Source organism: Mya arenaria, chromosome 10 (assembly GCF_026914265.1).
Source record: "Mya arenaria isolate MELC-2E11 chromosome 10, ASM2691426v1".
NCBI classification, from domain to species: domain Eukaryota; kingdom Metazoa; phylum Mollusca; class Bivalvia; order Myida; family Myidae; genus Mya; species Mya arenaria.
In genome coordinates this window covers 8324572-8468750 of record NC_069131.1, presented here as the reverse complement: position 1 = coordinate 8468750, position 144179 = coordinate 8324572, and the positions used below count along the sequence as shown (strand labels likewise).

General features: G+C 34.1%; 10 protein-coding genes across 13 annotated transcripts in view; 1 reads left to right on the top strand and 9 right to left on the bottom strand.

The window, feature by feature from the left end:
* Window positions 1-23996: 23996 nt before the first annotated feature.
* LOC128205344 (uncharacterized) lies at window positions 23997-28553 on the bottom strand. 2 transcript variants are annotated; one of them, XM_052906909.1, is made up of 6 exons: window positions 28414-28553; window positions 26952-27037; window positions 26543-26611; window positions 26027-26138; window positions 25675-25793; window positions 23997-25206 (listed from the first exon to the last, which is right to left on the bottom strand). In XM_052906909.1, the coding sequence occupies exons 4-6, from the start codon at window positions 26106-26108 to the stop codon at window positions 24832-24834; spliced, it is 576 nt and encodes a 191-aa protein (XP_052762869.1). In that variant the 5' UTR covers window positions 26109-26138; window positions 26543-26611; window positions 26952-27037; window positions 28414-28553; the 3' UTR covers window positions 23997-24831. The 2 variants fall into 2 exon arrangements, with proteins under 2 accessions (XP_052762869.1, XP_052762870.1); XM_052906910.1 differs by lacking the exon at window positions 28414-28553 and having other exon boundaries at window positions 26952-27505.
* An 11644-nt stretch (window positions 28554-40197) lies between these two features.
* LOC128204288 (receptor-type tyrosine-protein phosphatase U-like) lies at window positions 40198-47743 on the bottom strand. The gene is made up of 10 exons (XM_052905699.1): window positions 47630-47743; window positions 46793-46903; window positions 46263-46391; window positions 45873-45975; window positions 45235-45311; window positions 44839-44970; window positions 44458-44595; window positions 41066-41214; window positions 40703-40838; window positions 40198-40304 (listed from the first exon to the last, which is right to left on the bottom strand). Exons 1-10 carry the CDS (start codon window positions 47741-47743, stop codon window positions 40221-40223), a joined length of 1173 nt encoding a protein of 390 aa, XP_052761659.1. The 3' UTR covers window positions 40198-40220.
* An 89-nt stretch (window positions 47744-47832) lies between these two features.
* LOC128204287 (cell death abnormality protein 1-like) lies at window positions 47833-60944 on the bottom strand. The gene is made up of 12 exons (XM_052905698.1): window positions 60863-60944; window positions 54587-55900; window positions 54314-54431; window positions 54049-54125; window positions 52852-52977; window positions 52517-52683; window positions 52247-52334; window positions 51926-51990; window positions 51743-51779; window positions 51391-51494; window positions 50892-51017; window positions 47833-48018 (listed from the first exon to the last, which is right to left on the bottom strand). The coding sequence occupies exons 1-12, from the start codon at window positions 60942-60944 to the stop codon at window positions 47833-47835; spliced, it is 2490 nt and encodes an 829-aa protein (XP_052761658.1).
* Window positions 60945-63376: 2432 nt separating this feature from the next.
* Window positions 63377-72260, bottom strand: LOC128207026 (multiple epidermal growth factor-like domains protein 10). Its single transcript, XM_052909821.1, has 5 exons — window positions 72133-72260; window positions 65961-67307; window positions 65067-65202; window positions 64411-64496; window positions 63377-63885 (listed from the first exon to the last, which is right to left on the bottom strand). Exons 1-5 carry the CDS (start codon window positions 72245-72247, stop codon window positions 63758-63760), a joined length of 1812 nt encoding a protein of 603 aa, XP_052765781.1. The 5' UTR covers window positions 72248-72260; the 3' UTR covers window positions 63377-63757.
* A 14844-nt stretch (window positions 72261-87104) lies between these two features.
* LOC128204153 (receptor-type tyrosine-protein phosphatase kappa-like) lies at window positions 87105-94973 on the bottom strand. Its single transcript, XM_052905525.1, has 10 exons — window positions 94885-94973; window positions 93808-93918; window positions 93279-93407; window positions 92889-92991; window positions 92251-92327; window positions 91855-91986; window positions 91474-91611; window positions 88088-88236; window positions 87725-87860; window positions 87105-87327 (listed from the first exon to the last, which is right to left on the bottom strand). The coding sequence occupies exons 6-10, from the start codon at window positions 91942-91944 to the stop codon at window positions 87244-87246; spliced, it is 597 nt and encodes a 198-aa protein (XP_052761485.1). The 5' UTR covers window positions 91945-91986; window positions 92251-92327; window positions 92889-92991; window positions 93279-93407; window positions 93808-93918; window positions 94885-94973; the 3' UTR covers window positions 87105-87243.
* LOC128204286 (tyrosine-protein phosphatase 9-like) lies at window positions 92292-98494 on the bottom strand. Its single transcript, XM_052905697.1, has 6 exons — window positions 98396-98494; window positions 97897-98022; window positions 94896-95033; window positions 93808-93918; window positions 93279-93407; window positions 92292-92327 (listed from the first exon to the last, which is right to left on the bottom strand). Exons 1-6 carry the CDS (start codon window positions 98492-98494, stop codon window positions 92292-92294), a joined length of 639 nt encoding a protein of 212 aa, XP_052761657.1.
* A 727-nt stretch (window positions 98495-99221) lies between these two features.
* On the bottom strand, window positions 99222-102427 carry LOC128204285 (uncharacterized). The gene is made up of 6 exons (XM_052905696.1): window positions 102346-102427; window positions 101311-101464; window positions 101044-101120; window positions 99854-99979; window positions 99516-99682; window positions 99222-99333 (listed from the first exon to the last, which is right to left on the bottom strand). Exons 1-6 carry the CDS (start codon window positions 102425-102427, stop codon window positions 99229-99231), a joined length of 711 nt encoding a protein of 236 aa, XP_052761656.1. The 3' UTR covers window positions 99222-99228.
* A 5274-nt stretch (window positions 102428-107701) lies between these two features.
* LOC128206367 (receptor-type tyrosine-protein phosphatase kappa-like) lies at window positions 107702-122791 on the bottom strand. Of its 2 annotated transcripts, none has more exons than XM_052908762.1 (21): window positions 122647-122791; window positions 120740-122077; window positions 120402-120531; window positions 120050-120126; window positions 119666-119800; window positions 116649-116815; window positions 116312-116399; window positions 116061-116125; window positions 115872-115908; window positions 115499-115602; window positions 115012-115137; window positions 112663-112811; window positions 111688-111823; window positions 111167-111295; window positions 110781-110883; window positions 110482-110558; window positions 110060-110191; window positions 109695-109832; window positions 109282-109430; window positions 108970-109105; window positions 107702-108601 (listed from the first exon to the last, which is right to left on the bottom strand). In XM_052908762.1, the coding sequence occupies exons 1-21, from the start codon at window positions 122720-122722 to the stop codon at window positions 108518-108520; spliced, it is 3576 nt and encodes a 1191-aa protein (XP_052764722.1). In that variant the 5' UTR covers window positions 122723-122791; the 3' UTR covers window positions 107702-108517. The 2 variants fall into 2 exon arrangements, with proteins under 2 accessions (XP_052764722.1, XP_052764723.1); XM_052908763.1 differs by having other exon boundaries at window positions 120782-122077.
* Window positions 122792-129160: 6369 nt separating this feature from the next.
* On the top strand, window positions 129161-132993 carry LOC128206406 (uncharacterized). 2 transcript variants are annotated; one of them, XM_052908818.1, is made up of 4 exons: window positions 129161-129442; window positions 130291-130993; window positions 131206-131387; window positions 131616-132993. In XM_052908818.1, the coding sequence occupies exons 1-4, from the start codon at window positions 129422-129424 to the stop codon at window positions 132651-132653; spliced, it is 1944 nt and encodes a 647-aa protein (XP_052764778.1). In that variant the 5' UTR covers window positions 129161-129421; the 3' UTR covers window positions 132654-132993. The 2 variants fall into 2 exon arrangements, with proteins under 2 accessions (XP_052764778.1, XP_052764779.1); XM_052908819.1 differs by lacking the exon at window positions 129161-129442 and adding an exon at window positions 129856-130022.
* Window positions 132994-141217: 8224 nt separating this feature from the next.
* The window catches only part of LOC128206602 (multiple epidermal growth factor-like domains protein 11), a 4127-nt gene continuing 1165 nt past the window's right edge, over window positions 141218-144179 (bottom strand). Inside the window, exons 2-5 of the mRNA XM_052909185.1 lie at window positions 143309-144179; window positions 142995-143136; window positions 142681-142769; window positions 141218-141950 (exon numbers count right to left, since the gene is read on the bottom strand). The exon at window positions 143309-144179 is cut by the window's right edge and continues 467 nt beyond it. Coding sequence (XP_052765145.1) covers window positions 141823-141950; window positions 142681-142769; window positions 142995-143136; window positions 143309-144179 — 1230 coding nt within the window. The 3' untranslated portion in view covers window positions 141218-141822. The remainder of the gene's footprint in view (window positions 141951-142680; window positions 142770-142994; window positions 143137-143308) is intronic.

Below are 144179 nucleotides of genomic sequence, written 5' to 3'. Positions count from 1 at the left end.
AACACTCATGATTGCATGTTAAATTACAGTAACTACCAAAAGCAGATACCGAAGAACAATTATAACATTCACCTTTGATATTGCACATTTTATCTGTACACTTGTCGTTGCAAGATAAACTGCAGATTTGTCCATACTTAGATTCTTTGCAACGGGTACAAGCGGTGTTGGACTCACATGATACACAGTTCGCAGGGCAGACCTCGCATAATCCATCATTTTGACGACATTTATTACTTTCACACATCTGTTGACATTCCATGTTGCAACTGTTACCGTAATATCCCGTTTCACAGGACAAACAGCTACCATTTGAATAACAACGTGAATCAGCACATTTACCAGGGCAAGTAAAGTTGCAATATGGTCCGTGATAACCACGACTACATGAATAACATGTATGTGAAGAAACATCACAGGTATCATTACAGTTTATTGGGCAAGCTTCATTCAAACAGTGGCCCTGAAGGTGATCGCATCCGAACTCACAATTGCATTCAAATTCACAATGATGCCCATAATACCCTGACACACACGACTGACAATTACCTTGATTGTCACACACATCATAGCAAGTAGACGAGCACGTATGCTCACATTGACTTCCATATTTTCCTGTACCACATGCAGTGCACACGTTATTATTGCAAGACAAACAGTCTGTTCCGCAAGGGAGACACTCTCCTGTTACAATATCACATTCTGCATTGCCATCGCATTGACAAAAGGATTGACACGTATCACCGAACTTTCCTGTTTCACACAATGAGCATGACGGGAAATTTGTACAATCGGCGCAATAATTGCCACATTGTGAGCGACACGATGCCCCAAAATATCCTTGTTTACACAAGCAATTACCACTAATACCAAAGCAAGTGGAAGGAACACAATGGTCTGAACATTGTCCATCGCATTTTTTTCCGTAAAATTCGTAAGACAAGAACAAAAACCATTAGAAGTATTGCAGGTTTCATTAACACACCCTTCCGCACATGTTGCAATACAGGTTTCACCCCAAAAACCGTCTTTGCATGAGTCACAAGTTGACGGATTAGAACACGTTTTGCAATTTGGATAAGTACAAGGTTGACAATTAAACTGGTTTGGATAGAAGCCGTCTTCGCACTTAAGGCATGCCCCAGAAGACGCACTGCCGTCACATTCAGTACAATTGGAATCGCATTGGGTACCTTAAGATAATATAAAACATAAGTATGACTTGAAAAAGTCAAAACAAACAATTTAAACAATTTAATTGTTTCAACGATATCAACCTGATATACCTCTGGGAAAATAAATAATAATCCAATAAGGTGACCTTACTTTTTTATTTTTATTAATTGCTTCTTTTTTCTTCTGTTTGGAATTGCCAAGCATGTTAATCCGTTTATTCATTCCAAGTAATCACAAAGACAAAAAGTATGAATAAACATAGTTTACATGTCACATCAAGAAATAAAATATGAAAAGTATCTTAAGTACATTTCACAAAATCATTAAAAAAAACGCATGACACATTTTTGTTTGAATAATGTTTTGGAGAACAATAAGATCGTAGTAGAAATGAAATAAGATATTAACATAAACTGATCTCCGTTCGCTTACAAATTATGTGTTATGATACAGTATGCTATTTGGCTAAGGACAACATTTAGAGCTTTACACTTTTTTAAGTCTATTTTATATGCCTTGACAATATATTTAATTTGTTTTAAAGTTATGTTTTAACCACAATTTTTGAACACGTCATTAATTCCAATAAGAGTTCCAAAAAAACAGATAGGTAGGGACATTGTATGAAAGAAATGTTCGTAATCTTCTACTCCGGAACAACTGATACACAGAGGGAATTCTTTTATAGTCCAAGAAAATAAATTTAAGTTGGTCAGAACGAACTTATTAAGTAATTTTATTTTAAATTGTTTCACTTTGTTGTCAACGACTGATTTATGTGTTATACAATACCAAGATTTCCAATTAATATTCTCACGTGTGCGCTAATTCAAACAGGTGTGCAAATAGGGATTTTCAAAATTGTGTTTTATGTAGATTATGTAAATGTCTTTTAATATTCGTAAAATCATTAAGAGCTAAGTTTTTGCATGATAGAAATGAGTTTGTATTTACTTTTGTATTCATTGATGTGTCAGTTGTATGTATCTGCCTTGTAGGTCAAAAGTTGTGTCTAAAATATTAGTTCGTAACTTATTTTAAATTAGTACTTGGCAACCTTTACTGCTTGAATTTCCTTAACAATTAATAAGTGTACAATTGATCAAATATGTTTAATAATTTGTTTAATATCTTCTGTAAAATGCATTTCTTGTAATAATACAATGTCGGTTCTCTGGGGTTTTAACCATTCAATTAAACGTGCACGTTTTTTTCTCGTAATTCTTGAACATTAAGCGATAACAAATGTACGGTATCAGCACGAACCATTTTAAATTAGAGATGCTTAATCATTATGTAATCTTGTATAAAAAGAATACCAATATAATGCGACTTTGCATTTTGAAAGAATTCCAAAATACTAATTGTGATCTGTCCTATAGTAAAAAATGCTTCTTAATGATCATTAATCGGCCATTTAATTCCCGGAGTGAGACCGTAACGTAGTAACCAAACAAGAAATACAGCTCGAGTTCAAGCTAAAGTGCTTTCGATTCTGGTCAAACACATTTAGCATGATTTCAAGAAATTATAAGTCGATCTGGGGCGACCAAAATGGTTTTTTTCAATGGTATACACTTATTCACTAGTTTTCCATTCTTTTGCAGAAAAGCCATTATAAAAAACTACGGTTTATGCTTTCTTGTGGTGTAGGAAAAAAGTGAATGTGCTCTTGGGTATATGATTTTAGTCTGTTTAATCAGATGTGGTATGTTTGTGTCTAAGTCCTACAATACTTCTGCAGAAAACAAAAGGAGTTAAACTATAAACGGCATCTTCGAAAATTCATAGATAGGAACCTGAGCCAATACTTGTTTAGAATAACAAAAAATCAGCATTTTATTTTTGATAAAATAATTTTGAATGGTTTATTATTGTGATGTTATATCCAATCGTGTTCAGTGTATCTCGGTATATATAAAACAACTTAATGAACACACACTCTGTTATCACTTATGAAACAGTGGACAGATATTGTGTAATTGATATTGATCCATATTAGAATTAACCACAACAATGAATGAATATGTAATAAAATGAGCTCTATGTATAGTAAGATGAAAAGAGTCAGGTTAGAAAAGATCGAAATTTGTGTTGTTTTAAACAAACTCGGTATGTTTTACATTTAGGTTTTTATAAAAGACAACTTCCTGAAACTTAATACATACAGTATAAGCAGTAATGACGGAGTGAATTATTTATCCCTCCTGTGAAGCTCTGACTTATTACCAAGCTATAAGAACAGAAAGAGAAGATGCCTGATATCAGAGGATGTAGAATGTTACGAGGAGGAAATAGGACCGGGTGTTTTTATGGGAGTGATTTTTCAAGAGAGGATTAAAAGAATAGTTTCCATTTTTCGCATTGAACAATATATATGTACACTGCGTTCCACACGGAAATTCGTAGAAGAGCTATCATGAACTATGACTTAAGCTAATAACTTCAAAGTATTCATAGGAACATGCGAACATATCGTCGAAATACTTCTTATTATGGAATAAGCGAAACAAACAAGGATTCACTGCCGCATAAGCTAAGGCGACAATATGCCACTACACTAACAAGTGCATCATGGGCATGTTTATATTGGCTGCAGAGCGATTGATAAGTTAATTACTATTTACACTTTATCGAACTAGATCGAAGAGATGGGTGTCTGTGATATATAAGTTGAGTTAAAGATTACTTAAAGTGAAATTTCAACATGCTATCAAAGTATTAACATATCTCTTCAGTACAAAACTGATGGAAAAAATTGTATCAAATTCAAAATGATTGACAATATAATATTCATCTTACCACCGCACAGATAAAATCCGAAGGACACGAATACTACTATTTTCAAAAACACTTTGATCTCCATTATTCAGCTTAAAACCAACACATTTTGTATAATTCATATGTCCACAATGTTATGTTCAAACCAGGAAGTTCGTTACAGCGTATTATATCATTTATGAAGCGAGTGAAAATTCATTGATCGTAAATACTTGTATGTTAACGATACGCTTCACATTAACAATAAAATTGACTAAAGGTCTATGCTACTATTTAGTCTTACATGACAAAATTACACCGACATGTCCTTATGTTCGACATGATGCGTTAAAAATCAATTTTTGATATCAATGATATTTTTAACGGTTTTTATTTTCAAACGTCTGATTTGGGGCAAGGTCAGCAGTTGTTTACTTTCATGTACCGCATTGGAGAGTTAAACATCTAAATACTCCCGGTTAAATATTGCGGAAAAGTAATATGTCGGCCAGCTTAATCTAAATACAGCAATGTAGCGTGTCAAAAAGTCACAGTTACGGAAGCAATAAATGGAGGCCTCAGCAACCCCTATAACAACAACGGATCCCCTGACGTTCTCAGTACTGCAATAACTTAAAAAAACTTCAGTATGTCACTTACCGCATATCAAATTCAATAACTAGGCGCAACCATTCTGCACTTGTGACGTAAGCGACACACACAGCAAGGCTGGATTCAGGCAAAGACTTTGGATTGGTTAATGGCGCCCATGAACTGCATACATCATACAAAGCCGCCAAGCGTGACTGTGGCGAACACCCTGAAAAATGCGAGAATATCATAAATCAAAAGTGTGTGATGGCTTACATTCTGCGGCTGAGCTTGATTAAAATTTGCTCTGGTGGCTGCCGAGAAGCAGAAGGAGGAAACTCATTAGCAATGAGATGACAGTGAAAATAATATCAAAATCGGATGAAATCTTATCAAAATTTGTCAACGCTATTTTATAAAAGCGTTTGTGCCGAATAATAATTCAAATTACAATAAAAAGTTCGACATATATTTAAGTAACTTTGATCAAAATAAAGAATTTCTATAACTGGACTACTACGTTGAACAGGTACAGTGCTCGTTCAAGTCATTAAAGTGGGTAAAAGACAATAGAATAGAACATATTTCAAATTAAAATGTAATACCTGGCGGTGAGGGTATGTTATCTGCTCTACTTAATTTCATGTTGGCACAGGACAAGTATCCTGCTAATTGGAAAGCCAGTTTACTGATCCCGCTTTACAGCCAAAACGAAATTTAAAAAACCAAACCGCGTATCGATAGATTTCTGATGCCATATTTTAGTTCAATACTGTAAAGGGTCTATATAACCTTTCATTAACATTATTTAATTTAAACCAATACCAGTGCTTTCAGATAAAAATAAGGTGTGACACTGCTGCATTGAACCTGCATGAGACTATGCATCATTGATTTCTTAGAAGCAATCGCAATCTTTAAATCCGTCATATAAGGAGGAATGCTGTCAACTGTATATAACCGTCTTTAAACTGGAACATAGCAATCTATGCTGCTCGGTCTTTTTGACCATGGGAGTTAACTCATTTGTAGATGATATTTTACTTGTATCATTATTTCTCTTGCAACTTGCAATGCATGGTTGAATTAGCGCATCACAACCTTAATGTGCATTTAATGTTCATATGTCATGAGAATGAGGCAAACCAAGTGAAACTGTGTGAGTCTGTGCTGGATTCGTGTACCATTGATGCCTTTACTGAACTAATAAGGTATCCAATTGAGGAACAGTGTGTTCGCATATTTAAACTAGCGACTGAGAACGATGGTGAAAAATTAAATAATGTCAGGGTGGCATATTTCCTGAAACAAGCATTAAATAGAAACGTGGCGAGTGTGTTATAGCTTAAATAAAAAAAAAAAATTGACATTGTGTATTTAATGTCTACTGAGCATTAATTATTGCAGCTATTGTTCTGTTTCACTGTAGTATATACATGAGCTTGTTGATAAAATATGAATTCAGTTGCATGTACGTTATTTCTATGACATGCACACTCTAATTGTTTTTGTTGTTGCGTAAATGCTTTATTTATCATTGAAATATGTGTTGTAAATACGTTCTGCTCTTCATTATTGGAGGAAATAAAAGTATATCTATCTATTGAGTGGAAAATTGACAATTATATCCACTTATTTGCATAAGGAAACAATTAATACAATAGCCTCATATGACATCGAACTGTTGAAAATATATGACCATGAAATTTTAATATCGATACGCCTAAACATTTCATTTGTCAAAAGGATATAAGGTTTCCATATTAGAGCGAAAGTTGAATTTATGTACTTTATTTTCGAATGTGGTAATTAAAGCAAAATTTATTTCTACATTCACTGTTGTCATTACATGTAATTTTACCTGATATATGCAAACTTCTGTGTACAGTTTGGTGGCCGAAATTTCTGCTCCCTACGTCATTTTTGCCGTCGACGTCAACATCACCAGTCGGCGTCATTTGTTCAATTCGTCAGTTTTGATTATGTCCCATCGCCGTTGTTTTTACAGTATTGTTACCCTTGTAATCGTCGCTATTACCGCTCTTGTCAACTTGTACTGACTACCCGTCTCGTCGCTGTCAGTCGAAATACCGCCAATAAAAAACATTAAAATAACAGTTGATCTTCGCCCTGCCCATGCTTCCACGCGGTATTGTATAAGATGCGGACGAATATTATGAACATATCAGCAACGCCCCAATGTAGCCTACCACCATCCCTATCCCGACAGAACGGTGTTGCGTGGCTCAATTGTACAACGATTTCAATTTTATGTAAGTGTTTGACAATTCTCTTTTTTCCTTGCAATGGTTTCATATGTTTTCTAGTCCCTTTAACATTAATCCAATTGATTGTAATGTAATTTTACTTAAGTATATGAGTTTGTGTCGTATTGTTGTGATAGTTTGTTGAATTGTAGGTTTTAAAACTCTTCGATATGAATGTCTCGCTTAAGCAAAGGTTTCGGCAATTTAAATTTGATAACACGATCACATAACTCTTAAAAAATTGTTCCAAAAGAAAACAGATAGTTGGCTTTGCTTGTAAATATTGTAAAGAACCTAAGAAATTAGGGCATTTTGTAAGCCTGTGAAGCTTAGCTGCTCTTAAACATTGCTTTAATCCCCATGGAATTCCTACGTATTCATTGTCTGCTTGGTTAGTACAGTTTGACTCATTTTGTTAAGAGTTAGTTTGTTTCGTTCAGTTTTTGATTGTTGCGTTCAGTGGCTATGTGGTTTGTTAAGTGCTTGTTTTGTATGTTTACATTAATTTATTTTGTTCAATAGTTGTATGATATTTTAAGTATCTGTCCGGTGTGTTGAGCAAATACTTTGTTTCGTGAGCGTCTGTATGGTTTGTTTATTGCCTGTTTATTTGTTCAGTATCAGCTTTGTATGTTAAGTAAATATTTGTTTGTTCAGTGTATGTTTGTTGAGTTACTGTATGATTAAGTGTCCGATTGGTGTGTTAATTGCATGTTTCATTTGTTCAGTGTTTAGTGTGTTGCGTATATGTTAAATTTGTTCAGTGTTTGTCGTGTTTAGTGTCAGTTTGAACACTAACTGTATGTATGGTTCACTGTCCTTTTGATGTTTAGCGTCTGTTTGCTTTATTTATTGATATTTATCGTCTGTTTGTTTATGTGGTGTATTCCGTGTCCGTTTGGTTTGTTCAGTGTGTGCTAGATTTGTTTTAGTGTATATTTTGTTTGTTCAATATCAGTTTGAATTTGCAGTGTATGTTCGTTTGTTAAATGTCTACATGAATTGTTTAGTATGTGTGTGGTTTAACAATGTATATTTGATGTGTTCAGTGTTGGTTCGGCCATTTCAGCTCATGTTTCTTTCTTTAGTTTTATGTATATTTTATCAGCGTGTGTTCAATTTGTTTTAGTGTTTGCATGCTGTTCGTTTGTTCAGTATCTATTTTTGTCTATTCAATGTCTGTTTGATTTCTTCAGTGTCTGTTTAATTTGTTGCAGTGTATGTTTTGTTCAATAACTGTCTATTGGGTGAATTTAGTGTTTAGTGTTGATCAGCCACCATTCGTTTGGTGCAGTGCTATTTGGTTTGTTCCGTTGAACATATTGATATGCAAACAGTTTTTGAATACCAACATTTTGTCGTTCCCATATATATTCAAACCCATTGGTATACAAATTATTGTATGTTTGACCACCTACATCAAAAACCAATGTTATCATAGTAAAAATATATCTTAACGTTTTTAACATATCTATCATTCTTCGTATTTATAAAAGTAGCAGACATGATATTGATAGGTTATCTCACTAAGTCAGCTAAAACTGCATCATTACAACCACTAGGAGGAACCATCAGATATCTTGTTCAAGCATAAACATGCACAGCTTCAAAACTTTGCATATACTTCAGTCCCCATAACTCTGCCCATTACAGAAGCATGAGACTATGAGACTATTTTTGCATGAACGACTTTAAAACACATACCATGAGGTATATAATACAAATGTTGGAACGAGTCGTTCGTGTAGACTTACAAAATTATTTTAATGACTCGAAACATTTTTATAATTAGTGCAGTGTACATGGACACCCTCGTAATGCAGTTAAATCTAAACCAAACATAGCGCTGATACAATAAGTAAGCGGTTGTAAACATATACACCGGTGGAAACATGCTATAAACACATGTGCTCTATCTGTTTGTGTACATGTTCATGTTTTATGAACATTTCCCCCGATATTTCTGTAGTAGGCCCTCTCATCATTGTAATACACCCTGTTGTCTTCACCTTCGATGGTCAGCTCGGACCTTGGATCCGAATCGGGTATTTCGTACTCGGCTATAACGGAAATGATGCTGATTTTTAACTAAGCATCTAAAACATTTAGTGTGGAAGGATGCAAGTATTAACAATGTTCTCGATCTCATACATTTTGGCCCAACAAAAATAGTTTGAATTGGTTTAATATTTTTTTTATAAGTTTGTACTACCGCTTAATTTGATTTAAGATTGTTTTATATAGGAATTATTATATTTGCTAATGATCATTATTTTGTTGTCCAAAACATTTTTGAATACTCTCTATACCATTTTAACTTGAAAAATTCAGGCGCCAAAATGAGCACCTTCAAATCATCTATGTATCTGAAAAGGGTATATAAAATGATATCCTGATACCTGTGGCATTCGAAGGCAATGCTTTGAAATGTACCATGAAACTCAGCTGTAGTCACATTTAGCATTGCTTTTGATAAAAGTTCAAATAATAAGGAATAACATATTGTCACTGAAATTCTTACAATGATGTATTATCTATACACTGACAGTATAACAAAACTACAAGGAACAAAATGTGTATACTCGTGCTCGCAACCGCCAATGTTGTGTAGGGTTCATCTTGGCTTCTTCCTGGTGATTTATCCTCATACGTCTTCTTGCTCTCCTTCCTGTATGGAAAATCAGCAGGAAGACGTTGAACTATCAATTGGATGGGCATTCCGGCGTATTCGCTCTTATTTAATATCTGACAACGATGTAATACAGAAAAGGATTAACTTGACCGTTTAACAGTTCTAAATACCAAACAGCTTTTACGCAAACCGTATGCGACATTATAAGTTTGTTACAAAGTACTGAATATTCAATTTGCCTATACAACACAATGCAACTTGACAAATTCCGCCGCCATTAAGGCATGTGTTTATAATCGAATATCCACTTCGTATGAGTCCCAGGTAGTGCAGTCGATACAGTTATTGACTCCAGAACCAGAGGTAACGAGTTAAACGATTTGCCTTCTTTCTATTTGACTTTTGCATACCCTTATCTTTATATCATTACCAAATATTGATTCTTAACCGTCGTACATTAACATATTTTTAAAAACATTAGAACAAAGAACTTTATAATAACAATCGAAAAATAAAAATGATAAAAACAAAGCTTTGAAGTTCAGTATTACGAGAAAACATAACATAGTGTAATTCTTTATCGCTTTAACGTTATGATTTCATGAGGGAACATTTACCAAAGAATCCCTTTTTTCTTCAATACCAGAACAACCACCACTAGCGCTACAACAGCACACATGCCAAGCACACCACCAACCGCTCCACCGATCACAGAACCAGAGTTAGTTTCTTCAGTTTGCTGGTTACGAGCGTCTAAATCCCATGATGAAATCATTTTTTATCTAGAATTATGAGACGTTGTATTAACGTTTCCTGGCACAATGTACAGTTTAATGTATATCTTATCACTTATTAGTCTTTAAGACTGGTGGGTGTAGAATACTGGTTAAGAACAAATATTATTTTTCCATTGCAGCAGCCGTCGATTACATTGTCGATTAAGTTGCTATGGTCCAGTTAATACACGGACATATACAGTATACTTAAATAATGGAAAGGGTCTTTATAACCCTTCATAGCAGTAGTTAATTAAAACCAACAACATGGCTTTCAGAAAAAATCAAGTTGAGCCACTGCTGCATTAGACCTGTAGTTGACTATGCATCATTGATTTCTTATAAGCAATCGCAATCTTTAAATTCGTCAAACAAGGAGATGTGTTTTAAACTGTATATATCCGTGTATTAACTGGACCATAGCAACTTATGCTGCTCGGTCCTTTTAACCATGGGAGTTAATTCCTCATTTGCAGATGATATTTTACATGTATCATTATCTCCCTTACAACTTGCAATGCATGGTTGAATAAGTGTATCACAACTGCACTGAGAAAATTGACAACTACGGTTAAGGAAATTTACCGTTTTAATAATGCGAAACATACCGCCAGTTGGTAAGTTATATTGCCGAGCAGATAATTAACGCAAACAAAATTAACAACTAAGTTTATGGTAGCGACCAAATAGTAGAAATCATTTCTGTAACATCTTTCTTACAAGACAGAACTGTGATATAAGAAGAAAGCATAAGAGCTTTCGAATGGTGCATCCTTCAATAGCACCAACTGTCAAATAACGAGTGTGATACAAGTAGACACAATACTATTGGGCTGTTTCACGTCTGTGAAACAGTTCCTCCAGCTCTTTTCTAAAAAACCCCTTATGATTGTGATATTAGATAAAACAACGAGTCATACTTACGTTTTACGATGATATCAGTTCTTTTGCTCTAGCTTGGAAGTGTCATTGGCTCTTTATTGTAGACAGCTACGCGCATATTTTCGGCTGCGCGCGTGTGCGTGCGTGCGCGCGCGTGAGCGAGTGCGTGCTTGCGTGCGTGCGTGCGTGCGTGTATGTGTGTGTGTGTGTTTGGTGATAATTTGTACATCGTCTATTTATCACAGTTTGTATATATGTGCACCTCACAGTAAGACTAAACGGCTTAGGTTGAAGTTGTTAGTAACAGTCGCGGTGTTGGTTCCTTCGAGCAAAAGAAATTACAATCAGCGATATGAATTATCTATCCTCTTTATGAGGAATTGAAAACGCCATTACTGAGTGACAAATGTCAGTATAAAATTAATTGCGTGGCAGCATTTTGGTTATACAATATATTCATCGTGTCAAAATAAATATTGCATAAATTGCATGCAAGTCAACTTAATAGCAAAAATAATCCTCATAGCATTTCCGATAAGATACAGATAATTGATAAACCGAAATAGTTTATAGCCATTTTGTTTCTAATTCGTCTTACTATTGAAATATGTTCTGACATTATTGTGACATTTTTGTGAAACATTTACCAGAACCAAATATTAAATGCAATTTGTTTGAAAAATTATCTTACAGATTTACATATCCATTTCTTTAATTAGTCACATACATGCATACAGAAAATCTAAGATATATATTTCTAGAATTACCGTTGAATAAACAAGGATCTTTATCGGTTTTATTTCTTCGTTTGTATGTTAACTTGCGTTTTTACCCTCCCATCGCCTTGTATACCCTCATGTTGTTGTTGTTGCAAGTTCTTTAATGATTTAAATTCGTCTCTTCGTTGTTTTTTTGTATCTGTCTGCGCCGTTACAATGTGGTTCTAAAGCAAAATGGTATTTTAGTGTCTGTTTCTTTAGTGTCTTTCTTGTATGTGTGTCAGTGTCTGTTCCGTTTATTCAGAGTTAAGTGTTTAATTGGTTTGTTCAGTGTCTGTTTGATTTGTTCAGTGTATATTTGATTTGTTCAGTGTGTATTTGGTTTCTTCAGTGTATAACGTGTTTGGTTAGTGTCTATTTTCAGTATATATGTGGTTTTTTTATTGTCTGCATGGTTTGTTCAGTGACTGTGTGGTTTGTTCAGTATCTGTCTCGTTTATTTGTGTCTATATGGTTTGCTTGGCATCTGTTTTTTTAGTTCTTGTAAAGTTTGTTAAAGGTCTGTTTATTTGTTTAGTTTCTGTTGGGAATGTTCAGTAACTATTAGTTTATTAAGTGTAACCTGCATTTATACAGTGAATGCTTCGTTTGTTCAATGTTTATTTGATTTGTTGAGCGCATCTTGGGTTCGTTCGTTTCATCTTTGGTTCGTTCAGTGTGTTATTTGTTCGGTGTCTGTTTAATTGGCGTAATGCTAATTTGAACTGCTCGGTGTTTATTGGTTTTGTGTAATGTATGTTTGTGGTATTCGGTGTATGTTTTGTTATGTCAGTGTGTGTGGGTTTTGTAAGTCCCTGTTTGGTTTGTTCAGCATCTTTTGGTTTGGTCTGCTCAGTGTCATTCAAAAAGAAAAATTGTTCTCGCTCTTAAACTTTAGTAAGTAGTTTCAAAAATGGCAATTGATTTCAGTTGCATTTTGTTATTTAATTTACTCAAAAAATCTAATATGATATAGCTAAAGGTCACAAAAAGAATAAACGTACTGTATAGATAAAACAATATTGTCTTCGTAAAAAGACGCAAATTAATATATTAACGTGTGCATTTATAATGCCTATGATCACTTTTGACTCCTACATGTATATGCTTGTTAGAACAGTATTGTATCGCATTTATTATGGTAGTTATATCAATAATGATAGTTCACTAAATTTGTATAAAATGTAATTTTTAATGGAGAAAGGAAGTAAACAGCAACATCCATTTGATCTAGACCAATCGACGTTTATTGTTGACTTTCGTAAAGCAAATTAATATAGTACATGTTTTGTTTCCCTAAACTTGAGTTCTACAATAGAGACTGCCTTTCTATTGTTACAAATCTCAGATGTTATTTATAAATAACTATTGTAATTCATTTAAAGTTTAGACATTAAATTATATCTACCTGAATCAAACTTTGAATTCAATCAATAATAATAATTAACTTATTTACTGTTATACTTGCTTTTATTGCTATGTTTTACCATGTTCCATGCATTTTTATCTGATTTACATGTATAAATTCTGTCAGTCGTCTGCTTCTGTGTTCATGTCGGAGGGCCCTTACTTAGGGGTCACGAGACACTGTAGGCGTGGCATTATCGTAATCGGCGTGGTGTCAATTGGTACAGTGTCTATTTGGTTTGTTCAGTGTATTGTGTTCCTCAGTTTCTATTGTATTTGTTTTGTATCTGTCTGGTTTATTCAGTGTCTGTTTCGTTTGGTCAACGCATTTTACAGTTTATTCAGTGTCTGGTTTGTTTAATACTTCAGCGTTTTATTTGGTTTGCTTAGCATATTTTTGTTTTGTTCAATGTCTGTATGGTTTTCTTAATGTCTAATATATTGTTTTTGTGCTTGTGGTGTTAGTGTGGTCAATATCAAGGTCATTCTGACTAAATAGAGCAATTGTTATCGCTCTTTCACTTTAGTAAGCAGTGTTGAATGGTAATGAAACTTAGTTGTTTGTATGTAGCTTATGTTAAGGCATAGATTTGGATTGATTTTGGATTTCTGGGGTTAAGGGCAAAATCATTGTTACCAAAAGAATTACAACTGTGTGGATCTATGGATAGTGATGATAAAACATAGTGTGTATGTAGCATATGTGAAGTCGTAACTCGGAATTGCTTTTGATGTTCGTCTAGGTCATTGTTACTAAAATGGAAATATGGTGTCAGCTCAATAATATTAATTACCATCGATGGTCGTAGCTTTGGATTAGGATTCATCCAAGTATTACATATTCATAAAACATAATTACATCTACACAAACAAATGAACGGGAATTTGTTTTTAAGGCAGCTTTATCGAAATTAATCTAATAGAGGTTGGATTAAATTATTTTTGGTCTAATCAAATATATAAAAAAGTAACGTGTTTTGTTTAAACAAACTGTACGAAATACTTAAGACACACATTTACATGAAAGAAAAAATATATCGGATAGGATGAAGCAGATGCAGCAGTGCCTGAGTAACGGAACACTATTTTTATATAATCTTATCTCTATTTACATTATAATAGATTGCGTTTGTCGTGTTTGGGTTAAGCTGTATTTAACCAAACGGATTAATACGTATTCATGTTCATTATATCCAGACAATTCATCTTTATCGGTTTGATATGCGAGTAAAATGGCAACTCTTTATGTCCATGTGAAATGTACCTAGGCTAAGATTAGATAAAAGTGTTTTTGATGTCTAGGTTTACAAAGCTGTTACTAAAGTATACAAAGAATGAATTTGCTATTTACTCAAAAGTCAGCTTAGCTAACCTGAAATTCATTTCACATTTGTAGTTTGCTTGAATACTATTATTGGAGAGAGATTGAGCCCACCCAGCTGCACTTTTCATTCGTTAGTGTGGTTTATTCAGTATAAGCTTTGTATGTTAAGTAAGTATTGGTTTGTTCAGTGTATGTTTGTTGAGTTACTATATGGTTCAGTGTACAATTGGTGTGTTAAGTGCATGTTTAATTTGTTCCGTATATGTTTGATTTGTTCAGTGTCTTTTTTGGCTTGTTCGGTGTCAGCTTGTACATTAACTGTATGTATGGTTCATTGTCATTTTGATGTTTGGCGTCTGTATGCTTTGTTTATTGTCTGTTTTTTATGTGGACTATTCCAGGTCCGTTTGGTTTGTTCAGTGTGTGCTTGATTTGTTTTAGTGTATATTTGGTTTATTCAAATTTGCAGAGACTGTTCGTTTGTTTAATGTCAGCATGAATTGTTAAGTATATGTGTGGTCTAATCAATGTATATTTGATGTGTTCAGTGTTGGTTCGGGTATTTCAGCTTCTGTTCTTTTGTTTATTTTTATGTATATTTTATCAACCTCTGTTCATTTTGTTTAGTGTCTTTATGCTGTTTGTTTGTTCAGCATCTATCTTCGTCTGTTCAGTGTGTGTCTGTTTGGCTCGTTAACTGTCTATTCAGTTTGTTTATTATAAGCTTGTTTTGATCACCGTCTATTTGGTTTGTTCAGTGTCTGTGCGGTTTTGTCAGTGTCTGTCTGTTTTGTTAAATGTATGTATGGGTTGTTCAGTTGTTACTCTAGTGGTCGTACAGTACAAGTTTGTTTGTGCAATGTCCGATTGGTTATAACACTTTCTATTTTTTATTAAGTGTCTTTCTGGTTTATCAGTTTAATCAGCAACTATTTGTTTGGTGCAGTGTGTGTTTGTTTTGTTCTGTGTCTGTTTGTTATGTTCAATGTATGCATGGTTTGTTCAGTTATTGTAGTATTCGTTTAGTACCAGTTTTGTGTGTAGTGTTTGATTTGTTAATACACTATCTGTTTTTTGTTTAGTGTCTGTTTTGTTGGTTCCGTGTTTGTTTGGTTTGTTCGCTGTGCGCTCGTGTTTTGAAATGTTTTATTATGATTCGATAAGTTTCTGTAGAGTTTACTCAGTACCAGCTTTGTTTGTTAAGTGTTTGACTGGTTATTTCATTGTTTGTTTGTATGTTTAGTATATGTTTCGTTGATTCAGTGTATGTTTGGATTGTTCAGTCTCTATTTTTTATGTATTGTATGTTTGATTTGTTTAGTGTCTGTCTTTCAGTGTATGTTTGTTTATTCAGTTATTATTGGGAATGTCCAGTGAGTGCGTGGTTTGTTCAGTGTCTGTTTTGTTCAGTGTGTTTGTTTTGTTCAGTGTGTGTTTATTTTGTTTATTGTCTGCTGTTTGTTTGGTATCTATATGTGTTTGGTCTGTTTGGTCTATTCATTTGCTAAATGTCGGTATGCATTGTAATTCAATTATGTAAACAACTATATGATTATTATTTAACAAATGTATATGGCCACCCGCTAAATCATTTATATAGAGTATATATCATTGAAACGGGTATCCAAGGTATAAAAGGTAAAGCAGGTCCGACAATCTCATAATTATGTACGACAGCATAGAATAAAAAGACATAAGGAAATAGTATAATATTGTTACTTTGATATAGTTCTTCTAGTACATATCTAATGCAATTCTAATGTAATGTAAATTTTGTCAGATACATAAGAATTTCGCGAGTTAAATGCATAATATAAAAATAAAAATCTGTGTTTTCAAATTTATTAATTCTGACATGACAACATATTGTAAAATGCTCGAAAAATTGGATATTTATAATTCAGGCTTGGTACATATTTTATCCCTAGACTTGGAAACAATTGACAAACAAGTAAACGAATGGATTCGTCTTCCACAATCAATTCACAATATGGAAAAATATCTTAAATACATATGCATTTTTCGACTTCATAACTATTCTTTAAATTTTCATAAAATAGAATGGTTTACTGAGTATAAATGAATACACACATGTAGTAAAATGGTTGAGAATTTGGAGGCAAACGAATTACTGTTATTTTTTGAGTCAATTAGTGACAATTTTATTGAACGAGGATTGGCTACTTCAGAGAATACATTATTCTAATTCACTTCATAGCCAATTAATATCGCATTTTTATGTAAAAGTAACCTAAACTCTTACCAGTAGACTTGAATATATCCAATGTCAGGTATAATGTAAAAATAAAAAAAAACACCGCGAATCGATTCATCTTGTTAAAGCATAATATTGATGAAACATGAAGTCCAAATATGTTCCTTGTTTAAGGTAACTCGAAAGTCTTTTAAACTTTAAACAATGTGAAGTAGGAAGTTAGAATGTAACATAAAGTACGGTATTGTAAGGCAGGGTCTATGTTACAGTCAACTGCACGTTGTCAATGAATTTAAGCGAGTACAGGCTCGATACGCTTATAAAAGAAAACCATGTTTTATTCGTCAGAAAGGATCCTATCTGATAAATACTATATTTAAGCATAATTTGAATTGTACTATTACGGGAGTTGCCATTTCTTAAAATAAAAGAAAACCACTGATACTTTCGTATCCAAACGTTTTAAAAAAACTGTAGTGAGTAAACTCTTGTACAAAAAAGAACTCCGAAAAATATTCTACCAGAACAGAACAGAACATATTTTATTACACGTAAACTTTACATTTTATTTGTGTTAGCTTTACATATAAATGTATTAATATTTCAACTAAACTATGCGGTGAGCAACTAATATTATTGACATATCAAGGATGAACAGAAAAAAAGTTCTATTGCAATTATCAAAGTAGTACAAGAAGATAATTTGACTTTCGTATATGTATACATGTTGGAACAATCATTTTCAGTATATGATTGAATACATGACGAAAATAGAATTAAATTCTAAACATTAGGGTAAAACGTGATTTAAATATTCTAAATGATAATGTAAAGTACTTATTACGATGCACAATTAATGATATATAAAGGATATTATGATAGGACGCTTTTCTTGTGACCTGTATCACGTCGAGTTTGGTGTGTAAACACGTATCTGTCGAGACCGCAGACGTGATACAGGTCACCAGAAAAGCGTTTTATCGTAATTATTCCATTTATTATATACTTGCCTATTTAATTGTTCCCTTTTTTCTGTTTCAATTTGATTTACCGCCATCTGTCAATTGCGCGTATGAATTCGAATGCGTTATGTAGTTTTGTGTAATGAAGCCAAGGAAGGCTACTACAGCGAAACGAAACCAGAAATTACAGAAATCACTTTATTGAGCAAGTTAAGAACAAAAAAGTTTGTGTTTTAGCAAAATTAACAAATTGCATGTACGAGAACAATTATTATATGTCACAGCACAAAAGAAGCCTTCTTCTTTGTATTGGCGAGTTTCTTATATTTATGATAATAAAAATGGATAATGCATCAATTTATAAACTTCGAAATAGCAAACAACTAGTTCACTGAAGTAGCAGTCTAAATTAGAAGTGTAAATTTTAATCTCTGCTTCGTGCTTATCCTGATGGTTCTTTGAAGAACTTGAGAACCATGTTCCTGTATAATTACATGCTAGTTAGATAGTTTAATGTATTTAAAAGTCGACAGGTTTTACCATTTGTTTTTGGTCATGCTATTTTTACGTGAAAGTAGTTCCGAGATTACACATGATACTCGCATGATACGGAATTAGAAAACGACAGTATCATGATACGGAATTTTTTAAACGGCGAGCTGTATTTCTGTGCTTACTAATGCCATCAGCGATACTATTTTAATTTCTCGGCACCCACTAAATCTCGAGGTCGGTATTATTTGTGAAACATATGCCGGAAATACCTAAAGCTAATTCGTGCAACTCTAACTTGGGACTGCTTCCTTAACTACTTGCACACACGACTGTGAGTCGGAAAACTATTTAACAGACTCATGAGCATGCACATCGCCATGAGATCTAAATGCAAGAAAAAAAAACCGCCTTAAGCTACCTTCAATTTGAACTTTTTTGACAATCTTCGTCATACCACATAATCATGAGAAATGAAACCTGGACAATTTGCAATGTACGCACCCAATGCAAAACCACTAGCATCGCAAAAGACTTTCAACACATCAATTGATGTATCTTTACTAAAAAATATTTATGTTGTCTATACGATCCATCCAGAACTCAAATTTTGAAACACACCAATTTTCAGACGATAAAGCAATTCTTTGATCCCAAGAAATGGTTGAGATAATTTCTAAATACAGAAATATACTTATGAGTCTAGCGATATAACCAATAATGGGCACCATGGAAACCATTTACCCTGTACATTTTGCAAGTGACCTGTTAAACTGAACAAAGCCGTTTTTAAATATGCAATTCTCCTTTCAGGAATCCAAATAGGAAAATGTGCACTGTCCGAGACTAAACCTATCCATTCAAGTCTTTGTACTCTGTCCAAACTGACTTTTCTTCATTTACCACAAGACCTGCATCAGATAAACGTTTTCTGACAAATAGGGAATCCTTCATTGTACTTTCAAAATTCTTGTTAGTAGCCCATCCATCGTCGAGAAACAATGCAACCTTAATTGTATCTCCAATATTTGACAATTTCACGTAATGTTTAAACAAAACAAAAAGGGGCACAGCTCAATTCAAAAGGTACGACTGAATAACAATAGTATTTTTCCTTTAAACTTAAGCCTAAACACATATGATGCTCTCGGAAATTGTCAGTATCTTTTAGGCAAATCAAACTTAAAACAAAAAACATTTTTCGTTGTCAAAATATTCTATTACTGTTTTTCCAATCTTCAAATGTCACTTTTTCAAATACATTTCTTTACAATTCTAAGATCTAAAGTATATATTTTATACACAATTAATTGACACTTTTAAAGGACTCACCACGTGTGGAATTTTGAGCATATCACAAACAGTTTCCTCAACAAAATCCATATTAGACAGTGCCGATTTTGTTATTGTTTGGAAATGATTCATCAGGACTTTTCAAAAAGGGACTTTTATACCCATTTTCTATAGTGTCTATAACATATGGAGTTGCGCCAAAACGAAACATGTGCTTTTAAATTCACATTTACACGTATGCCTGAAACTGGACTGTAAGTGTCTAAACGATGCATATCAATGTCATTTTCGCCCCAACAGTCACTAAAGTCATGAACATATTTCACATTGTTTAGGCCCTGCGATGCAGCTCTTTCATTTGACTGACGAACCGCCGACCAACTCGCAAACACACTGGAAGTGTCATTTGCGTCCGCAACCGAAGCGGATGGCGTTTGCGTTGGCGTTGGAACTGGCTTGGTTAGTGTGGTAGGGGCGAAAAAGCTGCTGTCTTTCCCCACCCATGACCATGGATGTCACTCGATTGGAGAACGTGGGACTGGAAAAGTAGCCCTTGGTCAAAGTCTCTGACGTAACGGTGGCCGTTGGGGGTGTTTGAATAATCAGATTTTAGTTTTTGATTCCCTAGGACACGGCCTTGAGAATTTTCTTTTAATCGCTGTCTGAGCCTGAGCCCATGTTTGGAGTTTCGTAGTCCCTGGCGATGACCGAGCCCCCGGTAGAAGAATCTGCTAGACGCACAAGTCTGTTTCTATGATTTATTTTCTTTAATGATTCATTACCTTTTGCTTTGGCCGTGTCCAAGTTCTCGCCATCAATAACAGTTTGGCAAAGAGAAGAAATTTCCTTCTTTTCCTGAATTGAATGTTACACGTGTTCAAATGTTCTCAACACTTGGAATGGCCAGTTTGGCCTACGTTCTTTTATTACTACAAAGTTAGTTGTAAAGCGTGTCTGTGTGCATCAAAGTATTCTCGGAAAAGGCAAAATGCCTTTAAGACATCTTCTTTGTGCGCCGAGGGCCTACCTTGCTCTCCATGGCCACGTGGCCAGCTCCCCCTTCCGGTATGTCGCTGGGCCCTGCTAACGACTCCTTCCGCAAGACAATGTCTTCTATAAGTTTAAAATGACGCTATCTTCATTGTACCCCACTGGCTTATCAAATGATTTACCAAATCAGTACATAAACCAATACTTGTAATTTTCCCGAGGAAAATACCGCCAGTAGTGTAGACGATAGAGTTATTGATTTCAGACCCAATGTAAAAAATCGACGATTTTATTATATCTTATTCGCCTTGTGTTTTCTTTTATTTTTTATCATATACGTTGTTTAATTCGTAACAGTCTTACCTTATCATTTGAATTTTTAGTTTAAAAATGTTGAGTATAGGCTTTAAACAGGAAGTTAATGAGTACAAGCTTTTATAAGCTCGAAAAAAAACTCAGTGTTGCTAAAATATAATATTTATCGATTCCGTATTGCATTGACATCATATTTTGGTACGTTTATAAATCACTACAGACAATAAGCACACCACCAGCCACTTCAACGATCCAAGAACCAGTTCCCGTTTCTTCTTTTGCCCATTAAGTTGGTTGGTTATAAGCTTCTAAAGCCGCACGATAAATTAATAATTGCCCAATACTTATGAGACGTTTAAGTAACATTTCCTGGCACGAATTGATCGATTAGATCTGAAAATTATACACATATTTTATTGAATTAACGTTATTGTAATAGCCACTAGTCTAGAAAACTAAATATTAAATATCTGTTTGCAAGAACAAGTTTCCTACAAAAGTTAACAACACATGACCAATTAATTCATTATTCTACAGGCAGTTTCAGGTTAAATAAAACCATCACGTTTTGCTCTGTTTTACATATGACATAACAGTCTTGGAATTCTACCTCATTGGCTGACACATTGTCAATGCAGACTGTAACACTGGGATAGTGTATCGGTTGAGTGGTAGTAGGCGGACTTTATAAACACCCTTAAAAATTCTTAATAATTACGCCTAGTACTACATGATTGCATTCCTGGATTTTCATTGTCTGAAAATGTAGTTTGTATTGTAATGACTGTATGTTGTGTTAATTATTGTTGGTGTACAACATCATGTGGTAATATTTAAGTATTTAACATTCACATTTTGGAAATGAATCAAAACTATAGTAATGTGTGAAATTTTGTGTTCTTTAAGTATATTCATCATGTTTGTTTTATTCATTTATGATTTGTTTCATGCCATTTGTTGACGCCAAGTATGTCTTATATTTTTATGGCTTTGAAAACGACTTACGTTTCTTGTTATTATTTATGCAAAAAGCTACAGAAACAAGCCCAGTAGCAAAAAGTTTAAACATAGACCCGGTTTAATGGCACTGGGTAAACGCCAAAGACATAGAACATAAAATCACAAATAGGAAACATAGAAAAACAGCACAAAACTCCACAAACAGCACAGTGCATACATACAATATATATAAAAATATAGGTATTTTTAATAAAGAATTGTTAGGTACCGCCTTGGAACGGTCAGTAAAATGTAAATTTACTGGGGGTTTAAACCAGTTAATGTGCACAAACCTCACTCTCATCCCAACAATCCTTAATAAAGATAAAACGCAAAAGGTTAATCTTATCGAAGTATGCATTACTTTGAGGAAAGTTATCAATAAAACAAATAATAATAAACGACTTACGTTTCTTGTTAAACCGACATACTAACTCGTGCAAGCGACTCACGTATTGTATATCAGGATTCTAATGATTGTATTTTGTGGTAGTTATTATTGAGGATATTTATTATCCAATTCCTAAATATAACTTTGTTTATGTTTTGAACGGGCCGGGGTTAATGATGACGGACCAGCCAACCCAATTTTAATTGGTGTACAACATCATGTGGTAATATTGCATTATATCACATTCACATTTTGAAATTTTATCAAAACTGTAGTTTTATATGTGAGTTTGGATCTTTAAGTAAATTTATCATGCTGGTTCTATTCATAAATGATTGTGTTCAATGCCGTTTGCGGGGGCGGCTTTGACATGATATCATTTTTATTTGATCTCTGTCATTGGTCAGTATTGTGAATCCGTTTTATCTAAAAGAATGCTGTTTTAAAGTTTTATGCGAGCATTTTTTTAAATGCAAATTCTATTATAAGTTGAACAAACCAAACTTTAGACATAATGTAGAATAATGATTAATGTAGTATATATTTGATTTTCAGCTTATAGAAAAACAAACACATCAACTTCCACAATCACAGCAAAACACCCACTTTAATAGTCTTTTTTGAAGAGAAAATACCTTTCATTCATACATTCAGTGTATTCCATTGAATTACAAAGGGTTTCTTAAGGAAAATGGGGGATAGGTTTCCGGTAACATCAAGTGTATTGCTTTTTCCCTCCATACACCTAAATTCACTCAAATTCCTGTAAAATATGCAAATGATTTGTTTATTTTTCTATAGCCAGTCTGGTTGCCTGTGTTCAAGAGAACCTTTTAAGAACAAGAAGCTGTGCTGGTCAAAGAATAGTCCTGTCCGGAATTTCATACCTTGAGGTAAAGGAACATCATCTTTAAGTTAGAGGAGATTCTAAGCATGTGTGGTTTGGATGCACCAAACTAATAATTTAACTTAATAATTTAATTTTTGTTGTTAAACCTCATCGCAAAATATCAAAATGATAATTTATTTCATAAACTTGGATCTTCAAAACATTTTATTCTGCACTATTCATCAAATGTATTACTACATAGCTATAGAGTTGTGTATGCCTCAAATGATTGTTTACAGGCATTTTGCATACTTTCAAAGTAGGGGTGTGTATTTTAAGTATGTGTTAAACATTGCTGTGATGTTATTTGCAGATTTTGATGTGCCAAAAAGCTGCCATAAATCAAGCAATCGGAAGTCGGAAGATGCAGCCCTGAATTCCATATTTCAAGAAAACAGCAAATGTTATAAATGTATATGTGACCAAGTCTGCGAAAATGGGTCCTAATGAGGAAAAATGACATTTTCAGGTTTTTACATTTTCTGAATGTGCTATGTTTCAGAAATAAAGTCCTGAAGTTTTAAGCTGATATCTTTAAAATTGACTGATTGAGGACAAATTTCGCGATACCACTATTTGTTATAAAATGGCGAAAAAAATGAAGGAAATGGAAACATAAGTAAATACAACGTCCTTGATTTTAAGAGTCTGTATTCCATTAAAATTGAATCCAGCATTTTTTATTTCTGTGGAAACATTATCATAACATCAATAACATCATTTATGGAAAATGTAACACTACATGTACATTTCATAGAAACGGTTGCCATGACTACAATTTTTTCACGAGAAATTTATCCAAATAAACGCAAAAGCAGCTCAAATAGACAAAATCACATTTGAATTTGATAGATTATGTTTGCAGGAAATATTTAGTACAGCATTAAAATTTCAGCCAGCTATGTAGTAAAATAGAATGTTAACAGCAATTTTACATAGACCCTGTAAAGAAAATCTGCAACTTTTCTAAAACAAGGTTAATTGTTCAAAAGTAGTGCAGCTTATCCTTGTATTAATCAAAACAAAAAACATATTATTTTAAAACAAGCAATTATTTAAAAGATGTAACTTGTCTGGTGAAATCAATTATTTTTAAAATCAATAAGAATGTTATACTTGGTTGCCATAGCAACTGACTTATACCTAGAATAATTCTTTTTTTTTGCTCATTTCATTCTTTTGGAGTTGTAAGATGACACAGAATGAAATGTATTTACAAGGAAAGCATTGACACATGCCTTATTTGACAAAATTGACAACAAACATATGCATGCAAGGATTATTGAAACTATATTAATGTATAACTATTAACATATAGACTTATAAATGTACACTTTCACATTATACTGGAGTCGTGTATGGAAAATATGAATGCCATCATACTTTACTTATAGATGGCCGACTGTTCAATGATATTCCCATAATTGAAATACATGTTTATACATAAGTATTTAATGATCAATCAAGTGTGTTACTTTTGGTTGCCAAGGAAACCATACATTCCTAAGATCATGAATATTTTATCAATGTAACACAAAGAAATATATTCTTTGAATGTAAATGAAAACATAAAACTTCCACTTACACATGCCAATATATTTATAGCAAGAAACAAACTATAACTTTTGCTGAAACACACACAGAAAGTGTTCTCAATAAAGTTGCCTATTTCAACTTTTGTTTTTTGGCCTTTGAATAGCCTTCTTTTGCAACTAATGGCATGTTGTGTTTTTTGCATTATCTGATCCGCAAAAGTCTCTTTTTACATCATGCAAGTACCATTGCCTTTCTGCACTTATTCCCTCACCAAAGATCTGCTCTGGCAGAACACCAATATCCACTTGGCAGTTTTTCAGTATGTTAATTTTCTCCCCAGGGGCATCAACAAACTTCCTTACTCTTAAAACCCCAGGCTCGTTAGAAGACACCTCAAATGAATGGTATTTCGAAATGTTCTTCAATGGTTTGAAAATGCCTTTGAAGAAGGTGCTCCAGTCATAGAACGACACTTGTTTGCTGTTGCCATCAACAATATGTGGAATGTTGTGGCCATTACGGGATGACATGGCTTCTGTGGAAGCCACCTCCTGTATTGAAGAAAAGCATTACATGATGAATGAATTTCAGACAGAAACGATCCAATATGACATATTATATTGTCACCTTAGTGCAAGAACTCAATATCTGCTTCAATTTCTATATGCAGTTATCGTCTTATTTCACTATTGTGATTATACTGAGCAGTACCCTTGCACTATGTAATGCCTACATGAAGTATATAACATCAGTGAATTTATTAATTACCTATTATATCTAAATATACATGATAATAAATGAACTTATTTTATATAATAATCAATTTAATATAACATTAGTCATATATGATTATTTTCAATCTTAACTATAAAAAATCCCATTTTCTTCATGCCACTTCTTATTAGTTTATAACTGTATTAAAAAGAAGGAAATTAATCAATCTTGAAACATGTGTAAGTAATTTATGTCTATAATTGTTTTAAACTATTTGTGTGGTAAAAATCTAACTCCCTGAATACCTCAACTGTCTCTGCATCCATGTATCTCATTCTGTTTTTCCAAACTCCAAAATGCCAGTCGCATGAAAATTTGGTGTGGCCGGCTAGCATCAGTGAGTATTGGATTGTCTTATGCCCTCCTGGAATAGAATAGTTAATTGTTAATAAGATCTCTTTATTTCAAATTAAACTCTGAAATATATATGTTGTTTATTTTATAAGTACAACAAATCAAAATCTTTTAAAGCTACACATCTGTTTCACTCATCTAAAGAGTTACTGAAAACCTTGTGAGATATTTAAAAAGCAATAACATAATTTAGTTTACATCATGAAACATATTTTTTTTCCACTAAAACACAACAACTCTCACCTGTCAATGTTCTCCACACAGCATAACCAAGAACGGCATTATTTTTGTTGTCCTTGGCAATTGTCAAAGTGGAACTGAGCATGTGCCTCACCCAGGCAAAACACCTGTTTCTCTGAAAAATATTTATCCTTCTTATCACTATTCTTAGTCATCACCATCATCAGCAACAGAAGCAAAAATTTAACAGCACCAGTATTTAACATTAATACAACAAAACATTTAAAACATTTCTCATAACTAACATATACCAAATAAATGTTCAGATACACATCCAATTCCAGATTGTGAGATGTGCATGATGGCTATTGACCAATGGAACTGTTACATTCTTAATCAGTTTGTTTTAATGAAGTAAAACATTTATTGCTAAGAAGTGCCCCTTCAATTCTCAATTATTAACATTTGACATCAGGACATCTTATAATGACACAGAACAGATTGCAATTTAAAACTGTAAAAAAGTGAATTCAGATTTATATATGAGTAGTGAGTCTCAGTCAAAATGAATAAGCTTACCAGATCCTTCACAGCAAACTCCAAATACCTCACATCTCCTCCGGCAGTTTTGAAATACAGGGGTCCAACCTAGTAGATAAAAGCTTGCATTAAATTTGACAACAGTATCTGGTAATTAGAACCAGCATTTTATTCTAAATATTGAAAGATTCAATTTCTAAATCATGTAAAAAGAATTCTAACATAAACACTTTACATTCAATGAATACACTACCAGGTATGTAACCATTTAAGTAGAAGCATACATTTACTGCAGTAAACCTTAGGCACTCACAAGTATGATACACATGCAAATTACTGCACAATAAATCCTTTAAAAAAATAATCTCTTGCAATAAGTTGATAAATTCAGTAAAAAAAAACAACATTTGATTATTTGCTTGTACTTGATAGAAAAAAATCAACTAACCTGTTGGCTATGGTGTGGAATATGAACCTGCTATGCAAAGTCCCAGCTGTAGTGGACGGTTGCATCTAAGGAACATGACTCTGAACCTAAAATATAAATAGAATTTAACATATATTTTAATTTTTAGACTAGAAAATATTGAAGCATGACATAAGACAGCTAAAACTATAGCGCATAGAAATTTATTAACCAAAGCACACCTTCAACTTCATGTTTTCACTACATGTAACTTTAGAGTAATCACACTGCATTCTATATTGCTCCCTCTGATGTCTAGCACTTTCAACATGACTTTCATATTCATCAAAAAGTGTCATTTTATCATCTTCAGAAAGGGCACCACTTTGTGACATATTAAAAGAAAAGGTTTGGCATCTAAAACACAAGTCTGTTTTTGGTTTAGCTAAGACTATATGTGGGCACAACTCATGCCATAGCTTCTAGCACCCTCTATTTTTTTCATATTCAACATGAATGTCTGCTTGTGATTTATCAGATGGCAACAACAACACTTTACTATTGCGGTGGTTTGGAAGTCTTCCGGGAACGGGCATTGCATTGTCAGATGCATAGCAGATAAGGAATTTTCTTATGTGTTCTCTCCTCAAATGTGATTGCATTATGAGGTAGTCTTTTGGTATTACCATGAGTCCTAGCAATCAATCCATCATTGTCAAGAGAGCGACCAATTCTTTTTAGTTTCTCCTTTCCGATGTTGTATGCGAAACAGAATACCTCACGGCAAACTTCAACTCCCTTAATATAAAACTACTGACTGGGCCTAACCCTCTCCTGCCGTTTATGTTTACAACTGTCAGTTTGTTGGCCATTTTTTCTGTGGCACAACATGGCTGATTTAATAACAAGATCAAGTTCATCTGTCTGCATACCGGCTGCATACATACGTAAGTCAGTTATATCATTACCATCGACAACTTGACTGCATGGTTTGCCTAAAGTTTTTCACACTTGCAGGTCTGAGCAAAGAAATCATCAGTTTTCTTTCTCTGTCTTAAATACTTTGCAGAAGGTTCTAAATCATGGTCAAAACTTTCACACTGAACAGTCTCTGCATTACATATATCATCATCTGATTCATCATTGACAGCATTACTTTCATGGCTAGAATCATTTTCTGAATCAGATTGACTAAATCACTTGCACCAGAACTCTCTGGACACAAAACATGAAAATAAAGTCTATCAACTTCTAATAACTCTTCGCGAAATAAATGGTCTTGGCTTAATTCGTAAGGGGTGGTGCTTGCTTCACTCAACTGGGACATTTTCATAAAATGTTCAAGTGTTTTTCAAATTTTCCGCCATAATATCTGTTGCTATTAGTAAACCGTATTTTGTTACGGAAAAATACTTCCGGGTCAAACTGTCAAAAGGTTATTTAAAATAAACATCAAATGACAATTTAAATAAAGGATGACAACATAGATAACTGCATACATTACCTTCCAAATAATTGTTTCCGTGTAATTAATCCGAAAAGCATTCTAATGCCGTGTGGATAAACCGGCAAAACCGTCATATCTTCAGTACGGGTTTCGACATGTTTCCATCAAAATGGCGGAGAGCGACACCTTCAGATCAAGGGCGATTAATCATGATTTAAGGTCAGGCAGCATGAATATTATCGACAATAATCAACTGATAACAGAGTGATGTGCCTTTATATTGTTTATACACTTCGATTATGTAAATACTTTGCAAACTAATGCCAAATTAGTTAATTGACAAAACGATAATTGCTCAGAAAACGTGTTGTGTTTTTTAATCTCGCTTTATCTCGGTAACGTGATTACCTCAACAGGACTCATTTTCGCTGACGACGTCACATATATGAAAAACTAGAAAAGTTGATAAATTTATGCATTTCAGAAAGCTTAAATCAATTTAATTCATACTAACATAACAGTTGTTGCAAAAGTTTGCACATTTTCATTTGACCAACAAGTTTACAAGTTTTTATTGGCAAATCGGCATCTTGCCCTTGGCCATTTACACATTGCATAAATATCGATGTGGCCAAGACACAAACGTACATGAACAAATATTACAAATATGATATAAAATGCATATGAAAATGCATATATATATTGACAATTGATATAATAAATATACTAAATTAACGAGTTATACAAACTATATCATGATTAATTATTGTCATTTCTATCATTTTCATAATAACTTCCGCTTCCGGTTGTTAAAGTTGAGCGAAATTCTGTGGGATAGAAAAAAAGTGTTTATTCATGGATATATTGGATATAAGTGATTAAATTTGGGATAAAACTGTAGAGATAAGTGTCTTCCACCTTGTCGAAAATACATTTTTGTAAACTATAACTTAACTTGCAAGCTGTTACGAAAATAGAAAAAAGTTCTTTGTTTGAAATATGTAAACACACATTGGAGAATGAACAGTTGCCTAGGTGTAAAGTTAATTGCTGAAAATAGGCTGACTTCCCAGCGGTCACGTCGCTTGGTTATCTGAATAGCCGCAGGGCAGGATTACCCTCTAACTGTATGTAATGATTGAAGATACAGTTAGTTTCACGTAACGGGATTAGTGCACATTCAAGATGTCGGACCCCGACGAAACGGATCCGAAAATGTTAGTGAATGAAAGCATTTTAAGGATTAAGCACGAACGATCTGCGAGCCAGTGCTCGACCATATACGACGAGGACGCATCATTTGAGGACCCGGATGCGGAGCTTTCACAGGCCCCTCTCCCGCAACAGTTTTTCCAAGAGACGGATGAAAAGCTTGCGGGAATGGCGCGTGAAAACTATGTACGGGAGATTCTACGGCTCTGCAGAAACGACTACTCTAGGCTTGACGAATATAGAAAAAGACTGGCGGAACGGGTGCGAGTACTTCCGGATTGCCCGACCACTCGTCTCGTGAACCGTAGGAACTCTTCTCATGCTACAAAGGAAAAGAAATGCGCATAAGACTGTTATGTGCTCAATGCCTTCAATTGTGGAGAACAGACTAGGGAAATAATGGACATATTTGTAAACGTAGCCAATTCAAACGACACAATACTTTTAAGCAACGACTGTTTATCGTCAAAAGATATACTAACTCAGCCCGATCTATTCGCCATCCTTTCTAACATGAACTCAGAAATATTGAAAATATCTGCACAGCAGGCAAAGGATTCGGTGCTTATAGCTTCAATTCAGTCGGATATGGCGCAGCTAGCAGTCAACCACAGAGTACTGAACGGAACGGTTAGAAGTATTCTATCCAGGATGCCGGAATCTACCGCAGGCTCTGAACTGAGCAAAATACAGACCGACGTAAAACGGCTTGGGTCCTCAATAGCAACAGTTAACCAACGGCTCCTAGACAACAGCGGCGTTACCGCAACCACCCCAATTGATAAACCAGATGCTAATGGGGACAAAGTGATTAACAGCCCACAGTCGAAGTCATACGCAGAAGTTATAATGACCGAGAACATCAACCACTCGGAAGCTCGGGAAGAAAATGTCTCCGGAAACACGGCTATGACAAGGCTGGTTCCAAACAAGAACATGTTGTCAACTGAAAAACGTCGCGAGACTATGCTTTCAAAACGTGCAGCAGATGAAAGACAAGTGCAGACGAGCGTCCCAATGGCGCACGACGGCTCGCCGACCGGAATTGCTCACGCGCGTCCGGAAAGTCTTTCCATGGAAATAAGTGTCACTCCAGTAAAAGATCCAGGAAATGACAATGCAAATACTAGTAGACAAGATGCAGCGGACACTAATTTTAAGGCAGTCCGAAGACGCCGAAACGTTTCGTACTATATCTCAAATATTGATAGTCACACTATGGAAAAAGACATTTACGACTACTTTCAACTTAACAACGTATACATTTCTCACGTCCGTATGTTTTACGGAAAAAATGGCTCATCAGCTAAAATAAACGTGCCAGAAGAACTGGAGCCTATCATCAACGACGACATGGTTTGGCCAAATGGGATCAAGTACCGGAAGTGGGTGACGAGGGAAGAGTGGGACGAGCAGCGCAATCCGCCACGTCACCGTGACAGACGACATAACCGCCCCAACCACAAGGCTAGAGGGTTCCGGGCATATGGACATGAAACGGGCTATAGGGGCGATTCCGGATACGATGATCGCTACCATTGTGACATAAAGGATTAAGTTATTGGGATCGACGCAGTGAAAACAATGAACAGGAAGACGAGGGTGGACCTTTTCGCGACTATGACCCCAACTACGATTACACGAAGAATACACGGGCATCGTGGAGGGATCGGAGAAACATATACTGAGCAACATTAGTGTGTTTATAAATATTGCAACATTTAACACAATTGTGAACTAACTATGTTACCAATGATTACTGTACTCTATATTTTTATACTACTATTTTTGATGTTTAGTTTGTTAAGCTGGAATTGTCGTGGTATCATGTCGTCAGCATATCCTTTGTCTGAAATGTTGACCAAACATAACATTAATATTTGCTTGATTAATGAGCATAAGTTGTTACAACGGTCTGCGACCTTTTTCGAGTCCATACATCAAGACTATAGCTCATTTGTTACTATCGATAACAGTTCAGACCAATATGGATCGATTACGTGTGGCAAATCGGGCGTAGCAATTATGTACAAAAAATCATTAGCTAACTGTATAGAGTTGATTGAGAATATTTCTAGTGATAGGATCATAGGTATAGAAGTTAAGTGTTTAAACACATCGCCTCTATAGATGTAACGACTTAGATTTTTACCAATCAGTATTAAGTGATTTAGAATCATTCGTATGCCACTACGGCAAAATGGGGAGCGTTATAGCCGCAGGGGACTTCAACGGCCAGTTTCTTCAGGATGGTGGTAAAGGGAGTCAGAAATCACGAAAGCTCACACATTTCATCCGGAAAAACAATTTACTGTCCTGTAATCCGAAAAATTCTCATACATTTGTACCAACTAGATCTATATTGGATTATATATTTATCGAGCCAACATTCAGAGATCATATAGAATCATTCAAGATAATGGAAAGTGAAGAGATATTTACGTCAGACCATCTTCCGCTTATCATGACATTTCATGTTAAACCTAAAACGCAGACATTAAACATTAGGGGGCAATGCATTGCATGGCACAAGTGTACTAGCGAGCAGTTTGGAAATTATCAAAACTCTATACAATGTGACCTTAAATGTGTTTTAGAAACAGCAAGTGAAAAATGCGACCCGAACTTTTTGAACACTCTGATCACAGAAGCGCTTCACAGTGCTGCGCGTCGTTTGCCGGTCAGTAAGTTTAACAAGAGGGCTAAACCCTACTGGTGCAAGGAGGTTAAGGTCGCACATACCATCGCGAGGCGCCTGCGTAGAATGTGGATGGCGGCAGGGCGCCCAAGGGGGATGACCATGTGTCATACCGACAGTACAAACAGGCCAAAGCAAACTGTCGAAACATACAAAGGAAAAAGCAAGATGAGAGCGAAAATAATTACTTTGATGAGCTTAACAAAACCGCTGAATTTGACTACAAGTTATTTTGGAAAAACACTTAAGCGTAAAAGTGGGAAGCGTCCTGATATTTGCAGTGATTTAATTATTGATGGCACCAAGTACAGTGACGATAAAGTGGTAGACGGCTTCCAGGATTACTTCAAAAGTGTATTTGATCAGGAATACCCGCTTTCATCAAACGATATTGAAACACTAAACTGCGTAAATATTTTTACCGCAAATGATAATTTAAACAACCCAAACTTGTTAGCAAACATTGAAATCAAGGAAATAGACCACGTTATACATACTCTTAAGAAACAGAAATCGCCAGGAATAGACAATGTTCTCAACGAACACATTATACATGGTGGCGTGATTATTCGAGATGCGCTTATCAAGCTTTTTAACTCTGTGTTACGTAACGAGAAAGTCCCAGATATATGGAAATCTAGCATAATTATTCCCATATACAAAGGAAAGGGTAAAACTAAAAGCGACCCTAACAGCTATAGACCTGTCTCGTTACTTCCGTGTACCTGTATAATATTTGAACGGATACTGCTGACAAGAATTAACAACCATGTGACCACCTCTAATTTTCCATTCCCGTCGGCACAGCAATAAGGCTTCCAGAAAGGACTTAGCTGCATTACAACTGCATTCAACCTCCAGGAAACAGTTTATACACAGATTGAGAGTGGCAGTAATGCATACACCGCTTGTCTCGACCAGAAAGCTGCGTTCGGTGTGGCACGGTGGTCTATTTTACAAACTTGGACAGTTGGGAATATGTGGAAAACTCTTGCGCTTAATAATACAATCATACAGCAGTCTTAAATGCGTAGTTCGCACAAACGGGAGTACATCAAAGGCCATTAACGTTAAACGCTCAGTTCGGCAGGGAGGAGTTTTGTTAACTTTTTTCTATTTAGTACACATCAATAAACTACTCGTCACACTCGAGAACAGTAACTACGGAAGCAGTGTCATGTCAGTCAAGGCAGGTAACCCATCATTCGCAGACGATATAGCACTGATTGCAGTTACCCCCCTTTACCTCCAGAAGTTAATAGACATTGTGTACTTTTATTGCAAAGACTGGAAAATGGATATAAGCGTAGCCAAATCAAGCGTTGTGGCCTTTACAAGTAAAAGGACGATACCAATTGTAGGAATCCTTTATGGAGATATATGTATAGATCAAGCAGACAATGTAAACCACTTAGGAATCAGACAGGATTCCAATTTAAAGTTTTCGTTAAGAATTCAGGAAAGACTGCAAAAGGCTAAAAATGCATTTTTTTCTATGGCTGCACAGGGTGTCCACCCTTTCGGAGTGAACCCTTTGGTAAGCGCCGATCTTTACAAGAAAATAATCAAGCCTATAGCTCTTTATGGTTGTGAATTATGGTGTAACCTTACTGCGCATAACATGCATAAAACCACTTTGAGTTTTTATTATTGCATTTACGTGGAGGGTTTACATTAAAAGACTTTCCATTCAGCTGAAAAGATATATCATAAATAAGATCACACAGTTTATTTATACATACATCAGTCAACATTGTCATGTAATAAATTTTTGGTAATTTCATCAAATAATCGTTTTTACCATCTAACGCATGTTGTAACGCATTGGTATCCCAAATAATCTTATCATAAGTAGAATTCAAGTTTGTATCATTATAAAGAGTATTACAATTCAAAGAAAAATCAATCGGGCAATGGTCGGAAACTCTGGAACTTTAAAACTATCTAAGCAAGTAAATAAATTGTAATTTACTATGACATAGTCAACAACACTAGAAAGGACTGTTATGGTTTTTTACTGTCTCATTATTTAAAGTATTGAATAGACTATTGTCAAACTTTGAGTTTTGTTGCATTTAGCCTTAAAATGAAATGAGGCATGTTTAAAACTCGGTTTTGTCAAAAACGATACTGTGTTTTTGAATATATATCTCAATAACTTTCGGTTGAAGTAGTAAATTTGTCGACCAGCTACCAGGAATTCACTTATTTTACCAAATTGCCATTCGATCCGTCTATTTTGAACAGCAGCTGGTTCTTTTTGAGAACACTGAATATGAAAAAATAAAAATGAGTGATGAGACAGGTGTTGTTTTTGCTTAAAATAATGTGACACTTTTTGCAAACATTCACCCAGATTAATCTATTTAAAGCATATATTAAAAATAACTGTGGCCTTACTTTTTGTCTTATTATCATATGAACATAATTAGCCTCAAAAGGGAATTAAGGCATTTGTGTATTGAATGTAATCTTATTACTGTAAAACATATGAAAAAAAAATTGAATGAATAGGTTTGCTAAATGAAATAGCGCTTGCTCTGTTTGCATGTACAGTCAACAATAGAATAGCAACTTACAGATTTTAAACCTAAAATGCATGTACAAGTATAAAATAGTGCATACTAAGCTCAGCTGCAAGTTGTGATATTTGTCCTTATTCTTATTTCATAGGAAATCAGGTTCTTACTTTAAGACCCAAAATGTTTTAGGCTTTATAAATTGAGTGTGTATAAACTATGAAAGTCTGATGAAAACCCTGTTGTCCATACAATGCTTTATTAAACAGGAATATATTAAAGTTTCCAACAGTACCACTGACTCGACTTCTCATTCGCTATATACTGTTTAGGCACTTAATGTCTAAAATGCTTTCGGCTTGTTAAACATTAATTGTAATTGAGATAAATGCATTTCTTTAATGATCCTGTGGGTGAAATTATATTGAGAGGATACAGAGTAGTCGTTTCTGTATAAATACTCGTTGATAAATCGGCACAACTAAAACACACTGGGATTTTAAGAAAGTCATACGATATACAAATTTGGTTTTTACTTTTTCCTTGCTAAATTTAAAAGATATGTCAAAAAGGTTAAGAGAAGTCATTTGGATATGCATTCACTTAAATGTTCTGTGTTATGTATAATCAGAATATTAAGTAATTAAGTTACTGATTCTTGTGTATGTAAAGAAGTAAGTCAGACCCGAAACGGGATTTGTATAATAGGTTTATTCTGTACAACAGTTAAACAACAACAACTATGATTCTTGAAATACATGAATATAATGGAGAGAATGCTATGCGCTGACTACTAGCTGGTAGGCGGAGCTTATCAGATCATGCAGAGCATATCAGAGAACACTACACATTTCCCTTTGTTGAGATATAGATTGTAATCATAATATAAGACTATATAACTAGAATAAAAGTTCAATTCATAAGATGCATACAAAATACAAGTATATTGAAAACTAAATCACGTACTTAATTACTTAAAGATACACTCTTACTCCCAGATAAGATTTACCAAATTAATAATTTTATTTAAATGTTCAAAAAAGGATGAATAAATGTCGAAAACAATGGTTCTTATGAAGGATGTCGAGTTTAATTTGAAAGAAATGAGTATAAAACACGCTATTTCTACCTTAGGAGACTATAGTAGACCACAGTAAATCTTTTAACATTCACCAATCATTATTTATTTTTTGCGCTTTCTGCAATTAAATACACGGTTACAATCTTATCAGTAATTAATATTTTCCATAAATGCATTATTTAGTAAGTAGTTAAAGGTTTATCAGTCAAAATTAATAATTGTTAAACATGTGTATGTATTGATTTTGAATATGAGTGTCTCTTTAAACACAAGTCTGGTAATATGAAACTATATTCAATGATCTATTTACCTGTTTGGAACATTAGCTGTAGACAGAACTATGTCCAATGTTGTATTGCATTTACTTCAATGTTTTTTGTGTTGTCCATTTGCATTTTCTGTTCACAGTATATAGAGAATACTCTGCTCACCCGATAAATTCCTCCGCCTTGCCAGATAAACTTCCTCCATCCACGGCACTTACCTAGTATTCTATTTATCCTGTTACTGTGTTATTCAAACACTATAAATTACCTTAAAATTATTATGTATCTTTGAAAATAAGGGGGACATTTGTTTTTCCCTGGTGACGTCAGCATACTAGGTAACCATGTTTAAATCGCCTCAAAAATAGTTCTCAGAATTATTTAACTTTTTCAATACGCTTATACACGGCCTCTAAACGCCAGCTCCACCACTTTACGGTGGTGCAAAAAAAGAGCTGTCGACACTTCCGTGGTGGAGCTGTGCCCTACAAACGTGGATATGATTTATATTTTATTTGATAATTTCATTTTACGGACATATTTCGAAAATCGGAGAATGTGGTACCGTGTAAGAACACTTCTACTGCGTGTGGTGCCAGGAGCTTTTCTCCCGAATCGGACTTGTGCATATGATGAGATCTGACTGCATAGCAAGTGCATTTCGGTGCTTTCACACCCCGTAAGGACATTCTAACGCATGCAAACATAACTGTTATGTAGAGTACCTATGCCGGAACACAACAAAACTGATAAGCACTTCTTAAAAAGGAAAAATGCACATATTTATAAAAGTGGTGGCGCTGTCGAGTAGTGGTGGCGCTATCGACTCCGTAATCGAGTATGTTTTGCGCTTGAAGAAATAAATGGTCAATGTATCACATAACGATTATTGCATATGCTCAATATATCATAAACAATTATTGCAATGCTCAATTAATCATATAACGATTAATTCAATGCTCAATTTATCACTATAACGATTATTGCAATGCTCAATTGATCATATAAAGATTATTGCAATGCTCAATGTATCATATAACGATTATTGCAATGCTCAATTTATCATTATAACGAGTATTGCAATGCTCAATGTATCATATAACGGTTATTGCAATGGTCAATGTATCATATAACGATTATTGCCATGATCAATTTATCATATAAGGCTTATTGCAATGCTCAAATTATCATATAACGATTATTGCAATGATTAATTTATCATATAAGGCTTATTGCAATGCTCAATGTATTATATAACAATTATTGCAATGATTAATTTATCATATAAGGGTTATTGCAATGCTCAATGTATCATATAACGATTATTGCAATGATCAATTTATCATATAACGATTATTGCAATGCTCAAATTATAATATAAGGGTTATTGCAATGCTCAATTTATCATATAACGATTATTGCAATGCTCAATTTATCATATAACGATTATTGCAATGCTCAATTTATCATATAAGGGTTATTGCAATGCTCAATTTATCATATAACGATTATTGCAATGATCAATTTATCATATAACGATTATTGCAATGCTCAATTAGCAACGAATTGTACTTTTTTGGATATACATTTGTAATTGCATTAATTGGTCAATGGTTTCTTTTCAAAAGTAGCATTAGTGTTTACAGTGTAAAGGTAAGGTAAAAACGTTTATATACATTTAAAACTGTTTAATAATTCAAATATTCTTATTTAAATAATTGACATAAGAGCCATTGTTCTATTACATGTGTACATAGATATGTTTATTGACCACTATATTAAACACATGCAAATTTTAAAATACTGCGGTGCTTTTAATGGTATTGCTACTGGTATATGGTGATAATCAGATAATTTAAAGCGGTCTTCATAATTGATATCATTGCATAAACAATTATTACTTAAACTATTCCTTTAGAGTATTATTTTTGGACATAGGTAAACAAAACTGAATACGTTTATTCAGTTAATCATAATTACAATGTCAAAGTAATGTTCTTTGGTTGTTTAAATATCTTGTGAATTCTTGTTTGGTATCGTCATAATTTTAGAGGTCTTTCCAAAATATTACGAAATTGAAATAATTGTAAAAACACGAAAAGCAAGTGTATGTCTTAAAGCCCTATATCGTGAAAGGGACACGACTCATTTGCATGTTAGAATGGCGCACTAATACGATCGAAATGTTATTCCTTTAGCATTACAAAGGGTATTACTTATAACATTCCTTACCGCAAACACTGTTTTAACAAGCAATAAAATGTATTTGTTATAAATCATAGTTGCTTATATCATCTTATTATTCATCTGATGAAAGTGTTTAAATTGGTTACGTTTGGTGCCGAGTTATTACCTATATATTTCGCCTGTTATAAACTTCCAATATAAAGGGAATATTATGTTGGTCGGTTTGACCGACTCATTTTATAACTCCTTTTAGGTTTCATACACTCCATCACAAGTGTCCGCATGATGATGTATTTAAAAATATAACGACACATATTCAGCTTTCCATTTAATACAACACTCATTCAAATAATTTTTACCACAAACGCACATGTTATTTTTAGGAAAAAGAGAAAAAAAACAGCAGTTTATGGACATTCAGATTATACATTACTAATTATTATTCCCATGTGCGGAACCAGTCTTTGACGTAGTCGAAACTGCGTACGTCATGGGTAGATATGAATATGTTATTCCAATATACGAATAAACCTATAAACACGTTGCAGTAGTCCTTAAACATTCTATTAAGTTTACACAAAAAGAAAACACGATCAGTTTTTATAGAATTAGCATAAGGCTGATGAATGCAGGAAAGTTTTTATGAATATATCTCATCTGTGGAAGAAGTAACATATAAATTGTACTGGTAGAAGCATAACTACAACTAAACAAAATCCAAATACGAAACAGTAATATAATATACAAACGAAGCAATTTGTTTGATTTAACATAAATACATCATAGTTATATACGTGTAGATATAACTAGATATGCAAAACGTCTGTTCACATAAGTATTTTGTGTAGATACTATTTCAGCTGTCCCCGTTTGTACAGAGTTGATTAAAATTATTTGAGTTCGGGAATAAGTGGCAGCTGAGATTGGTAGCCCCAAATAACTGTTGTAATTGTATATTCTAAAGAACGCCCTAATAAGTGTGTTGACTGATTGAACTTTAGGTTATATGTTGTCGTGGGAACCGCTTAACTTGAAGTGCCAACTACTTAACATAATGGTATGCAATATCAGATAAACAAATATATATATCAAAGTGACGAAATGAATAGGACTAACCACAGAAACAAGCTCAGTAGACAAAATATTAAACATAACCCCCGTTTAATGGCACATGATAAACGCCAAAGACATAGAACACAAAAACAAAAAAAGCACAAATAAGAATCATGGATCAACAGCACAAAACTCCACAAACATTACAGCGCATATATATATATATATATATATATATATATATATATATATATATATATATATATATATATATATATATATATCTATATATATTTAAAAACACTAGGGGTGTATATCAAGGATTGTTATGTACCGCATTGGAAAGGTCAGTAAAATATAAATTTACTGGGGGCTTAATCCAGTTTACGTGCACATACCTCACTCATATCCCACCAATTCTGAATAAGGAAAAAGAACGGAAAAGGTAAATCTTATCAAAATATGCATTAACTTGAGGAAATTTAATAATTAAACAAATAATAATTAACTAATCGGTAATCCCCAAGTACTTCAATGTTTAAAGATCCCAACTCTTTCTGAAACCGAGGAATACAATTCAGAGTACCTAATGCATTGTTTTTCAAACTACGATGCAGACATTGTTTGAAACTATGAGCATCACACACAGTCTGCTTTAGAAATTAAAAGGTTTAAAACTGTGTGGTCATAGAGTTTTATAATAAAAAGCATCATTGTTCTAAAACTGGGAAAAAATGAAGAAAACATTGTTAAAATTAAAAGCGACACATATTAGCTAATCTTCTTATTGATTACCTATGCAAACTATTTGAAATCATAGGAGTCAAGGTAGTTATTTCAAATGCACATTATGTATTTCCGCCGATATTGGAGTATGTTTTGAACGAACGGACAAACTCCAGAACACAATCATGGCAGAAGTCGAACTGTGCCTACAAATTGAGAATATCAAGACACTTAGGTTACACGCATTACTTTAAGTTATGATTCACAGTTATTTCCATTATTTCTAAAGGATATTAAGTTGAAGATATTATATCGCACACTACTTGGAAAGATTGGGGTTGTCATCGTTATTCCCTGAAAATACTTAGCTTAAATTACGCTTATTATTTACAAAAGAGAAAAAAAGGTTTCAAAGAAAAACCAAACATTATTTTATCCCGTATTACGCATACATAGTTTGCGTATAAGCCATTACCGTTATAAATTAAACATATATTGGATTTATTTATTTTGAATATTTCGTTCATAGGCTAAATGCCCAATTGAATTAAGTACATATATTTGGGATTTCAGAATCGAAACCAATTAGAATGGTTAAGCGTACCTGATTGGGAACGGCGTTGGGTCTCCTGGCCTTGACCTTCCTGACGGCATTTACCACACTGACCTCGTGCTCTACTACCATCTTCTCCACGAGGAATGCCATAACACAGAACATCCCGCTCTTACTACCCCCATCCCTATATGATATAGTATATTAGATTGGTTAAAATGAATGTAAGTTAACAAAAACATACTTTGTCCCAAATCCCCTTATACCAGATAAACTAAAACAAGACAAATAATTATAATTTAAAAATAAGAGTATTTATAAAATTCATTATTTTCGCAATCCAGAGATGTAAAATGAGTTCGGGAATAAAATCCAACGGTAACGCATGTATTTCGTAGCTCGTTTTTGTACTACCTGCAGTGGACAAGAACAGGCCCATTGGACGATGCCATTTTGACATCTTTCAGAAATGCAACATATTTAGCAGGGCTGCATGGAACATTTCCAGTCCGGTTCCAGTCTGTAAACTCAAAGTGTCGCAATGTACTCTTGCCACCTTCATTCTGTAACGAAAACCAATGCTACAATCATATTTAAACGTATACTTTCATTAATGTCATAGAAAAACTTAAGGTGGAACGCGACTATGAACGAATTTTCTAGTTACTGTCTGAAAATTGGTATACGAATAGAAGAGCATATACTCGGAAGAGTTTTGAAACTACGACTCTTAAAAATATACCACTGATGTCAATTTTGAGACGTCTGTCATATTTTTGCGTTCCAGCTACAATAACCGATATTTTCATCAATTCTTCGTTTACCGCTATGAAATTTCAACCTCAAGTGCGTCTTGTGAAAACGTTCACGCACATATATTTTTATTTCGCTTGTTTTACGTTTTTTTTATTTTAAATTCGTCTATAACGTCATTTTTCGCGGGAAAAACCGCGTCGTGTTTCGCTGAAAAAAGTGCGCCTTTCTTTAATTATTGAAAAAAATGCTCGTTTAATTTTTGATTGTTTTAAATACATGTATTCAATGTTCTATTACAAATCGCCTGATATCGAGAAAAGGGTACCTTACCGACTTCTTTTTTGCGCAGTATCAAATACTCTAACCCCTATACCTTTTCTTTTTCAATACGTATTGTATTAAAACGTTTTGCATGATGTTAATCGAACTATTATTTACGTTAATTGTAAACATTATTAAATTATTATAGCACTGATAAATGAACTATATAGTTAAAGTGACACGCTTATTCAAAATCAATACATAAACAATATCAATCTTGTCTTATAAAACTTCTTACTCAATTATGCATTGATGGAAACTATTAATTACTGATTACAAGATTTTAACCGCGTGTTTAATAACATAAAGCGCAAAAATATTAAATGATTGGTGAATGCTAAAATATTTACTGTGGTCTACTCTAATCTGATAACGTAAAAATACCATGTTTTATGCTCATTTCTTTCAAATCAACTCGGTATTCTTCATAAGAACCATTGTTTTCGATAAGATTTCTGCATCCAAGCGGCGGATCTCATACGACCTTACTGTCATGGAAGTCAAATAGACTAATTTTATTTGCATGTAGAATATAAGTTTTTTATTTATACTTAGATATGAAGCTATATCGTACAATATTTGTATAAATATTTTGACACCAATATGCTATAATTTTAAACTGTACTATTCTTGCATATACGTATATATATATAATATTATTTATGTTCTATGTCTATCAATGTTTGTATATATTATGAATATCTCCAGCCAATTGGAAAAAGTTATTGAGTTGAGTTAAGTTGAGTTGGGGGAGTAAGAGTGCATCTTTAAATATTACTATAATCTCATTTTGTTAAGGGTGGTTATAGCTTACATACAAACACACACACAAGACGTACAATAAAGTCACGCATGCAAGCACGCGTAAAAACGCACCACACACACCATCTCACACTCAAGCACGCGTACACACGCATGCATGTATGCGCACGCGCTCACGCGCACGCGCACACACACACACACGCACGCACACACACACATGCACAGCCATTGTACGCACGGCAGATACCTTGACTGTGGGATAAGGTAGCTATGTTGGCTTCTGTATAATGGGCATTGAATGCATCGCCGAAAGTTGTTTCATGAAGTTGCTTGTAAGCACAAGAAGCTTTGATTGCGTGGTAAAGTCAAGAAAACAGAATAACTCGTTATGGATTAAAACAAACAATGCGTTGATAAACAAAATTAAACATTTACTGCACTAAAAACATTCACTATAAGATCATCATTTAAGCGCAAGTATTAAACACAAATACGATTTACCACAACTAATACTATTGTTTTAATATGCCTTTAAGAATGAAACAATATCGAAAACAATGGTTCTTATGAAGTATACCGAGTTTAATTTGAAAGAAATGTGCATAAAACACGATATTTCTACCTTATGAGACCATAGTAAATCCTTTAGCATTCACCAACAAATGAATCATTTTTGCGCTTTCTAATATTAAATAAACAGTTACAATCTTGTAATCAGTGAAAAACATTTTGCATGAATTTATTATTTAGTAAGATGTAAGGGTTTATCAGTCAAAATTGATGTTTGTTATACATGTGAAATATTGATTTTTTATAAGAGTTTCACTTTATAATTTTAGTGTGTTTTAAATTAACGCAGATGTTACATTCAATTCTGACCCCGTTATATATCGACGGGTGAAAGCGAAAAAATTCTATCTGATTCTTTATTTAATGTCACTAAGAGCCTTTTCGCATTTACCCCTCGATATTGACCACATGAAACATTTTCTTTCTGTTCAAAGAATGACCGATCATTTGTTAACGTCAAGAACTGACCATCCCCCACCTCTCCCCCAACCGTTGCGTAACAAATGGCTCTCATTTAAAGTTGTTCAAGAGTTGAATTCACTACCAAACTTAGTCAATAATAACCGATTGGCTACATCAAACTTTGATTCGAAACACTGAACTCTATAGTCGCGTATTTTATAGATCTGTATATTTTTATAATTTTCTCCGATAGTGACATACAGAAGTAAACTTGGATGATTTTAAGAGGGGGGGAGGTGAGGGGGGGGGGGGGGGCGTTTGCACCCCTCTACTGCCTGGATCCGTTTGTGCTTATTACAATGCAGATTTTTGTCGATTATTTTTTTTGGTTTGTTTTTATTTGATACTGCGCAAAAACGAAGTCGGTAAGGTTCCCTTTTCTTGATATCAGGCGATTTGTAACAAAACATTGAATACATGTATTTAAAAAAAATCAAAAATTAAACTAGCACTATTTTTAGCGAAACACGACGCCGTTTTTCCCGCGAAAAATGACGTTTTAGACGAATTTAAAATAAAAAACGTAAAACAAGCGACAGAAAAATATATGTGCGTGAACGTTTTCACAAGACGTACTTGAGGTTGAAATTTCATAGCGGTAAACGAAGAATTGATGAAAATATCGGTTATTGTATCTGGAACACAAAAATATGACATACGTCTCAAAATTGATGTCAGTGGTATATTTTGAAGGGTCGTAGTTTCAAAACTGTTCCGAGTATTGAAAATGTAAAAACAGTCCCTAACTGGGCATATGCTCTTCTATTCGTATACCATTTTATTTCTTATCAAAGCAAAGCAAGTATTAAAATAACTATCTGTTCTTGATTGCATCCCTATACATTTTTACGTCGAAATTACCTTCTTGTTTTTAAAAAGGTAATCTTCTTTCAAATGATGTAAATTTAGCTATATTTAAACGATATGAAACTAACCTGTGTGCTTCCAGTGAACTCAATAGTTAGTCCTTTCTGGATACTATACTCGTTCGCGACCTTATCCCTACCACATGTAACAGAGAGTTGACCTTTCTTGAGCACTTGATTGTCCGCTGGATTATATTCACCCATATCCTGTTGAAATTAATGTTAATGTTTTTTCAATGAAATTCCATAAATAAGGAGAACATAAGAGGTATTTTATTAAGACTTTGAGGGTATCTTCTACAGTGGGAGATTAATGAAAATTATCATGCTCTTCTGTCTGGGTATAAAATGGCAGCAAGAGAGAACAGTTCATATCATGTTATTTCATCGATTCGACTTATTACAGACTTTTGACGATGAGGCAAGGACGATTATTTTTCTTTATCGTACCTTTGTGCCGTCACTTTGTTCAAAGCTGACAATGCAGGAGCAATTTTCTTGGTATGCCAAAGTAAGGAAGTCCTGTACAGTATTTGGCATCGGAGACTGGGCGAGAATGTATTTCCGATTCGCCTGAAACGCCTGCAAATCAAATTGAATACACGGCGATAGATACACGAATATATTACTGGAGATAAAGGTGCCGGTATGACATTTTTATACAAGTAAACAGAACATGATTTTCAAACAAATGTTCTGATTACGTTAATAGTCATCAACTTTAACTGGCTTTATATGTTTGAAAAACTGCCATTTATATGAGCAAATATTATTTCAGAGCCTGTTTGAAAATAATTATATTCTTTAAGAGTATAATATATTATATAAAATATTATCTACCCTTACATGAACAAAGACAGCGTTGACATAGTCTGAAGCTCCATGTCTTATGCCCAGATAAAGTCGAGGGCGGTTTTCATCGCCTGAAGATAATAAACCTTTTATTATATACATTTTAAGTTAAATCATTTTTAAGTAGCGTTGTATAACATTATTTTACATTTTGATAGGACGTCAGTTTTACATCGCGCAATAATACTTGTTATGGCATGAGGTCAGCAGAGATGAAGCGTATTTTCCGATACGTATGGCTTGTATATATTTGATTGGTATATCATAAAGTAGGTTATTGTTACTCCATTCTGATCGTGGATTTAATATTCGTCTCGAGTAATTTGTTGCAGATCCGGACTTCCCGAAATGCAATAATTGTATTAATTGCAGCTTTATATTACATGATGATCTGTGGTGCATCTTTCATTTATTGTCCATTGTATTAATTGCATTTGTTCAACATGCGATGTGTCAATTCAGTCATTTTAATACTCGCTAGTGTATATTAAACAATGCATTGTCCATGATGTAATGCTCAACCCAAAATTGTCAGTCATAATTAGGTGTAATAAATGAAAACTAAATGATACTAAAAAAAACAATGGGAAACTTAGCAAAGAATGTGCGCGATATAGTTTACATAAATGTACCTGGAATATCTGCTCCACTTCTGTTCCTTCCTTTCTCAGACTTGTTTCGTTCTATAGCAACGATTTCATCGTCAGTGTGAACGTGGGGAGTGTCCGTTATTTTCTGCACAGGAGCAGTATTTTTAAGTACCATTGCGTTTGCGTTCTAAGCATATATACATATGCATATTTTTCCCAGAAACAGGAATTAAATACATTTAGAATTTAACTGCCAATATTAGCCTGATTAGAGTTTTGTGCACATCACTTTCATTTGAGTGTTTGTATCTGGACAAATACACTTTAAATACCAAGTTAACAGCGACATATAATTTTAAGTATAACACTACTTATAGACTGAAGATTATTTCATAGTTTTACTTACATTAAGGAAAAATTTAGTTCCGTTACCTTAAACTGCGTGATAAGATCGTCCTTGTTGGTCTCGATCATGTAGTTCTGGAACTGTTGTCGTGATATCTGCTCACTGTTTAAGGTCAGGGTGTGAACCAGGGCAAGGTGTAGAAACTTGTACTGTTCCTGAAATCAGGAAACGAATATATATTTTACTCATGGTCCGTTACTGTGTTCATTGGTTCTATAGAAACGCATATCAGAAATCAAGCATAAACAGTGTGTACTTCAAATATGACATGTAAACGTAGACAAACAAACTCTTTCGAGAAAATATACAACTAATAAGCCATTGAGGCTGCAAAGAACATAATGTGTACAGTACTTATACAATAGGCATTATCTTCAAGACGTTCATGACTGAGTAACTAAAATATAGCACTCAATATCTAAGGCACGATATAAAGCAAGAATTCAGTTTGTATCGATATTTCCTGCACATTCCTACAGTTAAATATGCATTTCTCTATTACCTTGTCATTAATATTATGTTCTATGTGGTTCATGGATTTCAAACGTCAACCTACCGCAGTCTGGACCATGTTTGGCCTGTTCTGTCTCATATTGATGATGCATCCTGGAATCTCAATGGCCTTGTTCGAATTACCTTCCTTTAATAGATTATACCGATTCCCGCACTGAAAGGTAGAGCCAGATATGAAGATATCATTCGTAACATATGGTAAAATGAGGTACTTTATTTATTTATACAAAATATTTTCAGCTCCATTGTAAAGAGTGCTGACAGTTAATATAAATCATTTGAGTCGTTCGGTACCCATACTATGTCATATTTTAGAGGCCAAGAAATGGTTCCACTGATGGCGATCGAACACACGACCTCTTGAGTGAGAGGTGGACACCAATACCATTAGACCACTTAAAAACCTTTTGCAAGAGCTTTTTAAAGGGACACATAATTATATAGCTTAAGACGTGTTTATCGCTGGTTCTGTTTCAACGCGTACAAATAATACACTCAGGGCATTTGTGATATATTAATCTTTGTCTGACTTAATGCTCATGAACTTGAGAGAGATTTCAGGCCCCTTAGTAATGTGTTTCTTTTAAATGGTCCGTAATATTGTTACCCGTGTTGTAAGACAATCAGTTCAGGACAAACTCATTATAAACTCATTATAATAAGAGAAGTCAAATATGACTATGCTTGACCAGCTTTGGGACATCAACATGTACTAGGACAATCAGCAATAAGAACCATCTTTCTTAACTTAATCAGCACCGTGACACGCTTGGCAGATTTCCTCGTTGGCACGAACTTGATATAAAGACCGTATTTATACTGAATGTATGCAGTCTCGCTAAGCTCGAATTGTCCGAGGCTCGAGGTATTTTCGCCGGACCCTGGGACTCGAGCCAACGGGGATCGACTGTAACTGGCCTCCAAGATAAGCAGGAGCAAAAAGGACTATCTGTCTCAATTTAGTCAGTGCATTAACGTTCCGCTCTTTTACCATCATTAACTGTACAATGTTACAACATACCTATACTTTTGGACCGCTCAGCGACGCTCTCGAATGGTTCTTTTTTAAAACTAAGCAGAGGCCTAAGCAAATGAATAATAATTTATAAACAATCTACACCTGCAATGGACCAGCGTTGGACCGCCGAGAAGGGCAGGAGAATGGAGCACTCTATGTCGGAACTCAATCAGCGCTGTTACGTCCTCTGGGATTCCCCTATCAGGCCAGGCCGTGAAGTGGAGGTGGTGCAGCTGCCGCTCAGATTTGCCCTGAAATAATTTGTATTATGTCTTTTAGCTGATGGTCTATGTCCCGAATATAACTATAAAAACATACTTAAGTGATGTACTTTCTATCAAGATATACCTACCTATTTGTTGAATTGCCTTTTGTTTGCTGACTCCATATTGGCATAGTTTTAAAACTTTACAGACCCCCCCCCCATACACCTTTTTCTCTCTCACTATTTCTCCCTCTTTATTTCACCCCAACCTTTTCTGGGCCTGCTGATTAATGGCAATGCAACTTTAAACTTAAACTATGGATAATGAATAAGTAATGTCAAATGTTGTAGAATTTGTGCTGTTTTACGTGTTGACTTTACCAATTGACACGGGTTGAGCAAGTGTGGAAGATTGGAACATTCAGAAATATTTTTAAATCCGATAAGTTGTGTCTTAGTGGAAATGTTTTAAGACGAATATATATTTATTAATAAATCTTAAAAGGGTTTGCATGAATATGATCTTCATCTATTATTTATAAAGTCTGTACAGTATAATTTGAAAAATAAATTGCACAATGATCATAACTATTGACTGTTATCATATATGGTCAAAACAGCACAAGTCGTGTTATCTAACAATGATGCATGTTCTTGCATTATACTGCAAATCAATATTACAATCACAGTCTTGTAATGTCTCTTTGTATTCGACTGCATACGTTTTGCTTGTACCCTGACAGGACTTCCCGCATACACTCTGACAGGACTTCTTGACTGTACTCAGAAATTACATTTTGCCTGCACCCTGACACAACTTCTTGCCTATCGACTGACAGGACTTCTTGCTTGCATTCTTGCGTTGTCAGAACGATTACAAAACTTCTTGCATGCAAAATGATAATACATATTGCTTGCATAGTCACTGACAGGACTTGATACTGTTGCCTGCACACTGACATTATTGAGACAGGTTCCTGCGCACCGACAGGACTTTGTGCAGTTGCCTGTACACTGACAAGACTTTGTACAGTTTGTCATAGGTGGTACATAGTTATTCATTGTATATATAGTCGAATCCCGTTGGCTCGAACTCCAAGGGACCGGCGAAAATATCTCGAGCCTCGAAAAATTCGAGCCAAGCGGTAATGTTTTCCTTCAGTATAATGAAATCGGCCCGTTAACATCAGTTCGAGTTAACGGGTTTCGACTGTAACTGAAACAATTGATCGTTGTTAGTTTGGTCCTTTTGTTGATTCCATACAGTTATGATGCCGTAGTCCAGGGGAAAGCATACTGCTGCCAAGTTTCATTTGATGTAGTTCTTAAATGTGTTTGTATTTATTGAACACATGTATCCTGACCGACCTAATTACTTCACTCTATTTTATAAAACGCCATTAAAGAAGTGCAGTTTTACAATATTTAAATGTCAGTGTACTCTAGGTATAATATATAACGCAACTTCGTTTTTAACAGCATTTAACAACCAACTCACTGCTTTTGATCTTTCAATAACAATATCATTATTTAATTGGTTTGTATTAATTGTGTGAAATTTTAAACTGTTACTCATCATGAAGCTTATAACGAGTAAAACCTGGTTATCTTTCCTGGTAATATATTGATATTAATGTCAAGTGCTTCATCTAATTCAACAAAGCACTTTCAGCAGAATCACTAGGACGCATATATTTTAAAACGTTATATAATACGTAAATAGTAAAAAAATACGTATTACTTCAATCTCATTGAACACGGAAGTTAAAAAAAAAATATTCATTAACGTGTCTATCTCTCCGTAAGTCTGTCGTATTTATTTCGGAAGCGTGCATTCAAAACAATCATCATCTTTTACGGGGCCTTTAAATTTTGTTTTGCGTACTATTTAAACTTCCGTGTATTTTGTCTATATTATTATTAAACCTTGTCAAACTACCAAGTGAATGGTTTAGACGTTCAAGTGTTCAAATTTTAAGGTGGAATTATCCGAATATTTCAATAATTTGATGACTACGAATATGTTTCTTAAGTTTTAAATTGGTCTTCTAAGCACACTGGTTAATGGTAATGTATCTTGATGCAGCTGCAACAACGTCACTTTTAAATTACACTTCCTTGCCCTAACAGGTGATCTAGACCCCGCTGTAGTTGACCTTAATATTTCAGTTATTGTTAATGTGTGTTTTGTTTCATTCTTAACCTATATAGTGTATTAAGAAAATATATTGAGTTATTGCTTTTAAACTCTGATATATTTGAAGTGTCACATACATTTAAGGTTCCGTGCTGAAGAAAACAATACCAAAATCTAATAAGATCGAGTACATATGTCAGTTTGCACTAATTTTTATAATTTGGGCAGCGACCAAAACTCGAAAGAATGCTTCAAACAAGTGAATTTGTGTTATCTTTCCTTGTAAGTTTATATTGATATCGTGGAATTCATGTAATTCAGCAAAGGACTTTAAACGAAAATATGTTAATTAAGCAATCTTCCATACAATGGCAATCCCTTTGTGTTTGTTAAGTGTGAAGTGAATCATCATTATTTACGGAAGCTTTACATTAAGTTTGAGTACTATTTAATCTTCCGTGTATTTAACCAAATTTTCGCTAAGTTATGGAAACTATTTGTAACGTTCAAGTGTTTAAATTGTAAAGTGGGCACATCCGTCTAACTGATTTGTGTTCATGTATATAATAATAATAATAATAATTGTTGTTGTTGAGATTTAAATTGAAATGAGAGATGTATACATTGAAAACAACTTTAACTCATATTAAATAATTTCTTAAACTTCCCTTCATTCACGTGATCAAAACAATGTGATTTTAGATACGGATGCAAATTATGATTGCAATAAATAAAGATTGTGTATGTCACAATATGTTAAAACAACATTGAAATATGTTTACATCATTTAAGAGCAGCAACCTTCTCGTGAAATCTGCATACTCATTCTCGCTCTGACAGGTGACCATCACCCCGCTGTAGTTTATAGTGATCCCAACATTGGGCCAGTACTGCTCGCATTTTTCTTTCTGAATGAAAGGAAAAGGGATTTAATTTCCAATTATATAATCTGATTTCAATTTAGTTATCTTGTTATGTTGCCGTGGGTTATTGTCATCCATCGCACCAGAGAGTGCAGTAATTAAATTTGACTGATCATATTCTTGTATGTCAAATTCAAATGTTAACATTGCATATATGTTATACGTTAAAGTAGCAATCATTCAATAAGCAATTATTCAGTGAATGAAACCATTTAAATAGGTTTATACTTTTTATAAGTATTGGTGTACTTGAATGTTAAAATAAGAGTATCTGTTTCATATGCGTGAGCTTATAAACGCGGGCTTAAGTTTGGTCAATCAATACATATTTAACATAGCAATAGAGATGTCTTCAGACCCCATCCTCCATCAAGTTTGTAACCATGACGATCTTCTCCACCTTCTGTTGCCAAATCATATTCCAAAACATGCCAAAGTCTCCCATCTGTTTCGACATTGGACCTAGGATTAGATAATATAGAATAGCAATCATCTTACAAGTAGTGTCCCTTTATTCATACTTGTATATAACTATTGTTTTTCGTGGTCCTGTCTCTTTGACGAATAATGTAATACTGTAGTTTGTCTCACTCTTAGAAATATTACACAGGTATCTGATATGCAATGGTTCTGTTAAACCAAATCACTCGAGGATCAAAGATAGAAGGACACAATAGATATGTAAAATAATGTATAACCTATATTCTTACCAAGCGAAGCAATATACGCATTTCTCTCCTTGAAGCCCTGCAAATAGAGTATCAATATAGTAATTGTTATTAGTATACTTGATACGTCTGTGATTTATTTCACTTCCACTTCAAAATTCAAATAATTATAATTAAACTATTATAGTCAACGAATATCCGTATTTGAATTTATAATTTACATACATCGATATAGTTAGCATTTATGTAGTCAGTGTCAAAACCAGTCACTTTCACCCTTGTATCATCATCTGGAATAAATAATACTAATAATAATAATAATAATAATACTAATAATAACAATAATAATAATAACAATGCAACTACTACTACTACTACTACTACAGTATTATAATTTCCAGATAAAGTTGTAGACTTGTTGTTTTTTTGTTTCAAACATTAGCTTCCAAATGAACTTGTCAATGAACTACTGTGTAATAAATGTTAATTGATATATATTGTACATGGAACAGTGTAATGATAAAAAAACTTAAAAGGTAGAACTACAGGCATATAATCCCTTGTATCTGTTTTTCGCCCTGTTTAGAGGTAATTTGGCAACGTCACAGCTTCTTGTGAGGCCGTCAGAGAATTTCTGGGGGAAAAAGAAGCAAAACAAGTGGTAAACGTAATTTGCGTTGTTGTGACAATAATATTAATTGCTTTCATGGAATTATAGCTTTATTTATTTGTTTTTCTGGAGAAACATTTTTGGAGATACTTAAACAAAACTACAATGAACTTGTGATGCTTTAAAGTTATTTAATACAAAATTACATCAAATTCCTCCTCATAGTAGGCCAGAGTCTTTTCAGCAACAAAAGCCGCCATTTCCTCCACTTTCACTTTTCGTTTCTCGATATCCTGTAACCGGATGTAGTAAACGTTCTCCTCAACCTTCTTGGCCAGTTTCCTTTTCTGTGTTCTCCTCTCTTCGCCCAAGTCTGTTAAAGAAGGAGTACATTAGTTTATAGAAACTTGGCCGAATCAGCGCTATAATTTAACATTTATTGATGATTTCAAAAAATATTTCTTTAAAACTTAATCGGAGCAATTATCAACTTGAAAACATTGAAAAATTAGGCTAAGCAAAATATAATTATCCTTTGTACCTATTTCAAGTTCATCCTCTTCGCGGGCTTCCAAAGATTCACCGATCCTTACAATATTTGCAGCTGTGTCATACCTAGCAGGACTATATCCTGATGTCTGTGGTGATGTTTTCGCTTTATTATCTCCTGAGAAATACAACAAGATGATAAAATTATTAACAGTGGCACGAACACAGTCGCATTTTCTTTTCGCTTGGTATAATATGCTTTGTTCAAATAATTAGACATTAGACTGTCTGTAAAATACAAATGTAAGACATCCTGAAAACATTCAACCAACGAAATGTTTTCGATCGTTCGACTCGGAGTGTTTTGGCATGTGACGTCATTTTCTTCATATATTTTTCATAGGTAATCATTCGGAAGAAAGGATTAGCTAATATATGTCGCGTTTATTTTTAATAATGTTTTCTTTATTTGTTCCCAGCTTAAGTTCAATGATCCTTTTTATATTGAAACTCTATGATCGCACAGTTTTAAACCTTTTATTTTATAAGGCAGACTGTGTGTGATGCTCATAGCTTCAAACATTGACTGCATCATATCTTTGATTTTTGTTGCATAAGGTGCTCTGAATTGTTTTTCTCCGTCTACAAATTGAGTTGGGATCTCTTATAATTGAAGTACTTGGGGTTTACCTATAAGTTTATTATTATTTTTTTCATCAAGTTAATATATACTTTGATAAGATTTACTTTTTACGTTTTTTGTTTATTTAGGATTGTTGTGATAAGAGTGAGCAATCCTTGATAAACATACCTAGTTTATTATATATACTATGTATGCACTGTGCTGTTTGTGGAGTTTTGTGCTGTTCTTCCTTGTTTCTTGTTACTGATTGTTTGTTTTTGTGTTCTGTGTCTTTGACGCTTACCCAGTGCCATTAAACCGGGTTTATGTTTTAACTTTTCTGCTGCTGAGCTTGTTTCTGTAGTTTTTCAAATAAGTATTCATATTTTAATAACCTTATTTTTTAGTGCACAATTCCAACATGCAAAATGCATAGCATTTGCTGCAATACACGAAACACATTGTCCATTGTTGGAAAAAGTAGTGCTTTTGAGAACATAATTTGATTAAAAGAAAGTAATAAAAGCTTTGTTGATTTTCTTGATATTAATAGTTTTTTCTCAATAATCTTGTCACGGTATCGTGAAAGCATTCTGTCAATGTAAGTTGTTAAATCAATTTTGATACCTTCAGAAACAGGTCCGATTAAGTGATGTTCGTTACCAACACCGTCTGTGTATTCCTCATACGGTTTTCGTGTTCTCCTAAAATTGAACAGAAATATCCATTCAGCAAAAGCTATATAAGTGTTTTAGAGAAAGATTGCAATTATAACTTGTCATCAAACATAATATCAATTCATGTTATATAAATAAACTAGTAAATCTAAAAGCACAATCATTGGAAAAATATATCTAAATTGATTAAGTGCTTGATCAAATACGGTAACTACCTTTTTCTGAGTAAGAAAAGGATCGTCACTACAATGGCAGCAATCACAACAACACCTCCTATGCCTCCACCAATTGCAGCAATAGTTGTAGTATTTGATAACTCATCCGTTTTGGTGTCTGTATTTAATAGTTCAGTCTTTATGTGTCTTATTTCTTAAATTACAAGGAGTATATGTCTAGAAAGTCAATAAAACTTCTTTAACTTAATTATAAATGTTAAACATCTTCGGTATTTTACAGGCCAATTATTGCAAAAATAAGAAGCTTTGTACCTGATATGCATCGTTTGCCAACGTATCCTTCAGTGCATCCTCCAAGACATGCACCTTCTAGATCACATATTGTTCCTGAATTATTTCGGCATCCTTGAGAACATTCCTGATCACATTTAGTTCCAAAGTAACCATCACTGCATCCGTTTAAGCACACCCCACTCCCTCGTTTACATTCGTTACCAAGACAATACTGACTACATGCTTCATTGCAAAACATTCCAAACACTGAGTTATTTTTACAGCTATTACAAGTACCTGTGTATCTATCACAAGTAGACAAATAACAGTCATGATTGCATGATAAATTGCAGTAACTACCAAAAGCAGATAACGAAGAACAATTGAAACAGACACCTTTGATATTGCACATTTTATATGTACACTCGTCGTTGCAAGATAAATGGCAGATTTGTCCATATTTAGATTCTCTGCAATGCGTACAAGTAGATTTGGATTCACATGATACACAGTTTGCTGGGCAGACCTCACATAATCCATCATTCCGACGACAAGTATTACTTTTACAGCTCTGTTTGCATTCCATGTTGCAACTGTTACCGTAATATCCCGCTTCACATGACAAACAGCTACCATTTGTATAACAACGTGAATCAGCACATTTACCAGGGCAAGTTAAGTTGCAATATGTTCCGTGATAACCAAGATTACATGAATTACATGTCTGTGAAGAAACATCACAGCTACCATTACAGTTTCTTGGGCAAGCTTCATTCAAACATTGGCCTTGAAGTTGATCGCACCCGAACTCACAATTGCATTCAAATTCACAGCGATGACCATGATGCCCTGACTTACACGACTGACAATTCCCTTCAATGTTACACACATCATAGCAAGTAGACGAGCACGTATGCTCACATCGACTTCCATATTTTCCAGTTACACATGACGTGCACACGTTATTATTGCAAGACAAACAGTCTGTTCCACAAGGGAGACACTCCCCTGTTACAATATCACATTCTGCATTGCCATCGCATTGACAAAAGGATTGACACGTATCACCGAACTTCCCTGTTTCACACAATGAGCATGACGTGACATTTGTACAATCGGCGCAATAATTGCCACATTTTGAGCGACACGCTGCCCCAAAATAACGTTGTTTACATACACAATTACCGCTATCACCCACGCAAGTGGAAGGAACGCAATTGTCGGAACATTGTCCATCGCATTTATTTCCGTAATAGTTCGTAAGACAAGAACAAAACCCGTTAGTAGTATTGCACTTTCTATCAACACACCCTACTGCACATATTCCAATACAGCTTTCACCCCAATAACCGTCTTCGCATAAGTCACAATTTGACAGATTAGAACATGTTTTGCAATTTGGATAAGTACAAGGTTGACAATTAAACTGGTTTGGATAAAAGCCGTCTTTGCACGTAAGGCATACTCCAGAGGACCCACTTGTGTCACATTCAGTGCAGTTTGAATCACATTGGGTACCTTTGAATCATATGAAATATTAGTATGACCTTCAAAAGTCGAAACAAATTATCACTTCATTACGGCTCTTTGATTGATTCAACGATATCAAAATCATATCCGTAAATGAATACACGTAAACGTCAAAAAGGGTAAAATAAGTTATTATTTTATGAATTGCTTCTTTACGATCGTTTATGGCTTTGTAGCCAAGTAATACCAGGGATATTTGTTAAAGGTTTTACAATATGCGAAATAAAGGAGCAAAAAGAAACGTAGTACATACGCGGCGGATGCAGCTCGAGTTTGAGTCAAAGTGCTTTTTATTCTGGTAAACACAATTTGCTTGATATCAAATCATTAGTCTAGCGACCATAATTGTTGTTTTTTCCAATGATATAAAAGTAATCCGTACTTTTCGAGGGAACCCATTATAAAAAGTTCGGTTCATGCTTTATTGTGTGGTTACAACACTTTAAATGTGCTGTTGTGTATATGAATGTGTACTGGTCAATTAGAATATTTACGGGAGAGTCTCAGCCCTACCATTAATCTGCACGTCACAAAATAGGTTAACTTGAAACAACATCTACGAGAATTCAAAATCGTACATGCTAACGTGAACGAATACTTGTTTAAAATAACAAAAATGCATCTAAAACCATTATTTATCGACATGTAAATTAGAGTGATTTGGAACACATCACTTAACGCCGTAATTAACGGCTTGTTAATCATGACGTAACCTAAACGTCGTGTTTAGTTATACATGACGGTAATGACGGATTATATTATTTTACCCAAACCAAGAAGTGCTTATCATTTCCGAGTTATAAGCAAAAGAAAAGATGATGCTTCAGAAGATGTGGAGACTAACGAGGAAGAAATGGGACCCCGGGGTTTCAATGATGCGATGTATCGCGAAAAAATCAAAATATTAATCACTCATGTGTTTCACTTTTAACGTTGATATATTATAAAGCCACAGTGATCAACACGAGATATAACCACCGTTTTTTTGCACGGGAATTCGTATATTTGAAGAGCTATCATGTATAATTAGTTCAAATATTTACTCCCAAAAGAGTTATAGAAATATGCGAAATTATCGTCGAATATCTCTTGTAAGGGAATATATGTAAACAAAAAAGAAGTCCCTGCCGCTTAAGTTAATGCAAAAACATGTCATAACACTTAGAAATACATAATGGGCAACTATAAATTGTCTGCAGCGCGATTAAAAAAATACTTTTTGTTTTACTGGTACACGTTTACACGTCTTCAAATAAAATCGGAGAGACGACTTTCTGTACTATATTTATCTTGATATAAAGATTACTATAATTTCAACATACTATTATAGTATTTACCTATCTTTTAAGTACAAAACTGTTGTAAAAATCAAATTAATTTTGGAATTGAGTACAATATAATATTCAGCTTACCACCGCACAGATAAAATCCGAAAAGAACCCCGAATAATACTGTTTTCAAAAGAACGTGTTGAGCCTTTATCTGCATTCTATTTGTTTCTATCTTTAAACTCAACAAATTTTGTATAATTCATATATCCACAATGTTAAATTCAAACCAGAAAGTTCGCAACAGCGTAGTATATCATTTATGATGCGAGTGGAAATTTATTGATCCTAAATACTGGTTTGGTAAACGATACGCTTTAGTGATATAGAGCAGAGGTGTACTTTCATGTACCGCATTTGAGGGTTAACCATCTAAATACTCCCGGTTTTATATTGCGGAAAAGTAATATGTCGGCCAGCTCCATCCAAATACAGCAATGTAGCCTGTCAAAAATAGTCACGGGGTCTGAGCAACGCCTAGACCAACAATGGATCCCCTGACGTTCTCAGCAACGTGATAACTAAAACTCTCACTTGCCGCATATCAAATTCAATTTGATTTAAACATATTTCATTGCCTTTTTTCTTTCAACATGATCGGTATTTACAGCAATGATATAGCGTATACAAAAAGCAAATGGGTTGACAAGTTCTAACAACATTAGTAACATGTTCCCCATGAGCACGTAAACTTGATAAGTATTTGGCGATAAATATAAATAAGAAAAAGGTAAGGAAATGGATAAGTGAAAGAAATGTTGGTAAAAGACAGGAAGTAAAAAGAAAATAAGAATAATTCTGACTCACTGCTACACAGGTGATATGTTGTAAACTGATCAATAAAACAGCCTGGTTCAGTTATAATTAAAAAAGGGGCTAATCCGTAAACCGTTTAGAGTGTTTTATAAATAAGTGTTCATAATGGAATAATAAAATATTTTCATCGTCGGAGAGTTAGGGCTTTCCAAATAATAATAACGACGTAATGCTAAGTGGGTGAAACGCACGTGTTCCACGAAACATGGACATACGTTCCTGAGTTTAAAGATTACACCTAAAGAAATAATGCTCTGCATCTTCAACTGGGTAACCACACTGGCATCTAGTGCTATAAAGCAAATGGTTATTATAGAGGTCAAAATTAAGATTACCACAATGGTTCCTTATAAGAACATGCTGTAATTCTGTTATTTCAAAATTTCTAATAGTTTCAGCAGACCTTAATTCGAATGGAGGTAACTCCATTCCATTTTTGTCAATTGTAGAAATAGATGTAAAATATTAATTAAGTGCGTCTGCCCTATCTCTATCAGTAAATATACAATTGTTTTCATCTAATGATAAAGGTGGAATTGTTTCACAGTCCTTATTTTCTTTTCCAAGTGTTTTTATTGTTTTCCAGTATTTTTTCGAATAATTTTGAGACATATCATTTAAAGAATTCTCTAAATTTCCGTAAAAAGATTCTTTTCCATGTTTTATCAAGTTATTAACCTTGTTTTTAAGTGTTTTATATTTATTCCAGTCGCTAGGTAACTTTGTTCTTATAGCTTTACGTTTTTGTCGGTTTCTATCTCGAGAAAAGTTCCGTATTACAGAGTCGTACCACGGTTTATCATTTGGCCTAATAGTTACTTCTTTTCATGGAATATGTTTTTCAGCTTACTCAATAATAGCTTTTGTGAAAGCACAACATGCATCATCTACAAAATTTTGATCAATAAATGACCAGTTATACTCATTAATGTCATTATTAAGCTGATCGTAATTTCCATTTTTATATAACCAATCTTTTCTCTTGTAACAATTATTTCTTAGAGATTTAAATTTAATTTATACGTAAGTGCTAAAATGGTCACCAGTGTTCTCTGGAGATTTTATTATACCGCTATCTTGAACATATATATTGTTAGATATTATAATTGGATCAAGTAATTCAATTATGAGGCGCAACCCTACTGCCTCCGTGACGTAAGCGACACCCACAGCAAGGCTCGATTCAGGCAAAGACTGTGGATTGATGAAGGGCGCCCATGAACTAAGCAGCATACATCATACAAAGCCGCCAAACGTGACTGGGAAAATGAGAAGATATTATAAAACAAAAGTTTGTGATGGCTTACATGCGGCATAGCTTGATTAAAATTTGTACTGGAAGCTGCTGAGAAGCAGCAGGAGGAAATTCATTAGCAATGAGATGACAGTGAAAATGATATCAAAATCGGATGAAAATCTTATCAAAGTTTGCAAACGCTATTTTATGAAAGCGTTAATGCCGAATAATGATATAATTACAGTGAAAAAGCTAGACTGATATTTAAAAAACTGTGATAAAAATGAATAGCTATGACCGGACTAATACATTGAGCAGGTACAGTGCGCGATCAAGTCATTAAAGTGGGTAAAAGCCCAGGAATAGAACATATTTCAATTAAAGATGTAATGCATGGCGGCGAGGGTATGTTATCTGCTCTACTTAATTTCATTTTGGCACAGGAGAAGTATCCTGCTAATTGGAAAGCCAGTTTAATAATCCCGCTTTAAAATAAGACGAAATTTATAACCCAACCGCGTATCAATAGACCTGTCTCTTAGGTGCCATATTTTAGTTAAATAATTGCAAGGGTTTATATAACATTTTATCTGCATTGTTTGAGTTAAGCCAATAACAGGACTTTCAGATAAAATTAATTTGTGGCACTGCTGCATTAAACCTGCATGAGACTATATGCATCATTGATTTATTAGAAGCAATCGCAATCTTTAAATCCGTCAAACAAGGAGGAATGTTGACAACTGTATATATCTGTCTATCAACTGGACCATAGCAACCAAGGATGCTCTGTTCTTTTAACCATGGAAGTTAATTCTTTATTTGCAGATGATATTTTACTTGTATCATTATCTCCCTTGCAACTTGCAATGCATGGTTGAATTATTGCAACACAACTGCATTGAGTGGAAAATTGACAATTATGGTTATAGAAATCGACCGTTATAATATAAGAAAAATGTGAAAAGTACCGCCAGTTGTTAGTTTATATTGGGACACATTTCTCACTTAACGCAAACTATCAGAGCAAGACTCGAATATAAGACACACTATTAATATTATGCAGTATTAACGAAGGTTGTAAAAAAGTAAAACAAGCGTTTTTGTCATTGTCCTCACAATGCATCATCTTGATGGCATAATCCAGTTGTATCCACTTATTTGCACGAGGAAACAATTAAGACAATAGCCTCATGTGGCATCGAACTGTTGAAAATATATCTGACCATGAATTTTTAATATCGATGAGCCTTAACATATCATTTGTCAAAAGGATATAAGGTTTTCATATAAGAGCGAAAGTTGAACTTATGTTCTTTATTTTTGAATGTGGTTATTAAAGCAAAATGTTATTTCTACATTCACTGTTGTCATTACATGCAGTTTTACAAGATATATGCAAACCTCTGTGTACGTTTTGGTGGCCGATATTTCTGCTTCCTACGTCATTTTTGCCGTCGACGTCAACATCACCAGTCGGCGTCATTTGTTCACTTCGTCAGTTTTGATGTATGCCCCATCGCCGTTGTTTTTACAGTATTGTTACCATTGTAATCGTCGCTATTACCGCTCTTGTCAACTAGTACTGACTACCCTCGCTGTCTGTTGAAATACCGCCAATAAAACAATTAAATAACAGTTGATCTTCGCCCTGCCCATGCTTCCACCGCGGTATTGTATAAGATACAGAAGAATATTATGAATATATCAGCAGCGCCCCAATGTAGCCTACCATCATCTAGATCCCGACAGAACGGTGTTGCGTGGCTCAAATGTACAACGATTTCAATTTTATGTAAGTGTTTGACAATTCTATTTTTTCCTTGCAATGGTTTCATATGGTGTCTAGTCCCTTTAACATTAATCAAATTGGACTGATTGTTATGTATTTTTACTTAAGTATATGAGTTTGTTAAAGGGTCGTATTGTTATGATAGTTTGTTGAATTGTAGGTTTTAAAATTCTTCGATATGAATGTCTCGCTTAAACAAAGGTTTCGGCAATTTAAATTTGTATTTGTATTAAATTTGTAAAGAAATGGTTACAGATGGCAACTCCATTATGATTTATATCTCAACATACCTTTTTAATATATTATTTATCAGATGAAAAACTATATCTTTCAAAAGTTTAACACTTATACGGCGGTTGTTTCTTTTACATTGTACTTGACTAATGATGTTTGCAAGTTTTATGGACGACGTTTCCTGTTTTTATTCTAAATTGTTTTTCTGTAGGATTCGTTATGGGGTGAAGATAAAAATGTATATTTATACGTTACACCGTATTGGTTTAAGATTACAGGTTAACAATTACGAATAATAAATTCACTGTTGAATATAACAATATACCAACGGTAATAAGTTACATTATATGACCTAAAAACGGGGTAATACAACATTTTGCTTCAACATTTATCTCGTTTCACCTTAAAAATATTAGGTCGAGTTGAAAATGGTCCATTCCTCTAATCACGTATTTGGCGAGTTAAGTAGCCAATTAAAACGGCAGAAACTCGTATTGGCCAAAATTGGTCGAAATTGGGTGAGGTTTGGCAAGTATTGTCGTCAACCGTTAAATCACTGCCGTCAAGTACGTAGTAGTTGATTAATAGTAATTGGTACTAACAGTTGATCAATACAGGCAGACATCCTTACAGGTGTATTTTTATTCTATGTTTGTATAAGGTCCAAATGTAGACTAAGTCATTGAATTTGACGATCACATAACTCTTTAAAAATTGTTCCAAAAGAAAACAGATAGTTGGCTTTGCTTGTAAATATTGTAAAGAACCTAAGAAATTAAGGCATTTTGTAAGCCTATGAAGTTTAGCTGCTCTTAAACACTGATTTAATCCCCGTGGAATTCCTACGTATTCATTGTCTGCTTGGTTAGTACAGTTTAACTCATTTTGTTAAGAGTTTGTTTTGTATGTTAACTATAATTTATCTTGTTCAATAGTTGTATGATATGTTAAGTATCTGTCCGGTGTTGAGCAAATACTTTGTTTCATGAGAGTCTGTATGGTTTGTTTATTGCCTGTTTATTTGTCAGTATCAGCTTTGTATGTTAAGTAAATATGTGTTTATTCAGTGTATGTTTTTTGGTTATATATGGTTAAGTGTCCGATTTGTTTGTTAGGTGCATGTTTCATTTGTTCAGTGTTTAGTGTGTTGCGTATATGTTTAATTTGTTCAGTGTTTGTCGTGTTCAGTGTCAGTTTGAACACTATCTGTATGTATGGTTCATTGTCCTTTTGATGCTTAGCGTCTGTTTGCTTTATTTATTGATATTTATTGTCTGTTTTTATGTGGTGTATTCCGTGTCCGTTTGGTTTGTTCAGTGTGTGCTAGATTTGTTTTAGTGTATATTTTGTTTGTTCAATATCAGTTTGAATTTGCAGTGTATGTTCGTTTGTTAAATGTCTACATGAATTGTTTAGTATGTGTGTGGTTTAACAATGTATATTTGATGTGTTCAGTGTTAGTTCGGCCATTTCATCTCCTGTTTCTTTGTTTAGTTTTATGTATATTTTATCAGCGTGTGTTCAGTATGTTTAGTGTTTGCATGCTGTTCGTTTGTTCAGTATCTATTTTTGTCTATTCAGTGTCTGTTTGATTTCGTCAGTGTCTGTTTAGTTTGTTGCAGTGTATATTTTGTTAAATAACTGTCTATTGGGTGAATTTAGTGTTTAGGGTTTGAACAGCGACCATTCGTTTGATGCAATGCTATTTGGTTTCATTGAACATATTGATATGCAAACAGTTTTTGAATACCAACATTTTGTCGTTCCCATATATATTCAAACCCATTGGTATACAAATTATTGTATGTTTGACCACCTACATCAAAAACCAATGTTATCATAGTAAAAAACATATCATATTAATAGGGTTTCGGACTAATTCAGCTAAAACTGCATTATTACAACCACTAGGAGGACCATCATATATCTTGTTCAAGCATTAACATGTACAGCTTCAATACTATGCATATACTCCAGTCCCCATGAATCTGCCCATTACAGAAGCATAAGACTATGAGACTATTTTTGCATGAAAAAACACATAGCATGAGGTATATAATACAAATGTTGGAACGAGTCGTTCATGTAGACCTACAAAATTATTTTAATGACTCGAAACATTTTTATAATTTGTGCAGTGTACATGGACACCCTCGTAATGCAGTTAAATCTAAACCAAACATAGCGCTGATACAATAAGTAAGCGGTTGTAAACATATTCACCGGTGGAAACATGCTATAAACACATGTGCTCTATCTGTTTGTGTACATGTTCATGTTTTATGAACATTTCCCCCGATATTCTTGTAGTAGGCCATCTCATCATTGTAATACACCCTGTTGTCTTCACCTTCGATGGTCAGCTCGGACCTTGCCTCCGAATCGGGTATTTCGTACTCGGCTGTAACGGAAATGATGCTGATTATTAACTAAGCATCTAAAACATTTAGTATGGAAGGATGTAAGTATTAACAATGCTCTCGATCTCATACATTTTGGCCAACAGAAATAGTTTGAATTGGTTTAATATTTGTTTTTATTAGTGTGTACACCTGCGTAATTTGATTTAAGATTGTTTTATATAGGAACTATTATATTTGCATATAATCATTATTTTGTTGTCCAAAACATTTTTGAATACTCTCTGTACCATTTAAACTTGAAAATTTCATGCGCCAAAATGAGCATCTTCAAATCTTCAATGTATCTGAAAAGCGTTTATAAAATGATATCCTGTTACCTGTTGTATTCGAAGGCAATTTTTTAAAATGTACCAGTAAACTCAACTATAGTCACAGTTAGCTTTCATTCTGATAAAAGTTCAAATAATAAGGAATGACATGTTGTCACTTAAACACTTTGTACTATAATGTATTAACTATACACTGACAGTATACCAAAAATGCAAGGAACAAAATGTATATACTCGTGCTCTCAACTGCCAATGTTGTATACGGTTCATCTTGGATTTTTCCTGGTGATATATCCTCATAGGTCTTCTTGCTCTCCTTCCTGTATGGAAAATGAACAGGAAAACGTTAAAGTATCAATGGCATCGATATTCCGGCTTATTCGCTCTCATTTGATATGCACAAACGATGTTTTACAGAAAAGGGTAGACTGGACCTGTTTAACACTTCAAATAACCAAACAGCTTGTCACGAAAACCGTCGGCAACATAATAACTTTGTTCTAAAGAACTGAAGATTCAATTTGCCTAAACAACACAATGTAACTTGACTAATTCCGCCGCCAATAAGGAATGTGTTTATAATCTTATATCCACCACGTATAAGTCCCAAGTAGTGTAGTCGATACAGTTATTGACTCCAGAATCAGAGCTACCGATTTCAAGTAATTCTTTTCTTTTCTATTTGTCTTTGTCATAAAATAGATTGATTCTTAACCGTCTTACCTTAACATTTTTTTTAAAAAACAAGAACGTTATAATAACAATTGTAAAATGAAATTGATAAAAACACACAGCGGTGAAGTTCAGTAATCCGAGAAAAAAAAACTTATGGTGATTCTTTATGCATTTACGTTTATTAAGCTTTGGTAGGTTTCAAAAGACAACTTTACCGAACAATCCCTTTTTTCTTCAATACCAGCACAACCACCACCAGCGCTACGACAATACACACGCCAATCACACCACCAACCGTTCCACCGATCACAGAACCAGAGTTAGTTTCTTCCGTTTGTTGGTTATGGCCTTCTAAAACCCATGATGAAATAATTGATTATCTAGAATTATGAGACGTTGTATTAACGTTTCCTGGCACAATGTGTTCGACGGCTGCTGCAAGGGGACCATAATTATTGTGTCAACCGTACAGTCATAGGCTCTTTATTTCCTCTGATACAGATACATATATCAATTAACATAATACATTCATGTGTTAACAAATTAAACAAGTTCCTTACTCCGTATTATTTGTGATGGTCTTTGACTCTACTTGTCAGAAATTTTAATAGCTGTAACACATGATTAACGTTTGTTAGTCTTAAATTTAAATTTTGCGACTTTTTAAAAATAAATTATTCATTTTTCGACTTCATCTCTTTCTAAACATTTTAATAATCCTAAATGCGTGTTAAATGACAAAAAATATTAATTTCATGTTCATTTGCACTAATTTGTCTTACATATATTAGTCTTATTATTGCTTATTGTTTATCCTTCCAAGATATATAGTAATAAGAGTACTCCCCATTAAAGGTATTCATGAAACAAGCAAGAACTAACACAAAAGATTTCAAGTTTATCAATAAAATTGATTTCGTTGGTAGAAAACGGGGTTCCTTATATATATCATAAATGATTACTAAAGTAGTAATATATAGCATATGAAAACGGGTCCTGCTTATTTGCTATGAAAAATAAAGGTTTAGGCATTTATAGAGATTATAATGGAAATCTGACAGACATAGATTACACACGAGTAAATACACAAATGCAATTTTGGTACATACCCGTTGTACATGTATCGCCAATAAATCCGTCGATACATCCGTTGATGCACATTCCGTTTGAGTCACATTTTGATTCTGTTGTGGAGCCGACACAATTCTTAGAGCAGACATTTTCACACGTTGACCCATAATAATTAGGTATACATCCATTTATACAGTGACCGTTTTCTTGTGAACACATTTCATCCTTGCATTTTCTGTTGCATGTTATATTACAAAACGTTCCATACATTTTCTCATCCTTGCACCCAAAACAGCTACCAGTTTGCCTTTCGCATCGATTTGTTGAACATGCTGATCTACAGCTGGTGTTGCAAAAGTCGCCGTAGTACGATGGATAATTGCATTCCACACAATGTCCTGACTGTATGTCACACTTTCCCTGTTTACACGTAGTGCTACACAATAAACCACAGAAATACCCGTAGTAAAGGTCTTTGCATCGAGTGCATGAATAACTCTCTGAACAGGTTAAGCAGTTTGCAGGACAATAAAAAGTACAAGATCCGTCCGCTTGATTGCATTTTGAAGGACATGTAGAAGGACAATTTAAATTACAAAAGGTCCCAAAGTATCCCGGGTAGCAGTTGTTACATTCTCCATTTCGAGTACAATCATTGTCACTACAATAACTACATTCTAGGTCACAATTTGAACCGAAGTATCGATGTGAACATGCATTACAAAAACCAGACGACTGAACACATCCCCCGAAACAATTACTGGAACACGCGTAGCCACATGTACCTCCAAACCAACCAACAGTGCACCCAGTGCAGTGTTCACTGTCAACACATGATGTGCACGTTTGGGGACACGTCCGAGAAATACAGTCACCCGTTATTATGTCACAGCTAGTCTCGTTACTGCATTGACAATTATTTTGACAATAGTTTCCAAATTTCCCAAACGGGCATACAGTGCAAGAAGAACTGTTAGTACATTCTTCACATGCTGAGAAACATGGTGCACTACATGTTTGTAAATAATGTCCTGGTGTGCAATTGCAGTGACCATTGTCCAAGCAAGTGCTGCAAAGGCAGTTCTTTGAACATTGATTTTTGCAGTCAGATCCATAATATTCTTGAATGCATGTACATGACCCGTCCTTAAAATAACATTTACCATCTTTACAACCATCTCCACAGTCTTTGATACAATGTGGTCCCCATTTTCCAGGGAAGCATTCTTCACATTGAGACGCATTGCTACAGCGTTCGCAGTTAATCCCAAAAGTACTACATGGAGCACAGTCCCCGTTAATATAATACGCCCCTTTACTGCAGTTACACACGAAATTGGTACCGGCATCAATACACGCTTCACAAGAGTCAGGGCACTGTGTACCTTTAAATGAAATATAAAAAAGTCGTGTTTATTATAATTGTGTTTGTTTCCAAAGCCAATATATAAAACAAGAGGGCCATGATGACCCTAAAACGCTCACCTAAGGAAAGGGCCACAACTCTGTGATAAAGCATTAATACAAATGTTGCAATTTAAACATATGTTTTATATTTGTAAAGAGTCATGTAATTAAGTTACCTGTAAATTTTCATTGAATTTGGCCTGGTCGTTTCAGAGATTTTTTTTTAAAACAAAAAAGTAAGTCGGCCATTTTGTTGTTGTTATTGTTAATCAATCTCAATGCCTTGTTGTATGTTTGTAGAGGGTCACCCAAGGAAGCTTCCTGTAAAGTTTTAGTGAATTTGGCCTGGTAGTTTCAGAGGAGATGATTTTTAATGCAAAACAGGAAGTTGGCCATATTGTTATTGTTGTCGATCAATCGTGACCCCTTGTTGTACTTTTGTAGAAGGTTACCTAATGAAGCTTCCTGTAAAGTTTCATAGAATTTGGACTGGTAGTTTCAGAGGAGATGTTTTTTTTAAAGCAAAACAGGAAGTCGGCCATTTTGTTGTTGTTGCGGTTGTTGTTGTTGCTGATCAATCGTGACCCCTTGTGGTATTTTTGTAGAGGGTCACCCAAGGTAGCTTCCTGTAAAGATTCATTGAATTTGGAGTGGTAGTTTCAGAGATGTTTTTTTACAGGAAAACAGGAAGTCAGCAATTTTGTTGATCAATCGTGACCCCTTGTTGTTGTTTTTGTAGAGGGTCACCCAAGGAAGCTTCAGGTAAAGTTTCATTGAATTCGGACTAGTAGTTTTAGAGGAGATGTTTTTTAAAGCAAAACAGGAAGTCAGCAATTTTGCTGTTTTTGATCAATCGTGACCACTTGTATTTTTGTAGAGGGTTACCCAAGGAAGTTTCCCGTGAATTTGCCCAGATAGTTTCAGAGGAGATGTTTTTTAAGCAATTGTTGACGGACGGACTGACGGACGGACAAACGGACGGACGGACGCCAGACAAAGACCGATCACAATAGCTTACCTTGAGCACTTCGTGCTCTGGTGAGCTAAAAATGGGCGAATTCAAAATACGGTATTTATTATGTTAAAGTCAATATAAAAAAATGCTTTTCAGTGAAAAATAATGTGTCTTAACTGATCAGAAAGATTTTTATATCTGTACTGCTTATCAAAAGTAAAGGAGCGTTCACTGTGCCTTGATGCTTTTTATATGAAGTGGCCAAACGACGTCATGTGTTTTATGCTAGGTAAAGATTAATACAGAATTTTTGTTTTTATTTTGGTTTAAGATAACAACTTAATTAACTTGTGACAAAACAACGCGTGAAAAGCTAACAAATTCGTTTTAATGTAGAAGCTTAAACAAGTAGATCCTCATCTGGGTAACTGTGTATATTGTCATTAGTAATTTATAAATTGTGCCTTATAAACCTTTTAAATATGTTTTTTTCACGTGAGGCATTTTGGAAACAGCGGGTCACCATTTAAACTTATAAATACAAACAATTATAAAAATGCATTCACCATTGGTTAATTCATCAAAATACATTCACTTACTTTTTTTTCGTTGAAAGTAAACTGATTCAATAAAACACTTTATGACGAGGGAGGAAATTTGGAAGAAACGGGTCATATACTTATGGTTCTAGAAATGTGCCAGATTGCCACATATTATTAGAGCTATTGATCTACTTTTTTTTCACTTCTTTGAAATATTTAGTAATAAAGCTTGAACATTTTGTTTTTTAAATCAATGGAGGCTTTATGCAAGTTTGTCACAGGATTATGGTTCTAATATAACACATAAGTTATTGATGTAGCAGATTTTGGTCACTTCCTTCCGATTGTGCTCAAGTTGTGATGAAATATGATTTCATATATTGACTTTGATTAGTTTGACAAAACATCATAAATAGGACAATTATAATTTAAGAATAATGTTACTTGTGATAACATAGCCTGTCAATACTGTGATGAAATGTGTGAAGTTTAAAGGTGACATATTGTTTTTCAACTAAAAAAACACATAAAAATAAGGATGGTACAGACAGAGGACAGACAGGATGATTACTATAAGGCACGCCATTTTTTTCCGGTTTCCTAGAATACAATTATATAGTATCTCAAATGCATGTGTGTAATCCGGCCTTCCTCTATATATAAATTCGCTAAATTTATTATGTAAATTGTCATGTATTTTATATCCGTCGTATTAAGTCCAATCTTTAAAGCATCGAGCAGCTCATCGACGATCAATGAAATTGACATAGGATATTTACAATACAATTAAATGTATGTTGGCAATATTCAATACTTGATAAATAAATTTATGAAATCAGAGGTTGCAGAAATTGATGGACACTTTGCAAAAAGCATTTAATTTCTATTTCTTTAGTATAGATTTAGTGAAATTATTGAGGCTTAAGTAGCAAAACAGTTATTGTCGATTTTATTGAGTCAATGTTATTGTCTACTATAAGTCTCTTTATAGGATACATAATTGTAAATTCATTTCTTTACCAAGATATACAGTATTTAGCTGGAAAAGAAAGATAAACCCTTACCACTTGACTTGCAAACATCCAAAGTCAGGTACAATATAAAAATATAACCGATCCTGATTCGAATGCGATTCATCTTATAACCAAATAAATATCGTTGATGAAACATGAAGTCCGATTATGTTCCTTGTTCCTTATAGAAAGTCTTTAACAAGTAAAACGTGGTTTAACCAGGTAGTTCGATTGTAAAATACACTAAGATTTTTCAAGCAGTGTTTATTTTACATTCAACTGCACATCATGAATAAATTCAAAAGAGCTACAGATACATAAGGTTTCCTTGTTTTAAAGGGACTCGCTGATTTTTTTTGTAAAATGCACTTTTTGTATGACAAAATAAAGTGTAGCAAATCATTAGGACTCCTGCTAGTTTTAGATGACCTGACAAGGCTCTATTTGTCGCTTCGAATACAAGATCGCTCCTGCGATGCGGTTTTGGTGAAGTACTCAATAACACAAGCTCGCTTACTCTAAATACACCAAAAAAAGCCAGGACATATGCTGCCCTAAATGATATACTTTCAAAATGCGAATAACAAACACTGCCCAAAGTGGCGTGATTTTCTCAACAATATGGACTGCGCAAGGGGCCCTTGTGTCATGCCTTTTGCGCGAACAACGTCAAACCTCTAACATCTAACCACAAATGCGCCACATAGTTCTTCTCAACCATGTAGTTTATGGTAAAATCTAAGACACGAAACGTACGTACAAATTGTTGAGGAGGCATATTTTTGTTCATAACATCTGGCTATAATAAAAACTATGTGAATTGTAGGTGTGGGCCAGAGAGAAGGCAATTTGCATTATTGGAAAAGATACAAAAACCAATGAAGGGTTGACATTTTATTGTTTTAGAATGACTCCAGACCTGCCATCATTAGCTTTTTCTGTTAATTAACATTACATTGCTATCATGATCAAAGTAATGATGTAATACAACAGAATAAATGACCAAACTATGCATATTTAAGAGAAACCATCAAGAGCCATCACATAATTATAAGAAACCCGAATAAAAGCAAGTTCGGACTAAACTGATTTATTTTACTTCGATTGTGAAAAAAGTAATGACATCATTATATTAATCACTCTCGTTGGCACGATATTACGCAAAAGCATGTTTTACAGAGGAAATCGTTGTACAACAAATATTTCTTTAACTATTAGATCGACTATTGACTACAAACATATATTATATATATATATTGTCATAAACCAATTTCAAATTTGCATACATGCCTTAAAACTAGTCTTATGGTTCTCAAAATGTGTATCAAGGCATTTATCAGTTGTGATGAAAAGTAAATGAATTCGGGGAAAATTGCGCCCTGTAATGGTTAAAAAATGTGCATGATTTTAACTTATTAATACATGTATATATGTTGATCATATTTTCAATTTCCATTCCCTTCTTTCACTATACGTAAAGAGCATGAATATTTTGTTGTTTTTTCCTATCAAGGGAAGCTCTTTTGAAACAATTAGTTAAAAAGTTATGGCTCTTATATAACACACAATTTAGCAATCGATTGATGCTCAAAGTATTATTCAATTCCTTCCAAAAATGTTCAAGTTGTTATGAAAAATAATTGGTACTTCTTATAACAGGTTGTGTTGTTATTGTGATCAAATGTGTGTGGTTGGGTGCCATGTTAAACGGTTTTCAAGTTCTTAAAAAGCATATTGATGTGGACAGACCGACATATATACAGCAAGACAAACGAACAGGTTTATAACTATACGGCACCTATTTTTTGCGGGGCCCTATTTTCCTTTTATAAAAGATTATTGTAATATCCGCCTTCTTTTATATAATATAAACAAATAATTTTTGAAACAATCAATTTGAGAGGACAATTTCATCGTTTTTTTCCCACTTAAACGATTATATCTATATAAATAATAATCTTAATTATTCTTGTAAATAACATCAAACGTGAGTTGGCAATATTAAATACTCTATATATTGACAAAATCGGAGAGCGCAAATATTTATTGAAAAGATGTCAATGTTATTAAAATGTTCTTACATTAGAATGATTTATTGAGTATAAATGAATACACACATGTAGTGGAATGGTTGCGAATTTGGAGGCGAACAAATAACTATCAATTGTATTGAGTCAATTATTGACAATTATATATTTAACGAGGATGGGCTACTTCAGAGAATAAATTATTTTAAATAACTTCATAACCAATAAATATCGCATTTTTATGTAAAATAAACGTAAACTCTTACCAGTAGACTTGCATATATCCAAAGTCAGGTATAATGTAAAAATAAAAACCACCGCGAATCGATTCATCTTGTAAAAGCATAATTTTGATGAAACATTAAGTCCGAATATGTTCATTGCTTAAGGTTACTCGAAGGGTTGTGAAACTTTAACAAGGTTAACCAGGAAGTTAGAATGTAAAATAAAGTACGGTGTATATGTTACAGTCAACTGCACATCGTCAATGACTTTAAGCGAGTACAGGATCGATAGAAGAAAAACATGTTTTATTCGTCAGAAAATATCTTATCTGATAAATACTATATTTTAACATACTTTGAATTGTACTATTACGGGAGTTGCCATTTCTTAAAATGAAAGGAAACCACTGATACTTTCGTATCAAAACGTTTAAAAAAACTAATAAGTATACTCTTGAACAAAAATGAACTCCGAAGAACATATTTTATTACACGTAAACTTTACATTTTTTGTGTGTTAGATTTACATTTAAATGTATCAACATTACAACTAAACTATGCGGTGAGCGACTCATATTATTGACATATCAAGGAAGAACTGAAAAAGTACCATTGCAATTATCAAAGTAGTACAAGAATATAATTTGACTTTCGTATATGTATACATGTTGGAACAATCATTTTCAAAATATGATTGAATACATAACGAAAATAGAATGAAATATCTAAACATAAGGGTAGAACGTGATTTAAATATTCTAAATGATAATGTAAATTTACTTATTACGATGCACAATTAATGATATATAAAGGATATTATGATAGGACGCTTTTCTTGTGACCCGTATCACGTCGAGTTCGGTGTGTAATCACGTATCTATCGAGACCGCAGACGTGATACAGGTCACCAGAAAAGCGTTTTATCGTAATATTCCATTTATTATGTACTTGCCTATATAATTATTCCTTTTTTTCTGTTTCAATTTGATTTACCACCATCTGTCAATTGCGCGTATGAATTCGAATGTGTTATGTAGTTTTGTGTGATGAAGCCAAGGGAGGCTGCTACAGCGAAACGAAACCAGAAGTTACAGAATTCACTTTATTGAGCAAGTTAAGAACAAAAATGTTTGTGTTTTAGCAAAATTAACAAATTGCTTGTACGAGAACAATTATTACATGTCACAGCACAAAAGAAGCCTTCTTCTTTGTATTGGCGAGTTTCTTATATTTATGATAAAAAAAATGGATAATGCATCAATTTATAAACTTCGAAATGGCAAACAACTAGTTCACTGAAGTAGCAGTCTAAATTAGAAGTGTAAATTTTAATCTTTGCTTCGCGCTTATCCTGATGGTTCTTTGAAGAATTTGAGAACCATGTTCCTGTATAAATACATGCTAGTTAGATAGTTTAATGCATTTAAAAGTTGACAGGTTTTGCCATTTGTTTTTGGTCATGCTATTTTAACGTGAAAGTAGTTCCGAGATTACACACGATACTCGCATGATACGGAATCAGAAAACGACAGTATCATGATACGGAATTTTCAAAACGGCGTGCTGTATTTCTGTGCTTACAAATGCCATCAGCGATACTATTTTAATTTCTCGGCACCCACTAAAACTCGAGGTCCGTATTATTTGTGAAACATATGCCGGAAATACCTAAAGCTAATTCGTGCAACCCTAACTTGGGACTGCTTCCTTAACTACTTGCACACACGACTGTGAGTCGGAAAACTATATAACAGACTGATGAGCATGCACATCGCAATGAGATCTAAATGCAAGATAAAAACAACCCGCCTTTAGCTACCTTCTATTTGAACTTTTTTGACAATCTTCGTCAGACCACATAATCATGAGAAATGAAACCTGGAAAATTTGCAATGTACGCACCCAATGCAAAACCACTAGCATCGCAAAAGACTTTCAACACATCAATTGATGTATCTTGACTCAAAAACCTATTTATGTTGTCTATAAGATCCATCCAGAACTCAAATTTTGAAACACACCAATTTTCAGACGATAAAGCAATTCTTTGATCCCAAGAAATCCTAGAGATAATTTCTAAATACAGAAATATAGTTATGAGTCTAGCGATATAACCAATAATGTGCACCATGGAAACCATTTACCTTGTACATTTTGCAAGTGATCTGTTAAACGGAACAAAGCCGTTTTTAAATCTGCAACTCTCCTTTCAGGAATGCAAATAGGAAAATGTGCACTGTCCGAGACTAAACCTATCCATTCAAGTCTTTGTACTCTATCCAAACTGACTTTTCTTCATTTACCACAAGACCTGCATCAGATAAACGTTTTCTGACAAATAGGGAATCCTTCATTGTACTTTCAAAATTCTTTTTAGTACCCCATCCATCGTCGAGAAACATTGCAACCTTAATTGCATTGTATCTCCAATATTTGACAATTTCACGTAATGTTTAAACAAAACAAAAAGGGGCACAGATCAATTCAAAAGGTACGAATGAATAACAATAGTATTTTTCCTTTAAACTTAAGCCTAAACACGTATGATGCTCTCGGAAATTGTCAGTATCTTTTAGGCAAATCAAACATAAAACAAAGACATTGTTGTTGTCAAAATATTCTATTACTGTTTTTCCAATGTTCAAATGTCTTTTTTTCAAATACATTTATTTACAATACTAAGATCTAAAGTATGTATTTTATACAGAATTAATTGACACTTTTAAAGGACTCACCACGTGTGGAATTTTGAGCATATCACAAACAGTTTCCTCAACAAAGACAGTGCCGATTTATTATTGTTTGGAAATGATTCATCAGGACTTTTCAAAAAGGGACTTTTATACCCATTTTCTATAGTGTCTATAACATATGGATTTTCGCCAAAACGAAACATGTGCTTTTAAATTCACATTTACACGTATGCCTGAAACTGGACTGTACTTGTCTAAACGATGCATATCAATGTCATTTTCGCCCCAACAGTCACTATGGTCATGAACATACCTCACATTGTTTAAGCTCTGCGATGCAGCTCTTTCATTTGACTGACGAACCGCCGACCAACTCGCAATCACACTGGAAGTGTCATTAGCGTCCGCAACCGAAGCGTATGGTGTTTGCGTTGGCGTTGGAACTGGCTTGGTTAGTGTGGTAGGGGCGAAAAAGTTGCTGTCTTTCCCCACACATGACCATGGATTTCACTCGATTGCAGAACGTAGGACAGGAAAAGTAGCCCTTGGTCAGAGTCTCTGACGTAACGGTGGCCGTTGGCGGTGTTGGAATTATCAGATTTTAGTTTTTGATTCCCTAGGACACGGCCTTGAGAATTTTCTTTTAATCATTGCTGTCTTAGCCCATGTTTGGAATTTCGTAGTCCCTGACCCCGGTAGAAGAATCTGCAAGACGCACAAGTTTGTTTCTATGATTATTTTTCTTTAATGATTCATTAGCTTTTGCTTTGGCCGTGTCCAAAATCGCGTAATCAATAACAGCTTGGCAAAAAGAAGAAATTTCCTTCTTTTCCTGAATTGAATGTTACACGTGTACAAATGTTCTAAACACTAGGAATGGCCAGTTTGTCCTACGTTCTTTTATTACTACAAAGTTAGTTGTAAAGCGTGTCTGTGTGCATCAAAGTATTCTCGGAAAAGGCAAAATGCCTTTAATACATCTTCTTTGTGTGCCGAGGGCCTACCTTGCTCTCCATGTCCACGTGGCATGCCAGCTCCCCCTTCCGGTTTGTCGCTGCGCCCTGCTAACGACTTCTTCTGCTAGACACTGCCTTCTGTTTTAGTTCCCGCAAACATAGCCTACCAGTGGCTTATTTAAGTTAATAAGTAATATTAAGTATTTAATTGCCAATGCCCAATATGAAAATGTTCAAGAAAAATAAAACACGCTATCAGTTTACAATGACGCTATCTTCATTGTACCCCACCGGCTTATCAAATGATTTACTAAATCAGTACATAATCCAATACTTGTAATTTTCCCGAGAAAAATGTCGCCAGTAGCGTAGTCCATACACTTATTGATTTCAGACTCTTTGGAAAAAATTGACAATTTGTTTTATATCTTATCTGCCTTGTGTTTTTTTTTCAATTTTGATCATATAAGTAGTTTAATTCGTAACAGTCTTACCTTATCATTTGAATGTTTAGTTAAAATGTTGAGTATAGGCTTTAAACAGGAAGTTAATAAGAGCAAGCTTTTATAAGCTCGAAAAAAACACAGTGTTGCTAAAATATAATATTTATCTTTTCCGTATTGCATTTACATCATCTTTTGGTAGGTTTATAAATCACTTCAGACAAAAGCACACCACCAACCACTTCAACGATCCAAGAACCAGTTCCCGTTTCTTCTTTTGCCCATTAAGTTGGTTGGTTATGAGCTTCTAAAACCGCACGATAAATTAATAATTGCCAAATACTTATGAGACGTTTCAGTAACATTTCCTGGCACGAATTGATCGATTAGATCTGAAAATTATACACATTTTTATTGTATTAACGTTATTGTTATAACCACCAGTCTAGAAAACTAAATATTAAATATCCGTTTGCAGTAACAAGTTAACCAAAGTTAACAACACATGACCAATATATTCATTATTCTATAGGCAGTTTCAGGTTAAATAAAACCATCACGTTTTGCTCTGTTTTACATATGACACAACAGTCTTGGAATTCTACCTCATTGGCAAACTGTAACACTGGGATAGTGTATCGGTTGAGTGGCAGCAGGCGGACTTTATAAACACCCGTAAAAATTCTTAATGATTACGCCTAGTACTACTTGATTGCATTTCTGGATTTTCATCGCCTGAAAATGTAGTTTGTATTGTAATGACTGTATGTTTTGTTAATTATTGTTGGTGTACAACATCATGTGGTAATATTTAAGTATTTAACATTCACATTTTGGAAATGAATCAAAACTATAGTAATATGTGAAATTTTGTGTTCTTTAAGTATATTCATCATGTTTGTTTTATTCATTTATGATTTGTTTCATGCCATTTGTTGACGCCCGGTATGTCTTATATTTTTATCGCTTTGATAACGACTTACGTTTCTTGTTAATATTTATGCAAAAAGCTACAGAAACAAGCCCAGTAGCAAAAAGTTTAAACATAGACCCGGTTTAGTGGCACTGGGTAAACGCCAAAGACATAGAACATAAAATCACAAACAAGAAACATAGAAAAACAGCACAAAACTCCACAAACAGCACAGTGCATACATACTATATATAAAAATATAGGTATTTTTTATCAAGAATTGTTAGGTACCGACTTTGAACGGTCAGTAAAATGTAAATTTACTGGGGGTTTAAACCAGTTTTTGTGCACAAACCTCACTCTTATCCCAACAATCCTTAATAAAGATAAAACGCAAAAGGTTAATCTTATCGAAGTATGCATTAACTTGAGGAAACTTATCAATAAAACAAATAATAATAAATGACTTACGTTTCTTGTTAAACCGACATACTAACTCGTGCAAGCGACTCACGTATTGTATATCAGGATTCTAATGATTGTATTTTGTGGTAATTATTATTGAGGATATTTATTATCCAATTCCTAAATATAACTTTGTTTTTGTTTTGAACCGGCCGGGGGTAATGATGACGGACCAGCCAACCCAATTTTAATTGGTGTACAACATCATGTGGTAATATTGCATTATATCACATTCACATTTGGAAATTTTATCAAAACTGTAGTTTTATATGTGAGTTTGGATCTTAAAGTAAATTTATCATGCTGGTTCTATTCATAAATGATTGTGTTCAATGCCGTTTGCGGGGGCGGCTTTGACATGATATCATTTTTATTTGATCTCTGTCATTGGTCAGTATTGTGAATCCGTTTTATCTAAACAAATGCTGTTTTAAAGTTTTATGCGAGCATTTTTTAAATGCAAATTCTATTATAAGTTGAACAAACCATACTTCATACATAATGTAGAATAATGATTAATGTAGTATATATTTGATTTTCAGCTTATAGAAAAACAAACACATCAACTTCCACAATCACAGCCAAACACCCCTATTAAAAGTCTTTTTTGAAGAGAAAATACCTTTCATTTCAATCATTCATACATTCAGTGTATTCCATTGAATTACAAAGGGTTTCTTATGGAAAATGGGGGATAGGTTTCCGGTAACATCAAGTGTATTGCTTTTTCCCTCCATACACCTAAATTCACTCAAATTCCTGTAAACTATGCAAATGATTTGTTTATTTTTCTATAGCCAGTCTGGTTGCCTGTGTTCAAGAGAACCTTTTAAGAACAAGAAGCTGTGCTGGTAAAAGAATAGTCCTGTCCGGAATTTCATACCTCGAGGTAAGGGAACATCATCTGTAAGTTAGAGGAGATTCTAAGCATGTGTGGTTTGGATGCACCAAACTAATAATTTAATTTAATAATTTATTTTTTGTTGTTAAACCTCATCGCAAAATATCAAAATGATAATTTATTTCATAAACTTGGATCTTCAAAATATTTGATTCTGCACTTTTCATCAAATGTATTACTACATAGCTATAGAGTTGTGTATGCCTCAAATGATTGTTTACAGGCATTTTGCATACTTTCAAAGTAGGGGTGTGTATTTTAAGTATGTGTTAAATATTGCTGTGATGTTATTTGCAGATTTTGATTTGCCAAAAAGCTGCCATAAATCAAGCAATCGGAAGTCGGAAGATGCAGCCCTGAATTCCATATTTCAAGAAAACAGCAAATGTTATAAATGTATATATGAAAAACTAGAAAAGTTGATAAATTTATGCATTTCAGAAAGCTTAAATCAATTTAATTCATACGAACATAATGGTTGTTGCAAAAGTTTGCACATTTTCATTTGACTAACAAGTTTACAAGTTTTTATTGGCAAATCGGCATCTTGCCCTTGGCCATTTACACATTGCATAAATATCGATGTGGCCAAGACACAAACGTACATGAACAAATATTACAAATATGATATAAAATGCATATGAAAATGCATATATATATTGACAATTGATATAATAAATATACTAAATTAACGAGTTATACAAACTATATCATGATTAATTATTGTCATTTCTATCATTTTCATAATAACTATAATTATAATCAATATTATTGACATTACTATTATTATTATTTAAGTAAAATTAAGAAGCATAACCATAACATTTTGACAGGATAATAAATTATTAAATTTAAGTAAGCTAGGCCAGTGTGATTTTATTCCATGTTTTCTTCGTATATCACTATAAGCAGAACAACATAGTAGAAAGTGAAATTCTGACTCAACAGTATTCTGTGCACATAATTCACATTTACGTTCTGCCCTAATAACATTATCAAATCTACCTCTTTCAATTTCCAAATTATGTGTAGATAATCGAAATTGTGACAACTTTTGTCTAAATTTAGTATTATAAACACAATCTAAGTATTTTTCGTATTTAAATTCGCATTTAAATGTTTTATAGTATTCCATTTTGGGTTGATTAGACAATACATCACTCCATTGTTGTACGTATTGATCTCTCAGTCTTTGCACCAAATTTGATATATAATTGATACCAGCATTAAATCTAACACCCGCTTGATTGATAAACACCATAGATTATATTTGTGTTATTAGCGATATTTCTATTTAAACCATTATATAAATTACATTGTTCAGTGAAAATGTTAAACATAAGTGAATCTGGGTTTTCATAACCTTAGCCCAGTAGCTTAAAGCTCTTTGTTTGCATATGACAGACAATGGTAGTCTAACCAGCTCACCAAAAAACAGCAGCATTTGAAGTTTGGGGGCGTACTCATAACAGCAATGTACAAAATTTTGAGTGCAACTTGTCGACATCATGTGTGTTGTAAATCCCCTCATACCTCAGAGCCATATATAATTATTGGTACAACTAGCGCACCAAACAAAGAGAGTTTTGTATTAACATCTATATTGACACGACTAAATATCGATAATAAATGGTTATATGCTTTCAAAGCTTGCTCATTTTAAGTATTTATTACCCGTGATAAATTACCATTGTAATAAAATTTAATTCCTAGGTAACAGAATTCACTGACAATAGGGCTAGACCTACTTAGAGTGCATAATGTATTATGTTCCGTGGTATAAAAACACGCTTTGCTTTGCGTTTAACATCACAAAAGCTAGCTCTAGCATTTAAAAAAGCTAAACGATTTTCATTCGAAGGTGAATCTTTAAATACCCTTTTACAACGATAAAATATCTTTTTATGTTCTTTGCAAGTTACATAAAACCACATTGATTTTTTATTATTGCATTTACGTGGAGGGTTTACATTAAAAGACTTTCCATTCAGCTGAAAAGATATATCATAAATAATATCACACAGTTTATTTATACATACATCAGTCAACATTGTCATGTAATAAATATTTGGTAATTTCATCAAATAATCGATTTTTACCATCTATCGCATGTTGTAACGCATTTGCTTCGCAGGTATCCCAAATCATCTTATCATAAGTAGAATTCAAGTTTTTATCATTATAAAGAGTATTACAATTCAAAGAAAAATCAATCGGGCAATGGTCGGAAAACTCTGTAGCCTCTAGAACTTTAAAACTATCTAAGCAAGTAAATAAATTGTAATTTACTATGACATAGTCAACAACACTAGAAAGGACTGTTATGGTTTTTTACTTTCTCATTATTTAAAGTATTGAATAGACTATTGTCAAACTTTGAGTTTTGTTGCATTTAGCCTTAAAATGAAATGAAGCATGTTTAAAACTCGATTTTGTCAAAAACGATACTGTGTTTTTGATTATATATCTCAATAACTTTCGAATGAAGTAGCAAATTTGTTGACCAGCTACCAGGAATTCACTTATTTTCCAAATTGCCATTTGATCCGTCTATTTTGAACAGCAGCTGGTTCTGTTTGAGAACACTGAATATAAAAAATAGAAATGAAAGTAATGAGACAGGTGCTGTGTTTGCTTAGAATAATGTGACACTGTATTGCAAATATTCATCCAGACTAATCTATTTAAAGCATATGTTATAAAATAAATGTGGCCTTACTTTTTGTCTTGTTATCATATGAACATAATAAACCTGAAAAAGGAATTAAGGCATTTTGTGTATTGAATGTAATTTTATCACTGTAAAAAATATATAAAAATAAATGAATAGGTTTGCTAAAAGAAATGTCGCTCTGTTTGCATGTACAGTCAACAAAAGAATAGCAACTTACAGATTTTAAACCTAAAATGCGTGTACAAGTATAAAATAGTGCATACTAAGCTCAGCTGCTTGTTGTGATATTTGTCCTTATTCTTATTTCATATGAAATCAGGTTCTTACTTATAAATTGAAATAAGTGTGTATAAACTATGAAAGTCTACCACTGACTCAACTTCTCATTCGCTATATGCTATTTAGGCACTAAATGTCTAATATGCTTTCGGATCTGTTAAACATTAATTTTTATTGAGATATATGCATTTCTTTTACTATCCTGTGGGTGAAATTATTTTATGAGGATACAGAGTAGTCGTTTCTGTATAAATACTCGATGATAAATCGGCACATGTCAACTAAAACACAATGGGCCTTTAAGAAAGTCATATGATATACAAATTTGGTTTTTACTTTTCCCTTGCTAAATTTAAAATATATGTCAAAAAGGTTAAGAGAAGTCATTTGGATATGCATTCACTTTAATGTTCTGTGTTATGTATAATGAGAATATTAAGTAACTGATCCTTTTGTATGTAAAGGAGTAAGTCAGACCCGAAACGGGATTTGTATAATAGGTTTATTCTGTACAACAGTTTAACAACAACTAACTATGATTCTTGAAATACATGAATATAATGGAGAGAATGCTATGCGCTGACTACTAGCTGGTAGGCGGAGCTTATCAGATCATGCAGAGCATATCAGAGAACACTACACATTTCCCTTTGTTGAGACATAGATTGTAATCATAATATAAGACTATATAACTAGAATAAAAGTTCAATTCATAAGATGCATACAAAATACAAGTATATTGAAAACTAAATCACGTACTTAATTACTTAAAGATACACTCTTACTCCCAGATAAGATTTACCAAATTAATAATTTTGTTTAAATGTTCAAAAAAGGATGAATAAATGTCGAAAACAATGGTTCTTATGAAGGATGTCGAGTTTAATTTGAAAGAAATGAGTATAAAACACGCTATTTCTACCTTAGGAGACTATAGTAGACCACAGTAAATCTTTAAACATTCACCAATCATTATTTATTTTTTGCGCTTTCTGCAATTAAATACACGGTTACAATCTTATCAGTAATTAATATTTTCCATTAATGCATTATTTAGTAAGTAGTTAAAGGTTTATCAGTCAAAATTAATAATTGTTAAACATGTGTATGTATTGATTTTGAATATGAGTGTCTCTTTAAACACAAGTCTGGTAATATGAAACTATATTCAATGATCTATTTACCTGTTTGGAACATTATCTGTAGACAGAACTATGTCCAATGTTGTATTGCATTTACTTCAATGTTTTTTGTGTTGTCCATTTGCATTTTCTGTTCACAGTATATAGAGAATACTCGGCTCACCCGATAAATTCCTCCGCCTTGCCAGATAAACTTCCTCCATCCACGGCACTAACCTAGTATTCTATTTATCCTGTTACTGTGTTGTATGTGTGTATGTATGTATTTCTTCAGACCTTGCGGTCAAGGATAACCCATGAAAGTGCAAGCACTTATTTCCAATGGGGTCCTTTGTTTTTGCTGAAGAGACAGCACGCTGAAGAGACAGTGGTGGGATACAAGGAAGTCCGGGTGCGATACCCTAGCTCTTTTTCGAAGAGACCCCTTGGTTCTTTTACGTGCTCGGTGTAAAGCACCGATACACGGGGTACAACTTTCCTGGGTTAAACCAGTACTGAGTACACCACTTTTCCAAGCACTACCCTTTAAATGCCAAGCGCCAGGCAAGGGAGCTACTTGTACCAATTTTTAACGTCTTTTGGTATGACGCGGCCAGGGATCGAACCCACGACCTCCCGCTCCGTAGGCGGACGCTTAACCACTAGGCCACGGAGACGGTGTTATTCAAACACTATAAATTACCTTAAAATTATTATGTATCTTTGAAAATAAGGGGGACATTTGTTTTTCCCTGGTGACGTCAGCATACTAGGTAACCATGTTTAAATCGCCTCAAAAATAGTTCTCAGAATTATTCAACTTTTTCAATACGCTTATACACGGCCTCTAAACGCCAGCTCCACCACTTTACGGTGGTGCAAAAAAAGAGCTGTCGACACTTCCGTGGTGGAGCTGTGCCCTATGTTTACATGAACAAACGTGGATATGATTTATATTTTATTTGATAATTTCATTTTACGGACATATTTCGAAAATCGGAGAATGTGGTACCGTGTAAGAACACGTCTACTGCAGGCTGGTTACTATTTCGTTTCAATATTGCGCAAAGTGTGGTGCCAGGAGCTTTTCTCCCGAATCGGACTTGTGCATATGATGAGATCTGACTGCATAGCAAGTGCATTTCGGTGCTTTCACACCCCGTAAGGACATTCTAACGCATGCAAACATAACTGTTATGTAGAGTACCTATGCCGGAACACAACAAAACTGATAAGCACTTCTTAAAAAGGAAAAATGCACATATTTATAAAATTGGTGGCGCTGTCGAGTAGTGGTGGCGCTATCGACTCCGTAATCGAGTATGTTTTGCGCTTGAAGAAATAAATGGTCAATGTATCACATAACGATTATTGCATATGCTCAATATATCATAAAACGATTATTGCAATGCTCAATTTATCATATAACGATTATTGCAATGCAAAATTTATCATTATAACGAGTATTGCAATGCTCAATTTATCATATAAAGATTATTGCAATGCTCAATGTATCATATAACGATTATTGCAATGCTCAATTTATCATATATAGATTATTGCAATGCAAAATTTATCATTATAACGAGTATTGCAATGCTCAATTTATCATATAAAGATTATTGCAATGCTTAATGTATTATATATAGATTATTGCAATGCAAAATTTATCATTATAACGAGTATTGCAATGCTCAATTTATCATATAAAGATTATTGCAATGCTCAATTTATCATTATAACGATTATTGCAATGCTCAATTTATCATATATAGATTATTGCAATGCAAAATTTATCATTATAACGAGTATTGCAATGCTCAATTTATCATTATAACGAGTATTGCAATGCTCAATGTATCATATAACGGTTATTGCAATGGTCAATGTATCATATAACGATTATTGCAATGCTCAATTTATCATATAAAGATTATTGCAATGCTCAATGTATCATATAACGATTATTGCAATGCTCAATTTATCATTATAACGAGTATTGCAATGCTCAATGTATCATATAACGGTTATTGCAATGGTCAATGTATCATATAACGATTATTGCCATGATCAATTTATCATATAAGGCTTATTGCAATGCTCAAATTATCATATAACGATTATTGCAATGATTAATTTATCATATAAGGGTTATTGCAATGCTCAATGTATCATATAACAATTATTGCAATGCTCAATTTATCATATAACGATTATTGCAATGATCAATTTATCATATAAGGGTTATTGCAATGCTCAATTTATCATATAACGATTATTGCAATGATCAATTTATCATATAACGATTATTGCAATGCTCAATTAGCAACGAATTGTACTTTTTTGGATATACATTTGTAATTGCATTAATTGGTCAATGGTTTCTTTTCAAAAGTAGCATTAGTGTTTACAGTGTAAAGGTAAGGTAAAAACGTTTATATGCATTTAAAACTGTTTAATAATTCAAATATTCTTATTTAAATAATTGACATAAGAGCCATTGTTCTATTACATGTGTACATAGATATCTTTATTGACCACTATATTAAACACATGCAAATTTTAAAATACTGCGGTGCTTTTAATGGTATTGCTACTGGTATATGGTGATAATCAGATAATTTAAAGCGGTCTTCATAATTGATATCATTGCATAAACAATTATTACTTAAACTATTCCTTTAGAGTATTATTTTTGGACATAGGTAAACGAAACTGAATACGTTTATACAGTTAATCATAATTACAATGTCAAAGTAATGTTCTTTGGTTGTTTAAATATCTTGTGAATTCTTGTTTGGTATCATCATAATTTTAGAGGTCTTTCCAAAATATTACGAAATTGAAATAATTGTTAAAACAAGAAAAGCAAGTGTATGTCTTAAAGCCCTATATCGTGAAAGGGACACGACTCATTTGCATGTTAGAATGGCGCACTAATACGATCGAAATGTTATTCCTTTAGCATTACAAAGGGTATTACTTATAACATTCCTTACCGCAAACACTGTTTTAACAAGCAATAAAATGTATTTGTTATAAATCATAGTTGCTTATATCATCTTATTATTCATCTAATAAAAGTGTTTAAATTGTTGACGTTTGGTGCCGAGTTATTACCTATATATTTCGCCTGTTATAAACTTCCAATATAAAGGGAATATTATGTTGGTCGGTTTGACCGACTCATTTTATAACTCCTTTTAGGTTTCATACACTCCATCACAAGTGTCCGCATGATGATGTATTTAAAAATATAACGACACATATTCAGCTTTCCATTTAATACAACACTCATTCAAAGAATTTTTACCACAAACGCACATGTTATTTTTAGGAAAAAGAGAAAAAAAAAACAGCAGTTTATGGACATTCAGATTTTACATTACTAATTATTATTCCCATGTGCGGAACCAGTCTTTGACGTAGTCGAAACTGTGTACGTCATGGGTAGATATGAATATATTATTCCAATATACGAATAAACCTACAAACACGTTGCAGTAGTCCTTAAACATTCTATTAAGTTTACACAAAAAGAAAACACGATCAGTTTTTATAGAATTAGCATAAGGCTGATGAATGCAGGAAAGTTTTTATGAATATATCTCATCTGTGGAAGAAGTAACATATAAATTGTACTGGTAGAAGCATAACTACAACTTAACAAAATCCAAATACGAAACAGTAATATAATATACAAACGAAGCAATTTGTTTGATTTTACATAAATACATCATAGTTATATACGTGTAAATATAACTAGATATGCAAAACGTCTGTTCACATAAGTATTTTGTGTAGATATTTTTTCAGCTGTCCCCGTTTGTACAGAGTTGATTAAAATTATTTGAGTTCGGGAATAAGTGGCAGCTGAGATTGGTAGCCCCAAATAACTGTTGTAATTGTATATTCTAAAGAACGCCCTAATAAGTGTGTTGACTGATTGAACTTTAGGTTATATGTTGTCGTGGGAACCGCTTAACTTGAAGTGCCAACTACTTAACATAATGGTATGCAATATCAGATAAACAAATATATATATCAAAGTGACGAAATGAATAGGACTAACCACAGAAACAAGCTCAGTAGACAAAAGATTAAACATAAACCCCGTTTAATGGCACATGATAAACGCCAAAGACATAGAACACAAAAACAAAAAAAGCACAAATAAGAATCATGGATCAACAGCACAAAACTCCACAAACATCACAGTGCATATATATATATATATATATATATATATATATATATATAAATATATATATATATATATATATATATATATATATATATATATATATATATATATATATATATATATATAACTTGAGGAAATTTAATAATTAAACAAATAATAATTAACTAATCGGTAAACCCCAAGTACTTCAATGTTTAGAGATCCCAACTCTTTCTGAAACCGAGAAATACAATTCAGAGTACCTAATGCATTGTTTTTCAAACTACGATGCAGACATTGTTTGAAACTATGAGCATCACACACAGTCTGCTTTAGAAATTAAAAGGTTTAAAACTGTGTGATCATAGAGTTTTTTAATAAAAAGCATCATTGTTCTAAAACTGGGAAAAAATGAAGAAAACATTGTTAAAATTAAAAGCGACATATATTAGCTAATCTTCTTATTGATTACCTATGTAAACTATTTTAAATCATAGGAGTTAAGGTAGTTATTTCAAATGCACATTATATATTTCCGCCGATATTGGAGTATGTTTTGAACGAACGGACAAACTCCAGAACACAATCATGGCAGAAGTCGAACTGTGCCTACAAATAGAGAATATCAAGACACTTAGGTTACACGCATTACTTTAAGTTATGATTCACAGTTATTTCCATTATTTCTAGAGGATATTAAGTTGAAGATATTATTGCGCACACTACTTGGAAATATTGGGGTTGTCATCCTTATTCCCTGCAAATACTTAGCTTAAATTACGCTTATTATTTACAAAAGAGAAAAAAAGGTTTCAAAGAAAAACCAAACATTATTTTATCCCGTATTACGCATACATAGTTTGCGTATAAGCCATTACCGTTATAAATTAAACATATATTGGATTTATTTATTTTGAATATTTCGTTTATAGGCTAAATGCCCAATTGAATTAAGTACATATATTTGGGATTTCAGAATCGAAACCAATTAGAATGGTTAGCGTACCTGATTGGGAACGGCGTTGGGTCTCCTGGCCTTGACCTTCCTGACGGCATTTACCACACTGACCTCGTGCTCTACTACCATCTTCTCCACGAGGAATGCCATAACACAGAACATCCCGCTCTTACTACCCCCATCCCTATAAGATATAGTATATGAGATTGGTTAAAATGAATGTAAGTTAACAAAAACATACTTGGTCCCAAATCCCCTTATACCAGATAAACTAAAACAAGACAAATATTTAAAATTTAAAAATAAGAGTATTTATAAAATTCATTATTTTCGCAATCCAGAGATGTAAAATGAGTTCGGGAATAAAATCCAACGATAACGCATGTATTTCGTAGCTCGTTTTTGTACTACCTGCAGTGGACTAGAACAGGCCCATTGGACGATGCAATTTCGACATCTTTCAGAAATGCAACATATTTAGCAGGGCTGCATGGAACATTTCCAGTCTGGTTCCAGTCTGTAAACTCAAAGTGTCGCAATGTACTCTTGCCACCTTCATTCTGTAACGAAAACCAATGCTACAATTATATTTAAACGTATACTTTCATTAATGTCATAGAAAAACTTAAGGTGGAACGCGACTATGAACGAATTTTCTAGTTACTGTCTGAAAATTGGTATACGAATAGAAGAGCATATACTCGGAACAGTTTTGAAACTACGACTCTTCAAAATATACCACTGATGTCAATTTTGAGACGTCTGTCATATTTTTGCGTTCCAGATACAATAACTGATATTTTCATCAATTCTTCGTTTACCGCTATGAAATTTCAACCTCAAGTGCGTCTTGTGAAAACGTTCACGCACATATATTTTTATTTCGCTTGTTTTACGTTTTTTATTCTAAATTCGTCTATAAAGTCATTTTTCGCGGGAAAAACCGCGTCATGTTTCGCTGAAAAAAGTGCGTCTTTCTTTAATTCTTGAAAAAACTGCTCGTTTAATTTTTGATTTTTTTAAATACATGTATTCAATGTTTTATTACAAATCGCCTGATATCAAGAAAAGGGTACCTTACCGATTTCTTTTTTGCGCAGTATCAAATACTCTAACCCCTATACCTTTTCTTTTTCAATACGTATTCTATTAAAATGTTTAGCATGATGTTAATCGAACTATTATTTACGTTAATTGTAAACAGTATTAAATCATTATAGCACTGATAAATGAACTATATAGTTAATGTGACACGCTTATTCAAAATCAATACATAAACAAGATCAATCTTGTCTTATAAAACTTTAACTTCTTACTCAATTATGCATTGATGGAAACTATTAATTACTGATTACAAGATTTTAACCGCGTGTTTAATAACATAAAGCGCAAAAATATTAAATGATTGGTGAATGCTAAAATATTTACTGTGGTCTACTCTAATCTGATAACGTAAAAATACCATGTTTTATGCTCATTTCTTTCAAATCAACTCGGTATTCTTCATAAGAACCATTGTTTTCGATAAGATTTCTGCATCCAAGCGGCGGATCTCATACGACCTTACTGTCATGGAAGTCAAATAGACTAATTTTATTTGCATGTAGAATATAAGTTTTTTATTTATACTTAGATATGAAGCTATATCGTACAATATTTGTATAAATATTTTGACACCAATATGCTATAATTTTAAACTGTACTATTCTTGCATATACGTATATATATAATATTATTTATGTTCTATGTCTATCAATGTTTGTATATATTATGAATATCTCCAGCCAATTGGAAAAAGTTATTGAGTTGAGTTAAGTTGAGTTGGGGGAGTAAGAGTGCATCTTTAAATATTACTATAATCTCATTTTGTTAAGGGTGGTTATAGCTTACATACAAACACACACACAAGACGTACAATAAAGTCACGCATGCAAGCACGCGTAAAAACGCACCACACACACCATCTCACACTCAAGCACGCGTACACACGCATGCATGTATGCGCACGCGCTCACGCGCACGCGCACACACACACACACGCACGCACACACACACATGCACAGCCATTGTACGCACGGCAGATACCTTGACTGTGGGATAAGGTAGCTATGTTGGCTTCTGTATAATGGGCATTGAATGCATCGCCGAAAGTTGTTTCATGAAGTTGCTTGTAAGCACAAGAAGCTTTGATTGCGTGGTAAAGTCAAGAAAACAGAATAACTCGTTATGGATTAAAACAAACAATGCGTTGATAAACAAAATTAAACATTTACTGCACTAAAAACATTCACTATAAGATCATCATTTAAGCGCAAGTATTAAACACAAATACGATTTACCACAACTAATACTATTGTTTTAATATGCCTTTAAGAATGAAACAATATCGAAAACAATGGTTCTTATGAAGTATACCGAGTTTAATTTGAAAGAAATGTGCATAAAACACGATATTTCTACCTTATGAGACCATAGTAAATCCTTTAGCATTCACCAACAAATGAATCATTTTTGCGCTTTCTAATATTAAATAAACAGTTACAATCTTGTAATCAGTGAAAAACATTTTGCATGAATTTATTATTTAGTAAGATGTAAGGGTTTATCAGTCAAAATTGATGTTTGTTATACATGTGAAATATTGATTTTTTATAAGAGTTTCACTTTATAATTTTAGTGTGTTTTAAATTAACGCAGATGTTACATTCAATTCTGACCCCGTTATATATCGACGGGTGAAAGCGAAAAAATTCTATCTGATTCTTTATTTAATGTCACTAAGAGCCTTTTCGCATTTACCCCTCGATATTGACCACATGAAACATTTTCTTTCTGTTCAAAGAATGACCGATCATTTGTTAACGTCAAGAACTGACCATCCCCCACCTCTCCCCCAACCGTTGCGTAACAAATGGCTCTCATTTAAAGTTGTTCAAGAGTTGAATTCACTACCAAACTTAGTCAATAATAACCGATTGGCTACATCAAACTTTGATTCGAAACACTGAACTCTATAGTCGCGTATTTTATAGATCTGTATATTTTTATAATTTTCTCCGATAGTGACATACAGAAGTAAACTTGGATGATTTTAAGAGGGGGGGAGGTGGGGGGGGGGCGTTTGCACCCCTCTACTGCCTGGATCCGTTTGTGCTTATTACAATGCAGATTTTTGTCGATTATTTTTTTTGGTTTGTTTTTATTTGATACTGCGCAAAAACGAAGTCGGTAAGGTTCCCTTTTCTTGATATCAGGCGATTTGTAACAAAACATTGAATACATGTATTTAAAAAAATCAAAAATTAAACTAGCACTATTTTTAGCGAAACACGACGCCGTTTTTCCCGCGAAAAATGACGTTTTAGACGAATTTAAAATAAAAAACGTAAAACAAGCGACAGAAAAATATATGTGCGTGAACGTTTTCACAAGACGTACTTGAGGTTGAAATTTCATAGCGGTAAACGAAGAATTGATGAAAATATCGGTTATTGTATCTGGAACACAAAAATATGACATACGTCTCAAAATTGATGTCAGTGGTATATTTTGAAGGGTCGTAGTTTCAAAACTGTTCTGAGTATTGAAAATGTAAAAACAGTCCCTAACTGGGCATATGCTCTTCTATTCGTATACCATTTTATTTTTTATCAAAGCAAAGCAAGTATTAAAATAACTATCTGTTCTTGATTGCATCCCTATACATTTTTACGTCGAAATTACCTTCTTGATTTTAAAAAGGTAATCTTCTTTCAAATGATGTAAATTTAGCTATATTTAAACGATATGAAACTAACCTGTGTGCTTCCCGTGAACTCAATAGTTAGTCCTTTCTGGATACTATACTCGTTCGCGACCTTATCCCTACCACATGCAACAGAGAGTTGACCTTTCTTGAGCACTTGATTGTCCGCTGGATTATATTCACCCATATCCTGTTGAAATTAATGTTAATGTTTTTTCAATGAAATTCCATAAATAAGGAGAACATAAGAGGTATTTTATTAAGACTTTGAGGGTATCTTCTACAGTGGGAGATTAATGAAAATTATCATGCTCTTCTGTCTGGGTATAAAATGGCAGCAAGAGAGAACAGTTCATATCATGTTATTTCATCGATTCGACTTATTACAGACTTTTGACGATGAGGCAAGGACGATTATTTTTCTTTATCGTACCTTTGTGCCGTCACTTTGTTCAAAGCTGACAATGCAGGAGCAATTTTCTTGGTATGCCAAAGTAAGGAAGTCCTGTACAGTATTTGGCATCGGAGACTGGGCGAGAATGTATTTCCGATTCGCCTGAAACGCCTGCAAATCAAATTGAATACACGGCGATAGATACACGAATATATTACTGGAGATAAAGGTGCCGGTATGACATTTTTATACAAGTAAACAGAACATGATTTTCAAACAAATGTTCTGATTACGTTAATAGTCATCAACTTTAACTGGCTTTATATGTTTGAAAAACTGCCATTTATATGAGCAAATATTATTTCAGAGCCTGTTTGAAAATAATTATATTCTTTAAGAGTATAATATATTATATAAAATATTATCTACCCTTACATGAACAAAGACAGCGTTGACATAGTCTGAAGCTCCATGTCTTATGCCCAGATAAAGTCGAGGGCGGTTTTCATCGCCTGAAGATAATAAACCTTTTATTATATACATTTTAAGTTAAATCATTTTTAAGTAGCGTTGTATAACATTATTTTACATTTTGATAGGACGTCAGTTTTACATCGCGCAATAATACTTGTTATCGCATGAGGTCAGCAGAGATGAAGCGTATTTTCCGATACGTATGGCTTGTATATATTTGATTGGTATATCATAAAGTAGGTTATTGTTACTCCATTCTGATCGTGGATTTAATATTCGTCTCGAGTAATTTGTTGCAGATCCGGACTTCCCGAAATGCAATAATTGTATTAATTGCAGCTTTATATTACATGATGATCTGTGGTGCATCTTTCATTTATTGTCCATTGTATTAATTGCATTTGTTCAACATGCGATGAGTCAATTCAGTCATTTTAATACTCGCTAGTGTATATTAAACAATGCATTGTCCATGATGTAATGCTCAACCCAAAATTGTCAGTCATAATTAGGTGTAATAAATGAAAACTAAATGATACTAAAAAAAACAATGGGAAACTTAGCAAAGAATGTGCGCGATATAGTTTACATAAATGTACCTGGAATATCTGCTCCACTTCTGTTCCTTTCTTTCTCAGACTTGTTTCGTTCTATAGCAACGATTTAATCGTCAGTGTGAACGTGGGGAGTGTCCGTTATTTTCTGCACAGGAGCAGTATTTTTAAGTACCATTGCGTTTGCGTTCTAAGCATATATACATATGCTTATTTTTCCCAGAAACAGGAATTAAATACATTTAGAATTTAACTGCCAATATTAGCCTGATTAGAGTTTTGTGCACATCACTTTCATTTGAGTGTTTGTATCTGGACAAATACACTTTAAATACCAAGTTAACAGCGACATATAATTTTAAGTATAACACTACTTATAGACTGAAGATTATTTCATAGTTTTACTTACATTAAGGAAAAATTTAGTTCCGTTACCTTAAACTGCGTGATAAGATCGTCCTTGTTGGTCTCGATCATGTAGTTCTGGAACTGTTGTCGTGATATCTGCTCACTGTTTAAGGTCAGGGTGTGAACCAGGGCAAGGTGTAGAAACTTGTACTGTTCCTGAAATCAGGAAACGAATATATATTTTACTCATGGTCCGTTACTGTGTTCATTGGTTCTATAGAAACGCATATCAGAAATCAAGCATAAACAGTGTGTACTTCAAATATGACATGTAAACGTAGACAAACAAACTCTTTCGAGAAAATATACAACTAATAAGCCATTGAGGCTGCAAAGAACATAATGTGTACAGTACTTATACAATAGGCATATCTTCAAGACGTTCATGACTGAGTAACTAAAATATAGCACTCAATATCTAAGGCACGATATAAAGCAATAATTCAGTTTGTATCGATATTTCCTGTACATTCCTACAGTTATATATGCATTTCTCTATTACCTTGTCATTAATATTATGTTCTATGTGGTTCATGGATTTCAAACGTCAACCTACCGCAGTCTGGACCATGTTTGGCCTGTTCTGTCTCATATTGATGATGCATCCTGGAATCTCAATGGCCTTGTTCGAATTACCTTCCTTTAATAGATTATACCGATTCCCGCACTGAAAGGTAGAGCCAGATATGAAGATATCATTCGTAACATATGGTAAAATGAGGTACTTTATTTATTTATACAAAATATTTTCAGCTCCATTGTAAAGAGTGCTGACAGTTAATATAAATCATTTGAGTCGTTCGGTACCCATACTATGTCATATTTTAGAGGCCAAGAAATGGTTCCACTGATGGCGATCGAACACACGACCTCTTGAGTGAGAGGTGGACACCAATACCATTAGACCACTTAAAAACCTTTTGCAAGAGCTTTTTAAAGGGACACATAATTATATAGCTTAAGACGTGTTTATCGCTGGTTCTGTTTCAACGCGTACAAATAATACACTCAGGGCATTTGTGATATATTAATCTTTGTCTGACTTAATGCTCATGAACTTGAGAGAGATTTCAGGCCCCTTAGTAATGTGTTTCTTTTAAATGGTCCGTAATATTGTTACCCGTGTTGTAAGACAATCAGTTCAGGACAAACTCATTATAAACTCATTATAATAAGAGAAGTCAAATATGACTATGCTTGACCAGCTTTGGGACATCAACATGTACTAGGACAATCAGCAATAAGAACCATCTTTCTTAACTTAATCAGCACCGTGACACGCTTGGCAGATTTCCTCGTTGGCACGAACTTGATATAAAGACCGTATTTATACTGAATGTATGCAGTCTCGCTAAGCTCGAATTGTCCGAGGCTCGAGGTATTTTCGCCGGACCCTGGGACTCGAGCCAACGGGGATCGACTGTAACTGGCCTCCAAGATAAGCAGGAGCAAAAAGGACTATCTGTCTCAATTTAGTCAGTGCATTAACGTTCCGCTCTTTTACCATCATTAACTGTACAATGTTACAACATACCTATACTTTTGGACCGCTCAGCGACGCTCTCGAATGGTTCTTTTTTAAAACTAAGCAGAGGCCTAAGCAAATGAATAATAATTTATAAACAATCTACACCTGCAATGGACCAGCGTTGGACCGCCGAGAAGGGCAGGAGAATGGAGCACTCTATGTCGGAACTCAATCAGCGCTGTTACGTCCTCTGGGATTCCCCTATCAGGCCAGGCCGTGAAGTGGAGGTGGTGCAGCTGCCGCTCAGATTTGCCCTGAAATAATTTGTATTATGTCTTTTAGCTGATGGTCTATGTCCCGAATATAACTATAAAAACATACTTAAGTGATGTACTTTCTATCAAGATATACCTACCTATTTGTTGAATTGCCTTTTGTTTGCTGACTCCATATTGGCATAGTTTTAAAACTTTACAGACCCCCCCCATACACCTTTTTCTCTCTCACTATTTCTCCCTCTTTATTTCACCCCAACCTTTTCTGGGCCTGCTGATTAATGGCAATGCAACTTTAAACTTAAACTATGGATAATGAATAAGTAATGTCAAATGTTGTAGAATTTGTGCTGTTTTACGTGTTGACTTTACCAATTGACACGGGTTGAGCAAGTGTGGAAGATTGGAACATTCAGAAATATTTTTAAATCCGATAAGTTGTGTCTTAGTGGAAATGTTTTAAGACGAATATATATTTATTAATAAATCTTAAAAGGGTTTGCATGAATATGATCTTCATCTATTATTTATAAAGTCTGTACAGTATAATTTGAAAAATAAATTGCACAATGATCATAACTATTGACTGTTATCATATATGGTCAAAACAGCACAAGTCGTGTTATCTAACAATGATGCATGTTCTTGCATTATACTGCAAATCAATATTACAATCACAGTCTTGTAATGTCTCTTTGTATTCGACTGCATACGTTTTGCTTGTACCCTGACAGGACTTCCCGCATACACTCTGACAGGACTTCTTGACTGTACTCAGAAATTACATTTTGCCTGCACCCTGACACAACTTCTTGCCTATCGACTGACAGGACTTCTTGCTTGCATTCTTGCGTTGTCAGAACGATTACAAAACTTCTTGCATGCAAAATGATAATACATATTGCTTGCATAGTCACTGACAGGACTTGATACTGTTGCCTGCACACTGACATTATTGAGACAGGTTCCTGCGCACCGACAGGACTTTGTGCAGTTGCCTGTACACTGACAAGACTTTGTACAGTTTGTCATAGGTGGTACATAGTTATTCATTGTATATATAGTCGAATCCCGTTGGCTCGAACTCCAAGGGACCGGCGAAAATATCTCGAGCCTCGAAAAATTCGAGCCAAGCGGTAATGTTTTCCTTCAGTATAATGAAATCGGCCCGTTAACATCAGTTCGAGTTAACGGGTTTCGACTGTAAACAATTGATCGTTGTTAGTTTGGTCCTTTTGTTGATTCCATACAGCCATGATGCCGTAGTCCAGGGGAAAGCATACTGCTGCCAAGTTTCATTTGATGTAGTTCTTAAATGTGTTTGTATTTATTGAACACATGTATCCTGACCGACCTAATTACTTCACTCTATTTTATAAAACGCCATTAAAGAAGTGCAGTTTTACAATATTTAAATGTCAGTGTACTCTAGGTATAATATATAACGCAACTTCGTTTTTAACAGCATTTAACAACCAACTCACTGCTTTTGATCTTTCAATAACAATATCATTATTTAATTGGTTTGTATTAATTGTGTGATATTTTAAACAGTTACTCATCATGAAGCTTATAACGAGTAAAACCTGGTTATCTTTCCTGGTAATATATTGATATTAATGTCAAGTGCTTCATCTAATTCAACAAAGCACTTTCAGCAGAATCACTAGGACGCATATATTTTAAAACGTAATATAATACGTAAATAGTAAAAAAATACGTATTACTTCAATCTCATTGAACACGGAAGTTTAAAAAAAAAAATTCATTAACGTGTCTATCTCTCCGTAAATCTGTCGTATTTATTTCGGAAGCGTGCATTCAAAACAATCATCATCTTTTACGGGGCCTTTAAATTTTGTTTTGCGTACTATTTAAACTTCCGTGTATTTTGTCTATATTATTATTAAACCTTGTCAAACTACCAAGTGAATGGTTTAGACGTTCAAGTGTTCAAATTTTAAGGTGGAAGTATCCGAATATTTCAATAATTTGATGACTACGAATATGTTTCTTAAGTTTTAAATTGGTCTTCTAAGCACACTGGTTAATGGTAATGTATCTTGATGCAGCTGCAACAACGTCACTTTTAAATTACACTTCCTTGCCCTAACAGGTGATCTAGACCCCGCTGTAGTTGACCTTAATATTTCAGTTATTGTTAATGTGTGTTTTGTTTCATTCTTAACCTATATAGTGTATTAAGAAAATATATTGAGTTATTGCTTTTAAACTCTGATATATTTGAAGTGTCACATACATTTAAGGTTCCGTGCTGAAGAAAACAATACCAAAATCTAATAAGATCGAGTACATATGTCAGTTTGCACTAATTTTTATAATTTGGGCAGCGACCAAAACTCGAAAGAATGCTTCAAACAAGTGAATTTGTGTTATCTTTCCTTGTAAGTTTATATTGATATCGTGGAATTCATGTAATTCAGCAAAGGACTTTAAACGAAAATATGTTAATTAAGCAATCTTCCATACAATGGCAATCCCTTTGTGTTTGTTAAGTGTGAAGTGAATCATCATTATTTACGGAAGCTTTACATTAAGTTTGAGTACTATTTAATCTTCCGTGTATTTAACCAAATCTTCGCTAAGTTATGGAAACTATTTGTAACGTTCAAGTGTTTAAATTGTAAAGTGGGCACATCCGTCTAACTGATTTGTGTTCATGTATATAATAATAATAATAATAATTGTTGTTGAGATTTAAATTGAAATGAGAGATGTATACATTGAAAACAACTTTAACTCATATTAAATAATTTCTTAAACTTCCCTTCATTCACGTGATCAAAACAATGTGATTTTAGATACGGATGCAAATTATGATTGCAATAAATAAAGATTGTGTATGTCACAATATGTTAAAACAACATTGAAATATGTTTACATCATTTAAGAGCAGCAACCTTCTCGTGAAATCTGCATACTCATTCTCGCTCTGACAGGTGACCATCACCCCGCTGTAGTTTATAGTGATCCCAACATTAGGCCAGTACTGCTCGCATTTTTCTTTCTGAATGAAAGGAAAAGGGATTTAATTTCCAATTATATAATCTGATTTCAATTTAGTTATCTTGTTATGTTGCCGTGGGTTATTGACATCCATCGCACCAGAGAGTGCAGTAATTAAATTTGACTGATCATATTCTTGTATGTCAAATTCAAATGTTAACATTGCATATATGTTATACGTTAAAGTAGCAATCATTCAATAAGCAATTATTCAGTGAATGAAACCATTTAAATAGGTTTATACTTTTTATAAGTATTGGTGTACTTGAATGTTAAAATAAGAGTATCTGTTTCATATGCGTGAACTTATAAACGCGGGCTTAAGTTTGGTCAATCAATACATATTTAACATAGCAATAGAGATGTCTTCAGACCCCATCCTCCATCAAGTTTGTAACCATGACGATCTTCTCCACCTTCTGTTGCCAAATCATATTCCAAAACATGCCAAAGTCTCCCATCTGTTTCGACATTGGACCTAGGATTAGATAATATAGAATAGCAATCATCTTACAAGTAGTGTCCCTTTATTCATACTTGTATATAACTATTGTTTTTCGTGGTCCTGTCTCTTTGACGAATAAGTGTAATACTGTAATTTGTCTCACTCTTAGAATTATTACACAGGTATCTGATATGCAATGGTTCTGTTAAACCAAATCACTCGAGGATCAAAGATAGAAGGACACAATAGATATGTAAAATAATGTATAACCTATATTCTTACCAAGCGAAGCAATATACGCATTTCTCTCCTTGAAGCCCTGCAAATAGAGTATCAATATAGTAATTGTTATTAGTATACTTGATACGTCTGTGATTTATTTCACTTCCACTTCAAAATTCAAATAATTATAATTAAACTATTATAGTCAACAAATATCCGTATTTGAATTTATAATTTACATACATCGATATAGTTAGCATTTATGTAGTCAGTGTCAAAACCAGTCACTTTCACCCTTGTATCATCATCTGGAATAAATACTACTACTACTACTACTACTACTAATAATAATAATAATAATAATAACAATGCAACTACTACTACTACTACTACAGTATTATAATTTCCAGATAAAGTTGTAGACTTGTTTTTTTTTTGTTTCAAACATTAGCTTCCAAATGAACTTGTCAATGAACTACTGTGGAATAAATGTTAATTGATATATATCTTGTACATGGAACAGTGTAATGATTAAAAAACTTAAAAGGTAGAACTACAGGCATATAATCCCTTGTATCTGTTTTTCGCCCTGTTTAGAGGTAATTTTGCAACGTCACAGCTCCTTGTGAGGCCGTCAGAGAATTTCTGGGGGAAAAAGAAGCAAAACAAGTGGTAAACGTAATTTGCGTTGCTGTGACAATAATATTAATTGCTTTCATGGAATTATAGCTTTATTTATTTGTTTTTCTGGAGAAACATTTTTGGAGATACTTAAACAAAACTACAATGAACTTGTGATGCTTTAAAGTTATTTAATACAAAATTACATCAAATTCCTCCTCATAGTAGGCCAGAGTCTTTTCATCCACAAAAGCCGCCATTTCCTCCACTTTCACTTTTCGTTTCTCGATATCCTGTAACCGGATGTAGTAAACGTTCTCCTCAACCTTCTTGGCCAGTTTCCTTTTCTGTGTTCTCCTCTCTTCGTCCAAGTCTGTTAAAGAAGGAGTACATTAGTTTATAGAAACTTGGCCGAATCAGCGCTATAATTTAACATTTATTTATAATTTCAAAAAATAGTTTTTTTTTAAAACTTAATCGGAGCAATTATCAACTTAAAAACATTGAAAAATTAGGCTAAGCAAAATATATTTATCCTTTGTACCTATTTCAAGTTCATCCTCTTCGCGGGCTTCCAAAGATTCACCGATCCTTACAATATTTGCAGCTGTGTCATACCTGGCAGGACTATATCCTGATGTCTGTGGTGATGTTTTCGCTTTATTATCTCCTGAGAAATACAACAAGATGATAAAATTATTAACAGTGGCACGAACACAGTCGCAATTTCTTTTCGCTTGGTATAATATGCTTTGTTCAAATAATTAGACATTAGACTGTCTGTAAAATATACTGCGTAAGCAAACAAATGTAAGACATCCTGAAAACATTCAACCAACGAAATGTTTTCGGTCGTTCGACTCGGAATGTTTTGGCATGTGACGTCATTTTCTTAGGTAATCATTCGGAAGAAAGGATTATCTAATATATGTCGCGTTTATTTTTAATAATGTTTTCTTTATTTGTTCCCAGCTTAAGTACAATGATCCTTTTTATATTGAAACTCTATGATCACACAGTTTTAAATCTGTTATTTTATAAGGCAGACTGTGTGTGATGCTCATAGCTTCAAACAATGACTGCATCGTATCTTTGATTTTTTTTTGCATAAGGTGTTCTGAATTGTTTTTCTCCGTCTGCAAACTGAGTTGGGATCTCTTTTAATTGAAGTACTTGGGGTATACCTATAAGTTTATTATCATTTGTTTCATCAAGTTAATATATACTTTGATAAGATTTACTTTTTGTTTATTTAGGATTGTTGTGATAAGAGTGAGCAATCCTTAATAAATATACCTAGTTTATTATATATACTATGTATGCACTGTGCTGTTTGTGGAGTTTTGTGCTGTTCTTCCATGTTTCTTGTTACTGATTGTTTGTTTTCGTGTTCAGTGTCTTTGACGCTTACCCAGTGCCATTAAACCGGGTTCATGTTTAAACTTTTCTGCTGCTGAGCTTGTTTCTGTAGTTTTTCACATAAGTATTCATATTTTAATAACCTTATTTTTTAGTGCACATTTCCAACATGCAAAATGCATAGCATTTGCTGCAATACACGAAACACATTGTCCATTGTTGGAAAAAGTAGTGGTTTTGAGTACATAATTTGATTAAAAGAAAGAAATAAAAGCTTTGTTGATTTTCTTGATATTAATAGTTTTTTCTCAATAATCTTGTCACGGTATCGTGAAAGCATTCTGTCAATGTAAGTTGTTAAATCAATTTTGATACCTTCAGAAACAGGTCCGATTGTGTGATATTCGTTACCAACACCGTCTGTGTATTCCTCATACGGTTTTCGTGTTCTCCTAAAATTGAACAGAAATAACCATTCAGCAAAAGCTATATAAGTGTTTTAGAGAAAGATTGCAATTATAACTTATAACATCAAACATAATATCAATTCATGTTATATAGATAAACTAGGAAATCTAAAAGCACAATCATTGCAAAAATATATCTAAAATGATAAAGTGCTTGATCAAATACGGTAACTACCTTTTTCTGAGTAAGAAAAGGATCGTCACTACAATGGCAGCAATAACAACAACACCTCCTATGCCTCCACCAATTGCAGCAATAGTCGTAGTATTTGATAACTCATCCGTTTTGGTGTCTGTATTTAATGGTTCAGTCTTTATGTGTCTTATTTCTTAAATTACAAAGAGTATATGTCTAGCATGTCAATAAAACTTCTTTAACTTAATCATAAATGTTAAACATCTTCGGTATTTTACAGGCCAAATATATAAGAAGCCTTGTACCTGATATGCATCGTTTGCCAACGTTTCCTTCAGTACATCCTCCAAGACATGCACCTTCTAGATCACATATTGTTCCTGAATTATTTCGGCATCCTTTAGAACATTCCTGATCACATTTAGTTCCAAAGTAACCATCACTGCATCCGTTTAAGCACACCCACTCTCTCGTTTACATTCGTTACCAAGACAATACTGACTACATGTTTCATTGCAAAACATTCCAAACACTGAGTTATTTTTACAGCTATTACAAGTACCTGTGTATCTATCACAAGTAGACAAATAACAGTCATGATTGCATGATAAATTGCAGTAACAACCAAAAGCAGATAACGAAGAACAATTAAAACAGACACCTTTGATATTGCACATTTTATCTGTACACTCGTCGTTGCAAGATAAATGGCAGATTTGTCCATATTTAGATTCTCTGCAATGCGTACAAGTAGATTTGGATTCACATGATACACAGTTTGCAGGGCAGACCTCACATAATCCATCATTCTGACGACAATTATTACTTTCACAGCTCTGTTTGCATTCCATGTTGCAACTGTTACCGTAATATCCCGCTTCACAGAACAAACAGCTACCATTTGAATAACAACGTGAATCTGCACATTTACCAGGACACGTTAAGTTGCAATATGGTCCGTGATACCCATCACTACATGAAGAACATGTATGTGAAGAATCATCACAAGTACCATTACAGTTTTCTGGGCAAGCTTCATTCAAACAGTGGATTTGAAGTTGATCGCAACCGAACTTGCAATTGCATTCATATTCACATCGATGACCATGATACCCTGAATCACACGACTGACAATTCCCTTGAATGTCACACCCATTATAGCACGTAGACGAGCACGTATGCTCACACCGACTTCCAAATTTTCCGGTTACACATGAGGTGCACACACTAATGGTGATACCATCGGCACAATAATTGCCACATTTCGATCGACAAGATGCCCCAAAGTAACCCTGTTTACATGCACAATTACCACTATCACCAAAACAAGTCATTGGTTCACACGCATCTGAACATTTGCCATCGCATTTATTTCCGTAAAAGTTTTTCCGACAAGAACATGAACCGTTATTAGTATTGCATTTTCCATCAATACACCCATCTGCACATTTTGCCGTACATATATCACCCCAAAAGCCATCGGGACATGTGTCACAATGCAACGCTTTAGAACATGTTTGGCACTTTGCATAGGAACAAGGTATACAATTAAATCCGCTTGTATAGAAGCCGTCATCGCACTGAAGGCATGATCCAGAGGCCCCGCTGGTGTCACAATCAAGGCAGTTGGAACCACATTTAGTACCTTGAGATATTATAAAATATCAATTTGACATACACCAAGTGAAAAACAAAATCACAACAACAATACGACCCTTTATTTGTTGCAACGATTTTAAAATCATATATAAAAAGTTAAAATACATCCATTCACTTAAATACGATCCTAGAGAGAGCTGAATAAACGGTGTGATACAGTAGGCATGGACAATTTTTTACACGATGAGAGGGCAAAAATCCCGTGTTTAACAAAATACATAAACAGCTCGAGTTCTATTCAAAGTACTTTCGATTATGGTAAAAAATATCTTGCTTAATATTTAAAATTTAATTTCAACGGTTCATAAAAGTATACAATTAATAAATAGTAACACAACATTTTAAAGTAGACCACTCATGAAATGAACAATTTCAGAGTTATTTTATCACAACGATACAACGGGAATGCTTTCGGATGAATGAATCCATCCAATAATTTAGAACCTTTATGACGGTGTCTACGTCGTTCAATTCGTCTTAAATAACTAAAAATTGTTTTACTTGAAACGACAACGTACGAGTTTGGCCAAATTCTTCCCGTCTCCGAAAATTTAAAATCGCATATATTGCGTAATTATTTTTTCTTTAGGATAACAAAACGCTCTGTCTACGAAATACGTTGGAACAACACAAAAATAAGATCGACTTGAGAAATATCACCGACAGCGCAATTAACGGCTGAAAAATCATAGGGTCACTGGAATGTCTTTGGATATCTATATAATCTCCGATAGTTTTTATGTTCATTATTATGCTATTCAATTTCAATAAGGGAATATTGAATAATATACTTCTTTGATCTTTATACCCAATCGTTTTCATTGAACTCAGTATTATATTAAACAAACACATAATTATTGATTAATTGCGAAGGATAAAAATTGATATCTTAACCAATTGAAGTTTCACGCCTATAGTATACATAATAAATGCTATTGTTTGAACTAGTTCAACGCCTGTTTAAAAGAACTGTTAAATTTATTGATCCATCATTCATGCATAAATTGATATTTCAGTAGATTAGCTCTGTGCAGAGATAGATGACTAATTTAAATTAAAAGAATAATAATTCCAGTTACAAAGCTGCACTCTCACAGATTGAACGTTTTGACAACTTTTTTTATTTTTTGTCTTAGAACGAGCCATTATTTTCGAAAATTCAAGGAAACCACTTATATATGACAGCTGACAAAAATTGAGAAAGCAGATTTTTATATTTAAGATAAAAAAAACGATGTTTTATGCATTTTTCTTAAACCGGTAGTTACGGTTTAAGCCACAAAATATTAATTTTCTATCGGAAATATGAAAATCTACGATCTGAATCTTTGTCAGTAACCTTATAGCATTGGTTTGCAGATATATACGCAAAACATTGCTCTTTCCAAGACAAAATATAAATAAAGTTGTAAATGGTATATCTTTGAGAGTGCAGCTTTAACCTTTAATGTCGACACTATCCATATAATACAATGACAACTATAGAGACAAGACCAGTAGTCGTAATTTAAAAAAAAACAAACACCATGTTTGGGGCACATGACAAGTGACCAAACGACAATGAACCACAAACACAAATATATTAACACATATAAAAATAGAAACACAACAAACATGCCAGATACAGATCAAAATAACTTTACCGATAAATAATGGGATAACCTCCCTTGGAACTGTCAGTTTTTCGCCAAAGTTAACAGATAAATGTTATAAACTATAGTGTAAAAATCCCTCAACATGGCTAGGAGTAATAAATTAAGGCCCACCGGACCTATTCTCTGTAAGACTTGGAGTTGAAACGAAAAAGGAAGACTCGGAGTTAAAAACAAAAATTACTCGGATTTAATACAAAATATAAAATGTGAGAACGGGGCGACATTTTATGCCACAATGATCAACACAAAGTATTAATACTCATTACAACACCGGCAATTGTATGCAGTATGAGTTTCAATAACTGATAGGAAAATGATAATTTATCACCTAATAGCTATTTGTATGCGTTGTCCATACTATTTATGACGTAACTGCGTCCTGATCCTGTGACACTATGAAGTACATCATGGGTATTTTTACTTTGGCAGCCTCACGATTGATTAAATTATATTGTTGCTTTTTAACAAATTTACCTGCTACATGTTTACATTAAATTGAAAACGTGACTGTCCTTATTGTACAATTTAATTTTAAAATAACTTAAAGTCTAATTTAACAAAGTATTTACATAACTGTTGTGTACAAAACTGTATTAACATTTTATCAATTTTAAAATGGTGTACAATAACATGTTCAGCTTACCACCGCAAAGACAAAATCCGAAGGCAACGAATAATACTATTTCCAAAAGACCGTTTCGGACCTCCATTTGTAGTGGTTTGTTCAGTGGATTTTTTTCCCGTTCTAATTGAACAAAGTTATTAATGTTGCATGATTCATATTTCCACAATGTTCAATTAAACCAGGAAGTTCGTTACAGCAACTTTGATTGTTTATGTTGCGAGTCGCAACTTGTATTGATCTTAAATACTGGTATGTTCATGATATGATTTCGTAACAATGACATAACACATTAAAATAAGGTGTAATCCAGCGTAAGCGGTAAAATATTACAAAACTGTTATGTTTGAAGAACAAAAATATTTTGAACTTGTTTTCCTCAAACATTCTTACTTCAGCATGTACTTTAGAATAAAAAAAAATGTTGTATAGCCTTATTCTTTAGAATCAAGGGTTTTGGATTAGTTTAATTCTGCGTTGTTAAAGCGTTTAAGGCAAACGATACACTGGCCTCTTGTATCTATTATGTATGTATTATGAAGACCGTTTTCTTCCTTATTTTTATTATTGTGTATACATGAATTGTTAGATATATTGTGTGACGGTTACCCACTTTGTCGTGCTAGAACAACTATTTATATCTAATAAATATAAATTCTTTAGTTTGTTATCACATTGCAAGAAGCAGAATGATAATGATAATCATTTGTATATTATAAAATGCAAGAAAACTAAATTAACTCAAATGTATACCATGTCTGGGATATATTCATACTTATTTAAACTATTTATCCTTACTAACAATAAATCGCAAAACAGATGTACATACATTGAACTCTAAACATATAAATGATCCCGGTTTGTCATTGCGAAAATGTACATGTCATCAACACCATACAGCATTATAGCGTGGCAGAACATATTCAGTTTTATTCGGAAGCAATACAAGGGGTCCACACTAACACTTAAACCATCTGAAGTTCTCAGCAATGTTATAACTAGAACACTGAACATTCAGAATGTCACTTACCGCATATCAAATTCAATAAATGGCCTAACACCTACTGGAACCATGAGATTAAAGCCGCCCACAACAAAGGTCCGATACATGCGAAGACTGTGAATTAATGAGGGGTGCCCATGAAAAATCAACAAATACACCGTCTCCAATTGCTGCGAGTTAAATTGGTGGAGGTAACATTGGTTGGTGGTGGAATAACGCTGGATCGTGGTGGTAAACATGACCAGGTAAGAATATTCATAAAAGTAATCGAAAATATGTTTTTTTCTTTACATGCATATGTGCAAGATGAGCTCTTGTTTATATTGATTCCATGTATGTTCCTTCTACAAGGTAGACAGCGAAACACACAAGCATCAAATGATAAGACTGCTTCTGTCCGTTGAAAGTCTCTCATATGTAGCGTATTCTGATATTGTTTGATATAGTTACCGTTTAATATTGGCATTGAAGGCTGGGAGTAGGATTTGTTATTGGTCCTAGTTCAAGGTGACGTCTTTGGGCAAAATTTTGTAACGCTGTGATATGGGGGACTTATCAGGTTTAGCTGTTGCACGGTGTTTTTAAATGTTGTTGTTTTTAGCAATTTTCCAACATACTTTGTTCACTTTGAATTAAATCTGTACATTTTTGCTGTATTTTGATAACAGTAGCGATCATGATTTATATTCGCACTCGGGCAATGCCCATTCGGCGAGTGTTCTGGTTAGAGGTACCCTTGTTCTTTAAGGTGCACTAGTGTATAACACTATCACACGGGACCCCCATTTAACGTCCCTCCAGGAAGACGATTAGTATATTTTGTTAGTTGTGCGTTAGGGAATAGAATCTGCGACCCCTGGATTGACATTCAAGTTGATACCACTAGACCACCGGTCCGACTATACTTATTTTATATGATTTTGTTTTAAATAGTATTAATATTTCTTTTATATATAAATTGATTTGATGATATTCGAGATATTAAAATGGTAGTTTCAAACAAATGAACATAAAATAAAATTTAACTCAAAGGCGGTAATAAATATGTTAGAAAGGATTTTCCCGTAACCCGTAAGGATATCGGTCCTATATCGTTTTTCGATATATATCTTATGTTTAAAATATATCGGCCCGATATTGTACATCTATATTTTCCGATCTCAAATACTCACCATTTTCCCCCATGATTGAATATGCGTCAAAATAATAAGCTTTTTACACGACTCTAACATTTTTTTCCTATAGGTTTTGAAACACCAATGTATATTGCTGTTAGCGGGTATATCGTGCGATACAATTTTATGGAAACCGTAAATGTCGGATGTCTCAGATATTTACCCATATCGTGCGTGGGACGCGGCTCATTTGTAAATTTATATGACGTATACATACGATGGAAATGTTATTCATGTAACAGTCCATAAGGTAGTACTTTGAACGCATGTTGATGTATTAAAAGGTAACTAACACAACACATGTTAAGCTTTTTATTTAGTACAGCACTCATTCAAAGCAATTGCATCACAAAGCGAAATATCATTAATCGAAAATAGCGAAACAAAGCGGCAGTTAAAAGACAGTTTTACATAACTTTTTTTACAATTCCAGAGCCTATCCCTTGTGCGGAACTAATTTTTGGCGTAGTCGAAGCTGTGTACGTCCTGTATAGTTATGAGCAAGACAGAAAAAGTATCTAATATTTTTAATATAGATCATACTCCAGTTAACGTATAAACCGACCAACATGTTGCAGAAGTTCTTTTAACATTCATTCAAGTTTACACAGAAAAAAAAGACGCTCAGATTTTTAGAATAAGCATGAATCAAATGAATGCAGGAACGTGTGTTTGAATATAACACATTTGTGAACACAGTAACAGAACAAGCCGTACTGGTAGGAGCATATCTACAGCTTTACAAAATCCAAATACGAAATGTTAATATGATGCACAAACGGAGCAATTTGTTTGATTTTATATAAGTACATTATGGAAATATCGAGTTTACGTGTAGATGCAACTATATATTCAAACAAGTATTTTTACATAGGTTTTTCGAGAAGATACCATTTTAGCTGTCCCCGTTTTGTTTAAATTCATTTTAGTTCAGGAATAGGCGGTAGTCCCAAATAACTGTTGGAATTGTATATTCTAAATATAACCAACACAAATGTGAACACGGGTTAATATGTAACTTGAAGTGCCCGTACTTTAAACAATGGTATGCAATTTAAAATAAACAAAAAACATATATAAGTGTCGACAAGATAAGATGTCAAGATAGTTAAGTATTGGTTTCAATGGCACACTATATATCTTCTTCGAAACTGTAGTATGTTTTGAACGAACGAACGAACTCCAGAACAGAATCATGGCAGAAGTCGAACTGTGCCTACAATGAGAGAATATAAAAATACCCAGGTTACACGCGATAGACTAAGTTCTGAGTCACCGTCCTTTGCATTGTTTCAAATGGATATTAAGTTGAATATATTATATCGTACATTACTTGGAGGTAAGGGGGTTATTCCTTCCAATTAATTAGCTAACATTACGCTTACTATTTGCTAAAGGAAAAGAGCGTTTTGGCAAGTCCAAACATTTTATTATCCTTTTGCGTGTATACCAATCCTTTTAAGGAGTGTACACATATTGGTTTTATTTATTTGGAATATTTCGTTAACAGGTATTTTGTGCAATTGTATCAAGCACAGATATATGTGATTTCAAAATCGAAACCAATTAAAATGGCTAGCAAACCTGATTGGGTACGGCATTGGGTCTCCTGGCCTTGACCTTCCTGACGGCGTTTACCACACTGACCTCGTGCTCTACTACCATCTTCTCCACGAGGAATGCCATAACACAGAACAGCCCGCTCTTACTACCCCCATCCCTGAAACATATAGCATATAAGATTGATTAAAGTAAATGTAAGTTCAAATGAAACCATATGTTGTCCCAATGAAACCATATTTGGTCCAAAGTCCCGCAATCGAGATATGTAAAAATAAGTTCGGGAATAAAATCCAACGACAAATGCATGGATTAAAAAGCTTGAATTTGTACTACCTGCAATGGACAAGCACAGGCCCATTGGACGATGCCATTTTGACATCTCTCAGAAATGCAACATAGTTAGCAGGGCTCCGTGGAACATTTCCAGGCTGGTTCCAGTCTGAAAACTCAAAGTGTCGCAATGTGCTTTTGCCACCTTTACTCTGAAACAAAATTTTAAACTACACTTATATATAAACGTATATTGACATTTATGCCATAGAAATCCCCTGGTTTAAAACTTAATCAATCAAAGAAATTATACTGTTCAATGAAAGCAAAGCAAGTTTCAAAATTACGCTTTGTTCTTGATGGCACCCCTTTACTTTTTTAAAAAATCGAAATTACCTTCTTGTTTTTAAAAACAGTTCATCTTCTTTCAAATGATGTAAAATCAGTTACATGTATAAGATTGATATTAAACTAACCTGTGTGCTTCCCTTGAACTCAATAGTTAGCCATTTCTGGATACTGTACTCGTTTTTGACATTATCCCTCCCACATGAAATGGACAGTTGACCTTTCTTGAGTTCTTGATTGTCCGCTGGATAATATTCACCTAAATCCTGGTGGAAATAATGTTAAGTACATTTTTAATGAAATTCCATTAATATGGATTTGTTTAAGACTTATACATCTTCTAAAGTAGGATATAAATTAAATTTATCATGTTTTCCCGTCTCGGAATAAAACAGCAGTAAAAGAGAACTTTGCATATCATGTTATTTCGTCGAGTCGACTCATTACAGACTTTGACAAAATGACCGGAATATATTGATCATCTTAATCGTACCTTCTTGCCGTCACCTTGCTCAAAGCTGACAATGCAGGAGCAATTTTCTTGGTATGCCAAAGTCAGGAAGTCCTGTACAGTATTTGGCATCGGAGACTGGGCGACGATGCATTTCCGTTTCGCCTGAAACGCCTGCAAAACAAATTGAATGTACGTCGATGGACGAACACGATTTACGAGCATATTACTGCAGTTAAAGTTAACGGTATGAATGCACTGATCTAAGCAATCAGAATAGGATTTTCAAATGAAGGTTCTCATAACGTAAATTTCTAGCAGCTTAAACTGGCAGTATATGTTTTGAGAAACTACCGTTTATGAGAGGAAGGTTAAATAAGAGCCTTTTTAAACTTGATTATGTTCTTTGAAAATGTTGAATAATAATATGTATATAAATAAATGCTTTCACAGTACACCCTTACATGAACAAAGACAGCGTTGACATAGTCTGAATCTCCATGTCTTATTCCCAGATAAAGTCGAGGGCGGTATTCATCGCCTGAAAGTAATAACCCTTTTTATTATATACCTTTTTGGTTACCATAACTTTACATTTTAATAGCACAGTATTTCATTACCGAATGCCATTTCAACATTGCGCAGTTATACTGGTTATGATATTAGGCCAACAGAGCTGAAGCGTTACGTATGGCTTGTTGATATATGTTGGGTGTTTCGTAAAGTGGAAAATGGGTACGCGATATTCTTTACAAACTTGTACCTGGAATATCTGCTCCACTTCTGTTCTTTCCTTTCTCAGACTTGTTTCGTTCTATAGCAAGGATTTCGTCGTCAGTGTCAACATGGGGAGAGTCTGTAATTTTCTACAAAGGAGAAATACTTTACATTGCCTTTTCGTTTGCGTTCTGAGTATATATGCATTTACATATGTTTCAAAGAAACATACTACTAATACATTTTGAAAATAATTATTAATTTGAGCCTAATCGGTTGGAAAATTACTTCCTTTTGACTGTTTTTATCTGGATAAAACACTTTATATACCAAGTAAACATCGCTGTGTAATTTTCGGTATAAAACTACTTATTGAGAGAACTGAAGATTGATAAGCATACACACTTTGAGCAAAATATCACATTGCGTTACCTTAAACTGCCTGATAAGATCGCCCTTGCTTGTCTCGATCATGTAGTCCTGAAACTGTTTTCCTGGTATCTGCTGACAGTTAAATGTCAGGGTGTGAACCAGGGCAAGGTGTAGAAACTCGTACTGTTCCTGAAATAAGGAAATAAACACTGTTATACTCATGATTCATTTCCTTGTTTATTGGGTCTATGGAATGGCCTATCATAAATTAAGCATAAACAGTGCGTAGTTCAAATATAACATGCAAACGTAGACAAAAAAACTTGCAAGAGAAATTATAAAACTGATAAGCAATTGAGGCTGCAAAGGGAGACAGTTTATTTTTATCTGAGACAGTATATGTCCAGCTATTGTATAAAGACATGCATAACTGAGTTACAAACAATAAAGAACACGCTTTCTAAGGCAAGATATCAAGTAAAAAAATACAGTTTTATCGATATTGCCTGTACTGTACTTCTCTATTACTTCGTCACTCACGCTACGTTATTTGTGGTTCAAGGATTTAAATATCAACCTACCGCTGTCTGGACCATGTTTGGCCTGTTCTGTCTCATATTGATGATGCATCCTGGAATCTCAACGGCCTTGTTCGAATTTCCTTCCTTTGTTAGAATATCTAACGCAATATAGGTCCCTGTTCGACCGATTCCCGCACTAAAAGTAACACCCATATATGACATATATCGATCGCAACAAATGGTTTAAGGCTATGCGCTATTAATTAATTTATAGAAATGTATTATCAACTCCATTATAAAGAGTGCTGAAAGCTGATATAAATCACTCTCGAGTCCGTTCGGAAACCAATTCTGTGTCATCAGTGTCATAATTTACAGGCCAAGTAATGGTTCTGGTGGCGCTCGGAAACAGGACCTCTTGAATGAGAGGAGGACACCATTACTACAAGCCTTTACATGAGCCTTTTGAGGAAGATACAATATAGCTTCAGATGTGCTTATTGCTGATTCTGTTTCAACACTTACAAAGAAAATCACAGTACTAAACGTACACAGTATCTGTGATATCTGTCTGACCTTATGCTCTTGCCCTTCATTTTTAATTCCACTAGTTCGTTCTGTTTCTTTCTTTGAAATGATCCAATAAAGCCTTACCTGGGTTGTAAAACATTTCTTGAAGGACATATTTATTAAAATAATGATCTTATTTGCTTATATGCAGCGTACGGACATAAACAAGTACAGGTCAATCAGTAATGAGAACCATCTTTGTAAACTTAATCAGCACCGTGACACTCTGATCTTTGACGTTCATAACATGGCAAGGGCTTTTAAATATGCAATAAAAACATCTCGCACTTGCAATACTATTCGAACCCCGTTAGTTCAAACAAGCTTGGCTCGAATTCCTCGTTGGCACGAACTGGTACAAAATAAGAACAATTCTATGTTCAATTGTTTGGAATTCTCTATATTGCTCTCAAATATTACTTTTATAACAGGTGCAAACGTTCAATGACGATAAATAATCCACACCTGCAATGAACCAGCGTTGGACCGTCGAGATGAGCAGTAGAATTGAGCACTCTATGTCGGAACTCAATCAGCGCTGTGACGTCCTCTGGGATTCCCCTATCAGGCCAGGCCGTGAAGTGAAGGTGGTGCAGCTGCCTCTCCGATTCGCCCTGAAATAGTTATTGTTATGTATTCCAGCTGATGGTATTTGTCCCTATTATTAATTAAACATACTAGCGTGGTGTACGTTGAATCAGGTCATATATTCCTGTTTGTGAAATAACCTGCTTTTTATGGACTCCATAATATAATATAATATTTTACGGACACCTCCCCCTCTCCTCCCTTGCGCCCTCTCTCCCTTGCGCCCTATCTCTGTCTGTCTGTCTCTGTCTCTCTGTCTCTCTCTCTCTCTCTCTCTCTCTCTCTCTCTGTTTCCCTCTCATATATATATTGCCTATATTTTTGAAATGGCCCAAAGGCGGTGTCATTAAAATTTAAAGTAGTTTTATTGTTGCTTGCGTCTGAAACAATCAAATGTTTTCCGGTTATTAATCTCGTCGCGTTCGCTTTACGCTGATTTCCATTGCATTACGTTGTGAAACGATAGCGTAACACCATGAATCTGTTTTAAATGAGATTGTGCATAGTTGTAAATTGTATATACCTCAAACAATGTATCATTGTTAATGTTGTTCTTTTGTTGATGCCATACAGCCATGATGTTGTAATCAAGGGGATGGCATATTGCTACCAAGTTTCAATTGATACACTCCTTTACAATCTTAAACATCACATACTCTCTGATCCTGACACCAAATTACCTGACTCTTTTTTCATAAAAACTCAATTACGGAAATGGATTTTAATAATCTTTACATTTAAGTGTACTCCAGGTAGAAACATATACTTCAACTCCGTTCTTAAGAGCATTGATCCTTCTACAAAGTAAGCGTTTATGTGATGTATTATTTATTTAATACTTTGACTAGTTCACTTTTTTCTACCTTTCAACATCATTATTATTATTGAATAAGTTTGTATTATTTGTGTAATATTTTAAACAGCAACTCATAAGGAAGCATATAACGAGTAAAAGCTGGTTATCTTTCTTTGCAATGTTTATATTGATATTGATATCAATAAGCAGAATAATTGGATACATCGCTTTAAAAATGTAATTTAATACGTATATAGAAAGTAAATACACATTTTATCGCTTCACTCTCAACTGAACGCAGGAGGTTAAAAGCTTCAATACAGTGTCTATCGCTCCGTAAATATTTTGTGCTTATTCCGGTAGCGTGAAGTCGAAATAATCATCAGCATTTACGGGTGCTTTAAGTTTAGGTTTGCTTACTATTTAAACTTCCGTGTATTTTGCCTATATTTTCTTTAAGCTTTGTCAAACAAAATAATGAATGGTTGAGACGTTCAAGGGTTTAAACTAGTAGACATATCCGAATCATTGATTGATTTGATGACTACGATTATAAATGTTAAGATTTAAATTGGTCGTCTAAGCACATTTGTTAATATAGAAAAGACATGAGGTACACAATGGCTGAAATATTTTATGCGCTAAAGAAAGTGTGTGGCCACAGCCCGAAAGTACCTTTTTATTGGTCAACAAATAATTGCATACACTAAATTAATATTATAATTCGAGTACTGCATTTTGATTCAGTCGCGTCAACGGAACTTTTAAGTCATACTTCCTCGCTCTGATAGGTGCCCTTCATCGCGCTGTAGCTGACAGTAATATTTCAATTATTGTTAAGGTGTCTTTTGTTTCATTTATTACCTATGTATCAGTATAAATAGTTTCATATAATTGAGCAAAGGACTTTAAACGAACACATTTAATGCTATAGTAATGCTTGCACAGAGAAAGTTATGAATATTCTTCCATATAATGGCAATATTTTTGTGTTCTTTTGTGCTTATTTGTATAGCGTGAAGTGAGAATAATTATCAGCATTTACGGACGCTTAACATTAAGTTTTGAGTACTATTTAATCTTCCGGGTATTTTGCCTAATTTTCACAAGTTATGGTGAATGCTTGTAATGTCAAGTGTTTGAATTGAAAAGTACATACACCCGACTCACTGATTTATGTTAATGCATATTATAATAGTTGTTAAGATTCAAGTTCGTTAATAAGGAACAATATTTTATTTAGAAAAAAATATATGCATTGTAAACAATTATTTTAATTGCAGTCGCGGCAAAAAGGTTCCTATTTTTCCTTTAAGTCACATGTTAAAACAATATTTCATATAGGTACGCATTAAAATTATTATAAAAATGAACAAAAGTTGTGTATGTAATAATACATTTATGTTACAATAACATCGAACTACGCTTACATCATTTAGGAGCAGCAACCTTCTCGTAAACTCTGCATACTCATCCTCGCTCTGACAGGTGACCTTCACCCCGCTGTAGTCTTTAGTGGTCCCAACACGAGGCCAGTACCGCTCGCATTTCTCCTTCTGAATGGTATAAAACAGGATTTAGATACCAATTATAAAATCTGTTTAAAAAATTTGTTGTGTTGCCGTGTGTTACCATGTGATACGTTCAACATCCAAACGCCTTAGCGATTGCACTAATTGAATTTGACTTACACATACATGTATATCGATGTCTTTTCATATCAATGGTAACATTGCGAATATGTTATACACTAAAATGGCATTCAAAAACTCGAAAAAAAATAAGTGAATGAAACCTTTTTCAATATATTTATACTTTTCGAAATATTGGTATACTTGAATACTTAATTAAGGTTTTCCAATGTTTACGTGAACATATATCCGCGGGATTACGTTTGGACAATCATTGAATTTATACCCCTTCTTCCATCAGGTTGGTAACCATGACAATCTTCTCCAACTTCTGTTGCCAAATCATATTCCAGAACATGCCAAAGTCTCCCATCTGTTTCGACATTGGACCTGGGGATAAAACAAACACCATATAAACGGTAGCAATCGTGTTGTTTATGCTGTATTTGTCATTCAGGCATGTATATAATTGGTTGTTTCGTATTTAAAGAAAGCGTGTAATAAAGTAGTCCGTCTCATTCTTAGAACAGAATAGTACACAGGTAATTGATTTGCAATGTTCCAGTAAAATTAATTACTGGAGGATCAAAGCAAGCAAAAATGAAGGTTTCATTGACACGTAATTTTCTGAACCGTATAAATGCAATGTTTGTTCTTACCAAGCGAAGCAATGTACGCATTTCTCTCATTGAAACCCTGCAAATAGATTATCAAAGTAAATGTCAAAATTGTTATAACTCTACTTAATATGGTTTTGATTCATTTCAATTTAAGCTCAACACTACTTCACAATACAAATGCTATAGTAAACAAGCATTTGATCTGTATTCGTATTATAGTTTACATACATCGATGTAGTTAGCATTGATGTAATCAGTATCAAAACCAGTCACTTTCACCCTTGTTGCATCATCTGAAAACACAATTTGCATCCTATTAATATATACAGACAAACCTCAAATAGCAACTATTCTTGATATTTATTCAAAAATAACCAAAAATGCATGTTTAAATGAACAAACATATAATTAATGTTTATTAGTGATTACTGCCCATTGATCGGTGTATTTCGATAATCTAGCTCCAATGGTATTGTTACATGCATATAATCCCTTGTATCTGTTCTTCGCCCTGTTTTGAGGTAATTTGGCAGCGTCACAGCTCCTTGTGAGGCCGTCAGAGAATTTCTTCAGGAGATAAGAAGCAAATATAGGCCAATGAAATTCGCACCATAGTGAAAATAATCTAAATTGATTTTAAAGCATTTATAGTCATTTAAATTTGTTTTACTTATGTTACTTATTTGAGGAAATACACAAACAAAAATAAAAGATACTTTTAATGTTTTATAATAATTTGTGAAATAAACATACAACAATAAAATGTACTTTTAATGTTTTATGATAAGTTGTGATATGTAAAATACTGATAAGTACATCGAATTCTTCCTCATAGTAATCCAGAGTTTTTCCAGCCACAAAAGCCGCCAGCTCCCCCACTTTCACTTTCCGTTTCTCGATATCCTGTATCCCGATGTAATAAACATTCTCCTCAACCCTCTTGATCAGTTTCCTCTTCTCGGACCTTCTCTCTTCGTCGAAATCTGTTATGAATAGATGTTGGTTTATATCACAATGTGGTTTTGTCCGTTTAATTTAAACTGTCACAGGTGAAATCAAAAATGGGCAACTGTCACATGTGCATAATTGCACGGCCAATGGATCTGTCACATGTGTATTATTACACCGGCAATGAAACTGCAACATGCGCATAATAACACGGGCAGTGAAACTGCCACAGATGCACAATAACACGGGCAATGAAACTGTCACAGGTGCGCAATAACACGGGCAATGAAATTGTCAAAGGTGCATAAAAACACGGGCAATGAAACTGTCACAGGTGCACAACTACACGGGCAATGAAATTGTCACAATTGAATAACTACACGGGCAATGAAACTGTCACATGTGCATAACTAAACGGGTAATGAGACTGCCACAGGTGCATAACTACACGGGCAATGAAACTGTCACATGTGTATAACTACATGGGCAATGAAACTGTCACAGGTGCATAACTACACGGGCAATGAAACTGTCACATGTGTATAACTACATGGGCAATAAAACTGTCACATGTGCATAACTACATGGGCAATAAAACTGTCACAGGTGTATAACTACACGGGCAATGAAACTGTCCCAGGTGCATAACTACACGGGCAATGAATTTTGTCACAGGTGCATAACTACACGGGCAATGAAATTGTCACAGGTGCATAACTACACGGGTAATGAAATTGTCACAGGTGCATAACTACACGGGCAATGAAACTTTCACATGTGGATAACTTCACTGGCAATGAAATTGTCACAGGTGCATAACTACACGGGCAATGAAACTTTCACATGTGGATAACTTCACTGGCAATGAAACTGTCACAGGTGCATAACTACACGGGCAATGGAAACTGTCACAGGTGCATAACTACACGGGCAATGAAATTGTCACAGGTGAAAATTACGCGGTCAATGAAACTGGCACTGGTGCATTATTACACGGGCAATAAAACTGTCACATGTGTATAACTACACGGTCAATGAAACTGTCACATGTGCATAACTATACGAACAATGAATTTGTCACAGGTGAAAATTACGCGGTCAATGAAACTGGCACTGGTGCATTATTACACGGGCAATAAAACTGTCACATGTGTATAACTACACGGTCAATGAAACTGTCACATGTGCATAACTACATGGGCAATAAAACTGTCACAGGTGTATAACTACACGGGCAATGAAACTGTCACAGGTGCATAACTACACGGGTAATGAAATTGTCACAGGTTCATAACTACACGGGTAATGAAATTGTCACAGGTGCATAACTACACGGGTAATGAAACTGTCACAGGTGCATAACTACACGGGCAATAAAACTGTCACATGTGTATAACTACACGGTCAATGAAACTGTCACATGTGCATAACTACATGGGCAATAAAACTGTCACAGGTGTATAACTACACGGGCAATGAAACTGTCACAGGTGCATAACTACACGGGTAATGAAACTGTCACAGGTGTATAACTACACGGGCAATGAAACTGTCACAGGTGCATAACTACACGGGTAATGAAATTGTCACAGGTTCATAACTACACGAACAATGAATTTGTCACAGGTGAAAATTACACGGTCAATGAAACTGTCACTGGTGCATTATTACACGGGCAATGAAATTGTCACAGGTGCAGAATTACACGGACAATGAAACTGTCACAAGTGTATATCTACACTGGAATTGAAACTGTCACATGTGCAAAATTACACGGTCAATAAATTTGTCACAGATGCATTATTACACGGACAATGAAATTGTCACAGGTGCATACCTACACCGGCAATGAGACTGTCACAAGTGCATGACTACACGGGCAATGAAATTGTCACAGGTGCATAATCACACGGCCAATGAAATTGTCACAAGTGCATAACTACACGAGAATTGAAATTGTCACATGTGCATAACTACACGGGTAATGAAACTGTCACAGGTGCATACCTACATGGGCAATTAACCTGTCACATGTGTATAATCACAAAGGCAAAGACAGGTGCAAGACTAAGCTGGTAATGCATTAGCAATATTTATCGTCGGTCCTTCCACGTTACCGATTTTGTTTCTCGAGAATCAAACATCGATAAAAATATTGCAATGAGAACATTCTTTGATTCTTAAGTGTTTATGTTAGAGGGCTTACAGTTTGGAACCTAAATAGATAGCTTGTTATTTGTTTAAATTGTTTCTACACTCAAATTCTTATTCCTGTATCCTGTCAATGTTTTTTGTTGAATTAAAATTACGTTAAACGGCCGAAAAATAGATACTTTCAATCTTCCTCTCCGAAATTTCGTTGTTGTGCCTGTTTTAAGTTCCAAATATCATATGAAAGTATAACTAGTCATGGGGATAATAGTCACGTTGATGGAAAGCGGGGGAAATAAAAAAGCTTTTTAAGAAAAGATAAAAAACATGATTCGAACTTGCATCCTTTAAGCTATCAAATTTGAATTAAATCACTGAATTATACGAAAACGTTAGATAGCTAGTGAAGTTGTATATTGTATAGAAAGCTCCACTTCTCTATCATCTCAAACTCGAAAGGCACCGAAGATAAATATTACCGCGTTAATATACATCTTAGACTGTTTAACTACATCGGACAGGTCTTCGTATTTTAGGTAGTTTACATAAAACTCAACTGAACTAATACAACGACTTCGTTATATCCAATGACAAAGAAACAGTGGAAGGCGTCGATCACATTATTATTGCAAAAGCTGTGCTTTCATCTTATTATTAAGAATCATCAGCCTTATACATACATACCTAATTATAACGCTTATTATCATTATGTAAAACATTTGTTTCAAACTAACCAATTTCAAGATCGTCATCGTCCGTTGCTGTTTCTAAGCCACCACCAAGCATAATTGTATTCGATACATGGTTGAAACTAACGTTTGATGTTCCCAACGAAACTGCGGTTGTTGCTTTCATGGAAACTTGTTTCACTATAAAATCAGTAACACAAAACATACAAATTGGGTTATATAAAGTACTAGTACCTCTAACCATTTTTATTTTGGTTTCCTATTAGTAATTGAATACAGGTATCCGATATACAGTGTTTAAATGTGATGACTGGTTACCCGTAACTGTTGGTATCATTAAAATGTATATTTGCTTGTAACTTATAAGCAAAATAAACAGCAGAAAATATTTAATACGACTAACACTGGTGAAGAAAATATACATTTTACCTCCATGCAATGACTCTATTGTGTGGTACTCATGATCGATTTCGTCAATTCGATCTTCGTAGGGCTTACTGTTTCTTCTAAATACAAATATTGTTAAACTAGTAAACGCTGAGTCAATTTAAATACAGCATAATCTAAAACAATAGACGACGAAAAGCAGCAACTTGTTTCTTGTACATAATTATAAAAATGAAATTATCCTACCAGCCTGCTAGTCTTCAATTACTTCATAATACAATTGCGATCCGTTCGCAAAGTAGTATTACAGAAGTTAAATATGCAATATGTTTCCATTAACAAGAATATAACTCGGTTTTAAAATATTAACATGACATTTTGCCTAATAATTTACCTTCTTTTCAGGAAGACAACAATCAGAACGATGATTACAACAAACGCCATTAACCCTGAGACTGCTCCTCCAATAACAGCTGCCGACACCTGTGTATCACTTTTCCCGTTCTCCGCGTTTGTCCCATTCACTGAAATATATTCAACATAACCTATTCAATGTCCTTGCGCCTCTTGATTTGAAGAGTACAAAATAATGTTTCTAGTCTAGTTTCATAAAGACCTTGCGTGTATTCCAAAGTCTACGAAAAGATTCTACAGGAGTTTGAGTAAACATAATTTAGTTAATTTATCATTATTAACCAATTCCAAAAATGCTGCGCAAAGTATACAACGTACCTTGCATACACTTTTCGCTAATGAAACCATCAAAACACCTACTTAAACAATTTCCAGAAGAGTCGCATTTTGAGTCCGTTGTAGTATTTGCACAGTTTTCGGAGCAGATGCTGTCACACATTGAACCATAATGGTTAGGGATACAACCATTTGAGCAATGACCGTTTTCTTGTGAACATTGCCGATCTGTACAGTTATTACTGCAAGTTAAATTACAGAACGGGCCATGAACTGATAGTTCTTTACATCCAAAACAAGCACCGGTTTGCCTTTCACAACCAGCAGAGGCACACGTAAGGCTACAACGATTTTCGCAAAAGTCCCCATAATATGATGACTCGCAATTCTCACAACGACCAGATTCTATATCACAACGGCCACCTTTGCACGTACTGTTACAAATTAACGCACAAAGAGAACCGTAATAATAAACATTGCATTCAGTGCAATGTACGCTGTCCGTACAACTGACACAGTTCCCTGGACACTGAACATGATGTTGACACGATCCATCTATCTTGTTGCAGGTATTGCCAACACAATCCTCAGAACAGGTTTTATTACATAATGGTCCATAATTGCCATCTTCACACAACATACACTCCCCCTCTTGATTGCAGTTACTACCACGACATTGAGTGCATAGCATATCACATTTTCTTCCAAAATAGCCAGTATAGCATGCATTGCAATGACCGTAGTATTGCTCACAACCCCCATTGCATTTATTTAAACAAGTGTTGTTACATCGTGCACCATACCAACCGATAGTGCACCCACTGCACTGATTACTTTCTCTACATGATGCGCACGTATCAGGACACATTTCAGTTATACACTCACCAGTGAGTATATCGCATCTTCCATTGCATTCACACGTATAACCACAAAGTTGTCCGAATCTTCCAGTGGGACACACAGAACAAGATGAGCCATCAGAGCATTTCTCACAATCAGCAAAGCAGTTTCCATTACACTGATTTCCATAATACCCGTTTTTGCAATCACATTCACCATTAGTCCCACATGTGCCAGTTAGGCAGTTTTCCGAACACTGGAGTTGGCATGTAGGTCCATAAAAACCTGATTTACAAGTACATGTTCCATCAAACAAATTACACGTTTCTGTGATACAACCTTCGGAACAAAAAGATCTACAAGTTGTGCCCCAAAATCCTGGCCTACATTCGTTACAATGCGTTTCATTACTGCAAGTAACACAGTTCGTTCCTACGTACGTGCACGCTGTACATTCATCAGCTGACCGTAAGTAGTATCCAGAGTCACATGATGTGCATACGATTGAATTTGAACATGATGCGCAGTTTGCAAAACAACCTGAAGTGAATTTAAAAAAAATGTAGTCCATAAAGTAGACATTTTCTCAAAACAGAATCAAATTCTTACTGTTAAAAAATACGACGTTTTGGATCATATGTAGGCTTGATGGTTGTAACATTATTCCTTGATCCTAAACTATTTGATACAGTCAATACAAAATTATAGAAAACTTTTAAGGTTAATTGAAATACAAAAAAAGATTTGGTGTTGTGTTGAATACTATTGATTGGTAATAAATATCTTACATGATCATTTCATTGAACCAAGGAGGTTGATATTTACAAACGAAAATACATTACAAAACAATGCTCTGGTGATATATGATCAAAAACTATGAATTGTATTCGTGGTACTTTAACACGTTTCATGAAATATATTTTATGAAATATATAATATAGATATATGTAGCGACTAAATTACAACATACAGAACACAAAACATATCTTCTGAAAAACCAATCTATATACGATACATGCAATCGAAAATAGAAATTCAAAGCCATTTAAGTTGTTTTATGAAAATGTTTGAAATTGAAAATAAGAAGCAAAATACAGCAATTTACTTACTTGTCGTCGAGACGCAGGAATTGGCATTTATCAAGATAATAAATATACCTATATATGATTTGTTTGAACTATTCATCTTTATATCCAAATCAGCTGAACAATCTATCTGAATATATATTATTCAGGTAAATAATAGTAGACTAAGCCGGCGTGTTAATACTTAAACATTTATCGATATAGACGTGGAAGATTAAAAACGGCGGTTTTCTTCTGAAACTTGGGTCGTTTAAATTGAATGTCACATTCAGGCGTGTATAATGTAAATGTATATTTTGGTTCACCTTGTTTGGGTCAAATAAGAAAATCATGTTTCGAATACACATTCATGATTCAGTATGCATAATCATTTATGTTAGATTGATATGTATTCGAGCGTGTATTTAACTTGGTAAAATGAATAAATCAGGCGTGTAAGTGATTGTGTATAAAATAACTCCGAATAAGTATTTTTTTAAATATTTTATAATTCATGCAAGAGGTTAAGATATCTATTCTTTATTATGTATTTTTTTGGATAGGAAGTAATTGGAAATGATGTAATCTTTACTGATAGAAAGTCATGCGGGCTGAGGAGCAGATGAAAATTAGAAGTTAGAAAATGACCTTGCTCGACATTGTCCGATGGTTGATCCCGCAATGTACATTGACCCGTCAGCTTCAAATCACAAAGAATAATGAAATCCTCATTTACCTGCACGTTCAACATATTTCAGGCCAAAGTTTTTATCTTTAGATTTACGGGAGATCTCTAAAATGACAAGGAGGAGGAATAAAAATAAAAATAAAAATTGAAGGGAATTGTGTTCGCCTTTTTTAAAATCTTTTAATACAACTGTTTATTGAAAAGAAGAAATCACTCAGTTGTGTCAATCAGTTAAATCGCTACACTAATGTTGAGAGATCGCCATAAATTTTAAAAACATAACTTTAGATCCTTTAATGGATTATAAATATTGACCTGAACACAGAGTTCAAATGCGTTTTGAAATAAAATTTCCAGGATTTGTTCAAATACAAGTTAGTGTGCAAATTTTATCAACCCATGGAAGGGAACAGAACATTATTGCCAATTATCAAATTTTAGTTTCATCACGTTGAATTCAAGCCCATAATAGGCTCATAAAGTGTATAAAATTCATGGTTTTACTTTTAATACGAAAGCTTATAAACATGTCCATAAAACATCAGTATTATTGAACAGATGTATTTGTAGGTTAACAGAAGGGGTATAAATTATGAAAGGAAGAAAAAGAAGAGTTATGAAACATATCAGTGTAAACAAAGAGTTGAACTGGCCATTACTGACCTGATGCCAACAATAAAAGCACCTCGTATTGTTAGTGAGGTAATCACAAAAAGTTTCAGACACGGAGTGGGTGTTATTATTTTTACTTCATCAACAGTGTTTTTATTATAGAAAATATAACCAAATAACTTCCTAGCTCTGATGGAAAGAAAATTCGGGAGCATTAAACACGATATTATTCAGCCATTTGTGTTTGACATGAGCATATATTATTAGCGTTGTAATCCAGTTAACTCCTGTCAATATACGACATGCGAGATTTTATTTACAAATACAACCCACGAAATCCTGTCTCCTTATTTTGACTGAAACTTGCGCTATTATTCCACGTATCGTGAATTACCATGCTGCAAGTTATTTACATCATGCATGCCTTAAAATTTCAAAGGTTTGAGGTAAGCCAAATATAATAGAGATCGGAGCATAATTGCTGTAAAACATTTTTATATAGTTGCAGTAATTGGGAGAAAGAAGGGGTATGACTCATTAAAAGAAAGTGCACTTTCATTTTGACATAATGTTGTTACGGCTACAGCGGAAAAATAAATAAAAAAACAACGAAATTTTATTATTTATTTATTTGGGTTTTGCTCTATTTAGAAAAGGCGCCGCATAAATATTAAAATATAAAAGCTTTGGCTTTAGCTACGGATATGAAATGAATTCACGATTTATAGATTCAGCGTTTCGTCAAAAGGAGCATATTGGTCTGTTTTAATTCGCGAAATAATGATAAGGCTGTAAAGCGTAGAACCAATCCAGACATTATGTTACTTTGAGATTCCGTATTAACAGTTATGAAGATGTAATGGTTAACATAGACGTCATCCGCCGTCTGCCCATTTGTCACTGGGTGTTTCGCCCCTTATCTTGGTACACCCTCTACTTGGTGGGACAGGTAGTGATGATCAGTCACTATCTCGTCCATGTTGGCTTCAAAGTTGAATTACTGCGTCGTAGGCACGTCTTCCAACCCCGCTCTCTACATTCGTGACAAAGTCTTGGTATTACCCCTACCTTTGCTCGTATGCCACCTCACTTCTCTCTTCAATGGGGAATGTTAGCTCCACCAGAGCATTAAAATCAGCATGAACCTTCAAATAAAACCCTATAAAATTCGAAACAGTAGATTATGATTTTAGGTCAAACAAAAAACAAAGATACTAGTTGACTGTTGACTGATTACGCGACGCATAATATAAACTGTGTTTTATTATTACAATTACATCGTCTATTGTCAGTTTGCAGGACTGTTATTTTTTAGAGTTGGAACCTTGTTATGAACTTGTTATGAAAACACGTGTATAATGAAAGAAATTAACGCAAGCTCCATTTTCCTTCTCGGACAATTTATATAATGAGATTCTATCATTTACTTGGCAAGTTTTTCCTTGTGAACAATCGTGAGCAAGCTAATCGTATTTCATATTAGTTTTAAAGAAATATTTAAAAACATGTGCATTCCTTCTCAAATCAAGATCACAACAGAACAACACCATCAGAAAGACCACAACCATCATCACCACCACCGACACCACCACCACCGCCGCCATTAGTATGGAGTGCAAATCTGAATCAGAGTGTTTTTTCATTAAACCGTTTCTATTCCACGATAACAGATGCAGTTGCAGTTGCTTATTGTGACCTCCCAAAATGGCAGATGTGGCTGATCCAGCCGCTCCTTCCGGTCATGTCGGCTGCTGCTAATGACGGTTGTATATGAAATGTTTATCACCGATCTATCGCACGTGGTGCATCTTCTGTTTTCATCGCCCTCATTTAACAGAAATTATATTTTTTATCTTTGCCTATGCATTTTACAAAAATGTTGAATGAGCTTCAAATAAAGTGCTAATGTCTTTCCTACTTCGGTTATACTAGTTTCTTTGCTGTTTACGTTTATTTCAAGGTCTCCTTATTTTACACCTTTAAGGTATAGTGCTTTGTCTATCTTGTTTATGCTTGGCAGTACTGAGTTCAGCTGTTTAATGTCTTCTAGTAACTGCGATGCCCTTGGATGGGGATGTGCTACCTGGCGGCGGAAACGTGTTCTGTGGTGTATTCTGTATTTGATACAACTGCGGAAAAAATAATTTATTATCTTTGTCTATAATTGTCTTTTTATTGTTCTTAATGCACTTTATTTTATTAAGCTTAAGTGTTCTTATCCCACTTCAAAAACCGGTTTTCTAGGCTTACATTTCAATGGAGAAATTGATATATTTTGTTTTTCCCTCTACTTTTACTGTGACTTTCGGCAGCAACTATTTCCAATATCATTATTTAAATTTCACCCTTAATCACTTTTAAATTTTCCCCGGGTGGGGGAAATATGTAACCAGATGTGCCTTTATTGCGAGTGTTAGTGTGTCCGTCTTTAGTGAAGTGTAATCGGCAGTGTGATTGAGTTTCAATTACCTATTATCCTGTTATGACAGTAAACACCTTTTACTCTAACAAATAAGTTACATTCACGGCCATTGCACAATGGATTGAATCCTTCGTTTCCTTTCCTTTCTTCTTGACTATTGACTTGCCTATCGATAAAGACATTTCCATTTACATCTATGTTTTACTTTGATGAAAATATAATAAAAAACTTTTACAACATAGAAATATTTTTTCTCTTTTCAATTGTCTTGTGTCTAATTTGTATGTCGGTTGTTATTGTGTGTTAATGTACTTATGTATTTTGTATTTGCCTATTTTTCACATAATAATGCTCTTGAAATACTATTTGTTTCTTATAAGTTTTCATATACTATTATTTATATCGAGCCCGAAACGGCTTATATAGATAAAGCCCCACAAGCTGTTTGGAGCCAAATAATGTGAGTATTTTAGAAATCAGTCACAAATATGATTAAGATGCAGTCCCGACTAAACTTGTTTTAAATCAATCGTCAAACAACTTGTATTATACAGGTACTTGAATGTTAAACAAACAAACAAATATTTATATATGAACAGAATATGACATTTTTCAAATTTAGCAACATTGACTTTTTATAAGCTTTTATTAAGGTGTACTTCACAATTTGATCTTTAAGCAAACTAACATTTCATTAATATCGCTTTAACATAATTAAATTGCGTTTTATTGCAATTTGAATTCACGATAGTCGTCCAAGCAATACTTTCTGGTATATGCACATATATTCAATAGGATAGTAAAACACGATGAAGTAACGACTTACACTTAAGGTAAAACTTATTAAACAATTTCATAGTGTATACGTAATAAAAAGCACTTGAAATTAACTTAATATCATATTACCTGTAAGCATACACTCGACTACATTTATACGAGCTTGAGAATAAGGTAAACGAAGCATATCGATTTCAGAATGAATGAAATTAAGTTTGATTTTTTCTCACCCGTATTGAACGCAATAGTCGCAGTTCAATGCCTGCTTACTACACTAGACAGAGCTTTAACGGACATTCGTTTAACTACGTTTTGCACAAAATTCAAATGATGTACATTTGTCTTCACTTTAAGTTTTGTAAATGCATTTAAACATTCGACCCATACTGTAAGACACATATTATTAATACTCTTATATAGCTTTATTAAAATGTATAAGTTTTGACGAAATAATTTTACACGTTCAAGCTAATTGCTATTCGTAAGTTCACTTTAAAACTAACCGCGTTTGCAGACAGTTTGTGTCTGTCATCTTGGGAACTGTTTATATTTGATATCTAATATATTGCATCTGCATGCCTAGATGAATTGAAAGGGGGGAATTTGACACACAGGTAAAATTCAGTTCGTGTGACATTAGGCAAGGAAAATGCGTATTCTCACTAATAACACTAACATCGAAACTCAGATAAACACATTTATTTTAATGAAACCTCCTTATCCCAAAGCCCCAGTAGCATGCCATTTTACCAAATCGTCGCATTCTTACTGTTGTCGCTTTGTTCAAATGTTTTCGATGAAGGTTTATGATTAACAGCGTTGATATATATATTTCTCGGCAACTGGTTAACAAACGTTTTTGGGGCAGACTGATTTGATTCAGAACTAGTATTTCTATAAAACAAACTATTCTTTGTTAATTACCACCAAGGGTGCGCACTGATTGCATATTGCAAAGCAAAACTGCATTATATCCTTTAATACAAGAAGTTGATAGAAGAAAACATATATTGAACGCATTACCATTACGTGAAGGTTTCTTGCAGCAATGCGCTCCTCCTGGTAGAATCAGACTGAATGAATACAAATCAATCTTAAAGGGCTAGTCCAGGGGTTCGGTATAGCTATTATAACTTTTGCACACTCGTCTGTGTTTGCTTACATCCCAATGATTTCAAAACTGGAAACGGGTTCTTTGGTTGACACTCAAATCTTTTTTCCTCTGTGAAGTGATTAACGAAGGGAAACGATACATGTATAAGTGAAAGTCTTCTGACACCGCTTATAAAATTTGATGTCGATACACGTGTGGTGTAACAGCCATACAGAATAGTTTTGTCATATTGAATTTATGAAAGTTTGAATTTGACCTTTCAAGGGCGAAACCCAAATATTTATCACGACACTGCTAATTTCTTGAATATGTAGCTTGTTTTGTTTCCTTCATGTCCTCGCTTGTGACTGTTAACTAACCCTGTTAATATAAAAAGATACTATTTGGACAAGTGTGAGGTTATAGTACACATGAGACTTACACTAGTTAAAAAAGGCGCTATATAAACTAGTTTGAGCCCCCGGTAGGCTCGTGCTCTAGTGAACTCGTGTCTCACTGATCATTCCAAGGCGGTAATCCCATGATGTATCGGTAAAGATATCTAAATGCGTGTGTTGTATGTTTGTGTTGTGTATATTTGCGTCTGTGGAATTAATACGTTTTTGTCCCTAGTCCTTTGCCTCGTGCTTCTAAATGCTTTATGTTTTTTACTAAAATTGTCCAGTCCTATAAATTTATTTTGTACTTTGAATCTATTTAATTAAAACTGATGTACATGTTACAGAAATAATGCAGGTTTTGATTTACTGTAGCGTAAATATATAAGTTACACGTAAACGGGTAGTTAACACCTATAACTAGTTTACATCGTTTAGTGAAACGCGCAAAGGTTCTATCTTCTTCTTTTCTTGAGGTCACTTAGCTTAGCTTACGTTTCGACATGGATATCATCACACTGTATTATCAGCTATATCAATTACACCTGAATAACTTATAGCTATCTGTTAAATATGACTTGGGTAGAAAATAAATGATTTTGGGTTTGGGAGGTACATGTATCAATTCAACAAATTTAGTTTAAAAGGTGTTTAGTTACCAAAATCTGTAAAGGTTTAATCGACCAGCTGTCTATGTGTCAAGTTAACCTTATTTAAGAATATACGAAAGGAATGTTTATTATCAGAACAATTAAATATGTATGTTCGACTGATCTGATTTAGAAGAAGTGAACTCATGAATAATGGTTCTAGTGTTTCTTAATTCTTGAATGAAATTTTGGACTAAAAAGGTAAGTTCTATCATTTTGTTTAAGTTTTTTGAGATAAACACTGTATACATTTATTTATATACACGTAAACAAAGTTTTCTTGCATCCTTGTATGCTTGGGCATTACATGATCTTCAAGATTTATACTGATCACAATTCTAAACTTACCCTCATCATGTTTCTCTTACTGCAGAAGTAAAATTATTTGAATAATATATCATTGATTTAAAGAGATTTAAATGTCTTTATATTTACCATTTACTAACTCTATACTTTTTTTCTCAATACTTTATTTAAACATCAAAACCATTCAGTTTGAATGTAATTGTAAAGTGTAAATAGATTTAACAGGAAGAATAAATGCGCTAAAATTCATAAAAAGACTGTTTTGGCAATTTGCCTGGTATTGTTATAATGATAACAACTGTACCACATATCAGCTGAATTGCGCATGTTAAGATTACTAAAGTGTCCTTTGTACGAAACTATTGAGTCCAGTGTAGATATTGGTTTGCTATACGAAATAAACTTGTGTCATATTTTGGAATGGCGCCAGCATTTGGTATAGATAAAACAACTTCAATTTAAACGGACAAGTAAGGTTAAGTCGGTTTTATTCAGTTATTTGTTAAAAATGGATTATTTAAAGATAATATGTGCCATGAAATAATGTCCGCCGTGCTGATTGTCCTTTGTTAAGGAATAAGTGCGTAAATGATTGCTCAGATTCAGACATTAAAGGGCCAGTCGGCTTTTAGAACGATTACGCAATCATTGAAGTTAATAAGACATAAAAGCAAGTACTACTGAATATTGACATGGATCAGTATGATATTGAAATATTGTCAACGTCTATCCTTTTCTTGTAGCAACTAATAATGGAAACCGTTAAGCAGTTCGATTTGCCACCGGAGGCGTATCCAAGATACCGGTTTACGTGTCAGCATGTTCAGCGACTAAACAGAAAAAGCCACAAACTCATTAAAAAATGTGGCATTTCAAACGATTCACCGCCAGAATTCGGAAATGTTATTGTCAACGTATTTTGTCGAAAAGACGAAAATCTTCTTGAACTACAACACATTCATTTTAAAGAATTGGATAAAGACAAAGTTATTGAAACGCATATGTCGATGAAAAGGTTTAAGAAAAAAGTTTTTACGAACATGAAAGAAGGATTCAAAACGCCCATCATATTTGTTGCGTCATCAAACGCATACAGCAAATCGAGAGAAATACCGGAATTCTTTGGACGTTTGGTAATATTAATCAATGATAATCCGACGAGCCAAAAGGATTACTCGAAGGCCGGAGACGCACATATCTGGGTTTCAACGAAGGAATCATTTGCAGAAGATGCTAGTGACATGCTCGAAATGTATGTACTAGGTCATGTCAAGGAAAGAACTGAACTACTATATGTGATGTCTAACGCATGTAATAACAGAGATTATTTTAACAAACTTAACAAGTTCAACATGTCTGGAGCAAAAACACCAGTCACTCCAATTAAAATGACAAAGACATTCTACGGAGAAGACGCAGCTATGTCCAGCAGCTTTGATCGACAGGGTATTTATATTTCATCCCTAAATAATGAAACATAAATGCAATCAAACATTAATTTGAATGCATCTTTAACCGCTGGGTGATGTATCGTTGATGGTCATGTTTACCATAATTGATTTACTTTACAACACTGTATACGCAAGATCATGTCTGGCTACCATTATCACGATTTGTATTGCAAACATACTAATTAAAACATGTGTTTTTTTTTTCAGTAAGCATGGATGTTCGTGGCTTTTTGACAGTTACTCCAGACGAACATTTACAACTTGTCGATGATCTTCGACAGTCAATACTAGACCTACATGGAGAAATATTGTGTATGTACGCACGCAGCAACGTACACGAGAGTGAAAAGCCTAAATCCAGGAACATCGGAACAAAAGTGGACCATTGCGTATGTAGTATTAATACTTCGTTCTGCCTTTCTTTTTGTATACATAGAAGGCATTTCCAGCTATTGTATTGCTACAAACTTGATCTAAAATCGTGTGATTGAGTAGCATTGATGTAATTCCATCCTATTTTGACAGAAAGTTTAGAAAAATGACTTAATGTGTGCCAAGGTAATCATTTTTATTAATAAAACAAGTTGAATTCTATTAACTCTAAATTCTTGTTTCAGATTGCTGATGCAATATTTAACGAGGTTGAAGAAATCAAAACGATGGGAAACAGGTTCGGAACATTTGTATTCTTTGTAGAAAATGCTGAAAGATACGACGAAGAACAAAAACAACAAGTAATACATAGACTAAATGAGTGTCTTGAAAAAAAGACCATTCATCTAGGCAATTATCTTGTAAGATTTGGCACAAAAGAAATTAGGTTGAGTGACAACATCTGTAGAGTAGGGAGTAAGGTTGTCACTGCAGGATCCAGTTTTGGGACTTTGGGTGGTTTTGCAGAACAATTCGAAGGTATAGTTACGAGCACATGCGCTATCACAGCAAAACATGTTGTAGAAAACCCCGACCTGAAGGTTTTCAAAATTGAGCGTGCGAATAGAAAGGATACCATCGTAGCCAATATTCTAAGGCCAAGGCAAGACCTAGTTCAGCTTTATCCTGTTGATATTTGCGCAGCACGGATTATGGAGAAAGATATGACAGTATGCAGAAAAAAGCAAAGGAATGCTGATTTTGAAGAAAGCGAAAGCAATGTGCTAACATTCGAAGGACAAGACAGAAGTGAACTTCAAGGTTTACCTGTACACATTTGGGGAGCGACCTCGAATCCCGGACACGGAAAAATAACCGTTGCAAACTTATACGAAAAACATCAAAAATATATGGTCGGAATAGAAGATTTAGAAACATCCAGTGATTCTGATGAAGAAGGTGCGTCAGCTGGAGCTTCACATACCACTGGTAACCTGGTATTCGCGAAAGAGGGAGATAGCGGGGCTATAGTTTGTGCCGATCAGTTTATCAGAGGCAAGACTGCTGTTAATGCCATTTCAATTCTAACTGGTGAGAAAACGCATGATGATGAACGAAGAGTAAGAGCGAAGAGCAACAGTGCTACACAAGATGAACAAAACTACACAGTGACTCCGAATACACCAACAACAAAGGGCAAGAAGATGTATGTGTCCTTTCAGCTTGAGGAAGGTTTACGGCAACTGAGTCAGATGCACAACTGTGATTTTGAGTTCTGTTGAGTCTGCCAGCATGTGAACATATTAGATGAAATATTAAATGTTTGTGTTTAATATTAGTGACTGTTGAATTAAAAATGTTTTTGATAGTTACTTCTTAACTAAAATTAACATTATTATTTTGTTTTATTTAACCTTTTTGTACGTATTTGTATAAGCTCAAGTATATATACTCTTTAGTAAGACTTATTTTAAACGAAATAATGTCAGTATGATGCATTGTTTTGATTATGCAAGTCCATTTAAACTTACACTATTAATTTGGAGTTGTGCTCGTTAAAGATACATCTTGTTACTTTGTATTTTTGATTTTTGTTACATTAAACGGAGCATACATGTGTAATCGGTTTGTTTTAAAAATATGTTTGTTTTTATTTGTAAGACATACTTATCATTCATTAAAAGGTATGCGTACTGATATTTTCACCATTTAAGTGTATCAAAGACTTTATGAATGACATTGAAAGTATTAAAAAAATATATTCAATCATTATTGGAAGGTTAAGGCAGTTGAATGTTTGCATAAAAGAGAGTATTGATCTTGATTTATTGCTTTTGATCGATATGAAAACTAAATATAGATATAATAGAGCATTCAAAACAATAAAAATGTTATAGGGTGTTATTTTTCAATATTTACACCTGAGTTTCAATTTCTTAAATGAGCTGCCTTTCGGCAATTGCGAATATTTATTGATGACCGCAACAATTTCAGATATATTCGGATCGCGAATCATCGCATAACAATATACATCTGACCCTAAATCTAACAATGCCGTACCTGCATTTTATTTGTTCTTGGATGTCTTTCTTTAAAGTCCTTAATTGTGTAGACACATTTTTACTAAGATCTAATCTGGCCATTACTTTTGCTTCATTAATTTCTGTGAGTTCAAATAATGATAAGAGTGGCTAAATCTACAGCATAAGGGAAGTTAAAAAATGTTTAGTTTTAAACACATGTCTCTATCACTTAAATACTGTTTAAAACTAATGCGGTGTGAACGAGAAACACATTGAAAAATGTTCTTCTTTTGTAATTTGAGCTTTTCAGATCTTGATTGCAAGTAAGCTACACTCGTACGAATCTAGCCACACTATCCATTTTATGAGCTTATTATTACAATGAAAACAACAGTAGCCTGATAAGAAAACAGCAACAGTTTGGGCATATATTAAAGTGCGTAACAAGGTTATCCATATGCATTTTGATAAGATAAGAGCAACAATATGGGCATATATTATATCGCATAACAATTTTATCTATATGCATTTTACCGGTACGTTTTCCGATAATGGTCCGAAGACTTAAGACCCATGATAAGATAAGAGCAACAATTTGGGCATATATTATATTGCGTGACAATGTTATCTATATGCATTTTAGCGGTACGTGTTTCAATAATGGTCCGAATACTTGAGACCCCTGATAATATAAGAACAACAATTTGGGCATATATTATTAAGCATAACAATGCTGTTTATATGCATTTTAGCGGTACGTTTTCCGATAATGGTCCGAAGACTTAAGACCCATGATAAGATAGGAGCAACAATTTGGGCATATATTATTAAGCGTAACAATGTTATCTATATGCATTTTAGCGGTACGTTTTCCGATAATGGTCCGAATACTTAAGACCCAAGGACTAGTATCACTAAATAACACCGCGTGGCAATTTATTGAAATGCTTTATACACATGTGCAGTTTTCCTTTCTTCACATTTCATGTTTGTTGTCTATCATTAAACTATGGACTGATTACGGTGGTTATCTCGTGGTCTTTTGATGACGCAATTTCAGTATCAACGTACGTCATTGTAGATGAACAATAGGAAGAAAGGAATCATGTCTGTTTGTGAATGGTTAAATAATACGCCTTATTTCCTATGACTGTATCATTTAAATAATTTGGCCATTCGGCTTGTAATCTTTACGTTAATAGTCAATACTTGAGTCAACAACAATCGGCTATCTACTACTGCATCATTTTAAATTTGAAATTTCTACCGTGAAAGAATAACAATAAGTTATTAAGTTTATTAAGGTAGCCCCATCGATACTGATCATGCACAGCAGTATTAAAAAATCTAACTGATTGCAAATTCAATACGGCATTAACATTTTGCACCCTTACAATTGCGCTTGCTTTAAAGTGCAAATTCTAGAAATAGTTGTCAGTACTTTTACGAATTAACAAGCCGTTGCGTACACATTCTATTTGCAGCGTGTGAATTCCAAATTGCTTCTCGCCGCAGGTCGAAACATGTTTGGCCTGTTCTGTTGCATATTGATGATACACCCTGGAATCTCAATGACCTTGACCTACTCGATTTCTATCGCATTAAAGGTCCCTATTCGACCTATTCCCGCCCTTTAATGTAATCATTTGAAATATGACAAAACACACGTACTAAGAAGAGCATTGCGGCCTGGAGGAAACGATAGTCAGGTTATCGGAACCCTTGTGCGTTTATTGATTGATTTAAAGGCCTAGTTTAAGCCATCTATAAGTGACAAAACAAAAAAACGTGTATTAGTAGACAAACTCTGTTAATTGATCTCAATCTAATTTCCTAATTGGCTTATCTGATCTCCAATCTGGGTATACTGCTGTGCAGTTTACAATGTTTTATCATAAAAAAATGGACCCTAAATGGCCCTGAGCCAATAAACCAATACACAGGAAATTAGCCCCTACTGTGACACCAGTGCGATTAGCAGATGATGCACAGCAGGGGATTATCATGCCAAACATTCCTTAAACTAGGCCTTTAAGGAAGAATGTTGAGCATTCGAACAACCATTGGTACGATATGAGCTGCTTTTTACGAATTTAATTTTCATTGGGCATTTAAAGTGTTCAGGGAATCTAAACCCAAACACTCTATAATCGCCGTAACATCGGTTCATATAAAAGCTTAATATGGGGCAGAAAAGAAAACAATAAATAAATTCGGTCCAGCATGAACCAGTAATGTTCATACAAGGTAAACAAATGTATTAAGCACTATGTGTCTGTACTTGATTAGCGCAAAAACACTTTTTGACCTTCGGTTTGTACCGATGAGTTGTAAGTATCTTAATGAAATACAACTGCGCCTACAATGGACCAGAGTTGGACCTTCAAAATAAGTATTAGCGAGGAATACTATGCTGGAATTCGATAACCACTTAGACGTCCTCCGAAATAAGCCAATGAATGGAGTGTTAAAATTGTAGCCGCATTACAGATTCGCCCTTAAAATGTTTCATAATATTAAGAGTACCAAGCGATACATGCATCTACCCTTTGGTTTTGCATTGCTCTTTATGTTACTGGTTGCATAGATTAAAGAGATAGTTTTCAGATGTATGTAATGACATCGTTGTAATTTAATCATATCAAGAATTTCAAGATAGGATTTCAAATACCTTATAGTCAATTATGCACTGTATAGGGAAGATAATAGAATATAATAATAAAGTAGCGACACATTATTTCCAATTTAATCTAGTTATTGTTCCTGATACTGTTAATAGACGCAGTTTAAGAATGATTATTTTACTTTATAAGGGTAGGTAGTAACGCTCCTAGGTAGCGTGAAACATGGGCGTGTATACCACTCACAATAAATATGTATCACCTAGAATTTAAACTTCCTTATACTGGCCTTAAAGCTGCACTCTCACAGATTGACCGTTTTGACAACTTCGAACATTTTGATATTTCCGTCCGAATATTAAAGTGACACTCTTATTCAATACATAGGCATGCATAACAAACATAAATTTTGAGTGATACACCATTAACTATTTACTAAATAATGCATTTATGGAAAATACAAATTACTGATAGCAATATTGCAACCATGTATTTAAAAGCTGAAAACGTCTTTAATGTTTCATGGCTCAAAGCGTTCCTAACGATTTAAGATAAAATGCATAAAACATCATTTTTATAACTTAAATATAAAATTATGCGATGTTCGTTTTTGTCAACAGCCTTTTTTACTAGTTTCCATGCATGTTTGCATAAATAAATCGTTCCAAAACAAAAAATAAAACAGTTGACAAAACGTTCAATCTATGAGAGTGCAGCTTTAACAGGTCTCGCTCATGTTTTATGGACCATTGCTTCCGGTAAGGCCAAAAAAAAATACCTGTGTTTCCGGTAACCCGACCGACCCTATTTTTTCCTCGCCGACCCTAATCTTTTTTAGGCATAAAAGTAAAAAATCAAAAATTAAATATATCGTCGTTATTTTCGTTGTTTTTCTGTCTCTGTTCCCGGAGAATAAACTTCCATTCCTGATCATGTATTACCGAGACGCTTTGTCGACAGGGAAACAAAATGGCGATGTTCGGCGATCCCTGTCCGATATCTTCAAATTGGCAAACGCATGTTTATGGTCCAAATACGTGGTTGTTCACAGGAGACATATTTTGCTGTCTTTAATGAAAACATTTAGAATATAGTTCGCAGTGTTATTTATCCATGTCCAAAATGGACTTTAATTTTTTACAATAAGCTTTCCGTATTCATGCAGGCTTCTTACGATTAGGCTTTCCGAACTCATGCAGGCTTAACTGCGAGGTTCACATTTCATTAATCGTTACATTAATTTATCCGCAGTTATCAATGGTTATTTATTTCGCCTAATTTAAGTCCCATCAACTGAAATTCGAACAAAAACCTGCGAAAGTTATAACTACACATTTATAGGAATGTGTCGGCTGCAGATCAAACGGTATAATTTTTGACGTCAGAGCACGAGCAGTAATAAGATCAAAGGCGCGTGATAGGAAAGGCCGTATGATACTATTTGATTGCCAGGATTTCGTCTAGGCTGGTAAGAAAATACCATACGATCGAAAAAATATAATAATCAATAATCGTCGTCTGGGAGTCTTAAAACAATGACCAAAATGTTTGAACTCACTACGAATATGAATGAAACTTTGATTGTTACGAGAAAAATGATAAATTATAATTAATAAAATAAGATACGTAAAATAAATCCATATCCGCGTTCACTTGTTCTATTATTCACCTACCTCCACATAAGAGAGCTCACAGTTGACAAGAAAATCGGCGAATTTCTTTAAGCAAATTAACAAATTTAGTTGATAAATGAGTGTTTCGCTCGAATATCATCATAGATTTGTAGAAATTGGAGTGCTGAATTTGTTCTAAAAACCGATCGCGTCTAATAAAGGAGTATTGTATACAAAAAACACCAAATTTCATGGGCGAAATTGGCGGAAAAATACGGTAGTCGAAGGTAAGGAAATGATTTCAGACAATAACAATGCTGTTTCTTTCTGACTTTTTGTTAATAATGGAAAGCTTAGATATTATATAATTGATTTGATGCAACAGAATTTTGCATGAAATCGAAACTGTAAAAAAAAAAAAAAAAAAAAAAAAAAATCCCGACCGACCCTATTTTTTTTCGCCATGTTACCGGAAACACAGGTTTTTTTTGCCTAATGCATCAGAAAACAATAATATTACTATTACTTTACTCTTTGATACCGAAAATGCAGAGCAAAATACAATAAGAGTATAAAGTCCCGGTTTTAACGGGGATCGAACCCATCACGTTACAGTAAAAAAAAAAAAACAACTGACAACGAAATCGCTCGCGAACGAGTACTATGTTATAAACAGGGAATTAATTTAATAAACATCTGTTGAAGTGTTTTAGACGTCAGTATCTTAGTTGTATCAGTCCGTATAAAATGCAACAATTTATTTCATCACAAAAGTGCATTTTACAAACCATTAGCGAGTCCCTTTTAAAGATAAACTTGCATAACCTGAATAAAAAAGAAGAGAGTGAAGTATCTAAAGAAGGTTGACGCGAATTTGATATTTAGAGTTTAACATTACATAATTTATATATGTGCACAATTTATGCATGAGCTGGCGGCATTTAAGAGAATCATATTACATTTCATTGCCGCTGATATATATTGCAAAAAGGCTATCCTCTTAAAATGAAATTGGTATCTCGAGCAAAAAAACAAAAATAAATAGAAAAAATATGTATAACTTAAAAGTTAAAATAAATTCAAGTATAATATACATAATGTCAATGAAATAGTAAATTGATTCTCTGAGAAAATATACTCTTAAATCCCTAAAAAAATGACATGAACGTCATAAATTACATAGCCATACTGAAATGTTCAAAACATTCGTGGATACATGTTGTTTTTTTCAAAACATACAAAGTTACCATACTTTAGTATTTCATCTTAATACCTTTATCAATAAAAGATTCATGCATTGATGAAATTTAAGATCAACAAATAAAAAAGTGAATGTGTGTGTTTTCATAAACACCTTTCAAACCATTCTGTTTATTTTAAAATTGTATTATTAATAAATGTTTTATCTTACAAACATGAGTTTCAATATTTACCCTAAACTTACTGACAATGGAAAGTCATCAGACGAAAAGCGCATCATGTAAATAATGTATGTCAATGACTTTGTTCAGCAAAAACATTCCCTGATGCATTCAATTAAGTCTTCATGGTAGATTCATTTTGCTTTTTATAAATACCTAAAGTATTTGTATAACTTTATCTGATATTAGCGTATGATAACCATTTATTTTAAAGGAGAAATACGAGTGTTGTACATCGATGAAGTGACCATTGCGACATACATAAGAGTTAATTATCAAATCAGTGGTTATGCTATAATTTGTTTATAAATATAATATCACTTTCGCTGTCAATCAAAATTCGACAAGGCTCTTCTTTACCAAATTGTTTAATACTCGTTCAATACATTCCGTTAAAGTAACTCGCACATGGTTTGTAAAATGCACTTTTATAATTACGAAATAAAGTGTGGCAAATCAAAAGGACTGTTAAAACAAAAATACAAAAAGCTGGAACCCTTTAGCAAATGTTGATATTTGCTTAAATATCGTCTTTGATTACCACAATTTTCATTAGCGTTAGTAATGTGGTTGAAAATTGATTACGGCTGTGTTGTTGCGTGATTGGTTGATTGACTTATCAAGTGATGTTATCAATGTATCCTTAACAGGTCAACATATCCACTACATTTGTTTAGGTCGCGGTGGCCGTGTGGACTAGCCGGCAGTTTACTACTGTTTTCTTGACTTTACCGGCGTCGGTTTGAAACAAACTGAAACCAAAATACTTTTTTATGCTATGACTGTATTTATGTATACAATTTTGATATGATCATAGAGTTAATTAATGATAACATAAGTGTTTTAGATGCATTACCGGGAATTCATTTTTATCTTCTATTTATATGATGGACGCATTAAAGAAACTTAGGCCTTAACTCGACATTGGAATGACATCTTCTCAATATTAAAAAAAACCCGTTCAAAACGGCATTTGTCATACAAGAAACTTCAATCATTTAGAGCAACAACATACCTAATTTAAAAGGTTAGCATCACATAGGAGAACGCAGGCGGCTTTCACTATTTAAAAGTACATAAGAGGCTTATGACTTTTATGTGTAGGCAAACCAATCTATCTTTGTGCCTGGCTAACATTAAAGAACACCTAATCTTCTTATTCAAGATAATGTCAAACGGCTTACATCATTTAGGAGCATATCAAATGGCGTACATCATTTAGGAGCGTGTCAAACGGTGTACATCATTTAGGAGCATGTCAAATGGCGTACATCATTTAGAAGAATGTCAAACGGCGTACATCATTTAAGAGCATGTCAAACGCCGTATATCATTAATGTGGAATACATCATTTAGGAGCATGTCAAACGGCGTAGATCATTTAGAACCATGTCAATCGGCGTACATCATTTAGGAGCATATCTAACGGCGTACATCAGTTAGTAGCTTGTCAAACAGCGTACATCATTTAGAAGAATGTCAAATGGAGTACATCATTTAGGAGCGTGTTAAACGGCGTACATCATTTAGAAGAATGTCAAACGGAGAACATCATTTAGGAGCATATCTAACGGCGTAAGTCAATTAGTAGCTTGTCAAACGGCGTACATCATTTAGGAGTATGTCAAACGGAGTACATCATTTAGGAGCGTGTCAAACGGCGTAGATCATTTAGGAGCATGTTAAACTGCGTACACCATTTAGAAGAATGTCAAACGGAGTACATCATTTAGGAGCATGTCAAAGGGAGTGCATCATTTAGGAGCATGTCAAACGGCGTACATCATTTAGAAGCATGTCAAACGGCGTGCATCATTTAGGGGCATGTCAAACGGCGAACATCACTTAGGAGCATGTCAAACGGCGTGCATCATTTAGGAGCGTGTCAAACGGCGTACGTCATTTAGGAGCATGTCAAACGGAGTACATCATTTAGGAGCGTGTCAAACGGCGTACATCATTTAGGACCATGTCAACCGCTTATATCATTTAGGACCATGTCAAATGGCGAACATTATTTAGGAGAATGTCAAACGGCGTACGTCATTGAGAAGCATGCCGATGGCTCATGTTATTTAAGAGCATATAAACGACTTACATTTTAATGAAACACACAAATGGATAACATAAATAAAATCTTATATCATTTTGAAGCACGTGAACGGCTTACATCATTTATTAGCACGTAAATGGATTACAACATACATGAGCATGCACATGGCCTACTGCATTTAGAATCATCTAAAGGGACAAATAATCTAGGAGCATATTAACCGCTTACATCATTCATGAGCATGCAAATGGGTTACAGTATTTGAAAGCAATTCAACGGCTTCCATCACAGCATGTCATTATTAACGAAAACGTAAATAGATAACATCATATATGGGCACTCACGAAAGGAACAACAAAAACGGACTTCATTTGCATCAGTAGTTCTGTATTAATACGCGTTTGTGTAAAATAATACAGTAATTCTAGGATGCTTAACATATAACTTTTCTGTCCACTGTTTAGCAATAACGAACTATCGCACTGTCTTTTAGACGCAGGCGACAAGTTTGATGTCTGTCGTTTCTTATATTATTTAAAGCAATACAAGACAATTTTATTGTTAAACGTTTTCATACTTAGTGTATGTGAATGTGAATGGATGTAACTTTAACTATCCAACACATATACTGATATATTTAATTGTGTGAAATTATATAGCTCTGACAACTCAAAGATCAATAAACAAAGCCACTATCTTCAAATTGTTTGATGTAGATACTCATTTCTTGTGAACATTTCCACCAACATTCTTGTAGTAGACATTTTCATTATTGTAGTATTCTCCAGTGTCTTTACTTTCCATGCTCAACCCAGACCGTGGCTCGGAATCGGGTATTTCATACTCGGCTGTAAAAAAAGACTGATTAATTTTGTCTAAACCATTTATACAACAATATTTGGTTGCACATAATCCAAAATGATATATTATCGACAATGTTGTATTTATACATCTTCTTCAAATTGAATCAATTTCAGATCAAGTCAGGTTTCCTTTAATTTCTATTTTAGTTTATTTTATTTATTTAGATTGTAAAGCAGTGGTAAAACGAATAATGAGAAAGCAATATTGTTAAAAGTTGCTTATATATTAAGTTCAGTTATTCAGCACTCAGCCGTTACAGATTGTTATCAAGTAAAGCGGTAGATATGAACAGTGTAAATTGATAATTTACACAATATAATGTTGACCACTAAAAAGCTAAAGATTGTTATTATGTACTTACCCTAACAGCAAATATACGACGATTACGATTACGACGCACTAACCATTTATTTTGTGGAGTAAACATGAACATGTTTACATCCGTTCTATTCTCTAACCTTTGATTTTTTCTCAAGGTGGCTTATGAACACTTTAAAATAACAATTTTACCTGAAACATTGTATGAAAATACCTCCCTTGCATACAAATGGTATCCTAGTGCAACGCTTTGTAATATACCAGGAGTCAAACTTTAGTCACAGTTATCATTGCTCTTGTTAAATTGGCATATAATAAGAACTAACTATGTTGTTACTGAAATATTCCATATGATAATCATACTGTTTAATAAAACAAAACAAAAGTATTTCATACTCGTGTTTGCTAGTACCAATGTTGAATACGGTGTATCTTGGCTGCTTCTCTTTTGTAACATGTCTTCGTATGTCTTCTGCCTCCTTTTTCTATATCAGATATACAGTTAAAAATATCAATAAAAAATGCGTTGTCGGCTTTGGCAGGTTTATTGTTTATATTAAGGAGTGACACGAACTGATTTAATTAACTGATTAATTCAAATGAGCATTTGTTATCAACCAACTAGATTAAAAACGAAAAGAATCGTCATTTTTTTTTCTTTTTTTTCCGAATATTCAATTTACCTTTACAAAAACACACTTTTATCTTACCTTCTTTTTAAAATAACGACAACAACCAGAACGACGACAACACCCAATACCACCAAGCCTGTGACAGCTCCTCCAATAGCAGTTGCCGGAGTACCCGACATTTGTCCATTATTGCTTGTGTAGTCCGTATCAGTATTTTCCACTTAAAAGCATTTAAAGATAAAAAAAATGCTAGATAAAACAAAAGGCACGACACTGATATTTGATTACAAAAATCTAAGAAAAAGTCCTACAGGAATTTGAGGAAATATATTTTGTTAATTTATCACCCATCAGTTATATAATATAAATGCAGTACAAAGTATACATCGTACCTTTCCTACACGTATCGCCTATGAAACCATCAAAACACCCACTTAAACAATTACCAGAAGAGTCACATTTTGAGTCCGTTGTAGTATTTGCACAGTTCTCGGGGCAGATGCTGTCACACATTGAACCATAATGGTTAGGGATACATCCATTTGAGCAATAACCGTTTTCTTGTGAACATTGCAGATCTGTACAGTTATTACTGCAAGTTATATTACAAAACGGGCCATGAACTGATAGTTCTTTACACCCAAAACAAGTACCAGTTTGCCTTTCACAACCAGCAGAGGCACACGTAAGGCTACAGTGGTTTTCGCAAAATACCCCATAATATGATGACTCGCAATTTTCACAACGACCAGATTCTATATCACAACGGCCACCTTTGCACCTACTGCTACAAATTGACGAACAAAGAAAACCGTAATAATAAACATCGCATTCAGTGCAAGTTACGTTGTCCATACAACTGACACACCTCACAGGACATTGGACCTGGTGTTGACATGACCCATCTAGCTGGTTACATTTACTTCTAACACAGTCTTCTGAGCATGTTTTGTTACAAAATGATCCATACTTTCGATCAAAACACGGAGTACACTCCCCCTCTTGACTGCAGTTATCACCACGACATTTAGAGCATACCATATCACAGTTTGTTCCAAAGGAGCCAATATAGCATGCATTGCAATGTCCGGAGTATTGCTCACAGCCCCCTTTACATTTATCTGAACAAGTGTTGTTACATCGTGCACCAAACCAACCGACAGTACACCCGTTGCACTGATCACTTTCCCTACATGATGCGCACGTTTCAGGACATGTCACATGTAGACAATTACCAGTGAGTATATCGCATCTGTCATTGCA

Bases quoted from the DNA above. Each gene is read 5' to 3' on its own strand.
- LOC128205344 (XM_052906909.1), bottom strand. From the start codon at position 26,108: ATGCTCAGTTCCACTTTGACAATTGCCAAGGACAACAAAAATAATGCC. The intron at 25,794-26,026 runs GTGAGAGTTGTT...ATTCTATTCCAG, and splicing joins TGTGTGGAGAACATTGACAG to GAGGGCATAAGACAATCCAA. The intron at 25,207-25,674 runs GTATTCAGGGAG...TCTTCAATACAG, and splicing joins TGGATGCAGAGACAGTTGAG to GAGGTGGCTTCCACAGAAGC.
- LOC128204288 (XM_052905699.1), bottom strand. From the start codon at position 47,743: ATGGTAAAAGAGCGGAACGTTAATGCACTGACTAAATTGAGACAGATA. The intron at 44,596-44,838 runs GTACGATAAAGA...TAATTTCAACAG, and splicing joins AACAAAGTGACGGCACAAAG to GATATGGGTGAATATAATCC. The intron at 40,839-41,065 runs GTAGTACAAAAA...TATATCATATAG, and splicing joins CCTGTTCTTGTCCACTGCAG to GGATGGGGGTAGTAAGAGCG.
- LOC128204287 (XM_052905698.1), bottom strand. From the start codon at position 60,944: ATGACGCCGACTGGTGATGTTGACGTCGACGGCAAAAATGACGTAGGA. The intron at 51,780-51,925 runs GTATGTAAATTA...CTCTATTTGCAG, and splicing joins TAAATGCTAACTATATCGAT to GGCTTCAAGGAGAGAAATGC. The intron at 51,018-51,390 runs GTCTGAAGACAT...CCTTTCATTCAG, and splicing joins CAAACTTGATGGAGGATGGG to AAAGAAAAATGCGAGCAGTA.
- LOC128207026 (XM_052909821.1), bottom strand. From the start codon at position 72,247: ATGAACATATTCGGACTTAATGTTTCATCAAAATTATGCTTTTACAAG. The intron at 67,308-72,132 runs GTAAGAGTTTAC...TTTCATTTAAAG, and splicing joins GGATATATGCAAGTCTACTG to GTACACAGTGCCCTGACTCT. The intron at 63,886-64,410 runs GTATATACATTT...TTTCCGTTACAG, and splicing joins ATTGGCAGTTGAGAGCACGA to CCGAGTACGAAATACCCGAT.
- LOC128204153 (XM_052905525.1), bottom strand. From the start codon at position 91,944: ATGCCAAATACTGTACAGGACTTCCTTACTTTGGCATACCAAGAAAAT. The intron at 91,612-91,854 runs GTACGATAAAGA...TAATTTCAACAG, and splicing joins AACAAAGTGACGGCACAAAG to GATATGGGTGAATATAATCC. The intron at 87,328-87,724 runs GTACGCTAACCA...CTCTATTTGTAG, and splicing joins CCAACGCCGTTCCCAATCAG to GCACAGTTCGACTTCTGCCA.
- LOC128204286 (XM_052905697.1), bottom strand. From the start codon at position 98,494: ATGTCGAAACAGATGGGAGACTTTGGCATGTTTTGGAATATGATTTGG. The intron at 93,408-93,807 runs GTAGGTTGACGT...TCCTGATTTCAG, and splicing joins CAAACATGGTCCAGACTGCG to GAACAGTACAAGTTTCTACA. The intron at 92,328-93,278 runs GTAACGGAACTA...TATTATCTTCAG, and splicing joins ATCTTATCACGCAGTTTAAG to GCGATGAAAACCGCCCTCGA.
- LOC128204285 (XM_052905696.1), bottom strand. From the start codon at position 102,427: ATGGGTGTGACATTCAAGGGAATTGTCAGTCGTGTGATTCAGGGTATC. The intron at 99,683-99,853 runs GTACAAAGGATA...CTTCTTTAACAG, and splicing joins AGAGGATGAACTTGAAATAG to ACTTGGACGAAGAGAGGAGA. The intron at 99,334-99,515 runs GTAATTTTGTAT...TTTTTCCCCCAG, and splicing joins ACTATGAGGAGGAATTTGAT to AAATTCTCTGACGGCCTCAC.
- LOC128206367 (XM_052908762.1), bottom strand. From the start codon at position 122,722: ATGAATAGTTCAAACAAATCATATATAGGTATATTTATTATCTTGATA. The intron at 119,801-120,049 runs GTAAAATGTATA...CTGATTTTATAG, and splicing joins AATAGAGTCATTGCATGGAG to TGAAACAAGTTTCCATGAAA. The intron at 109,431-109,694 runs GTTAGTTTAATA...ATTTTGTTTCAG, and splicing joins AGTTCAAGGGAAGCACACAG to AGTAAAGGTGGCAAAAGCAC.
- LOC128206406 (XM_052908818.1), top strand. From the start codon at position 129,422: ATGAAATTTTGGACTAAAAAG. The intron at 129,443-130,290 runs GTAAGTTCTATC...CTTTTCTTGTAG, and splicing joins TGAAATTTTGGACTAAAAAG to CAACTAATAATGGAAACCGT. The intron at 131,388-131,615 runs GTATGTAGTATT...TTCTTGTTTCAG, and splicing joins GAACAAAAGTGGACCATTGC to ATTGCTGATGCAATATTTAA.